The sequence below is a fragment of the Canis lupus genome, chromosome 32, assembly GCF_003254725.2.
Source record: "Canis lupus dingo isolate Sandy chromosome 32, ASM325472v2, whole genome shotgun sequence".
In the NCBI taxonomy this organism is placed as follows: domain Eukaryota; kingdom Metazoa; phylum Chordata; class Mammalia; order Carnivora; family Canidae; genus Canis; species Canis lupus.
Window position 1 is genome coordinate 7,376,874 of NC_064274.1, and position 144,179 is coordinate 7,521,052.

The 144,179-nt window shown below is 38.9% G+C and overlaps 1 protein-coding gene, 1 long non-coding RNA gene and 1 other non-coding gene across 3 annotated transcripts in view; all 3 read left to right on the top strand.

The window, feature by feature from the left end:
• Positions 1 to 282: 282 nt before the first annotated feature.
• On the top strand, positions 283 to 61,860 carry GPAT3 (glycerol-3-phosphate acyltransferase 3). The gene is made up of 13 exons (XM_025425745.3): positions 283 to 391; positions 1,068 to 1,377; positions 8,880 to 8,946; positions 39,308 to 39,578; positions 42,865 to 42,939; positions 43,453 to 43,542; positions 45,638 to 45,731; positions 50,426 to 50,541; positions 52,169 to 52,224; positions 52,780 to 52,865; positions 54,702 to 54,830; positions 55,567 to 55,646; positions 60,577 to 61,860. Exons 2-13 carry the CDS (start codon positions 1,237 to 1,239, stop codon positions 60,671 to 60,673), a joined length of 1,302 nt encoding a protein of 433 aa, XP_025281530.1. The 5' UTR covers positions 283 to 391; positions 1,068 to 1,236; the 3' UTR covers positions 60,674 to 61,860.
• A 71,573-nt stretch (positions 61,861 to 133,433) lies between these two features.
• LOC125754206 (uncharacterized) overlaps positions 133,434 to 144,179 on the top strand; it is a 79,768-nt gene continuing 69,022 nt past the window's right edge. The window contains exon 1 of the long non-coding RNA XR_007407821.1: positions 133,434 to 133,783. This is a non-coding gene — a long non-coding RNA (uncharacterized LOC125754206). The remainder of the gene's footprint in view (positions 133,784 to 144,179) is intronic.
• On the top strand, positions 136,246 to 136,351 carry LOC112647453 (U6 spliceosomal RNA). The gene has a single exon (XR_003128330.1). It is a non-coding gene; the product is annotated as a U6 spliceosomal RNA (small nuclear RNA).

A 144,179-nucleotide genomic window follows, 5' to 3' on the forward strand; every position in this document is an offset into this window, starting at 1 on the left:
GTAATGGGTTTGGAAGCTCTGGGCAGCCTGTTTCCAGCTCCTAGGGTCCCGACATCCCTTCTTAGGTTCATTCTAGGACAGAGCAGGTCTCCCAGAGACACGAACTGCAGCGAAGCAAATAGCCAGAGAGGGTTTTGCCCTTCATCTTCTAGGAAGAGCTGGCAAGGCTGCAGGGCCGGGGGTGGGGCGGGGCGGGGCGCGGGGTGGCAGGCGGGTGCGGGGAGCGGTGCTGCACGCCCGGGAGGAGCGCGGCGCCGGTGGAGCCTGGAGCCCGCCCGGCATCTCCCGGCAGCTTCTGTGCGCGCAGGGTGTTGGGTGGACGGCAGGGCGACCGTGGCTGGAATCTTTCCCCAGGACGAGAGCGGGTCGCAGCCGGAGGACTCCGGTGCAGGTGCGGTAGGCGCTGGAGCCCCGGGAGACCGCCCGAGCCGACCGCGTGAGGGGAGGCGTGGGGGACCCGGGAGCGGCGCCGACGGCAGCTCGGCCTTTCCCTCTGCCTGAAAGCCCCTCTGAAGAGGCTGCTTGGCACCCCCACAAACGCGACCTTCTCAAACGTCCCGGATGCGTCAACAGTTCGCTTTGGGGGTGCGAACATTTTGCAGAAAGCGCTGCTCCCCGCAGGACCTCGGTTGGGCGAGTTGGGGAGGCGGGGCCGGGGGAGGCAGGGCCGGCGCGGCTGGGGCGCGGGCAGGGCGCATCCAGCCTGCGCGCCCCGGGTTGGGTGGCGGGGGACGGGGGGCAAGGGCCAGCGCAGGAAGCAGCGCGGAGACTGGGCGCCGGGTCCGCCCGCGGCGGGTGTGCGGTGTGCGGGGCGGTGAGTCAGCCGTTGGGTCGTCGCGGTCGCCACCCAGAGGAAGTCAGGCACCGGGGTGGGGCGCGCTCCCGGCCGCGGTGTCACCCCAGCTGCGGGCGCGCCTAGGTCTGCGCCCGCTGCGGGGTTTGGCGAGGCTTGGGCTCCGGCGGCGAAGGAGTTAACCGGCCGGGCCGGGAGGAGCCCGAAGGGGAGGGAAGGAAGGAAATTGCCACCGTCCCGAAAGCTTTTTCCTCCCTCCCTTCTTTCCCTGCAGAGGCGAGTGGCCGGCGGCGGCGGCGCGGACTCCCCGGAGCCCGGCTCCGCGCCTCTGCTCCGGAGCTGCTGCCCGACCGGCTGCGGGGGCAGGGACAGCTGTCGCGCCCGGACCCCGCCCGCGGACCCCCCCCACCCCCACCCCACCCACCCAGAGGCTGCGCCCAGCCATGGAGGGCGCGGAGCTGGCCGGGAAGATCCTTTCCACCTGGCTGACGCTGGTGCTCGGCCTCATCCTCCTGCCCTCGGCCTTCGGGGTGTCTTTGGGCATCTCCGAGATCTACATGAAGATCTTGGTGAAAACTTTAGAGGTGAGTGCCCGGTGGGATGCGGCGCCCCAGCACCTTTGAGGGCTTTAGGGAGAGAGAACCCAGCGCGGTGGTGGGTGGTGGCGGCGAGTGGAACTGTTGAGAGCCGAGTGGAGGCGAGGGGACCAGCTTGGAAGGTCAGCGCTCTCCAAGGGGGTGCGTTTCAGTTCATCCCCCGCAGCGGCGCGGAGACCGCCTCTTGGCTACTCCCGCAGGTGGAGAGATCCGGGCTGAGACCGAGGGACCTTGTTGTTCCTCTACTTGAATGCAGAGCCACCCCCACCCACAGCTTTATTATTATTATTATTATTATTATTATTATTATTAATCATCATCATTATTATTACTGATTAGAACAACACATACGTCTTTTATATTATAGATTTCTTTTTTTTATTTTTTATTATTTTTTTATATAGATTTCTTTATATCCATCATGTAGTGCAGCTGTCCCTTCACTCTCCTTAGTTTTTTTATAGCCGCAGGTTTCAGAGGTCCTTTCGTGTACTAAGGCATGCTGTCCAGAAAGGCGTCATGTTCTACTTTATGCTCAAGATAAGAAACCCAATTGCTGGGCGGTAGACAGAAATCCGATTATATTTTAATGGAGTCATGGAAATTTTATCTAGTCCAAAGCACTTGAAATGTCATTGAAATGTATATTCTTTGACCTCTGTTCTCCCTACACTCCTGCTTCCAAATTCTGCAAAGAAAGGCGTTAGATGGAAGTGAGCCTGGTGGGGCACAACAGCAGCTCACTCTTCTGCAAAGCCTAATTAAATTACAGAGGGCTTTCCCTTTTGCTCCTTCAGCAGATGCTCCCTCCCCAAAGCCTGAGAAGGTAAGGGAGGGCCAGCCTTATCCTCGTGTGCCAGGCAAGGATACAGAGACTTGGAGAAGATCAGTGGTTTGCGGTTTGCTTGAGTTAAATGGAGACAGGAGTCTTACTTGAGGAGAGGACTAGGGCTAAGACTAGGAGTACAGAGTCTGGATACAGATGTGCTTCGATTTGGTTCTGAAATCAGCTCTGCTTCTCACTGTGTGAGCTTAGGGAAGTCACCTACTTCTTCTTCTTCTTTTTTTTTTTTTTTTTTTTAAGTCTCCTACTTCTTATGCTTCATTTTCCTCACTTTATAAAATAGGAATAACAATATAACACCAGTTCCCATAGGGTTGTTTACATGAGTTAACATCTCAAGCATTTTAAAAGGGTGCCTGTAGGTGGTAGGTGCTATATCAGTGTTTGCGGCTATTAATTAAATGAATAATATTATTATTACTTAGACTCTAGCACCCAGGTTTCTCTAACTTCGTATAGGATCTTCTAGTATGGGTTCACATTTTTCTGCCCTTATCTTTGGTCTACCCCTGGGACTTGGATTTCTTCTCCCTCAGGGAGGGGGGTGGCTCCCAGATACACATCTCAAACTCCTAATCTCCCACGTGGAGATTACCTGCTAATCTCTCACCTACTGACCTCTTGCAACTCTCTTCTATTTGCTAATCTCCTGTTTTGCCCCAGATTTTTGTTGCACTTTCTTTTTGTGGCTATTTTTCTGTCTAGTTTTTGAAGTTATATTTGTTTCTTCATCTTCAGCTGTCATGTTTTCAAAGTTATGTTGTTTCTGCCCGGAGATACTGTACAGTTTTGAACTTTTTGGGTTGACTTCACACGGTGAACTTGGCCATTCCGTGCTGTGGATATTTTAGGCTGCTTCTTACGGCTAGGTCTTCTTCAAATACTCTCCCCATAGCAGATGATCCTCTTTGGCTGGGGTTCAGAACTCTTTCTCAGAATTCTGAAACGATTGAGTTGTTCTCCTGGACGGCTGTGTCTTTTGGAATTTATACCCTATGTGAGATTGGAGTGAAGGTAGTTTGTACACACTGACTTCCAGTGGCTGACTCCCGTCTTGCTTCAATAATTCAAGGTGCAACCAAAGAGATGTTAAGGAGAGAGACCAGCTTGTTGCTGTCAGCCTGGCAAATAATCACCATACTTGGAAGGTATATATCCAGTTCAGGATCTGGTCTTCAATTAGATAGGGCCTGAAGTATTCATTTTTGTCCCACTAGCGTTGCAGAGACTTTCAGAGATGCGCTGCCTGTTAGTGGGAGACAGGCCTCTTAGCTTGGCAACCCGGTAGATGGCAGCCTGAGTAAGGAACTACCCTCTTAGCTTAGAGTAAGTAATGGGGTCAGAGTGATGCTTGGCATATATGCAATTAGAATTGGGATTCATTTTGTGGGCCAACTCTTACTTGTAGTTTGGGAGCAGCTGGGCTCCTTAGGAGGGAGCTGTGATCCCATAGTGATGTCTGCTTTAGGCACAGGAGAGGGAAATGATGACCTTGGGTTTCTTATCCTTCAGCTAGAGGAGCTTTAGATGTTTCACAGATATTTCTGTTAGGCGGTGGGTAGTAGAGTGGATTGCTTTTTCTGACTATAGGGACAATTCCCTTAAAAATCGTGCTGTTTGTTTAGTGTTAGGACATCTTTAGTTCTGGACAAATATCCTGCCTTTTTGTCGATTCTATGCAAGGCGCAGTTCTTCTGTTACTCATCATTCTTTCGCACTTAGTTCTCAATGGATTTGGTTGTTTCTTTCTCTAAACTGGTGATTTTCCAGGGGGTATCATCATTTCTGAGGAGTATATACAGCATTATTACAACTTTATATTGGGAAAGTTTTAGGAATTCAAAGTATGAAAAGTAACTAACACTCTGGGGTGGGGATAAGTAGAGGATACTGTGTTTGGGTATTGGAGTATATGTATCGGAATCTCTGGGAGGGGGTGTGTACATGTGAATTTTTCATGTTAATCAAATAGGAGCATGGATTTAAGATTTTAAAATGCCGTTTTCAACTGCGCAGAAGTTGATGGGGGTGAGGGTGGTGAAGGATTGCTATGTGTTGGCCTAAGGCTCATGATTAGAGGCAAGGAGATGAAGAATGGGAAGAGAATATAGGGTTGGTGGAGAAGGTATGGCAGTGGTACGTAAATTATCTAACCTAACCAGATAATAAAGGCAATGGACAGATCATGAATGTTAATGGACTAATTTTTCCCTTAGCTCTCGAGAAATAAGCTGGGAGCATGAACAGTTTCCTCTGAATTTCTAGCCCTGTGACCTTGGGCAGGTCACTTAAGTTTTGACATGGGTATAGAGGAGTATGCCTCAGAGACTTATTGCACAGGTCAATGAGAAGTCAATGAAAGCACTAATACATAGGAGGTGCTCCAGTCTCATTGGAGCTCGAATTGGAACACTCTTTGGTCTTGTTTTTTGTTGTTTTGCTTTTGCTCCTATGTGGCTATGATTTAACCTACCTTCAGATCTTTAATGAGTTAGCATACATACACACATACTCAGAGCAGACAGTTCTTGTCTTTAATTTAATTTATTAAAGATTTTTATTTATTTATTTGAGAGAGAGAGGGAGAGTGCAAGCATAGGGAGGGCAGAGGAAGAGAAGCAGGCTCCCCACTGAGCAGGGAGCCTGACTTGGGGACGTGATCCCAGGACCCCGCATCACGACCTGAGCTGAAGGCAGATGCTTAACAGACTGAACCACCCAGGCACCCGATCTTGTCTTTTATTTCAACTATTATTATTTCCCTTTGCACTTTTCTCCATCCACCAATTAGTTTTTCATCTTTTTTAAAAGGCACATCACTAAGTGTCATATTATAACCAGTGGTTATAACATCTCTGTTAAGATAGTCTTCAGGTATTATTTCTGGTATTGGAAATACAATAAACGTGCTAGAAGGCCATGGCTGTTTATAACAGAAAGTAATAATAAAGAGAAGCTACCCAGGGAGAGTGCTTAATTGCACAACTCTCTGACAGAGGCTATCTATTCCCACTGGTGGGTTGGGGAATGGAGATTGAGAGAGGTAATCTGCCTAGATAGTGACTTACAGCTGTTAGTGGTAAAATTGGGATTTTTAATTTGAATCTAGAACCTGAGGACTTCTTATTCTGCCAACATGACAAGTCTGTCAAGAAACTGTTTTATTATGCTACTGATGGTGGCCTGCTTTTATTTGGATGAATCTAATATTTGAATTTTTATATAATTTTATACTTTTTCATCCTTTCCTTTTCTCTTTTTAGTTAATTTTTAAATGTCTTTTTAGCATAAAACTGAATGTTGTAATTGTCTAGGTGACCATGTCAATTTTTGTAAGCTTTTGATCTAAACTTTAAAACTCAGACTGAGGGACACCTAGGTGGCTCAGTTAGTTAATAAGCCTTTGAATCTTGATCCCAGCTCAGGTCTTGATCTCAGCTCGGGTCTTGATCTCAGGGTCATGATTTCAAGCCACGATTTGGGCTCCACACTGGGTGTGCAGCCCATTTAAAGAATAAATAAATGAATAAAAGGAAGATACTTGAAACTCAGACTTAACCCCTTTTTTTGTGAATTAGAAACAGCTGCTTTTTGCTTCTCAAGAGGATTTTTAAAATAGAGTGAGAACCTGATGGGAAGTATCTTTCAACTTTTCTTTGTAGGGGAAGTGAGATGAGAGTAACAATGGGGATTGTTAGAAGCCACTGTCCTACTTCAAGATCATCTTGTGGACAGAACTGCATTTTTTGTGGTTCCTGGAGGCAGATGTTTTCTGAGATAACCTCTAGAAGAGGTTTAGAACTTCTGAAGAGATATTCCCCATCTCTGTCTTGGGGGTTCCCTAATCAGCTGGTGTGGTAGAAGAGAAATAGCTATGTATTGGAAGTTTCACTGGTGGCCTGGAAAAAAGTGATCATTTTGGAAGCTAAATAAATAGTGGGGTGTGAGGGAGGAGGAAGCCAATATTTTCTACTTTGTAACCTATTGTGTGGCAGTCATTGGATAGATTATCTTCTTTAATCTTTTATCTTGGTATTGTCCTTGGTTTAGCGATGATGAAACTATGATCCCAAGGGGTGAAGCATCCTTTGTCTCAGATGAGCTCAGCCAGAAGTGAGGAGCTGCAATTCATATGCATATGAATCAGGCTTCAAAGCACAGGTGCTTTTCACTTTCCCTGGAAAGAAGAAACCACAGAAGAAAATGGTTTCCTAGTTCAAATTTCCTTTGGCATTAAATGACTTCTCCTCCAACCTGAAACTTTGCTAGTCTTGAGCACTGTCACTGTATTTTGTAGGACAGATCTCTGGAGTTACCATTTCAGGAGGTTATGCATTCTGACACTCGTCTGGTGACAGAACATGGAGCTCTTTGTAGCATATCGTGCCATATGAGCATGCCCTTGTATTAGCTTGGTAGGGCTGCCATAACAAAATGCCACAGACTGGGTGGCTTAGACAACAGAAATTTATTTTCTCACAGCTCTGGAGGTGAGAAGTCTCAAATGAAAAATGTTGGCAGGTTTGGTTTCTTCTGAGGCCTCTCTCCTTGGCTTGCAGATGGCTGCTTCCTTGTCGTGTCCTCATCTGGTCTTTCCTCTTTGTGCAAATACCTGGTGTTTCTGTGTGTTAAATTTCCTCTTCTTAGAAGTCATATTGGATTAGAGCCCACTCTAAAAGCCTCATTTTAACTTTGTCACCCTTTAAAAAAAGGCCCTATCTCCAAATACGGTCATATTCCGAAATACTGGGGAGCTAGAGCTTCAACATATGAATTTGGGGGGAAACCCAATTCAGCCCATAGCAGCCTCAAAATATCAGTATTTTCCATCGTATGAGCATGGGATAATTGTGCTAATCTCAGGTAATTGCCATTTATATAAAATATAAGGTCACATGGCCACAAGAAAAGAAGTGAACTCTAAGATAGCAAATGTTCAGTTATTTACAAAATTTTATCTTAATTATATCTTTGGTCTAATGATAATAGGTACTAATGCTTTAAAGAGAAAAACTATGTAAATAAGCCTTGACTTCTATTGAGAAGAGATGAGAGGTATGTCTAGAGTTTGAGAATTCCTGCATTAAATCAGTAAGGAAGGAAAAAGCCTCAATCAGATTAAGATTGAATCTTATTATCATTTGTGACTTGCCTCTTGGAGCCAGGAAGATTAAGTCTCTATTTATAGGCTGTTCTCTAAGCACAAACAGCATGTTCCTACTTGGCTCTTTGGGATGTTGTGCAGGGGTCCTGATGTAGTCAGATCATGTCCTGATCCTTGACCTTCAGGTATAGGATCATTTATCCTTCATTGTCTTACTTATTTGAATTTTTAAAAATTGTTTTAATTCCTTGTGAGCCTAGCAATACCTGTTTTTGGCCACTACATTTTCGATTAATTTTTTTGTTTCTTCAAGGGTGCTTAAATCATAATTATAATAATCACAATGCCTTTTTCCTCTAGTATCCCACTTCTCCAATCAGTTTATTTTATTTTATTTTTTTAAAGATTTTATTTATTTATTCATGAGAGACACAGAGAGAGAGAGGCAGAGACACAGGCAGAGGGAGAAGCAGGCTCCATGCAGGGAGCCTGATGTGGGACTCGATCCTGGGACTTGAGGATCACGCCCTGGGCCGAAGACAGGCACTAAACCCCTGAGCCACCCAAGGATCCCCAATCAGTCAGTTTAGACAATGTTAGCTTCTGGGATTGTAATCATATAAATAATATTTTCATTTTTCCTTTTCTAAACTGGAAAAATAGTCATTGGGATTTTTCCGGGGTGCTGTCAACAAAGTTCACTTGTGGTTTTTTGAACTCCGATTTTTAATGGTAAATAATTTTGGAAATGCATGAAGAAAACATAAAGAAGAAAATAACAAATTACATCTTGGTATATTTCTTTATGCTCCTATGTCCTTTATAAACAAGAATGGGAATTGATTTTTCCTGTTCTTAAATTCTCGCAAACCTGTGGTTTCTCATAATCATAGTATTTTCCCTCTGCATCTCAATAGAGGCAAGTGACCAGGTGGCCAGTGGTTTCCTTAGGTAGCGATTTCAACAGTGTAGACTGCCTCCTTCTGCAAGCCTATTTCTGATGCAGGCAATTAGGTCTTCTTGAGTGTATCTGGCCCCTGAATGCCTAATCTGTTATGAAAACAATAGTTATTCTTCGGGTTCTGTGTTTAGGTCTTTATATATGTTGATCTCATTTAATCCTCATAGTGACCCTAGGGGACAGGAACTATTATCCTCATTTTACAGATAAGGAAACTGAGGCCTGGAAGGGTTAAGTAAGTGACTCAGTCTTGATGTCATAACCTGTGCTTTTGCGTGACCTGCTTCATGACCTTTTCAAGGAGTCTTTTATGGGGCTACCAGGTGAACATGAGGGGTTTAAAAAAGGTGAATGCTCTCTTGTCCTCATTTATTAGGGCACGATAAGTGACTAATGTTAAGAGTGTATTTGAGCCTTGGAATGAATACTGCTATCTCAAAGATTTACTAGGGGCATCTCTTTAATTTGAAGAATGCCAGGGTTTAATGTTTAATTTCACTTTCGTATAAGTAAGGTTTGAGTATTTTTACATCGTGTCTGTGGAACAGTTTACTTTAACAACACTACTTGTTTTTGAACAGTGGGCCACAATACGAATTGAAAAAGGAGTCCCAAAGGAGTCGGTTCTTAAAAACTCCGCTTCTGTTGGTAAGTCTTCTTTTTCATTTATGATGGTTAAGATACCCAAATTGGATAAATCTACATCTACCCAGTTTGAACTTGAAATATGCAGAAGCAGTGCATTCTATAGGCATTGGATCATTCATAATTTTGTTCTTTATGCAAAATAGCAGCTGCCTGAGTTTTGAATGAGTTTTCACTGGAGAGGTGGTAGTAATAACGCTAGGTCATCCATGCGTTCTTACAGGGTGTTTCCAAAGGCATACATTTAAAAGTGGTTGCCTCTAGTTTTAAAGATGTAGTTAATGGCTTAAGAAAATAATGCTAATTGGACTACCTTGGAGTTAAACCTATTTTTGAGATTTTATTAGTACCTTATTCTAATTTGCAGGTCTGAAAGATGTTCCTCAAAGTAACCCTTTCCTACTAAAGGCTGATTGGTAATACATGAAATAAGTAATAACTCCTGTATGAAAGAGCTTAGGAATCATCACATGCCACACCTTGCTTTTGGAAAGTAGTATTATATAGTAACAAAGGCTCAGAAAAGTTGTGCAGTAAAGATGCCTGTTAATTTTTGTTAGAAGTGAGTTAAGTCAAACTGAGCTCACTAGTGCCTGTGTCTGTTAGTGCTTTATTGTTCCAATAAACTCTTTGACTTGGGGTAAGAATTTTAAGAATTGTTTAAGATGCTGGCTTCATAGGAGAGTAGAATTCTATAGAATTCTATGGAATTTACTCCCTATGAAATTAGGGAGTTAATAAGTCGCTTGACTTAATGAAAAGACTAAGCCATTGTGTGTTTTTTTTTAAAATAATGTACAATTTTGTGCTTATCGAATTTAAGATTAAAAATAATCAAAATGTCAAGCATTTCACTAAGAGGAATTAATCTTCTGGAGGCTTGTGGAAGAGAAATTATAGAGATTGTATCCCACGGTGCATTCTGGAAATAAAGTATTTGAGTGAAAACATCTGCTCATTTTGTGTAGTTGGATTGTTACATCCAAAAGATTGAAACAATACGTAGATCTTTATGGTATATCCTTAAACATCAAGTGTTATCACCAGTAACATTTTACCAAGATTGGAGATTTCTGGCTATCCACAATCCTATTTTTATTGTCAGATACCTTCTCTTCGACAGAGCAGATCTACTGTTTTTTAATTTTCTGGGTACATCTTAAAATGTGTATCCTTATGATATAAGGAGACAACAAACTTTATTCCTGGTTTTCTGTTGTACTTAGACTTTGGGACTGTCACTGATTTTGAGTAAAATTCTATGGAGCCTTGTAGTTTGGGGTGGTGGCAGTGCATGTCTTGGGACACAAAATGTTTCAATTTGGTAGGTTAGGGATTAAGAATCACTATGTGAGGGTGTCCTTAGCACTAGTTTAGATTTTTTTAGTCTATACTGAAGTGAATATTGTCACTTGTTGGGTTTTTTTTTTTTTTGGCCATGCATTTGTCTTTTCCATGGTACCTCCGGGAAAGAGTGGAAATGAACAAGAGGAGAAAAATATAAATCATGATGGTTTAGAATAAGGCTAAAGCCTACCAAGTTTGTCTTCTTTCATTCAGAGTAGCTGTCTTTCCATTTATTTATTTATTTATTTATTTATTTATGATTTTATTTATTCACGAGAGACACACAGAGAAAGGCAGAGACGTAGACAGAGGGAGAAGCAGGCTCCTTGCGGGGAGCCCGATGCAGGACTTGATCCCAGGACGCCAGGATCACGACCTGAGCCAAAGGCAGGTACTCAACCACTGAGACATCCAGATATCCCACTGTCTTTCCTTTTAGCCATGAGATTGGCAATGACTGTTGCAATTACTGAGCATTTGCTACCTGTAAAGTTGTTGAGGGATCCAGGGAAGATTAAGATATGGTTCCTGTGAGGCGACAGGTATTGGGCAGGTCACTGTGATAAATGCTAGACTAGGTGCATAAGCAAAGGACAGCGTGAGATCTAATTTAGTATCTGATATATGCTGCTTTCACCTCTGTTAATCCCACAACTGTGTGTGGTATGCACCTCCACTCCCATCCTGATTTCCATCCTTTTTGGGTAGCCCTGGGACGGGGTGTGTTCCCTGTTGGTACTATCCTGGTGTTTGGAGTCAGCGGAGAAGGAGGATCTTCCTCCTACACAGACTGGCCAAGGGTGACGAGACACCGAAACACACTGAGGGTATGTGCGCAGCCACTGCAATCATCTGCCTCCAGAACCTCAGGTCTCTATGCCACAGCCAACAACGGCTCCAGTTAGCACTGAGCCCATCAAAGTTGAGGCAAGGGTCACAGGCAGGCCAAGGGCCCTGGGGGTACGGGTGTGATCTGGGTATGCCTGAGTGGTATAGCGCTGATGATAGGTTCAGGAAATGGACAGGGAGAGATTGGCTAAACAGGGGAAATAGTTATGTCTATTTTCCGCACCAAAAATTTCTTCTGCTGCTTTTCCTTGATGAAGCATATTTTTGGAAACACTTTTGAGTCTCTCTTTTGCCAGTTCAATCCCTCTTGCATTATATTTCTCCTGTGCTTTCATTAATAAGCCAAATGAAAGCTGAACCTAGGGAGATATTATCTTTGTGGTTAAATCGTTCTCTCCTGTCTTTAATAAACCATCTCATTTATTGACTGAGCTTCAGATATAATCACAAACAAGATCTCTCTCTCTCTTTAAGGTTTTATGATAAACACACTAAGAGAGAGGCAGAGACATAGGTAAAGGGGCTCCCTGAGGGGAGCTTGATGTGGGACTATCTCAGGACCCTGGGATCATGACCTGAGCCAAAGGCGGATGCTCAAACACTGAGCCACTCAGGTGCCCCAAGCAAGATCTCTTTAAGAAGCTCTGTTATTTCACCTTCTTCCAATTTTTGAGGACGTTTCCTCATTGTCACTAAATCGTTGAAGACAAATCTTTCTCCCCTTCTTCAAGTAACTATGTTATTATACTCAACATTCAACATAGTTACTCTCTTTCCTAGTTTTTGTTTCCTGAAGGCTGATGGGTTCACCACTCCAGCCATTGGACAAGTGCACCTCCAGACCCAGGAACATAGTCTGATTAAGATTTTATCAACTTTTATCTTACTCTGTTGTCAACAGTGCAAGGGACCATTAAGAGCCGTGAACCTCTTCCTTGGGTACCTGACTGATTTTGAGGATTTATTGTGCGATAAACTTCAGTTAGTTTGTAATTAGGATTGTATTCATAATGAATATAATTCATTATGCCATTTTCATAACTTGAGATTAATTCCACTAGAAATTGCATTATATTACTAGGACATTGTGAATGATTACCAATCAAAAGTCGACAGGCAGGAAGAAAGGCCCAACTTTGCCCTTGTTCTGGAGGTGTCACAAACAATACAAATAAATAGAAACCATGGCTCAGTCATTTTGGCACTGTCCTCTAGAATGTGCTGCTTGCCTGACACAGCATTATCTGCATGGGCAATGCATACCACCTCCTCAGGTCCTCCCCTTTGCCACACTTCAGTAGGCACTGCACATAGGGATTTGGGGTCATGTGGCCTATGGCTAATTAAGTGCCCCCCACCTCTCCCCTGCTAAACTTCTCTTCTGCACTGTATGTGTTACCCCTAGCCCCCAGCGATTCCTCCACCCAAACTCGCACAAAGGATAAAATACTACAGTGAAACTTCTGATGTCATACCTATTCAGAGAGAATTTAGGCTGCTTAACATTTCCTTCTGATTTTACTTTTGAAATTCATTGTGAGACTTGAGTGACCATGTTGATACTGGTACAACATTGGTTGCATCAATATTAAATCTCTTGCATTTATATAAAATGTGGGATAGTATTTTGTGACAGAAGTTTGCATATCATTTTCTATACTTGTTTTGTTTGAGGCAGGCTGGTTTTTTTAAAAAAAGATTTTTATTTATTTATTTGAGAAAGAAAGAAAGCAAGGGGAGAGGCAGAGGGAGAAGCAGACTCCCCACTGAGCAGGAGCCCAATGCAGGGCATCATGATCTGAGCTTCAGGCAGCCATAAGGCAGATCCTTAAGGGACTGAGGCACCCAGGCACCCCACTGGGCAGGCCAGGGTTGGGGAGAGGTTGTTTGATAGTCTGCCTAAATCAACTAAGATGATTTATTGTCTTGGTGTAAACTCCCTGAATACAAGTCAGTATCGCTATCCACTTGGATATGGAGTATAATGAATCTAATGGGGTTATCTTGCTGATAAAATGTTGGAACTTGTCTAGCTGCTTGCAGAGAGAAAAATAATACAGTTATGGGATATGGAAGGATTATAGAGTGAGAGTTTCCTTATCATTGCCAAATGTCTACTTGCTTTTATTAGTCTGCTTCTGATTATAAATCTTGTGCTTGATGGTGGTGATGATGATGATGACAATTTTCAAACATACACAAAGTAGAGAAGTAGTATAATGAGCCTGATATGGGCGATATTTGTCAAGATTTTGCCACACTTGATTCATCTGTGCCTTCTTATTTTTTGCTGAAATAGTTGATGCAATATAAGATTTCATATCTTTTCATGCATTTTTTAAAGAAAAGGATTTTAAAAAAATAACCACAGTACTATACTCAAACTTAATTTTTTTTAATATCATCTAATATATAGTCCATATGTAAATTCCCCTAACAGTTTAAAAAGGTTTTGTAATTGATTTGTTTGAATCAAGATTCAGTCATGGCTCACAGATATGTTTATTTACTTTTTGATACTGCTTTATTGGACATAAGGAGTACTGGTTTTGTTCCTGGAACAAAAATTGCTTAAATGGCAGGTGATTCTGAAAATTCACTAGTGTACCATACATTTTTATCTTCACAGTTTAATATAGCTCTGTGCCAGACAAAATTTTGATTATTTTGCTTTTGTTTGTTTTTAAACCATAAGATTAGTAATCTGTATTTCTAATATTATGATATTTATTACATGAACTTTTCATATTATATAAAATTTAGTCCATAGCCCCTCAATTCCACTTCTAAGTAAGATATCAAACCTACCAACCAAACTCTCAGCATGTATGTATTAGGAGACACGCTACAAGTGGATAAATAGTGAAAATGTGCAGACAATGCAGTCACTCGTCAGGAGGAAAATAAATATGTGAACTGGTTCAAATGAATTAACTGGATTTACATGAAGAGAACAAAGTACACAAATCTTAATGTTGAGTGAAAAGGAAATGTATCATATAACAACATTTATTTAAAATTACTACTAAGGGGTCCCTGGTTAGCTCAGCAGTTTAGTGCCTGCCTTCAGCCCAGGGCGTGATCCTGGAGTCCCAGGATTGAGTCCCACATCGGGCTCCTTGCATGGAGCCTGCTTCTCCCTCTGCCTGTGTCTCTGCCTCTCTCTCTCTCTCTTTCTCTCGTGTCTCTCATGAATAAATAAATAAGATCTTAAAAAAATTACTACTATAAACAGAACTATATAATTATGTAGATAAGCATAAAATATATGTGGAAATGATATATACCACAGGTTAGTGGTTATCTTCTAGGAAGGAGGAGAAAGGATGGGAAGATGGCCTTTAACTGTATCTCTAATTTTTTTCTCTCTTTTTTAAGATTTTATTTATTTATTCATGAGAGACACACAGAGAGAGGCAGAAACATAGGCAGAGGGAGAGGCATGCTCCCTGTGGGGAGCCTGATTCAGGACTCGATCCCAGGACGTTGGGATCACAACCTGAACCAAAGGTGTCTAGACACTCAACCACTGAACCACCTAGGTGTTCCTCTAATTTTTTCTTTAAAGAGTATCTATAGTAAATATGACAATGGTTATCTTTTTTCTTTGTTGAACTCATTTTTTGGGTTAAATGTGTATTTTAAGCATAAAAAAAGAACCCTCCAACTAAGTAAAATATAAAGAATTGCCCAGCTAGAGTCTTTAGTCTGATGCATAGAACTTGTTTTATATGAATAGAAAATACGTACTTGTCTCAGGAGTGTGATTGATGGTTACCTGCTCCAAAACACATCTCTGTTGAGTCTGACCAGTGCCTGGAATTGAAACTTAAATTTATGGAACAAAAGAGTTATTAATCTAAGTCTATTACCTCTTAGAGGCAGGATTCTCAATTTCAGTGCTACTGACATTTTGGGTTGAATAATCTTTTTTTGTCATGGAGAGTGGTGCTATATGTTGTAAGATGTTTAGCAATATCCCACTAGATGATAGTAGCACACTCTTAATATGACAACCAATGGTGTCTCCACACATTGCCAAATGTTCCCTGGGGGCAAAATTTTTTCTCTTCTCCTCACTTCTGTCCACTCCTTTGTGAACCACCACTCTTAGAGAATAACATGTTAACCTTTGGTACCCAATATTGTTAGCATAATTTTTTGTAGTTTTCTAATAAATAGGCCCTTGGAAGAGTAGAATTTGATTTTCAGTCTTTGGTGCTGGTGTGGGGAAGGATGGAATATGAGGTGAGGCTTGTGAACAACAGTTAGTAGACAACTCTGTATGGTAGGAGAGAAGGCATGTTCTTTAAGAAAAGGAGGAGTGAGACAAGGGAATCTTCCTTCAAACTTTGCCTCATAATCTGAGGAAAATATACTGTTTTGGAGGGAGCTTTACTTAAGACTGGACTGGAGACTCGTGTATAACTATGTACTCTAACCTCTGAAAGGAGATGACTCAGTATTTAATTCCGGCCAGCAATGAGTAAGCAGGAAGGAGTGGTTCTGGCAGGGAAGAAGGTAAAAGGTCAGATCAGACTAATGGTATTTGCTGCGTTGTGAAGTGATTGTAGAAGGAGAGTGATGTAAGCCCTAAATCACAGAAAGGAAGGCTCCCATCTTAAAAAAGCAGTTAGGGGGCTCATAAAGCATACTGTTATCTTTCAGATCATTTTTCTTGTCACATAGCAGCAACAAAATAGGTGACATGACTTGTCCCTTATCCCCATTTCCCAAGAAATTCATTTTGCTTTCAAATGTAAGTGATAAAAGCAGGTTTTAGATCATTCTGTCCCCAGTACTATGTAGTTGTTGGAGATCTTGATGGTGCTTTAGCTCTCTTAGTCTTAAACTCCTCAGCACATTAGGAGAGTACTGGCATCACAGAATTGTGGAGGTTGAAAAAGCCAGATGAGAACAGAGACTCAGGGATTCTTTGAGAGTGAGAAGATAACTGGATCAGGTGATAGGATAGTCAACTTGAGAATACATTCTCTTTTAGAAAAGTGTTCTGTACCCGCCATTGGGAGGAATAGACCTTTCAGCAGATACCCATCAAATCCAAAATCCATCTTGTCATTCATTTTTTAAAAAGATTTTATTTATTTATTTGATATAGAGAGAGCGAGAAAGAGAGAACAAGCAGGGGGAGCAGCAGAGGGAGAGGGAGAAGCAGACTCCCTGAGGAACCAGGGAATCCGATGCAGGGCTCCATCCCAGGAGCTGAAGGCAGGCGCTTAACTGACTGAGCCACCCAGGTTCCCTACTTTGTAATTTTAGAAGTGTTCCCCAAACCAGTCTCCTCACCTAACACACCCCTCTAGCTATTCTACCCCTCAGAGAAAACCCCAGTCAAAAGTACAAAGCTTCTCCATTTTGTTTCTACCTTATAGACAAAAACCTATCAATAATAACAATAATCACTGCCACCTGTTAAACAATGGCTCCCTTGTGCAAAATTTATTTACATGAGGAAGGTCTTGTGAATTCTCACATAACTGATGAGAAAACTATAGGTGAAGGAGATCAGGTAACTTGCTTCAGATTCAATATGAAGTGGAAGGCAGACTGAAAAGAAATCCCAATCCAATTTGTCTTTCCTATTCCAAATCCCTTTGTTGCCACCCCCTTCCTATACTATACCTTACCTGCTCCTATGGTCAATCTGTGCCTTCTCAATTCTCCCTTTGAAGGTTGAGGTAACTCTTCCACAAATGGAAACTCCTCTGCTGAATGTTGGCTTTGTCACATACTAGGGAACTTGTAACATCTCTATCTCAAATCATCAATGCAACTTTTCAAGAAATGAATCTACTGAGAATATTTAATATTTAGGATGATACTAAAAGAGATTAAATATCAATGCCAAACATTAAGGTTGACATTTATAGTTAATTTGAGGCTTCTCTGTTGTGGGGTTTCTTGTTTAATCAAATTAGGCATGTCTGGTTCAACAAAGTTAATGTGGGCTGTCAGCCAAGAAATGGGTCCACAGTGTGGCGAATGGGATGTTAAAATGAAATGCTGCCTGTTAATTCCAAATGCCTATTAGTTTCTCTGCAGTGTTGACTGACAACTGATGACACTGTCCATACTTCTGCTCCGTTTATGCTTCAAAATAGGTATAAACACATGGTTAATTTTATGATTAGTATTCATATCCGGGGTTAAAATCTTCCTCTTCTATAATCAGCATTGCTTATTTTGTAAGTTTTGGGGGAATATTTAATGATTAAAGGGGGAGTTGATTTTCTCATCTGCTTTTCTCAGGAGAACAAGTGCACCTCCAGGGCTGCTAGTTCAGTACTTCTAGTCTTGATAACTGAGAGACACTAACAGAAAATTACTCAAAATTTAAAAAGGGGCAAATTACTCTATTACAGGTATATTAACCATATAGAAAACAGGAAAATAGAATGTAGCTTTATTTCAGTAAGGCTTGACTGTATCCTATTCCAAATAGCAGGTGGACAAGTGTCCACTCTGTTACCCCTCCCACAACCCTGGCAGCCATCACTGGTTGATGAGTCCTTGCCACCCAACCACAATGTAGCATCCTTAACACAAACCTGCAGACAGCTTCTCACTACTGCTTTGAAATCTTGTCACCACTCTTGATCAGGAGAATAGAATTTCTCACACTGTGTGCCAAAGGATCACTAACTAAAACGAGGAGAATCTTTTGAGTAATTGGATTTTGGCATAGATTTGGTTGTATTGTTTGAGATTGTACTGATGACTGATGCAATTGGAAGTGCAGTATCACTGAATGAATGGTCTTAGCTGGGTTTTTAATAACCTGGGAATTGGAATAGAATTTAAGGTAATCTTGATTGTTTTGAGAATGAACCATCAGAGAGAGAAGTGACATTCGAGATCCTTTACTCAAGGAGGATGCTCTGAAATGGATAGAAAAGCCAGCCTTGGTTACGTGGTAGGAAAAGGCTTGCCACCTCAGAAGGCAGAGTTTTAGGCCATCAGGCCGGGAAAGCCAGGGAAAACACAGAACCTAAAATGATGCCGCAGTTTGTGGCAGAACCAGCATGTTTAACTACACAGTGACAAGCTGCTCTGCATCACTAACCCTGATCTCTGCGTGAATGACACTTACCAAGCATTTTCTGTGTACCTAGGTTATATTCTGAACTATGCCCCCAGGCAACCCTTAGCCTACTTTAGGAGATATCACCAATCTCTGCATATCTATATGACAATCAGAAGCCAGCTAGTGCTGATGGTATTGAACTTCACAAAAATAAATATAATTAACTTGAGCAGGAAAATTCATAACCATAACACAAAAAGAGATTATTTTGGATGGGGGACGTCAAAGAGGGTGTTTTGGTGGACGTGTTATTGTTGAACCAGTCATGTAGAGGTGGTTTGGGATTAACTGAGGTGACAGGGCTTTCTAAACTCGAGGAATGAGGGAATAGCTTGGATAGCAGTGAGAGTGAGCTTAGTTCATAGAAGGCAACAGACATAGAAGTATGATTGGCTAAGAGGGTAAGGTTGTGAAGGACTCGAATGCAAAGTGGTTTAGATGTGATGTAAAGACAGAGAATCTCAGGTTTCCTGTTTATATTAGGGATTATAAGAGGAAATTCTGAAGCCCTCAAAAAGGATGACTATGGTGGCCACCCAGACCTGTGGAGGTTGATGATTGAATTTGAAAAAAAAAAAAAAAAGTGCAAGATGATTCATATGACAGTTGGTTAATTATTAGAAGGAAGAAGCCATCTCTCTTTCCCTCTGGATCTCTACAAGATGGAACAAAAAGGCTGGCTTAAAGTGTTGCATGTAAGAAAGAGCTTCTTAGCAAAAAATGATTGTAAACCTGGACCAGACTACTAGGTAGATTACACAGAGAAGTTTTAGAAATGGAGGACAGTTGAGAATCTGGGGAAAGGTCCGAATTATATAACACAGCTTTTTTTTTTTTTCAGTTTTTAGCAGGGCCTTGTTATCTTGGTTGTAATAAATTCCGTATAAGTTTTAGATTAAAAATTTTTTAATGTCTTCATGTAATATTTGTCTCTGTAATATTGGTATCTGTTTGTGGGTCATTGGCTCCATAAGCAGAGAAAGCAAAAAAGCTCTTCATCACTTTTTTATTCTGTCAGCAAGTAGCAGCAACCCTTGAAGCCCTCTTCACCTTTTCTCCTCTCCAGGAGGTTTTATAATGGCATTTCCCAATTTTCTCTGTTTTCTTACTGAAGCTCCTGGGGCAGCATAAGTTTGTGAATGAAGAAAAGGTGAGGGGCCAGGGTGCCAAAGCATGCTTGGTGCCAAGACCCCTGGGGAGATGAGGAGCAGATAGTGGTGGTTCTGTGTTTGTTGAGGATTAGCTCTTGGGGCTCGGGGAAGGGAGACAGCCTGTTGGACTTGTGATTAGAAAGAATCCTTTTCTTGGATTGGAGTAGGAGGAAACTATTGATGTTTGGATGCCCTGGGGATGCACAAAACTCTTAGGGACCTTCTCTTTGAGTGCCAGCGTCAGTGTTTTGTTTTGTTATAAAGATTTTATTTATTCGTTAATGAGAGACACATGGAGAGAGGGAGAGACACATGGAGAGAGGCAGAGACATAGGCAAACTCGATCCCAGGATGCCAGAGTCATGACCTGAGCCAAAGGCAAATGCTCAACCACTGAGCCACCCAGGTGCCCCAACCTCAAGTGTTTTGAAAGGTCTTCCCTGCATCTCCTTCACTGACTTTTCTAGGTCAGATGCCTGGTTTTCCTGCATCACTTCCTCAGAGTGCTGTTTCTCTCAAAGCTCAGGCTGGCTAGGGAAGGACATTCATTCCCTGGAGTCCTATTTCGTTTTTTGAATGTTCCTTAGAGAGTAAAACCCACAGAGCCCTTACGTCTCCTATAACTTCTGGGGACCCTGGGTGGAACAAAGGAAAAGAGTGGGGCATGATCTGCTTTTCTGTTAGGGTCCCAGAGCCTTCACCCTGTCTTGCCTCACTGTTTCTGGAATTGATGGGCTTGCCTCTGTGCTTCTCTGGTGTTGCGTACTGGGTAGCCTGCACTTGCTCATTTTACCTGGGAAATGGAGTGGACCTAAAAGCCCAAGCAGGTAGGAGAGACACCATGGACACACCTTGTGGGTAGGATAATTTGCCCTTTTACCTTTGAATATCTGGAAAAATGCACTGTATACAGAGGACAGTGACTTGAAGGAACATTGACTTTGGCCTTCACAAAAAGTTAAAAGTACTTAGGAGACTGTGCATATACACACCAAGGGACACTCTTCTTCACGTTATTAGAGAAAACAGCATTGTGATTTCTGGTATTCCTTTGTAAATTCTCTTGGCTCACACAGAGAGGAAATTGATAGTGAATTCCAGAGGCCATTTCTTTAGAAAAAAAAATAAGAAAAAAGGAGATTAAGACTGGACAGGGAGTATGAGTTTTGGCTATGAGTAGGTGATAACATTCTCAAACACCTGCTTGGTAGACTAGGTAGTGGATGTAAAGTCTTTGCAAAGAGTAAGTGTATATTCCTTTTTCCCAAGCGTGGTAAGCTTTTTGTTTAAGTTGGTATCTGTTAGTGTATATCACATATATGTCACTTCCTCTTCTGCCTCTGCAATGACGTTGATACAAATCTACTCAGATAAATGAACATCCTCATTTTCAATGACTCATATGTTCATGTCGGTGACTTTACTTGCCAGTCACTGGCTAATGCATGTGACCTATTTGCAACAGATCTCAAGTATGTGATGCCAGCAGGTGTTATGAAATCCCAGCGTGTGATGGTGTTCAGCCTTTGGTGCTCATCTGACATTCTATACAACGAGCACATGCCTAAGATTGCTAGTCAGTAGAGAAGCTTGCGTACTGGGGTATATATGCAAGGAGAGAGAAAGACAGTCATTTTGTAATCAGCAAAAAGAACTAACATCCTTTTTTTTCTTAAGAGAAGCCATGTCTTGCCATTGTACCCTTACTCCCATGCCTTATGTCCTTTAGTACAAATTTGTTTTAGAAATTTAGAAATAACGTTTCATCAGTTTGATGTAACTTGGGTCTTTTTTGGGTCTTTGCTTATAATCAGTTAGCACAATGTCTGCATCATGTAACGGATGGAGTTGGTGGTTCATGGGCTCAAAGAAAACAAAAACATGGAGAAAATTGGGTTCTGCTGATGTGAAGAGTTTTGAATGATTTTAGGAATAGGGGTATTAGGTGGAAGAAATTGTGAGCGAAAGCAGGAAGGTAAGAGAGGAAACATTAGGGGCCCAAGGACCAATTTAGTTTGGCTGGAGCTAGAATGGGTGAAAATTAGTTGGAAGTAGAGTTAAGATTGGATAAATATTTAGGTTTAAGTCCTAAAAGGCCTTAACTGCTAGGCTAAGACATTACTTCCTTAGATGAGAGGATCTCAAAGTTTTGGAAAGATGAATCTGGTAGCTTTGCAAAAGTGGGATTAGATGGGAAGAGGGAGAGGAAAATGGAGAAAGGAGAGATAGTAGATGGCAAGCCCTCCTAGAAAGTAATGGGACTGTGATTGCAAATATTGAACTACCCTTGCATCCCAGGCATAAATCCTACTTGATCCTGGTGAATGATTTTTTAAAAAATGTATTATTGGATTTGGTTTGCTACTGTTTTGTTGAGGATTTTTGTATCTATGTTCATCAGAGATACTGGCCTGTAGTTCTCTATTTTTGTGGTGACTTTCTCTGGTTTTGGTAACAGGCTGATGTTGGCCTCCTAGAATGAATTCAGTATTTTTTCTTCCTCTTCTATGTTTTGGAATAGTTTGAGAAGAATAGGTATTAACTCTTCTTTAAATGTTTGGTAGAATTCACCTATGAAGCTGTCTGGTCCTCAACTTCTCTTTATTGGGAGATTTTTGAATACTGGTTCAATTTCATTGTTGGTAATCTGTTCAAGCTTTCTATTTCTTCCTGTTTCACTTTTAGTAGTTTATATGTTTCTAGGAATTTATCTATTTCTTCTAGGTTGTCCTATTTGTTGGCATATAATTCTTCATAATATTGTCTTGCCATCTTTTGTATTTTTCTGTGGTGTTGGTTTTATTTTTCCTCTTTCATTTGTGACTTTAAGTCTTTTTTTTTTTTTTTGGATGAATTTGGCTAGAAGTTTATCAATTTTTAAAAACATTTATTTATTTATTTTTGAGTAGAGAGAGAAAGAGCAAGCATGATTGAGGCTGGGGCAAAGGGAGAGGAAGAGAGAGAATCTTAAGCAGGCTCCACATCTAGTGCAGATCATGACCTGAGCCGAAATCAAGAATTGGACACTTAACCTACTCAGCCACACAGGCGCCCCTAGACACTTATCAATTTTGTTGATCCTTTGAAAGAAACAGCTCCTGGTTTCATTAATCTGTTCTACTGTTTGTTTGTTTTTTTTTTTAAGTTTCCCTTTCATTTTGTTTAAATGAAAATAATCTTTATTATTTTCTTCCTTCTGCTGGTTTTGGGTTTTGTTTGTTCTTTTTCTAGCTCCTTTAGGTACAAGGTTAGATTGTTTGAGATTTTTCTTGCTTCTTGAGGTAGGCTCTTATTGCTATATACTTCCCTCTTAGAACCACTTTGCTGTATTCTAAAGGTTTTGAACCATTGTGTTTTCATTTTCATTTGTTTCCATGTACTTTTTTATTTCCTTTTTAAATTTCCTGTTGACCCATTAATTGTTTAGTAGCATGTTATTTAACCTCCATGTATTTGTGGTCTTTCCAGATTTTTTTCTTGTGGTTGACTCCTGGTTTCATAGCTTTGTGGTCAGAAAGGATGCATCATATGACTTTGATCTTTTTATATTTATTGAGGCTTGTTTTATGGCATAATATGTGATGTATTCTGGAGAATGTTCCAAGTACACTTGAAAAGAATATGCATTCTGCTGTATTAGGATGGAATGTTCTGAATATATCTGTTAAATCCATCCAAATGTGTCATTCAAAGCCACTTTATTCCTTGTTGATTTTCTATTTGGATGATCTGACCATTGACATAAGTGGAGTATTAAAGTACCCTACTATTATTGTATAACTGATTAGTTCTTTTTTTGTTTTTTTTTTTTATATTAACTGTTTTATGTATTTGGGTGCTTCCATGTTGAGTGCATAAATATTCACAATTCTTCATCTTCTTGTTGGATTGTCTCATTTATTATCCTGTAGTGTCCTTCTTTGTCTCTTGTTACAGCCTTTCTTTTAAAATCTATTTCATCTGATATAAATATTGCTATCTATGCTTTGTTTTGACATCCATTTGCTTGATAAATCTTTCTCCAGGTCATGGGGCCTTGAACCAGAGCAGTGGGTTGGTGGAGAAATGGAATGTCTTGGCAACCATATAGTGTGAGCCTTGGGGAAGAAATCAGGCTATAGGTTCACGTTTGGGAGTTATTTAGAGAGGGCAAAAGCTGAAATGGTGGACTTAGTGAACTTACAGAGTGAAAAACATTTGCAAATTCTAGAGAAAAATTTATAGAAAAGGGATAAGTAAACATAAATGAATGAAACAGGATCAACCAGGGAAGAAGAGAGCAGAGGAATGGAAACTAAGTGAATGGTGAATTCTAACTTTATATTTTCTCTCTCCTTGTTCCTTTGCCCATTGATACTCCTTTGTGCTATATTTTTCTCCTAAGAATAATAGATGTTCACCAACTCCTTTTCAGAAATAAAACCTTTTAATGCTTTACCTATAAACTGTGCTTTTCCATGAGTGTATACACATGTGAGGTCAGGGATTATCAGGAACTTCTAAAGCCAGCATAGAAATGAAGTCTTTTTAGGTAAGTTTTGAAATGTAAGGGTGACACTGGTTATTTGGAAAGTGGTCATAGTCAAGTTTCACTTTATCTGTACAATTTGGAGGACATGCTGAGCCATCAGGCTGATGTGATTCTGAGATAGCAGATGAACACACGGGATATGTGTATGCAAGTTCTTGTGTGAATGTTTTGAATTTGGATTTATACATCTTTTAAAAATATTTTTATTTTTTGTGTAATACACTCACATGGTACAAAAATCATAGTTATTTAAAAATATGTGCTTTGGTAAGTAGAGCCCAAGCACTTAAGCATCTGTCTGCGGCTCAGGTCATGATCCCAGAGATGGAGTCCCAGCTGGGTGAAGCCTCTAGTCAGTTCTGACGCTTAACTGATTGAGCCACCCATGAGCCCCATGTTTCTCCTAGATTTCTGTTTCACTTTGACTTCTAGGACCCTCTCATATATTTAAGGTGATAAACTTTTGTCTGTGAGGAGATAAAAATATTTCTTTCAGTTTGTGATTGTATTTTTTTCTTTGCTTATCATACTTTTTACTATGCAGATATTTTTCATTTTTATGTCATCAAATTTATGAATATTTTCTTTTTATAGTGTCTGGATTTTGAGGTTTTTAATAGTTAGATTCTTCTTCTGCCAAGTTTTAGGGAATTCTCCAATGTTCTCTTTGATTAGTTTTATGTTTAAAAAAAATATTTAAATCTTTGTTTCTTTTATTCTCGTGTCTTTGTCCAGATGACTATCCAGCTGTGGAAAAACTGAGTTAAAAAGTTCAGCTCTATGTAACTGATTTGTAGTGCATCCTTAATTTCCTGTGTTTGTTTGGATCTGTTTCTGTACTTTCAATTTTGGGCTCTTTCCATAGTTTGGCAATTGTTGATAATGCTGCTATAAACATTGGGGTGCGTGTACCCATTCGAATCTGTATTTTTATATCCTTTGGGTAAATATCTAGATCATAGGGTAGGTCTATTTTTAACTTTTTGAGGAAACTCCATACTGTTTTCCGGAGTAGTTGTACAGTTTGCATTCCCACCAAGTGCAAAACGGTTCCCCTTTCTCCATATGCTCACCAACATTTGTTGTTTGTTGTGTTGTTAACTTTAGCCATTCTGATAGGGGTGAGGTGATATCTCATTGTGGTTTTGATTTGTATTTGCCTGATGATGAGTGATGTTGAGCATCTTTTCATGTGTCTGTTGGCCATCTGGATGTCTTTGGAAAAATATTTATGTCTTCTGCCCATTTTTTAACTGGATTATTTGTTTTTTGGGTGCTGAGTTTGATAAGTTTTGTATAGATTTTGGAGATTAATCCTTTACCAGATATGTCATTTGCAAATATCTTCTCCCATTCCTGAGGCTACCTTTTAGTTTTGTTGATTGTTTCTTTTGCTGTGCAGAAGCTTTTTATCTTGATGAAGTCTCAATAGTTCATTTTTGTATTTCTGTGGTATCTGTTGTTATTTCTCTCTCTTGTTTGTGGTTTTATTTATTTAGATCTTTTCTCTTTTCTGTTTGATTAGTCTGGCTAGGGGTTTATCAATTTTATTAATTTTTTCAAAGAACCAGCTCCTGGTTTCATCGATCTGTTCTATTGCTTTTTATGCTTTAATCTTTATTACTTCCCTACTTCTGTTGGCTTTAGACTTCATTTGTTGTTCTTTTTCTAGCTCCTATATGTGTAAGGTAAGGTTGTGTATTTGAGATTTTTCTTGCTTCTTGAGGAATGCCTGAATTGCTATATACTTCCCTCTTAGGACCGCCCTTGCTGCATCCCAATGGTTCTGAACTGTCATGTTTTCATTTTCATTTGCTTCCATGAATTTTTAATTTCTTCTTTAATTTTCTGGTTGACGCATTCATTCTTTAGTAGGATGTTCTTTAACCTCCATGTATTTAGGGTCTTTCCAAATTTTTTCTTGCATTGACTTCTAGTTTCATAGTGCTGTGGTTAGAAAATATGCAAGGTATGATCTCAGTCTTCTGGTACTTGTTGAGACCTGATTTGTGACCCGGTATGTGATTGTTCTGGAGAATGTTCCATGTGCATTTGATTTTTTAAAAAAATTTTTATTTATTTATGATAGTCACACACACACACACACACACAGAGAGAGGCAGAGACACAGGCAGAGGGAGAAGCAGGCTCCATGCACCGGGAGCCCGACATGGGATTCGATCCCGGGTCTCCAGGATCGCACCCTGGGCCAAAGGCAGGCGCCAAACCGCGCCACCCAGGAATCCCTCCATGTGCATTTGAAAAGAATGTGTATTCTGCTGATTTAAGATGAAATGTTCTATGTCTGTTAAGACCATCTGGTCCAGTGTGTTATTCAGTGCTGGAGAGTTTTTGATTTTAGTAGGGACAAAGGTTATAAAAGTAAGAATTTTCACAGTGTATGTAGGTTTTCAGATTTCTTATTTCTTTTTTTTCCCCCCCAGGGAAGTAATTATTTTAACTTCAAATATTGATGGTTTAATAATTTCTTAGCCAACTTTATGTTTTATTTCTTTTCCAGTTTATACTTTATTTCTTTCACTTGTCTAATTGTGTTGGCTGCTACTCTGGTCCAGTGCAGAATAGCAGTGATGCTAGTTGCCATTCTGGTTGGCGACAGGCTGTAGTGCCTTCAGGGTCTTTCCAGTAAACACCATGCTGGTTTTGATCCGGCTCTCCATCTTAGGTTAAGTACTTGTTGATTCTTGTTATTTTAAATCAAGAATGAAAGTAGAAATTTTCATGCTGCTTTCTGCAGCATCTTTGGTGATGAATATATTTTTTCTCCTTAGGTGTGTTATGGTGAATTTCATTAATAGCTTCATATTTGAGTCACCTTTGCATTTATGCACTAAACATTACCTGGTCATAATGTGGTGCTGAAAACTGCCAAAGTTGAGGTTAGGCTTCTTGCAATTGATCCTTGAGATCAGTGTATTAGCTACCTACTTACTTCCTCCTTCCCTTCCTCCCTTCCTCCCTTCCTTCTTAGATTTAAATATTTGGTAGAATTTCTAGTAAAACAGTATGGGTCTGGTGCTTATTGGGGGGGTAGGTAAAGTTTTTTTTACTCCCCACACATTATTTCATTTGTACAAATGATTCTTTTTAGAGCATTCATCTCTTGGTGTATTAGCAAGGGTTTGGGTTTTGTTGTTGTTGTTATTGTTTAGAAAACTATTCATTTTGCCCAGGTTTTTATTAAAGTCATTTGTGTAGAACTTTGTGCAAAGTTGTTTCTTATGATTTTTTTTGTTTCTTATGATTTTTATAATTTTCTGTTTATGTTATTCTCCTTTGTAAATTATTATTTTATATTACATGTGGGTTTCTCCTCTGCCCCTATTTTACTTTTCTTAATTGGATTAATTGGTGGGATATATAGGTGCTTAAAATAAACTTTATCCTTTTTATGAAAAAAATTAAAATGAAATAAAAAGTTGAATGTCACTCTTAAATGTGCCAACTGGGGAAACATTACCAGGGGAGAGCATGAGTAGTTTCATAACGAATGCTTTTTTTCGAAATGAGGCCATCATGATGGAGTACCTCTTAGGAAACCAAAGGAAATGCTAAGACAGCATTTATTTTGAGCACATTTCAGATATGCTCAGGTCATGATAGATGTGCTAATATTGCTCCCTTTTCTTTGTCTGGACCTGTTACATGGCATATAATAATCTAAAGTTTTTCTAAAACAGTTTTGCTGCTACAGGGACACATAAGAAATTTTTATGTAGTGAGGTATTTTTATTTTTTTCATTTTGCTTGTATTCGCATTTTTTTGGTTCGTTTTTCTCTTCAATGTCTCCACTTTCAAAATAAGAGAAACTTCAGACCTTAAAACAACAACCAAATGACGACCTAGCCAACAGCAACCCCTCTAAGAAGTATATTGCTGATTTGATCATCATATAGATAATATGCTATCAATAATAGGTGGAAGTATGCAGAAAGGTGTTAATGTGTGTCTGAATTCTCGATGTTCTAATATTTATTAGTAATAACTGAGTTCTCTCATCTTAAGTATTTCTCCTTCTAAATCAATTTACTTGGCAAGGTGAATGGTTTACCACAGATCTTGCTGCTTGTAGCAACAAAATGACAATACGACTAAGAGGTCAGGGCACAGGCAAGTTTCGTGGGCACCTGAAGCTTATACTATTTGGAGATCCTCTTTAGGTAATACCTAAAGAATGTACAAAATTAGGTGTGGGACCTTAAAAAGAGCCGTGCAAGGTGAGGAGATTGAAGATGAACCTTATTGGCTTCTTGGTCAATCTATCTTTGGCTCAGCGACCTTGAAGTCAAACCTAGAGTCATGGGTGAGGGTATAACTGGCTATTGGGACTGTTAGTTATAGAAGTCACAGAGTCATAATCGGATAGGACAGGCTCCTCCAACAACTTGGACCTGGCTGAACTACAGAACTGGGGGAGGAGCATCGAGTGGGCCACTGCCCAGGGGCTGTTTTTTGTTCGGCTTATCATGGGAAGGCACAGAGACCTCATCAGATGTGTTCCTGGCTCTGAAAGAGTCCTGCCCTGGTTTTTTTTTTTTTTTTAAAGGTGGCTTGCTTTACAATTATCTGGGAAGGATGAATAAGTGTGAGTCAATTAGCGACAACTGCATATCCAGATTAATGGAGGCCTGCATCAAAATTCCATTCCTTCCCTCAAAGGCAGGAGAGACACTAGTAAGGATTGTTACTCAGGGCTTTCTACTTAGCAAGGTGAACTGGGGGTGACATGGAGTCGATGGGAAAGGTCTTACATATTTGGGGCTTGTCAAAAAAGCAGGTGTTGGACAGAGGATGTGCAAATTGAAGCTTTAGGATCTGAGGAAGCAATTAGTTTTGGAGTCACAGAGTTGGCTGCAAATCCTGGTTCTCTTCCTTGTTGTCTTGTGGCCCCAGGCAAGTACCTCACCCTCACCAAGCCTTGGTTTCATCATCTGTAAAATATGGGTGATAAACATCATAGGATTATGGGGATTGTGTAAGTGTAGGTGTCAAAGGTTCAGCCATAGTCTGCCATCAGAAGACATTCAATAAATGTCTGTTGTCTTCTAGTTTAGAATGGGAAATTTAAAAATATTTATGGAAAAAAGTATGATTTCCTAGAGCCTCTAACTGGGATTATAGCTACAAATTGTGGAAATTCTTACATTTTTAAACAACGGAGGCACAATTAACATATATTAAAAGGCACAAATATCAAGTGTTCCGCTAGATGAAGTTTTGGGTATTTATAGACCTATCGAAGAACCTGTGATAGTCCCTCTATAAAGCATACCCCACATCTCAAAAGCTCTCTCAAGCCCCTGCCCGTATGTAGTGCTTACCCCTCAATCCCTATTGTAACCTCTTTTCTGATTTCTGTCATCCATTAATTTTTCCTATTTTTGAAACTCACATGAATGGAATCATATAGTATGTGCTCTTTTGTACCTATTTTTCTACAAAGTATTGTATTTATGAGATTTTTCCATGTTGTTGCATGACTCAGTGAATTTTTTTAATTGCTTAATTGCTTTGGAATTTCCTTATTCAAATACATAATTTGTTTATTCACAGTTATGTTTTTTAAATGATTTTATTTATTTATTCATGAGAGACACAGAGAGAAAGGCAGAGACATAGGCAGAGGGAGAAGCAGGCTCCTGTGAGGAGCCCAATGCAGGACTTGATCCCAGGACCCTGGGATCACTACCTGAGCCAAAGGCAGATGCTTAACCACTGAGCCACCCAGGAGTCCTTATTTGTTATTATGTTGATTGACATTTGGGTTGTTTTCAGTTTTAGCCATTAGGAATAAAGCTGCTTTGAACATTTTTGTGAACCTATTTGCTTATTTTGCTAGAGTACATACCTCAAGAGGAATTGAAAGTCATAGGGTAAGTGAGTGTCTACTTACCTGTGTTAGAAACTGCTGACTGGTATTCCAGGATGGTTGTACACTCAGCGTGATGTGTGAGTTCCATCCAGCTGCTCCATAGTTTCTTCAACATTTGGCATTTTGGGCCTTTCCCATTATGGTCATTTTGGTGGATATGTAGTAGTATCTCATTTCGGTTTTTAAAAAATGGCACCTTAAGTGCTTTTCTTTCACTATGTAAAATAATACATGCACTTGACTGAAAAATTAGACATTCTACATGTATAAATAAGAACATTAAAACTCACCCCATGAAATCTCGTTACACAGAAAAGACCTATTTTTTTTTTCTGAGTGTCTTTAGGTTAAAAGTGTTTTTGAAATTATGTGTATAACTACAGGGAAAAAGCATTGTGCTTATCTTCTTGAAACTACTCTATGCTTAAGAACTAATATTTTGATGTATTTCCTTATAGTTTTTTTTATCCATTCGTGTATATTTTTAAAAATGTAGTTGACATTTTAGCTTAGTGGGTCTGGGATTGGACCCTGACATCTGTATTTTTGTAGGTTCCAAAGATACTTTTGATGTGCAGCCGTGCTTAAGAGCTGTTGAGTCAGTTCAGCTCCTTTTCCTTTTCCTTTATATTTAGTGTCTGGCCCTCTCTCTATAGTGGCTGACTGACCCACTAAATGAATGAATATTTTTGATTTAGATGAGGAAATTGACTTCCAGTTAAATCAACTTTTTTTTTTTTTTAAAGATTTTATTTGTTTGAGAGAGAGAAAGAAAATGAGTGAGTGAGAGCACAAGAGCAGGGGGAGGGAGAAGCAGACTCCTCACTAAGCAAGGAGCCCAAGGTGGGGCTTGATCCCCAGGACCTTGGGATCATGACCTAAGTTGAAGGCAGATGCTTAACTGATTGAGTCACCCAGGTGCCCTTAAATTTACTTTTCTTTTTTTTAAAAAATTATTTATTCATGAGACACACAGAAAGAGAAGCAGAAACATAGGCAGAGGGAGAAGCAGGATCCTCTAGGGGAGCCTGATGTGGGACTCAATCCCCAGACTCTGGGACCTCCCCCTGAGCCGACAGCAGATGCTCAACCACTGAGCTACCCAGGCATCCCTACTTTTCAAATAAGTTTCTAAAATAGATTTTTTAAAAATACAGCATTCATTTTAAAGATGTAAATAGTACAATTAATCTCTTTATACCCTTCACCCAAATTCAACAAGAATTTACATCATCTCTTTTTCTTTTTCCGTTTTTCCTTTGTGGAAGTAGTTTTGTTTTGTTTTGTTTTGTTTTTTTAAAGATTTTATTTATTTACTCACGAGAGACACAGAGAGAGAGAGGCAGAAACACAGGCAGAGGGAGAAGCAGGATCCACGCAGGGAGCCCAACGCGGGACCCTATCCGGGGTCTCCAGGATCACACTCTGGATCAAAGGCAGCCCCAAACTGCTGAGCCACCCGGGCTGCCCTGTGGAAGTAGTTTCTAATTAACATTTTAATTACAGATGCAGTATGTGAGCAATGTAGTAAATGAGAGATTAGAGATGAGTGATCAGAAACACCATATTCTCACCTTAATGTGTGTCTTTTTACAGAAGCTTTGAAAGACTAATCCTTGATAGTATGCCATTTTACCATCAAGCGCCTCAGTGTATACATCTCAAAAAATTGACTTTTTAAAAAACATAACCCTGACATCATTGTTACATTTAACTAATAACAATAAATTGGATTTTTAAAAAGTACTTAGGAAGGAAAGTAGTGTTAATCAGGAACACACACAGAAAACCGCTGTGAAATAAGCATAGTCAGATCAGCTAATTTATGTGCTAGAAATTATGACTTGACTAATGGCCCAGGAATTTTTTTTCACATAGTATATCTAGAGCTTAGCCTTGTGGTGTTACAGCTAAATTTTTGTGAAAAAAGGTGATAAACTGAGGACTGGAAGCCTGTGCAGTTAGGTGACTGTGTATTAATATGTGTGATGATTGATGGAGAAGAATGAGGACAGAGTCTGGTGGTCTGAGGGATCTGCCCTATGCCCTTAGTTGTGAGAACAGTAAAGACTTTTCAGTCTTTAATTACATCTAAGTGATTGCTTGAATATGGGTCTTGTTTCCCACAAACTTGACATGAATATTTCTGTTCTTTAAAACCGGCATCAGTGGTTCACCCCACTCCCACCTCAACCAGTGCAGTTAATATTTACAATTACTTGGTCTTGGCCTCTTTAATCACATTGATGGGCCAAGAAGGATATTGGGGCATGGTAGGGGTAGAATGTAGGCCTGGCTTTTTTGCCAAGGACGAGAGCCCCTCAGAGGAGCTCCTCATACCAGGAAAAGAACTTCGCTTCCAGTGGTTGGTGCCCAGACAGGTAAACTCCTCCCAGCCCACTTGTTTAAGGGGATATGAACTTTCTTTTTTTTTTGATAATGAAGGTAGGATTAATTTAATCTTGTAGTGGATTAATCACTGAAACTGGATTCACAGATACTGCCTCTGGTTCTTTTTTTTTTTTTTTTTAAATTGTGGTAAGAACACTGAACATGAGATTTATCCTTTTAACAAATTTTTAAGTGGTTAATACAATGTTAACTATAAACAATGTTGGACAACAGATCACAAGTAAATTTTTTAAAAAATTGAAATGTAACACACACAGGCAAGAGCGTAAAATTAAAAATGTACAACTTAATGATTTTCCCGAAGTGAACTTAACTAATGTATCTCTCATTTAGATCAAGAAATAGAATGTTACCAGTACCCCCTGAAAATTCCTGTATCTCCTCTAAGTCACTACAGGGCAAAGGAGTGTATATTTGTTAATTCCAAACCAGATTTAATTTAAAAATTTCTGGTAGAAACAGTGCTAATGGAGATTTCTATTTCATGTGCTACTACTGTATGATCACCTATGTTTTTGGGTTAGTTGGGCTTATGACTGGATAGGATTCTAGCTGAAACAGATAATTCTAAAAGAATTATCACCCAGAGTTTCCAAGAGAGAGTGTGTTTGAACTCTGAGCTTCTAACTTTTGGATTATAGCCCATTGGCAGATTAAGGATCAGCTCCTCTTTATAAAGCCTATTGTATACGCTTTGGTCTGTAGTGGACTCTTAATTTTCCCTAACTGCTGACCTAGAAAACATGCTTTACATCTGGAGGATGGCAAAACTACTGTGATTTATAAATGGGCAGTCATTCCAAGAGTTCACTTAGCTAATTTAGAGTTAATTATAATTGAAATGGTTTTAACTTCAGGTCCATTTCTTTTAACAGGCTTTTCATAGCTGGTATTATTTATGTACCATGCCTTGCTAACGGCATAGGGCACAGGGCAGCTTGTGCAATTAATCTCTCATATTAGAAAGAGATAGTTTTTCTCATTTTATCTTCATCCAAGCATCGGCCTTGTCAGGTTTGCCAGAGCATTTGGTATGAGGACAAAGTTCAAATGTTTATGGCTTTACTATTTTGAAGCTGACTTATGAAACAAAAGGAAGTCAGGGTTTTATCAATTTAAGAAATGTAGGTTGCTCTAAAGGAACAGTACTGACTTGTTAGTTATAAAACTAGGTTTCCATAATGACAATAAAAACTAATATCAAAATTGTGTCTGTGCTAGTTAAATCTGATATGTCTATATCTAGATTTGGAAGACTTTAGTCTACTTATGAACATTTCTTGGTGCCAAAAGAAATATTTCCTCTTTTTCCTTCTAATCTGTACTTTGATGCCTGATACATAGTGTGCCCTGTATGTAGACTGAATTAAATTTGTCTTTCTTTTAGAAGGTATGCTTAGGGTAAATTGAATCAGTAATTCTGACCCTCAATAGTCAGTATAATTTAGGAAGGAAGTAATATGTTAAATTCAGTACTTCTTTTGACATCTAATTTTATAATAATACCCATATTTAGATTTTGTTTGCCTTATTAAAGAGCTTCTAAGCTGGTACTTGCTCTTTTACAATATAGATTTTCATCTTAGGAACAATTGTTAGTTCCATGTAACTTTTTTGTTGCTGTTGTTATAGCACATGTGTAGCTACTACTTAGTTTAATAAATAAAACTTTATAGAAACAGTCAAATTCTACTGTGTATGCCTTCCTGATCCCATTACCCTGTCAACCCCTGATACTACTACTTTGATTTTCATGTTTATTATTTTTATGCATATTTTCATACTCTCCCTATACATATGTGTATTTTTAAACAATACATGGTATTTACTGTTTTGCATTATATAAACTCTATAAAAATATCACCTTCCACCTATCATTCTGAGTTGTTTGTTCATGTTGATGTTTTAAATTATCTAAGTTGGTAATTAATTCTTTTAATTGATAATTTCTTTTAGCTCTTATACAGTATACACTGTATGTACCCACCTTTTTTTATATGAGCTTCCTTTTATTATTTTATTATTTTATATGAGTTTTCCTCTATTATTTGTTTTACTGATATAATTAATACAAAATATTAGTTTTAAGTTTACAACATAAAGCTTTGATATTTGTATATATTGCTGTATATCCATCTATCTAATGCATATTTATTTATTTATTTATTTATTTATTTATTTATTTATTTAAAAAAAGATTTTATGGGCGGCCCGGGTGGCTCAGCGGTTTAGCGCCACCTTCAGCCCAGGGCCTTATCCTGGAGACACGGGATCAAGTCCCATGTCAGGCTCCCTGCATGGAGCCTGCTTCTCCCTCTGCCTGTGTTTCTGCTTCTCTCTCTCTCTGTCTGTCTCTCATGAATAAATAAATAAATAAAATCTTAAAAAAATATTTTATTTATTTATATTTGACAGAAGGATAGAGAGAACCAAAGAACACAAGAGAGAGCAGCAGAGAGAGAGGGAGAAACAGGCTCCCCACTGAGCAGGGAGCCCAACGCAGGGCTCAATCCCAGGGCCCTGAGATCATGACTTGAGCCAAAGGCAAGCTCTCCACCAACTGAGCCACCCAGGAGCCCTCTAATGTACCTTTAGATTGCTATTGCAAACAATGTGGCAAAATGTGTTTATATATGTCTACTTCTGCACAATTTTATAGGAATCTGTAGAGTATAATTGAAAAGTTCTTTTTTTTTTTAAGGTGAAATGGAAATAATAAATGTGGAAGAAGTGAGAAAATACCATTTTAAAAGATACATAGTGAGGGGCCTGGCTGGCTCAGTCAGTTAAGTGTCTGCTTTCGGCTCAGGTCATGATCTGGGGATCCTGGGATCCAGCCCCACATCCAATTCTCTGCTGAGTGGGGAACCTGCTTCTTCCTCTGCCTCTGCTGCTCTCCCTTGCTCCTACTCTCTCTATCTCAAATAAATAAATAAATAAATAAATAAATAAATACATACATACATACATACATACATACATAAAATCTTAAAGAAAAAAAAGACACATACTGCCTATTTATTCAGGCAAGAACCATCAAAGCTGTTAATACCGGGCAGCCCGGGTGGCTCAGTGGTTTATCACCGCCTTAGGCTCGGGGCCTGATCCTGGAGACCGGAGATCGAGTCCCACGTCGGGTTCCCTGCATGGAGCCTGCTTCTCCCTCTGCCTGTGTCTCTCCCTCTCTCTGTCTGTCATGAATAAATAAATAAAATCTTAAAAAAAAAAAAAAAAAGCTGTTAATACCACTGGGTGAAGGTTTGAGGAGCAGGATATTTCTGTAGTTTCAACGTATCTCTCCTTTATAGATACTTATAGATAATAATTCTCCACTTACTAATCAAAAAGAGAAAAAAAGTAACTTTGCAGTGTAAATTTGGTAATAACTGACTACCCTAAACCAAGCGATCAAAGTTAAATGTCACCAATCATGGAACAAACAGATCACATGTTCCCAATGTGATGCACTGAAAAGGATACATCATTTACGTAGTATTCCTGCCCAAAGTGTACAACCTGCATCTAATCATGAGGAGACATCAGATTAACCCAAATTAAGAGCCATCCTATAAAATAGATGGCTTGTACTCTTAAAAAATGCCAATGTCGGGATCCCTGGGTGGCGCAGCGGTTTAGCGCCTGCCTTTGGCCCAGGGCGCGATCCTGGAGACCTGGGATCGAATCCCACGTCGGGCTCCTGGTGCATGGAGCCTGCTTCTCCCTCTGCCTGTGTCTGCCTCTCTCTCTCTCTTTCTCTCTGTGACTATCATAAATAAATAAAAATTAAAAAAATGCCAATGTCTTAAAAAACAAAGAAAGGCTGAGAAACTTTTTCATATAATAAGGGGATTATAGAGATGACATATAAATATAATGATCCTTGGTTGGATCCTGGGCCAGAAAAAAAGGATGTGAAGCAAAAAATGATATGAAGAATGATTGTGAAAATTTGAATAAGGTCTGTACATTCGATACTAGTTTTGCAGTAAGGTCCACTTTCATGATTTTGACAATTTTATTGTTATTTAATAAATAAAACTTCGTGTCTTGAGGAAATCAATGCTGAAATATTTAGAGGTAAAGGGCATGATGTCTGCAATTTATTCTCAAGTGGTTCAGGAAAAAAAGTACATTTCATACATGTAGGGATAGAACAATAAAGCAAATGTGACAAAGTGTTGGCAATTCATGAATCTGGGTAAAGTGAACTATCATTGCGACTTTTCTGCATATTTGAAATTATTAAACGAAAGTCTTCCTGAGTTATACCTGGAAGTAGAATTGCTGGATCTCTGGCTATGAATATCTTTAAATTTACTAGTTGGTACCGAATTGTTTCCCAGTATGGTTATACTAATTACATTCCAATTGTCCAAATTTTCACCAACACTTGATTCTACTCGATTTATTATTATTTTTATTTTTTTTATTCTACTCGATTTAAAATTTGCATCAGTCTTTATGTGTATAAGACAGTATTTCATTGTTTTTCTTTGTGTTTTTCTGCTTATGGTGAAGTTGAACATCTTTTAAAATGTGTAATCATTAAAGCTTACTCTTTTTATGAATTGTTTACCATATATATGTATTTATATATATATATATTTATATTTACCTTTTCTTCTTGTCTTTTTTGTATGTCTTAATATATTCTGGAAATTAATCCTTTGTCAATTAGGTGTATTGCAGTCACCCACATATCTTTGAAAGAGGCTTAACAAAAATATAAAATTGAATCATTTTTAGGTGAGTTACACAGAATTAAGTAGGTCAGGGAGCATAGAGAATATTGCACATCAAGTGGGTAGGGGCTGAGGCCTGGCCCCTGTTTACAGATCTCTTCTCTTTGGCTCAGTTAAATAATGAGGCAACTTGAACTTGCATTCTTATCTCTTACCCCTCCGCAAAAGGTTATTTTTAGAAGGGCTATCCTCTGTCTCCAATGTGTTTCATTCTGAGATTGGCTGAATAACTTGTTCTTCCCTCCCCTTCTAGACTTAAAAAAACCCACAAAACCCTACACATTGCTAAATAATGAAACTCTTGCACTGCTGAGTATTGGCAAGTACTTGGATTGAGTAACCTGCTCTGAGATATTGCAGCATCCACAGAGCAAGAGGGTAATTCAGTAGTGACACTGTCTTGGTTCATCCTCTCATAGGAATCAAATACTTTTCAGAGAGGGTGAGAAAAGGTTAAACCACTTAGACTTGATGATGGGAAAAGATAATCTAATCACCCAGGAGCTTATTTTACTGCTCTAATTCTTAAGGTGATAAGATATTGGATTTGCATGTTGGTAAAAACAAACAAACAAAAACTACCCACAAAACCCAAAAGTAAAATCATGAAACTTTAGCCTGATAAAAAAACTAAAACTTTTTTCACCTCCTATTTCATAAAGGAGGACACCAAGTTAGGTGACTTATCTAGTGGTAAGTGATAGAGCTGGCGTTTATCCTTTTTTTTTTTTTTTTTAAGATTTTATTTATTTATTTATTTGAGAGAAAGGGAACATAAGTGAGGGGAGATGGAGAAGCAGACTTGCTGAGCATAGAGCCCAATGTGGGGCTTGGAAGGCAGACAATTAACCGACTGAGCCACCCTGGAGCCCCACAGCTGGTGGTTTTCCTAAGCAGAACTTGACTTTGAATTCCAGGTCCTCTTTACTTTCTACTCCAGTGCATTCATTATGCTGCCATTCCTTTTTAAAGCTTCTATGGATGCACGTACATGTATGTTCTCCAGAGGATGGGTAACATAGCCCTCTCCATTCTCATTGATTTCCAAGTAAACTGGCAAGTGAAAAATCAAAGGGGATCTTCTTTTAGGGAATTTAATATCTTAATCTCCCAAAAGAAAAGACTTTTCTAATTTAGGAAGTAAATTCCTTTGCGACACACCCCAGGGGGACAATTGGATAGTTATGTCATTGTGTATGCAGCTACTCTTTATTTGAAGATCTTCTCATCTGTGATCCTTATTTAGTAGTCAGAACTGGGTGGCAGTGGCCATTTTTTTCAATTTATAAAATTTATGCTATGTTAAAAATCCTTGAATTATTTTCTTTATAGGAAAGAAGTAACAGCATAAAGAGGAACATCTAATTGTATTGCCCAGAGATAACCACTTAATGTGGCCTTCTTGACATTTTTTCTATGTATATATATTTCATAAAGTTAAAACTAGTTTTAAATCCTGCCTTTTTTCACTTAACAGTAAGGTATTTATTAATTACAGTATCTATTAGATGCATTGTATCTTGTTATCTGGATTCATTATAATGGGAAATGCTACAGTGAACACTCTTGCCTACATTTCTGATTATTTTCTTATGATAGTTTCCTAAAATTGGAATTATTGAATCATCAGCAAACCGATTCTTAGCCTCTTCATGCCAAAGGGATTTTGACAAACTTTGACTACTAGTTTTAGTTCCACACTCATACACATTGAGTATGAAAATAACTTATTTCTGTCATTGAACTTTATCATTAAAAATGTTGCTGATTTGATGATGTAAACTGGCCAATCTTTGTCTAATTCACATTTCTTTGATTACTAGTGAAAGGTTTTGGTATATTAACTATTAGTGTTTCTATGAATTCAGTTCATGACCTTGAGACTGATTTTCTCATTAAATCATTTTTACATATTAAAAATATCAGCCTTTTGCCATTTGCAGTAAATACCTTTTGCCATTTTGCTTGCTTTTGGCTTTATGGTTTTTGTCAGGGAAAAACAGAAGGTTTTATTTTCACACAATCTAGATCTATACTTGCAGAGAGTTTGTTCTGTAACTTCTTTTCACTAATGGTGTGAAGAGAGGAAATGCAACAAGAAAAGGGTCAGGACCGCATTTCTTTCTAATGAATTAAAGTCATTGGATAGAAGCCATTTTATGCAGACTGAGTGATTTCACCTCTTTTCCCACTGCAATTGTTTGTCTTTTATTTTTGAAGTCGGCTTCATATAACCCATTAAATTTGTTGACTTGTCTTCTGCACAAAATTGCCCCATTGGTCAGTTCTTGTGTCCTATAGCATTTTCTCATGTCCTGATGCTTTCTTTTAAGGTATTATCCAAAGAGATGAGTCACCCATGGAGAAAGGGCTCTCTGGTCTGCGAGGAAGGGACTTTGAGCTCTCTGATGTGTTTTATTTCTCCAAGAAGGGCTTGGAAGCCATTGTAGAAGATGAAGTGACCCAGAGGTTCTCCTCAGAGGAGCTAGTGTCATGGAATCTCCTCACAAGAACCAATATAAATTTCCAGTACATCAGTCTGCGGCTCACCATGGTGTGGGTACTGGGCGTCATAGTACGCTACTGTGTCCTTCTGCCCCTGAGGTATGTCTCCTGCCTAGTAATTGATGGTATAATTGGTTCAGCTTTCTTTTTAAGTCATGTATGTAATGTTCTCATGAGAGTATTATGGCACTAGTCTCACTCTTTCCAACCACCTGCAAAATACCACCAAATGTGACCTCCACAGGAACATGTGAAGTATCTATTCTTCTTTCATATTTTCCCCAAATGAAGATGTGTATTAAGAGTCTAATATATATCAATCTGGATCCATGTTGTTCTTTCAGTCATAAATAATTTAGGGATAGGGGCACCTGTGTGGCTTAGTCATTTGGGCACCTGCCTTCCACTCAGGTCCTGGGATCGAGCTCTGCATTAGATTCCCTGCCTAGTCGGTGCTTCTCCCTCTCCCTCTGCCCCTCCCCCTGCCCATGCTTGCTTGCTCTGTATCAAATAAATAAATAACATCTTTAAAAAAGATAATTTGAGGATAGTAGAAAAGGTAAGTTAGGAAAAAGAAGAGAGGATTTATAGTTTTGCATTCACCAAAGTGTCAGCCAAGCTGTAACTGCCATTCTTTGCTGGTCTGTAGCAGTTCATAGTTGCACAGGAGAGAAAAAATTCCTGAGAATGGTTACCACATGGCAGGGAGCCATTCACGGGACTGAATTTGTTCCATCTAGTTCCATTATGATGAACTTTTCTTATTTAAAGTTTGCCATCTGTGTCCTCTTCTGATTCTGCCTAATGAGGAGGTACTTTCAAGTCCAGTTTATTAGAAACATAGTGGGGAACATAAGAGTAGCAGAGGTGACGCTGGGCAATGGGATGAAGCATGAGGGAGTAAGGTGTGCCTAGCATGGTAATGGCAGGTAGTAGGCATGTGTATCAGTCACAATATTGCCATTGATTATCTTGTTTATTTCCCTTGGCAGAACCTTGGCATCCCCTCAGTAGAGCTTTCTGGGCAGTTGCTATCAGCCACCTTAAATTGGCACATGACTTGAAACCATTCAACCATCCCTAGGGTGACCTATACTTGCCTCATTTAGGTTTATTACAAGTGAAGAGATTGCTTAAGTAGAGGCAAAGGCACATTTCTAAACTGTGTGTGTGTGTGTGTGTGTGTGTGTGTGTGTGTTTTGACCCATATTGCTGATTTGCCAGTTGGGGCATGGGATGTCTTTTGGGAATCATTTCAACTGTGGTATCAAAGTGAAATTCAGTGTTTCGCATATAATTTTGCTTGAACCCTAAACCAGTGTTCTCAACTGGGGGTTCATGTACTCTGAGCATGTGCAAAAGTATCCACTAGTATGCACGAAGGAAATATTTGAGCTTTTATTTATTAGACATGTCTAGTCTCTTTATTTTTTTTTGTCTATTTATAATTAGGGCTTCCATTTATTCTATTTTTATTCTTAAAAAGAAATGAACCTTCAATAAGATTGACTATAGAGATTATACACGTGCACTTGTCCACGAGTCAGGCACTGTATTCAAAGCCACCTCAAACTAGAGTATTTTGCAGGTCCAGGTATTTGAGATGCCCTCATTTGTTGGTTAGCTTTCTTCCACTGTGGGGGCCAGTAAATGGTGTTAGGATTCCATTATCTACTTAGACTAAACTAATGCTCACAGACTCAAGAAGTAACAGAAGATTCTTACAAAGAAACCACAGATGTAGGATAATCCAGTAGCGTAAGCACCCAAGAAGAATAAGGAAATGTCAGAATTGAGACTCCTATACTTAGTACATCCTCTTCACTGTGAAAGAATTACTGTGTAAATGCTTTAGAAGATGAGCTGTTGCTCCAAAGTGAACACTCAAAAAGCAGATCATGCTAAAATCAATGGTATTGATGGTAGCACAACTCTGTGAATATGCAGAAAACCATTGACTACTTTATAAATGGGTAAATTGCATGATAGGTAAATTGTATCTCAGTAAAACTCTTAAAAAACACAGATTGTGGCTGAAAACTTGTGACATCTATGAAAATTCTCATGTTGTCTCACTAAACTGGAAACCAGAATTTTTTGCCTATTAATCTTGTAAATAAAACCTTTCAAGAATTTTGAACCTAGTTGTTAAACATGTTCAAATGTAACCCCTTCTGGTTTCATGTGTAGGAACAAATGATTCCCAGTAGGGCAAGATAGCAAAATGTTATTTTAAAACTTTTGCATAACTGATGATTTATCTATCGCATCAGTGGTTGGTATGAAAATATGGCACCGAAAGAAAACTAAATCTAGCCTTCAATTGTTCTGTCAAAAGGTCTTATACCAAGACTTCAACAAGTTTTTTTTAAGGACTTTAATGAGGTTTAACACCTTAACAATGCATTTAGAAGGAAGCCCCATTTATTCTGAAAGACTTTAAATCTCAATTTTATCTTATTGTGTGATTCTACTTACATTTCTGAAAATGACTATATTCTTTTTGAAGTGATTAGAAAGAATGTTATAAGCACCTTTCAAAAATGAGAAAGTGTCTATGTGGAGATTAAAGGTATTGTCAGTGACCTTGTTACTAACTTGTGAGTTACTGTGAATATACTAAGGGGACAACAGATTTGCATGTAGAAAGGATTTCTATATGGTGGTATAACTTGGTGTTCTTATTATGCAAGAGCCTTTCTTGCTATTTGCTATAAATTTTAAATTCCTTTGAGAAAAGTTTGAATTGTACCTCTCTCCCATCATTAAAAAACTCAGAAAAACAAGTAATTTTTAGACCTTTGGAAGATATTTACAATCATACAATGCCCACCAATGTATACTGAAGAAAATAAGATATTTTCAACCTGACATGACTCCTTTATAGAACATAAAGGAGTTTCTTATATTATACAAGAAGCTAATATGAGTATATTTAATATATACTCATTAAAAATAATTCAAAAGAGCAAAAGGGCAAGACTTTTGATTTATTCTTTTCACTAGCTCGCTTAATCCTTTGACAATTACATAGATTGAATTTGGTAGTTTCGTGAATAAATTCCCAGACCTTCTTTAAGCATCTATAAACTAGTTATATGCTTGATGTTCAACTAATATATGCTTACTGTTATTTTGAAAATGGTATCATACTCTACATATTATTTTGAAACTTATTTTGCTTTTTTTCTCACAAAATACCAAAGACCATTCTTCTGTGTCAGAATCTATAGATTTACCTAATTCTTTTAATGGCAGCACCATATTCCATATTTAGACATTCCATGACTTACTTATAGTTTGATTATTTCTGAACTTTTAGATGATATATCTTGCCTTTTACTATGCAATTAACTTTTGCATTACGTTTTCTTTTCTTTTTCAGGGTTACTTTGGCTTTCATTGGGATCAGTTTGTTGGTTATAGGAACTACACTGGTCGGACAGCTGCCAGATGGCAGGTGGGAAATGTTTCCTTCTACTCAGCCAAAAATAGGATTGTCCCTTTCCTTAGCTGTGTCTACAAGAAGAATATTTGATTCAAATTTATGGCCTCCACACACTTGTTAACATTTTGCTTACTTTGTATTCATAGTCTTTATTTGATTTGCCATCACACTTTGATATAAATGGTGAGAAATCGTTTTTCAAAGAGGAAATGAAGAGGAGAAAGGAAATGGACTGAGGGACTCATGGAAAACAACAGTCTTACCATATGGTCAAGCTTACCAGGCTGAGACCAAAAAAGCTCCAGCTTATCTTGGTCAGGGATTTATCATGACAGTCTTGTAGGGTGAGATCTATTTTTCATGAAAGTTTTGTCCTAAATGCCTCAATGAGACTTTAAGAGTTGAAACTGTGCTTGTGTTTCAGAACACAGTATGCTGCTGTGAAGGAGCACATGGAAGCTCTTACTGTATTGTTTCTTAGGAGTGCCCAGAACCGCACCATGAAACGTTTTCTCTTTCTTGCAGCCTCAAAAACTGGCTGAGTGAACTGGTCCACCTGACATGCTGTCGGATCTGTGTGCGAGCCCTCTCTGGCACCATTCATTATCATAACAAGTGAGTGTCCACTGGCTTCCACCTGGCTTTCTGTGCATAAATCCAGGCTCTAACTGACAGTAGTGGGTGGAGAAAGCAGGTGAAGTCAGAGTACTGCCAGTATGTTCATCCCTGCTGCTTAGAATGGTTTTGTATGAAAAACTTGCAAAAAGCCATCCACTTGCAGAAGGAATGTAAAAATAGTGTAATGACACTTAGTAATTGAGCATTTATGGTGTGCAGGCCACGTCATATATGCTTCTTATAGGTCATCCTACGAGAGAGGTGTCGTTGTCCTGTTTTACAGGTGAAGAGGGGAATCTCTGGGATATGTCTAGGGTCCCGTAGATAGTTTGTGGCAGAGCCTGATGTGGGACTTGATCCCGGGACCCCGGGACCCTGGGATCATGACCTGAGCCAAAGGCAGATGCTCAATCACTGAGCCACCCAGGCGCCCTGAGGTCTGGTTTCTAATCTCAGTCCTGCCGCTTCGAAGTTTCATAACTGACCCTTCAGACAGAACACACTTTGCTTCCCTCCCTGCAACCATAGAGGATAATGGTACCTAACTGAAGTTATTAGCTGATAGAAGTAATTTTGATTACTTTTGAATTACTTTTCTTTTAACTCAATTTTATTATTATTGTTTTTTTTACATTTAACTTCATTGGTTTAAAAGTTCTAGAAAGCCTCTCTTTTTTGTTGACTGGATCTTTCTGTCTCATTTGTAGAAGGGAGACATTATCTCCTGTGGCTTTACCATGTGTTACCAACATAAAATGCCCCTTAAGTTTCTAAAATTAGGGATACCTGGGTGGCTCACTAGTTGAGCATCTGCCTTCAGCTTGGGGTGTGATCCTGGGGTTCTAGGATCGAGTCCTGCATCTGGCTCTCTGCTTCTCCCTCTGCCTGTATTTCTGCCTCTCTCTTTGTGTCTCTCATAAATAAATAAATAAAATCTTGGGATGCCTGGATGGCTCAGTGGTTTGGCGCGTGCCTTTGGCCCAAGGCGTGACACTGGGGTCTCAGGATCGAGTCCCATGTCAGGCTCTCTGCATGGAGCTTGCCCTCTTCCTCTGCCTGTGTCTTTGCCTCTCTCTCTCTCTCTCTCTCTCTCTCTGTGTCTCTCATAAATAAATAAATAAATAAATAAATAAATAAATAAATAAAATCTTAAAAAAGTTTCTAAAATTACAAGATTTTGTCTTTGAGCTGTGAGTTTTGGGATGAGGAGTAGAAGAAATGCTTTGGTAGAACTGTGATCAGAAGAAATACTATCTACAGAAAAGGTGCTTTAATTACATAGAGAGTTCACAACCTAGTATATATAGAATTGCTTCTAATTTTAAGGAACGCATGCTAAAGTTGCTATTCATTTGGTTCTTCTTCTCTGTATTGGGCCAATGAAAACTACTTTGTTTCATTAGTTTCAAATACTGGTTGAACTCTAGGAAAAGGTTGGCAAACTAAATTATGGGTCTAGAGGCCAAATACAGCCTGCCATCTTTTTTTTGTAAATAAAGTTTTATTAGAACACAGCCATGCTCATGCATTTATGTTTTGTCTGTGACTGCCTTTGTGACAAAATAGCAGAGTCCAGTAGTTTTGATAGGAATTGGCTGGCTTGCAAAATCTAAAATATTTATTTTCTGGCCCTCAATAGGAAAAGTTTGCCAACCTCTGCTTTAAGGGGATAAAAGGCAGGAAACTATAGTAAATTTACTCTGTGGTCACTGTGAAACTACTAAAAAGGGATGCTTATGAAGATTGAAATAATAGGAAAATAGTTAAGTGAAATTTGAATATTATAATATTAAAGTTATGGAATCTTTGTAACTCAGTCTAAGATTTTTAAATTTCCTTTTTCATTATAAAAGGAAAATATGACCATTACCAAAAAACAATGTAAATAGATATAAAGGGCAAGTTATTGGCCCCTTCCCCTATACTCTTACCCTACTTCTATCATACTGCCTACCTTTTTAAAATGGGACCAGATATTTTGAAACTCGATTTTTTAATGTACTTTTTAAAGCAAAATAGGGTGAATACATGCTGTTCTGCAAATTAGTAACAATTTTCCAGGTTTACTATTTACCATTGTTTGTGATTGCAGGCAGTACAGACCCCAGAAGGGAGGCATTTGTGTTGCCAATCATACTTCCCCAATAGATGTTTTGATCTTGACAACGGATGGATGCTATGCTATGGTAAGAGCAGCTCAGTGACAGTTCAAGTAAATGCATGTTTTATGGATTATTCAATAAACTTTTAATTTATTTTGGCACAAATTAGAGAGTTTTATATTAGAAAATGATGGGGTTATACTACTGTAGCTATATAAATGAACACTACTACATAGTGCAAGAAAAAGAAAGAAAATAGCTATTATATTTAAGGTTGTAAAAAATTGTAAGCTCCTGCCTGGCTGAGTCAGTGGAACATGTAACTCTTGATCTTGGCATTGTGAGTTTGAGCCCCATGTTGGGGGTAGAGATGACTTAAAAAAAAATCTTCAAAAAAGTAAAAATAAATTAATGGATCAATCTTTTCTTTAAAAAGGTAGTAAAAATGTTAACTCACTGAAATGTAGACATACTTGAGCTTGATAGGACTTTACAAGGTTGATTCTGTCTTGCTTCTAAAATCCCTGCAGTGTTTAATAACACTTTGAGATGTTAAAGTCTTCCTCCTTAGAACTGTGCAAATCCCTTACCAGCCAATTAGTTGTGTCTTCCTTCAGGGAGCCATATACAATTAAAAAAAATCAGACTTTTTAATGAAGATCAAGCAAGAAAGACAAACATATATGCCACATTGGAATAGAGGGGAAGGGAGAAGAAATGGGTAGGAAATATTAGAAAGGGAGACAGAACATGGAAGACTCCTAACTCTGGGAAACGAACTAGGGGTGGTGGATGGGGAGGAGGGCCGGGGGGGTGGTGACTGGGTCGCGGGCACTGAGGGGGACACTTGATGGGATGAGCACTGGGTGTTATTCTGCTGTTTGTTGGCAAATTGAACACCAATAAAAAATAAATTTATTATTAAAAAAAATCATTGAGGGGGTTGAAGGGCTTTGTAAAAACTCCTAATTTATTGCCAGATATTTAATCTGTCTAAAATATGAGTTCAGATATATACAACTCTTGGGCAACCACATTTTACTACTTTATTTTGTCTAAGTCATGGAGCCCATTTGGAATCCAAGGAAGCTTTAACTATTTCTAGGAGAAGACTTATGGGAATTGCTAGTTCTTCACCTTGTTTAGGTTAGGCATCAGTTAATAGTTATGCAGCCTTTCTTAAGAAAAACAGGACAGGGCACTTGGGTGCCTCAGTGGTTGAGCCATCTACCTTTGGCTCAGTTGTGATCCCAGGGTCCTGGGATCAAGTGCCACATTGAGCCTGCTTCCCCCTCTGCCTCTCTCTGTGTGTCTCTCATAAATATATAAATTAAATAAATAAATAAATAAATAAATAAATAAATAAATAAAATCTTAAAAAAAAAGAAAAAAGAAAAACAATGACATACATATGCATCATGCAAGCATGTCATGATTTTGTTTAAAAGCCCACTCAAGGACCCTTCTGTTAATAATCCTGGGTAGGCCCCAGCACCATTCTGGTCATAGTAATAATTCTTTGCATTATGTGGACAAGCACTTTCACATCCATTGTATGTGAACTCACAGTAATACAGTGAGATTCAGGCTGATATTTTATTATAGAAGAGAAAGCAAAGGTTTGGGCATTTTAACCAACTTGGCTAATCACGATTTTGTGTCTCTGGGACCATATTCATTCTGTGTCCTGATCAGCAAAAAGTTAAATACAACTCATTGGTGACTGAGTCATCAGAATTTTTTTGGAATTTTTTATGCTTTTTGATTATGTGTGACTGCAATTATAATATTAGGCACATTTTAGAAAAGCAGAGCTACTGCTAAGTTTCCAGTGGGATAGACATTGGAAGCCAATTGGATTTAAGTCAGAGGCAGTAGAGGGCAGAAATGGGAGGAAACTTTATTGCTGACCTCCAAAGGTCACATGTGGCCTCTTCTGGCTAAACATAAACTATATATATATGTGAAGAATATTCAAGAACCCGTCTCAGTGGCTTTTCAAAGTCTTTTTCCCCTCCTAAACAAAGACTTGAACTTTTAAAAAAATTTTAGAAATATTTTCGAGGTCATAGAGAGATTGCAATATAAATATCCATATACCCTTTATTCATATTTACCTGTTAATAGCGTTTTGCTCCATTTGTTTTATCATTTGCATTCTTGTGTGCTGTCTTTCTATCTACATAAAAATGTGTGTAAATTATTTATATGTTAATATGTTGATATTTAGTATTTATTTCTAATATTAATATAATATTCAAAATTTGGGTCTGTACCAATTCATGCAGTTCATAGGGTTTTTCTTTTTTCATTTGTATTTAGGTATTTTTATTAATTTGATGCCTCATAGTTTACTGTTTTTAGAAAATATTGAAGTCATTTGTTTTTAAATTTTTAAAAATTAATGTATAATTGAAATTAGTTTTAGGTGTACAAAAATTCAGTATTTGTATACATTGTAAAATCACAATAAGTCTAGTTAACATCCATCACCACACATAAAATTTTTTTCTTGTGATGAGAACTTTTAAGATCTACTCTCTGGCAACTTTCAAATGTGCAATACAATAGTATTAACCATAGTCCATATACTGTATACCGCATTCCCATGATATAACTAGAAGTTGTACCTTTTGACCCCTTTCATCCATTTTGCCCGCTCCTTGGCATCTCCTCTCCCAACCTCACAACTGCCTTCAATGTATGGGTTTTTTGTTGTTTTTTGGTGGTGGTTTTTGTTTGTTTTAGATTCCACATGTAAGATCATATAGTATTTGTTTTCCCTCTATCTGGCCTATTAGCATAACGTCTCAAGGCCTAACCATATTGTTTGTGATGGCAGGATTCCATTCTTTTTTAATGGCTGATAAAGTGTGTACACACGTATATCATGTTTTCTTTATCCACTCACTCATCAACAGACACTTAGGTCATTTCCATACTTGGCTATTGTAAATAATGCTGCAGTGGGCATGGGGGTACATACATCTTTTCAGTTAGTGTTTTCTTTTTTCCTTGGATAAATAACTCAAAGATGGAATTGCTGGATCATAAGGTAGTTCTGTTTTTATTATTGGAGAAACATAAGGTTCTTTCTTGCTTTCCCCCAATCCATATTTGCATCTCCCCTTTTTCATAGTGAATACCCTGGCTCCCAACGTATCTACCTATTTTCTCAATCCTATGATACATCTAAATTTGTTTCAGAATTGCCTCACTGTTTTGCTACACAAATGACTGTTGTAAAAAAAAAAAAAAAAAATCCAGGTATTTTGCAGTTCTCTTCAAAGAGAGATAGAGGGTGTGTAGCCAAATACCATCTTTGTACATTTGTTAGGGTTTCCCCTTCTTTCTTCAGTGTTGTTCTTTTATTAGCTTGAAATGCAGTTGGGTTTATTTGTTTCCGTTTGCTTTCGGTTTGCTAGTTCCACCCTTGTTGATTTATTATTGGAAGCTTCTAAATATCAAAACTAAACAATAAAGGTAAATTCTTAATAATGTCACTTCCTCTCTTCATTCTGCTCCATTCCTTCCTACATTTTAGTTTTCCAACTTCACTGCTTTGGATTTTTTTTCTTTTTGTAGAAATAGATATATGTATATATTACTCCTTCTATTTTACACAAGGGGTAGCATACTATATTTGCTCTTTTGCAATTTGCCTTGTTACTTAAGATTGCCTGAGTTGTGAGCATAGCTTGATGTATAGGGATGTTCAATTGCTATGTTATACACCTGAAACTAGGGTGACGTTGTGTCAACTATACTAAAAAAAAAAAAAAAAAGATTTTTTTTAAAGCCCCAAACCAGGAAAAAACCCCACCCCAGGATCTCTGGGAAGTTATTCCTTACAGAGTAGATCAACTTTACTCTTTTCCCAGCTGCCTGGCACTCTACTGTGTGTATGTAGCATAGTTTATTCATTTGATTTCTTGTGTTTGCATTTAGGTAGTTCCAATATCTCAAAATTACAAGTAATATATAATTAAAACCTTGTGCATATGTATTTTTGTTTTGTTGGAGGTATGTCCTCAGGATAAATTCCTAGAAGTGGAATTATTGAGTTGAAGGATAAATGTCTATGTAGTTTTGATAGATGTTGCCAAATTTCCTTCTACAGGTGTTATAACCTCCCCCTTCCCAAGCAATGTCAGAGTGCCATTTTCTTTCTTCCTAACTTTTTATTTTTTTTGGAGAGAGATATAGAGTGTCAGCAGGGTGGGGGAGCTGGGCAGAGAGAGGGGGAGAGAGAGAATCTTAAGCAGGCTCCCCATCCAGCTCCATCCCATGACCCTGAGATCGTGACCTGAGCCGAAATCAAGAGTCAGACGCTTAACCTATAAAGGTACCGAGGAACCCCTGAGTGCTGTTTTCTTCAGCCTTGGCTCAGAGTGCATTGTTAAGCTTTTGAGTCTTTTCAGTCTGATGAGTGAGAAATTTCAGTGTAGTTTTAATTTGCATTTCTCTTATCTTGACTAAATTGACATACTTATACTTTTTAGAGTATAACTAGTGTAGCAATATTTTCAGCTTAAAATCCAAAGATGCTACTAAAGAATACTTTTTCTTATATTTGGCCATTCATGTCCTTTGATTAGACAAAGAACTTAAATCAGTAGAAGGCCGATCTATTCTCTTGTTGGGGAAAAGGAACTTACTGGTTCCTTAAAATAAATAAATAAATAAATAAATAAATAAATAAATAAATAAATAAAATAAAAGCTCTCTTTGCCTAGCTGTGCCTTTACATTTTTCCTTTTTTTCTCATGATACTTTAGGTTGGCCAGGTTCATGGTGGGTTGATGGGAATTATTCAGAGAGCTATGGTCAAGGCTTGTCCACATGTCTGGTTTGAACGCTCAGAAATGAAGGATCGACACTTGGTCACTAAGAGGTAAGCAGTGACATTACCCAGTGTCCTTTGGAGTAGCATAAAATCTACTAGTAGCATAAATCTTGGCCCTCCTGCCAAAGAGGGCAGAGCAGTACTCAGGATTAAACCTAAAATATATGGAGCTTTATTTGTGGTTAGCCTTTTCTGCTGAATCACTTGTCTTAGGTAATCTTTTTAAAAAATTTAATTTTGTAGTCATAGTGGGATATATGATGAATTTAGAAGGCCCATGTGTTTGTATTGTTGTGGCCTAGGGATAGTCCAGTCACTGAGTTTTCAGAATTAAAAATTACTACCTTGAAAGTTAAATAAGGGGATCCCTGGGTGGCTCAGCGTTTTGGCCCCTGCCTTTGGCCCAGGACGCAATCCTGGAGTCCCGGTATCGAGTCCCACGTCGGGCTCCTGGCATGGAGCCTGCTTCTCCCTCTGCCTGTGTCTCTGACTCTCTGTCTCTCTCTATGTCTATCATGAATAAATAAATAAATAAATAAATAAATAAATAAATAAATAAATCTTTTTAAAAAAAGAAAGTTAAATAATTGGTAACTATTTGCTGAGTCAATAGATAGCTGATTGTTTGCTGGGTGTCCATTATCACTTAAATCCATCTAGAGACAGATAGAGCTAATGTTCTTCATGGAACAGAAGGAACCCTTGGGGCTTGGGTTAGAGATGTGCTACCAGAAGCCTTTGTTGGGAAACAGCTTTTTGCCCGAGCCCTTTAACTGAAGGCCCTCTGTTGGTTATTGCTTTTAGAAACATGAAGGTGGGCCATGCTTTTAGTAGTAAAATGAAAAGTGCTTGTTGAAATCTGTTTAAAGTTAGTAAAACTGTGCCCCAGTTTGAGATTATTTAGCATTGGGACACTGGCTGCTGTGAGGTCTCTATCTGAGCCTTACCAGCTTCTGGTAAGCAGTTGGAAATACAGCGCGGGCTGCAGGGAAGGCGGAACCTAAGCCCAGAAGAACTTCTGTCATTCTCAGCTTTATGGTGTCTGTGTCACAGGACAGCTGAGCCCTACTCATTTAAGGAGTTTTTTTATACTTAACAGCCGTGAGGCAGACGGGTCCAGTAGTCAGTATTCCCATTTTTCAGATGACAAAATAATAGGGCCGTGGAGAAGGGCACAGACCTGAGGTGAGGGCATCAGAGCCTTGTCTCATGACTACATAGCATTCTTTCTATGAAAGAATTTTAGAAAATTTATTTATTTGAGAGAGAGAGAGAGAGAGAGAGAGAGAAAGAGAGCACAAGCGGCATCAGGGGCAAAGGGAGAAGCGACTCCCTGCTGAGGAGAGAGCCCAATGCAGGGCTCCATCCCAGGACCTGGCATCATGACTTGAGCCGGAGGCAGACGCCCAACCGACTGAGCCACCCAGCCGCCCCTAGCATTCTTTCTTCAGAGTAGGCTGAAATCACTTGCTTTGAAATGAGAGAAATTGAACTAGTACAGATAACTGTATGCTTTTTAGAAAAGGCCCAACCTGAGCGTATTTCCTTTACTTATTTTCCCCTCCTTATTGCTGTACCATTATATTTGTGCTAGTAGAGTGTCAGGAAGACCAAGGAGGATTCCCACCTCTACCTTTATAAAGGTAGCATTTTGACCTTTTATTTTACTTTACAGACTAAAAGAACACATTGCTGATAAGAAAAAACTACCCATACTAATCTTTCCTGAAGGTAAGAAGGGTGACTGCCTACCAAGCCTTCGTGGATAACAAGTGTGTGAGGCATTGGATTGTTCTAGAATTGGCATTCGTAGTCCAGATCTCTGCTGTTCTGTAGGAAAGAGATGTTCTTCTTTGAGCCAGTAATCCCTTGCTTTTGACATTTGATGGAAGTCGTGATGCCTTTTTCTTCTTCTTTTTTTTTTTTTTTTTTTGGAAGTCATGGTGACTTTTGATCTTAAATGTCATTTCTGGGTAATGAACTTGGACAAGTATTGTTCATAAATTTTTAAAGGTCGTTATTTTAAAATATTGAAATTGTCACCTGTTGTGCTCAAGTTATATTTTCTAGAGTATTTAGTAACAAAGTTAAAGTTTGTTATCAAACTTGCTTAGAGCTCTTGAATGACTTACTTAAGCAGGGATGGAACTGTTTCACAAAATGATATTCAACTATAATTTTGCTATGATTTGAATATTTTATATCAAAATAATTCCTTTTAAAAATTTTGTTTAAAAAAAGACTGCCTTCATAAATATTCACCACCTCTTTTCCACCCCGTTTCAGGGACTTGCATCAACAACACTTCAGTCATGATGTTTAAAAAGGGAAGCTTTGAAATTGGAGGGACCATACATCCAGTTGCAATTAAGGTAAAACAAATGATCTCCTGGCCCCCCAAAAGGGCAATGACTTGGTAACTTTGTTTTGATATAACTTCAACCTTAAAATCTCTTAAGAATACAACAAGCACTGTGTACGCTTCCCCTTGCTCCAGCTTTATTGCAATATAATTGACATATATCAGGTAAATTTAACTTATACCATATGTTGACTTGATATACTTACATATTGCAAAATGATTACTACTGTAGTTTTATTTTTTTTAATATTTATTTATTTATTTATGATAGTCACAGAGAGAGAGAGAGAGGCAGAGACACAGGCAGAGGGAGAAGCAGGCTCCATGCATCAGGAGCCCGATGTGGGATTCAATCCCCGGTCTCCAGGATCGCGCCCCGGGCCAAAGGCAGGCGCCAAACCGCTGCGCCACCCAGGGATCCCACTACTGTAGTTTTAGCAAACACCTCCATCACATCACACAATTCCTATTTCTTTTTTATGATGAGAACATTTCAGATCTATTCTTTTAGCAGCTTTCAAGTATATAATACAGTATTACTATCTATAGTCACCATGCTGTGCATTAGGTCCCCAGAACTTATTTATCTCAGAACTGAAAGTTTGTAGTCTTTGACCAGCATCTCCCCAATTCCTCCACTGTGCCCTCTCTCCTCCTCAGCCCCTGGAAACCATAATCCTAGTCTCTGTTTCTATCAGTTCAGCTTTTTTTAGATTCTGTGTATAAGTAATACTATCTAGTACTTATCTTTCTCTGTCTGACTTACGCTACTTAGCAAAATGCTTTCAAGGTCCATCTATGTTGTCACAGGTGTTAGGATTCCTTCTTTCTCACGGCTAAATAATATTCCACTCTCAATATATACCACATCTCTTTTTGCCTGTTCATCTGTTGACAGACACTTTGGTTGTTTCCAGATCTTGGCTCTTGTGAATAATATGCTGCAATGAACTTGAGGGTACAGTTATCTATTTAAGATCTTGTTTTCATTTCCATTGGGTATATTCCTGAAAGCGGGATTGCTGGATCATAGGGTAGTTCCATTTTTTATTTTTTTGAAGACTCTCTCATACTATTTTCTCTAGTAACTGTATTGATATATATCCATACCAATAGTGCATCAGGGCATATGTTTTTTTCCTTTTTAAAATGTGTTCTACATACTGGGATTCTGCATTAGATGTGACTTAAAGAAAATGATTTGTAATTTGTTGCTAAACCAGAATGTTTAGAAACCACAACTTTAGTTAAACTTGCTCAGTTTGTAAACTGAATCTTGGAGATGTTATGTAATTTGCCTTATAGTCACACAGTTAGTTGGTGGAAAAATTGTGATGTCATTATATTAAAGTTATTTAGCCAACCAACATATTCAAGAGACCTATTGTGTAATAGGATCTTCCTCAAGGCATTTGTGTACTCTTTACTCAGATTCACCGACTGTTTACATTTTGCCCTATTTGCTTGATCATTCTCTCTCTCTGGATATGTTTACAGATAGGAACCAGGGGACTGTCTGCCAGGCATTGTATTAAGTGCCAAGGACACAGTAATAGGCAAAATAGTTACTGTGAGTACTTTCACTCACCTTCAAGAGAGACAGATATTTAAGACCCATGTGGATAACTCTCTAACTATAGCACTCTGGGACTCAGGTCAGAGAAGTTAGTGGGCCTGGTTTACTTTATTTTTTTTTTTTTAACTCATCTCTATCAAGCAAAGTCGTTTCTCTTTCTCTTGGGGTCTGATAAAGATGTTTAGCTTGTCACCTTGGAAACACTGACATGGATAAAAGAAGCCACCACTTAGTTCATAACTGGGATGTATTTTCTTTTCTTTTTCTCAGTATAATCCTCAGTTTGGGGATGCATTTTGGAACAGTAGTAAATACAACATGGTGAGCTACCTGCTTCGAATGATGACCAGCTGGGCAATCGTCTGTGACGTGTGGTACATGCCCCCCATGAGCAGAGAGGTATTCATAGATAACAACTAGTCTTTGGTGCTTTATCCAGTCAGATCAAGGCAAGGAAACTTTTACCTGAAATCCTGGGTGCCTTCCTTCTTCACATTAGCTAGAGCTGGACTTGCTTTCTTAGCAAATGAGTCATTAAAAAAAAGTATTTAACTTTTTAAAATCAGGCTATTTTATATTCAGGGACTCTTTTCCATAATAGTTTTTATAATTGCTGTTGGTTTAGTGAATCTACAGATATTACGGAATGTGATGTGTTGGATAAGACTAATAAAGATCATAAATATATACACAAGATACAAAATCAAACAATACAGCACTTCATTTTCTTGATAGAACAAATGATATTTGCTATGATTGAGAATAGAACTGAGCTAAAATATGAATCTTATTTTCTTTTTTTAAGAGAGAGACAGAAAGAGCAAGAAGGCATGCACATGTTGTGGGGAGCAGAGGGAGAGGGAGAGAGAATCGTAAGCAGGCTTCACACCCAGTGCAGAGCCCCACGTATGGCTCAATCTCAAAGCCCTGAGATCTTGACCTGAGCTGAAATCAAGATTTGGATGCTTAACCGACTGAGTCACCCAGGCGCCCCGAATCTTACATTCTAAAGCAAATCTAAATGACTCTGAGAGCTTTTTTTTTTTTTTTTTTTTTTTTTTTGACTCTGAGAGCTTTTAAGAGTTATTTGAAAGCTCTGTTCTCAGGAAGTACTTGTAATTTCCTTTTTCCCCAGGAAGGAGAAGATGCCGTCCAGTTTGCCAACAGGGTTAAGTCTGCTATTGCTGTGCAAGGAGGATTGACTGAGCTTCCCTGGTAAGGCAGTTTGCAGAAGTACTATCTTTTTTTTTTTTTTTTTTTTTTTTTTTAGTGAAAAAAAATCTATTTTAATAATGTCATTGATTGTGGTAGTCAACCAGAGGTGTAGCTGAAAACGACAGTGGTTTACATAGAATAACAACAGCTTAAATCTGGTCGAAGTTTAGCCCTCTTCCTTAAACGTGGGTGGTGAAGGCTGGTATAACAGGTCATTCCATATGCTTCCATCCTCAGTGTGCTTCCACTCGAGGGTTCAGGATGGTGGCTTCAGTGCTGCTCCACACCTATAGAAAATGGCCAGCAGGAAAGAATTAAAACAAGGACACACCTGTCTCTTTGTGAGCAAAGGTAGAAGTTGGGCATGCCACTTCCATGTCTACCCACCAGCTAGACCTCAAGTTATACGATAACAGCTGCACAGAAGGCTGGCGAATGCTGTCTTTGCTCTGGATAGCCATATATCTAGCTAAAACTCAGATACTAAAGAAGAAAATGAGAAAAGATTTGGTGGTGGGGAATGGAGCCTAGGAGCAAGGGGCAACTTATAGGCTTGTTCATATTTTATGCTAGCTGTAACTATATGTATATATACATATAGTTACAGCTAGCATATATATATATATATATATATATAAAAGATTTTATTTATTTATTTATGAGAGACACACAGAGAGAGGCAGAGACAAAGGCACAGGGAGAAGCAGGCTCCCTGCAGGGGGTCCGATGCAAGACTCTATCCCAAAATCCTGGGATCACCATCTGAGCTGGAAGGCAGATGCTCAACCACTGGGCCACCCAGGTGCCCCTAGCTGTAAATATATTAAAGGAAACTTAAAAAAAAAAAAAAAGGAAATAAGTGAGATATTTTAGTGATGGAAACTTTGGATTTAATTTTTTGTTTGTTTGAGGGTGGTGGAATGTAGGGGAGTGTCTTAGTCTGCTTGGGCTACCATAACAAACTACCACAGATTGGGTGGCTTATACAACGGAAATCCGCTCATGGTTCTGAAGCCTGGAAGTCTGAGATCAGGGTACCAGCAAGGTCGGTTTCTGGTCAGAGCTCTCTATCCCTTTTGGCTGGCAAATGGCCACCTTCTTGCCTTTGTGTGAGCATGGAGAGAGAGGGAGAGAAGAGAGCAGGCTCACAGGTGTCTCTTCTTTTAGGGGCACTAATTCTACCTTGAGGATTAGTGACCACCCTTATGACCTCATCGAAACCTAATTACTTCCTAAGGTCCCATCACCAGGTACCATCATATTGGGGGTTAGGGCTTTAATATATGAATTTGAGGAGGAGATGCACAAACATTTAGCCTTTATCAGTGAGGGTAAACTGTACCTACATTATCATGGGAGATTAAGTTTTCACACACACAGACATTATGCTAGCAAGTTTACATAAAACAGTTCATACTTCAAATCCTTTAAGTTAATAAAGTCCCTCTGTTTATCTTTTTTTGGTGTTTGAAAATGCTTTGCATGACAATTATAACAGTGTTCTAGGAGAAGGATTTGGCTGAGTCAGGCTGTCAGCCCGTTAAACCAAGAACTTTTGAACCTGCAGTGGGACCTTGGACCTCTCAGCAATGAAGCCTCTGGAATAAGGACTGGTTGGCTTTTTATACTCCTTTATGCAAGGGTGGAGAATGGAGAATGCCTCTAGAATATTTTATCCATCCATATATCTTTTTTTAAAAAAAAGATTTTATTTATTTATTTGAGAGAGAGAGAGAGACAGCAAGAACACAAGCAGGTTGAGGAGCAAAGAGAGAAGCAGATTCCCCACAGAGCAGGGAGCCCAATGCAGGACTCGATTCCAGGACCCCGGGAGCATGACCTGAGCCAAAGACAGACACTTAACTGACCCAGGCGCCCCTATCCATTCATATATCTTGAGTACAACCAATTTCACCCAAGAAAGTTTTCTGGCATCTGTTATGCTAATTAGGAAGCCACTAATTTCTCTAGTGAAAACCCATTTCTAAAATTAATTATATGAGTTAGCAAAGTTTGGGAAGTTGATGGAAGGCAGACACAGCTGAAGCCTTAGAGTGTCACCTTTAGATGGTGGCCTTCTAATTAAATGCCTGGCTGACCATCCCTGGAGTATGAGTTCTTGACTTAGGGCCACTTGACTGGCCCTTAGGTCAGGAGTAAGGTCAGGATAGGTTAAAACTAACATTTGTATCACACTTCCTAACTTGAAATATGTGAAGCTAAATTATAGACATCATAGCATCGTGATATGACAGGTATACACGAGTCCCAGTTTATAAATGCTCTAGTGATCCAAGTTCATTCTGGATCTGGCTCCTGCTTTCTTGCTCATTGTTTTAATTTCTTTACCTTGCTTTCTCTCACCTGATAGCTCTGCTCCTGAGCCAAAGCCATATGAAAATCTTGGAGCTTTGGATCAGTAGCCTCAGACACCAAAGAAAGGAAGAAATCCTTGAAAGATAACAGAGAAGTCAGCCACAGGACAGATCCCAATCATGATTGGCTTAAACAGAATCTCAGAAATGATCCTTAGGGGGCAGCTGGGTGGCTCAGTCGGTTGAGCAGTTGAGTGCCTCCCATTAGCTCAGATCATGATCCCAGAGTCCTGCCACTGGGCTCCCTGCTCTGCAGGAACTCTGCTTCCCCTTAGCTCTCCCCTCACCCCCTGCCTCTGCCTGCTTGTGCTCTTTTCTCTCTCTCAAATAAATAAATAAATAAATAAATAAATAAATAAAGTCCTTTAAAAAAAAAGAAATGATCCTCAGAATTTTTCAATTCCCTTTTATAGGGCCATAAGCAATTTTTTAAATAAACGATTAGTTTTAATTACCCAGCCTCTTCTAAAAAAAAAAAAAAGGACTCACTGTCTTCTTTCCAGGTCTAGCTGTCATTCACACACTGGGTATGAATGAACTGGTTTTTTCCTAGATTAAATGGGAACTCAATTGTATCATAAACAGGCTTTTATATATGGCTGCTGGCCTCCTTAGGAACTCAGATCTCTGCCATTGCAAAGGGGAATTGGTTAAAACTTTAAAGTCTCTAGAGGGGACAAATCACAGTTGGGGTGCTCAGAGCAGTCCGAGAGTTTTCTGAGTGCTTAGGAGAGCTGCATCAAAATAATGTCAGGATGCTCAAGGGCAAATGTCGCTAACTTTTTTTGTCAGTTTTGCCCTGCACCTTAGGAAAGAATGGCCTTTCTTCTGCCTCTCCCTCCCCCACTTAGTTCTTATTAATCAGAATTCACACAAATGCTGTGAAGAGTTAGTGGCAGCTCATTTGGATAAAGGAGGCTTTGGGGGACACTGCTGGGGAGCTAACAACAATTTATAGCCTTGTTTCAAGGAAATTTCCTACAGCTGAGCCTCTGGAAGACGTGTGGACCACAGGCTATTTTAAGTTGAGGGCTTACTGATGGGCTCTGTCTTGGACTTGCCTCCAGAGGCCAGAACTTTGCAGTGGTTCAGACAGGCGTCTGTTTGTAGGTCAAGTTCTGTCTGCCTTCATGGCATTGAGTTCACAGGCTAACCTATGATCCATTCATCATCATCAGAGAGCACTTGGTAAACATGTGTGCTTCACTGGGTTAAAATTAAACAGGCACAGTATAAAGTAAGCAAGTTCACTGTTCATGCTCTCCCAGGAGTTAAAATAAAAAACGACAGATTAGGAAAGAAATTGTGGCTCCTTAGAATCTAGTCTCCTCCCAGAGCTTCCAATTTGTTATTTCTTCATGTTGTCCAAAGAAGGAAAGGCATGAAGAGTCTTTATAGCCCAGGCAGCTCTGTGTTTTCACCACCCTGGAGAGAGTTCAAAGATTCCCAGGCTCTGAATGAAGGAATGCTGCTGACATAGGCACTAACTACTGGTTAATTGCAATTTACGATTTTGTTGTTTGTTTTAATTCTGAGTCTGTTTTGGGATATGGAAGATTATAATTACTTGAAATATATAGTGCTTTGAATGAAAATACAACTTAGTGGACATAGGATTAAATTTGAATAATGATTACCCATACGTGTACAGTACCCTCAGCATTACTTGTGTGTATGTATTTTAAATGTTCTGGATTGTTTCCTAGTAAGACATAGGTTGATTAGATGAAAGAAAATAATACTTTGCTTTCCCTGGGGAAAAGGATAGGCAAACAATTCTAGTTTTAATATAAAGTCCATTGAATATTGAACATTGAATATAGTAATCCTAACTTCTAAAAAGAAACTGAGTGGAAGGAGATATTATGCTATATTTTATTTTATTAACTAATTAATTAATTTAACTTTTTTTTTTTTTTTTTTTGAGAGAGAAAGACAGAGAGCATGAGCCGAGGGGTGGGGGTAGGGGCAGAGTGAGAGAGATAATCTCAAGCAGACTCCATGCCCAGTGCAGAGCTTGAAGCCGGGTTCGATCATGACCTGAGCCAAAATAGAGTCACTTGCTTAACCAACTGAGCCACCCAGATGCCCCTGATTTTTTTATTCCATATTTTAATCAGAGATCAGAGAGATTGTTCCTTCCCCAAAGTAATACACATTTGGTGAGTGGTAGAACAGAGACGGAAATCTTGGTCTTTCTGCCTTTTTTTTTTTTTTTTTTTTTTTTTTTAAAGATTTTATTTATTTATTCTTGAGAGAGAGAAGGAGAGACAGAGCCAGAGACACAGGCAGAGGGAGAAGCAGGCCCCATGCACCGGGAGCCAGACATGGGATTCGATCCCGGGTCTCCAGGATCGCGCCCTGGGCCAAAGGCAGGCACCAAACCGCTGCGCCACCCAGGGATCCCGGTCTTTCTGCTTTTAAATGCAATGTTCTTTGCCCAGTTGCTGACCAGCCACTTGAGTGTTGTGGCACCCCTGCAGGGTGTGTTAACAGCAAATGCTTTTAAATCCTTGTTGGGAAAATCTTTTATTTATTTGCCTTCTTATTCCCAGGGATGGAGGGCTGAAGAGAGCAAAGGTGAAGGATACCTTTAAAGAAGAGCAGCAGAAGAATTACAGCAAGATGATTGTAGGCAATGGATCTCTTTGAATTGGACTGAAAGCTACCCTGGTGATAAAATCTGGCTTCCTGGAACTAGCCCCTAGAAATGGAATGTGTTGGGGTTTTTTGGTGGGGGAGTAGACTATTGTTTTGTAAACTGTTTTGTTGTTGTCGTTGTTGTTGATCTTTTCTACAGGATTGATCGTCTCTACGTCTTTATGCCAGAGGCAGAACCCATCACAGGCCTTTTTTTGGCTTTTCTTGTTATAGCATTAGCTTCCTGAATTGTAAGGTAGTTTACTGAGTTTAAACACATTCTGCCTTTTGTAAAATGATGATGTCATTGTTGATTGAATGAAATACTTATGAGGGGGTGGAAAGTTCTTCTACAACACATTTGGAACTCACTGTGTTTAGGACTTTGTTGATATGGTAATTCTCAAAAAAACCCCAAGCTCTTTTCATGATTAACTTTCTCACTGCTCCCTCTCCCCCTTCAATCACTTAAACAGCAGGATTAAACATCTGTTCAAGGTTACCACTGCACTTATGTTCTACTGCAAGGTCTGGGGGGGGGGGGGGGGACATGAAGGATGGTATTTAGGAGAAAAGAAGGAATTTGTGGCCACTTGATCTGAAAGTTGAAAGCAAGTATAAATATATTTTTTTTACTAGTATGTTTGAAGAGAACTACTATTTGGTAAGCTTTACCAAAGAAAAGTGAGTGCAGGTTTCTGTGTGTGTGCACTTTTATGTAGGCGAATTTTGAATGAACACTCTAGCTGGCAATTGGTGATAAAGTTTTAAGTTTTCCTTGTTTGTACACTAAAGATTTATATCCAGTGCCTCTCCTATCTACTGATTTGATTTTGTACTGAAATGTATTTTCAAACAGGAGAGCCTTTAACAACAACAACAAAAAATCACAGTGTCTTCAGCGGGAGTATGAATGAGCCAGGTGTGTGTGCTGCCCCTCACCCTCCACCCCTTTGAGGTTTATTTCAGAATGTTCCGTTTTTAAACAGAAAAATAAGTGGTAAAATTACCTTTTGGAAACTGAGCCTTAAATTTTTTAAAGGGAGAAATAAGTGTTTCCCAACTCACACAGCATAAGCAATGTTTGATAGCAATATAATGCCATGTTAAGCTCTGAGAGTGTTATATCTCTTCTGGTAACCATGTACAAAATGTGAAACTGTCTTACCATGAATATAAATAAATTCTATATTTCTAAATATGTGTTACATTATTTTCCCTCTCCTCTCCCCTGTTCTAGTTTGGGGTAAGTTAAATTCGTTCTTTTTATAAACAAGGATTGTTTGTTTTTCATATCAATGGCATAGTTAGATTTTATTGGACTGGAATGTGTGGGAAATGAGAACATGAACGGCTAGTTTTGTTTTTTGTTTTTTTCTCTTTTTTTCAGCCTAATTATCTATCTGGGCTCTGACCCTGGGACTCTACCCTGAGCAAGTCATAGACTTCACTTAATTTGTAGGTGAACTCAAGCAACTATCTTTTAATTGACTATGGTATGTCCAGCATAGCGCTATCAGTTATATTCTTATCGAACTGGATGGGTTTGGTTCCAAAGGAACATTTGCAAACAGGTTACCCTAATAGTCAGCTACTCTTCTGTTCTTATCCTCCCCCCATCCTTTTTCCCTTTGTTCTTACCATTTGAGTCTTTACTTTGATTTTTTTTTTTAAGATTTTATTTTTAAGTAATTTCTACACTCAAGGCGGGTGAACCTACCACCCTGAGATCAAGAATCACATGCTCTACTGACAGGCAGCCTGGGGGCCCTGATTTTTCCCTTTGATCTTGACTGAAAATCACCTAATCCATATATGTATGTTGGGGTGACTCTTTGTCTTGTTTTTTTTTTTTCTCAGAGCAGTCCTTTTTCCCTTTTACTTTCCATGTCCAATATAATTTAAATTAATGAAGCCATTCTATTAATTAGCCCAGCTCTCAAAAAACCTGATAGAACAATTAACAGCTGTTTTGTTTGGACACCAATAAGATGTATCTTTCTAAGAGCACTGTTAAAACAATAATGCTACCACGTATTCATTAGAAAATCTAATTCTATCTCAATAAGAACTTTTGTAGGTCTTTGATTTATACAACTAGTTTTTAAGTTGTTTGGGGAATTGCCATGCTGCGGCAAACTTGTTTTTAGAAAGCAAATATTGCTCAGATTTAGCATATGTTCCCTAGAATTCCTGTTTTTGCATTTGCCTTCCCTAATATTGTTTTAATTCTTTTATTGTTATTTTTTAAAGATTTGATTTATTTATTCATGAGTGACACAGAAAAAGAGAGGCAGACATAGGCAGAGTGAGAAGCAGGCTATCTGCAGAGAGCCCAATGTGGGACTCGATCCCAGGACCCCGGGGTCATGACCTGAGTCAAAAGCATACCCTTAACCACTGTGTTGTGCCCAAGATCACGAATCCGAGAAACCACCGAGGAGCCACACCGATGCAAACACACGAGGGTGTATTTACAAGCCCGAGCTTGGGTCCAAGTATACCCGACACAGCGGAGCAGGGACTTGGACCCCGAGACTAAGAAGCACAGCAGTGTTATAGGGGCCAGTGGCCAATGAGATTGTAACATACGCAGAAAGTTGCACAATCGTGTCGGTCCACACGCAGGTGGCCAATTGAATTACGATTCACCTTATAGTGACCATTTGAACTAGCCCATTATTCTGGTTAGAATTGGCGTGCAGGTTGGGCGGGCAAAAGAGGCGTTTTCATTCCTTGGCGGTTAAAGGTCAGAGGTCCCGCATTCCTATGTGTGCTGGTTTCTGATAAGGGTGTGCTTCATAGCTCAACTAGGGTGAGGGAGAGCCTTAAACAATAGGCAGGTCGTGTGGGGGGTTTTACATGAGATGGCGGGTGTAGCACAAAATGGAGCTACAAGCTCTGCTTGTCCAGGGGTAGAGGATTTTTGTTAGATTTCCTGGGTCCCACACACTGAACCACCCGGTGTCCCCCTAATATTGTTTTACAATGACTTTAGAAATACTCTGTCCAGAGTTTAGTCTTCTAAACTTCTGAGTCTTCTGTAATTATAATGGGATACCAAGGATTGGCAGAATTTTGGTAGAAAAATCCCTTTAGATAAGACCTTTCATCTAGCCCTTGCACAGATTCATTCATTGAGCCTCAAGGTTGCCTTTCTAAATTCCAACTCTTCCTGGCCATATTTACAGACACAGGGTTCTAGGAATGCCAAGATTTTCTGAAATGTCCTGGCACATTTTAGGATTGGATGAGCAACTGTGGTAAGAAGCAGTAAATATACTCAAAGCATGGGAAGTAGTCCTGGATCATAGTCCGGTGCAAAAAACAGCCTTGAGGGAAATTTTCCTGGATTAGCAGACTTTCCAAGGCATATTTATCTTTGCGTTGGTGGTTTGCCATCATCCCTTCCATGCTTATGTTGCACTTTGGGCATTCTGTTGCTAACTTAAGAGCTCTTCATTTGTCATGACTACAGATAATGTTCTGTGGGCACGAGGACTGCCTTTTGGCCAGAGTTGCTCTCAGCTGTTGTCTCTGAGATGTGGCTTTCTGCCAGGCCCGAGGAGGATGTGATGGGAGGTGGGCTGAAGCTGGCATTTTGGGTTGGTACGAAAAACTAGGGCCTGCTAAAAATCTTGACAAAAGTTGTGGGCTTGCTTTATTTAATACTAGTTTCTAATGGATTAATGCTAGTAGTAATTAATTTTACTAGTAGTAATTACTAGTAGTAATTAATACTAGTAGTATTTGATGTTATTTTTTGGAATACTGGTTAAGATTGATGAGATAGAGAGTCACAAAGATGTTTTCTAATTGTGGCTCTAGCACTCACAGGCTTTATAGCCTTTGACAATTCTCTGATTCTCAGTTTTCTTCTTCTTCTTCTTCTTCTTTTTTTTTTTTTAATTTATTTATTCATGAGAGACACAGAGAAAGAGAGAGAGGCAGAGACACAGGCAGAGGGAGAAGCAGGCTCCATGCAGGGAGCCCGATGTGGGACTCAATCCTGGGACTCCAGGATCACGCCCTGGGCCTAAGGCAGATGCTCAACCGCTGAGCCAAAAGGCATCCCGACTTTTAAATATTTTTAAAAAAGATTTTATTTATTTATTTGAGACAGAAAAAGTAAAATGGGTGAGAGACAGAGCATGAGCTGGGGGGAGAGGCAGAGGGAGAAGCAGATTCCCTGCTGAGCAGGGATCCTGATGCAGGACTCCATCCCAGGACCCTAAGATCATGACCTGAGTGGAAGGCAGAAACTTAACTGTTGTGCCCAAAATTATGTATCCGAGAAACCACCAAGGAGCCGACACCGATGCAAACACAGGAGGGTTTATTTACAAGCTTGAGCTTGGGTCCAAGTATACCCGACATAGCGGATCAGGGACTTGGACCCCGAGGTGGGTTCCAGCTTAGTTTTATGGGCTGGTCTAGGGGACCTCCAGAAGGGGTGGAGGAATTTCTCAAGTTCTGTTCTCTTTCTGATATGGGACTTTCTGCAGCTTGCTTGAGCTCTGTTCTCATTCTAATATGGGGCTTTCTAGGGCGTTAAGCTGTAAACTGTTTTTTTCCCTGTAACTGAAGCAAGGTAAATTTCCGCTCTTATTCACAGGGGCCTGGGATGGCTGTACTTGTGCTAATGCTGAACTTAAAGTGGAATGGCCTTAATTTTCTCGGCCTCCGCATAACCAACTGAACCACCCAAGTGCTTGTTTTTTTTATTTTAATTTTTAAATTTCTCATTTCTATGAGTTATATTTGGCTTTTTCAAATGTACTTACTCTTGAATAACTTTTAAAGCATCTGATGCTTATTGATTTTATATTTTTTCCAATAATTCCAAAATCTTACATCTTTTGAGGGTATAAGGTCCCCCCACCCCCGTTGCCTCTCATTAATGGAGCTTTATTTCTTTGTGTGTTTAGAGATATTTCACGATGATCTGTCATTTTCTATGGATTTTTTTTATCTTCCATTAGGCCTTTAGAACAGGAATCAGCCAATTGTAGCCTATAGGCTAAATCCTGCCCTCTGCCTGTTTTTGTAAATAAGATTTTATTGTAAGCCAGCCACACCTATTTATTTATACATTGTCTGTGTTTGTTTCTGCATTATAACAGCAGGGTCAAGTAGTCGCAATAGTGATTGAAAGGCCCACAAAGCTTAAAATATTTGCTCTCTGGTCCTTCACCCAAAATAGTTTGCCTACCCCTGCTCTAGGGTATTATCAATCTGGGACCACTTTAAACTAAATTATTGGCTTGAGGTTTATTGAACCATGTAAACAGTCAGAATTTAGCCTGTAAACCCAAATGAGAACCATTTTGTGGTTTTTGAATTCTCTGTATAATTTTTTTGAAACTCATCCATATTGTTGTGTTTATAAGCAGTTCATTCCTGTTAATTGCCAAGTCGTTTAAAATCCTTTAGGGAAAATTATTTTTCCCTTTCACTTAGCACTAAGGATTGACAAAGACAGTCTCCCTGGCTGGCATCTGGGAGTGGGGGATGGGTGATTTCTACTTTCTTCTTCCTTAAAGGATGTACCCCTTTGAGATCAAGCTTCAAGGGAAGGGTCTCTGGTTGGAGGTTAGTGGTCTCACCTTGGGCAGGCCTTCAATTTTGTCTCTTGTTCCTTAGGCCCCTGATGCTATGGAAACCACTGCTCCAGTTTGTTTGTTTTAGCCAATGCCCACAATGTGGAAGCCAGCAGGGGCCTCTGTGCTCTGCTGCTGTCTCTGGTTAACTCATCTGCTCTCTGTCTTTGGCCTGAGTAGTCATAACCTTCTTGCTAGTTTCAGAAAGCATTCAAAATAATTTTCTTTTATCAGATAAAAAGAGGGTGGGTTATATGCTCATAGACATAAAAACTTAAGAAAGCAACAACTCTAAAAAAAAGTTTCTCTGAGCCATTATTTTATTTTTTAAAGATTTTATTTATTTGAGAGAGAGTGAGAGAGAGCACGAATAGGGGGAGGGGCAGAGGGAGAAGCAGACTCGCTGCTGAGCAGAGAGCCCTTTGTGGGGCTTGATCCCAGGACCCTGGGATCATAACCTGAGCCAAAGGCACAGGTTATGACTGAGCCACCCAGGCACCCCTGAGCCATTATTTTAATATAAAGAGCTAAACTTTTTCTTCAGAATTATAACTTTTAATTTGTAAATTAAATACTATGATGAAGGTACACAGGAAGATACTGACCAACACTGGAAAAGCTGTTCAATTTTTGGTGTCTGGAGAGAGTAAGTAACCTAATGGCATGCAAGCAGCTGCAGGCTCAGGGGCATTCTCTGCTTTGTGATAAGTGGCAAATTCTCTTGATGCCCAGGTTATACCCTGGGTGGAGGTCCTGTCAAGGCCTTTTATGGCACATCATGGGGGTCAAACATCCCTGTGATGGGTGCTCCTTTGCTGTTAATAGGAAGCATAGAGCAATTTTGGCTACTTGTTGGCCTCTTGGCTCTATATCTGGAAAAGATGCCCAGGATAGCTTTGAAAATAGAGCATGTATCCTATCTTGGTGAACTAACACATTTTAGATCCCTTTGAGACCCCCACACTATGATTAAAGAGTGAGAGGTGTCAGGAAGAGTGGGACCAAAGAGTCAGTCTCCTCTCAAGGTTGAATATGATATGTATTTCTTTTGAAAATAAATGAATTTAATTTTTTTTGGAAAAGCTTTGAAAATCCTGTCCTTGACTTGGTTAAGATACATCCTTGCCAGTTACAAAAATCAACTGGGAATCAGGTTAGAGTTGGGAAAGCTCTCAATTACCGTTTCTCTGGCTTTATAAAGTAAAATGCAGATATTTGGTGCCTGCAGGGTCCATCACTGTTCTGGGCCAGGGGACACAGCAATGACAGAGAAAGACAAATCGCTGGGTTCATAGAAATCTACTGAAGCAGATGGAAAATTTTAAAAAATCAAGAAACAAACGATGGACGAAACCATCACAATGAATTCATAGTGGCCTTTACTTTTTTTCAGATGAGCCTGGGATAGTAAATGCCTAAACATTCCTTAGAGTTTACAGAAAGTACACTACAGTTACACAGTGTCGATGGAATCATGCTCTGTGATTGGAAGAAGGTAGTGAACCTAAGCTCTGTGGAACACATACCTACAATGCTTATGGCTGAATCGACTGAGCATTTGACCTTGGTTAAGGCTTGTTTATCACAGCCACCTTTTGATGCAGCAGGCCTGACGTCTAGCTGTTGCTAAATCAGGCACAAGTGAAAGAGTACCAAGTTACCTAACTGGAAGGAATTTTCATTGCTAGTTGTTTATGAGGCGGGTTCTCAAACTTCCTGAAGAGCCAGAATTTTGCTCAGGATGAGGCAGGGGAATGGCTTCGAAACCCTGTTTTATCCAGTAGGTTCTACAGTAATTTAGTTCACCAAAGGAGTGACAAATGAGATACCATAGCTTCAGCTGATACATTCCTTGGTTTAATACCTCTTTTTGGAAAATGCTTCTAATAGTGATTTTGCATAGATATTTGACACATATTTGATGAAATGCAAACAATGGCGGATTCTGTTAGTCCTGAGGCTCTACACTGTCCAAGACAGGAATCTGCATTACAGAAGCTTAGAACCCTGAAGTAGAGACAGGACCACTAAGCAAAAGAGGAAGCACAAGGCCTATGGGGTTTGTTTTGTTTTGTCTTTTTGTCTGTCCCAGGAGGAATGTGCTGTGGGAGTCTGGAGAAGTGATTGATGCTGGGGATGAAGATGTGTGGGAGGGAAGACATTGAGCAAGCTGTGGAGGATGAATAAGTGCTTTCTGGGGAAATTAGGGAAAACGCAGGTGAATGGATTCCTTGTTCTGTACCTAGACCACACCTCCCCCGTCCTGGCCCAAACAAAACAAAAACCTGAATAGGAGAGGGATGCTTATAATCACAGAACTGTTTGCCTCTGAAATGTCCCCCTTTTGTATTTGCAGAGCCATTTATTTGCTCTTTTTCTACCTCTACTACGCGAACCTAAGCCAACATTGTCCCTCACCTGGGCCACAGTAAGAATCTTGCAACTGATCTCCCTGCCTCTGTTCTTGGCTCCAAAATTGTCTCTTTGGTCAAAAGCCACTAGTGTGAGCATTTTAAGTTGTAACTGAATCATGTCACTCCCACATTCAAAACTCTCTGATGGTTTCCCATCACACTGAGAATAAAATCTAGAATCCTCTTCTGACCTCCAAGGCCTTGCTATGGAAGATCTGGTCACTGGTCACCCCCTCAGCCCGATTTCTGACATTCTTTCCTTTGTTCAACTTCTTCCCACACTCTGGCCTTTTTGTTCTTTTTTGAAGCCAACAAGAATATTCATGCCTCAGGGTCTGGACACTTCTTATTTAAACTTAGGATGTTCTTCTCCCAGAAGTCTGCAAATCTCCTTTCTATTTCATTTATCTGCTCAAATATCCCCTCCCGGCATGGCCATCCTACTGGGTGTGTAGCAGCCCTTACCACTCCCCATCCTCTGACCCTGCTTTTCTTTCTTTCTTTTTTTTCTTTCCGTTAGCACTTATTTCCAAACATTATGTATTCATTTTATGCATTCTCCACTACACAGTAAGTCTAATATTTGCTAAAAGAGTGGGTAAATCAGTGATCATTTCTCAATCTCTCCCTGACTTTCATGACCTTGGCGACCTTGAAAACTACAGGTTGGTTATTTTTAGTATATCCTCTAATGTGGGTGGGTTTTTCATGACTAGATCCATGTTATGCATCTTTGGCAGGAGTAACAAGAAGTGATATGCTGTAGCCTTTTCGTGGCATCCTATCAGGTCGTTCACTCACTGCTCTGCATCACCCTGCATGGACTCTGACACCTGCTCTGGTCCACCCTGGCTTTCCGACTACCTTGCTGAGGCCCACCTGACTCTGCCCTGCTTCTAGCTTTAGGCCTGAATTGTTCAGGAGAAAAAGAGAAAGGAGAAGGGTGTTTACTTGTTTGTTTTGATTCATGGTTGCAGAGTGTATCTTTTTCCAACCCTTGTTTTCAGTCTTACATGTTTCTTTACACATAGACAAGTATTTAAGACAGTTTTAAGACATTGACTCTTCTAGTAACGAGGTCACTTTCCTGGATGGATTTTAATTTGGCTTTAATAAACAAAGAATATGAAAATGCTTTAGGCTTGTGCTTTCAAGTTTCATTTTGAAAGCTGAGGTGTGATATTACTGTTGTAGGATTTCTCTGCCTCCAAAGGCCATGGTTCTTGTCATAACACTTTGAAGAATGAAGGGGTAGGCCAAAGAGTGGTGGGCAAAGTTTATTGAGTGATAGTATAAAGCTGCCAGAGAGGGAGGGGCCCCAAGAAGGTTGCCCTCAGAGTTCCTAAGTTTAGTGGTTTTTGTGAGCTCTTTTGTGGAACGGTCTTCTCCAACTAGGGTGGGCTGAGTCACGTTAGTCAGGACTTCAGTAGCTGTCTACCTATTAGGTTAATGTCAACATGCTGATGGTCTTTTTCCTGACATCTGGGGGCTTATGTCTTAACTGCCCCTTGCCTGTGATAGTGACAAAAGCTTTGTGGTTATTTGCCTTGTTTTGGGACTTTTTACAGAAGTCATTTCTGCAAAGGCTGAGAAGCAAAATGCTAGTGCAGTCTTATCTAAGCTGCAAAGCAGTATATTAGTGTGGTTTTATTTTATCTGTCTTGACTCCGTATTTTCTTGTTGGGGACCCTGGTCATGATTACCTGATTGTCCAACTAACTCCTAACATTACTATGAACCCAATTGAAGTCTGGCATTACTTGGATGCAGTGGGTAAATGTTATCCTTCTCTTTCCCATAGTCTTCCCTGCCACTTTCCCTGCCACGGAAGTTGGCATGTGCCCCCCAGGCTGGTGAGTTAGAGGATTTCTTCTGGTCTGAGGGTGGACGTATGACACAAGAGTGTCAAGCAGACACTTTTTGAAAGAGAGACAGGTTCTTTTCTTCTGAGATTGTAGGTGGAAAGAACTACCCAGATCTAGAGATCCTGAGGGTCATCTTTGCTGTCACATGGAAAGTATCTCCCGAGAATGAAGTCGACACAGAGGAAGGCAGACAGAAAAAGAGAGATCCATTCAGATGATATAGTTTGATACCTTTCATCTAACAATGCCTGAAGTTAGAAAACTGATTTTCCAGATACAAAAGTTGATAAGATCTCCTCCCCCGTTTAAGCTAGAGTAGGTTCGCATTTAGTCACTTAAGTTTATAGCTTTAGTGTGTTGCAAATGAAACAACTCTAAAACAAATGGTTTTATAAATAGACACATGTAATACATATCTGTATACATACACATGTGTATACACACGCGCGCATCACACACACACGCACTTTTCCTTTTTTAGCTAAGGAATCCCCCTTTGAATTCTAAAATATAGTCCATAAAACATAATATTGAATCAGGGATGGGTTTCCAAAGACCAGAGCCTCATTCACTTGGTTGCCCTTTGCCTTCATCAATGCTTTCCACCCCATGAAACCCTAAGGCTCTCCTGGACAAAAATTAAAGCACAGCTATAATGCGACGAACATGCAATTTTAAGGAATTTTCTTCCCTCAATTGTGGACCTAATTTTAATGATTTAAAAACAAAATATGTACAAGAGATCTTGTTGAACATTTACAGCATCTAAATGTCTCCCTCAGAGTAGTTTTTCAGACAGCATCAATTACTAAACTAAATTAAATATTAACGTAATTAAACTTGAGTCTAACTGAGACGGGTCATTGTGCGTAGGGGTTTCTGGAAGCTTCCTGCTCAGTGCAGAACTCCCATCTGAGGCAGAGAAGCCGGTGTGGGCTGTTTCTGCAGACAATGGAGCTTGCAGAGTTACAGATTCTTCCAGCAGCTGTAGAGCACAGAATCTCTGCTCAGTGCTAGGGCAAATAGCCAGGCAGTCTGAAGCAAGGCCCAGTTACTGCAAACTCCTAGGAACTGGAGGAATAGTTTCCAGAAGTCTCCGTCCACCATTTTAGTGTGAGATGGGGGAAAAAAGCATTTGAAGTCCTGAGTATTTCTCATTGTTAATCTATACCTGATTCTACTCTCTGTAGTCAGAGAGAAGTCCCCACATTCAAAACTAGACACTTCTTTGTGTCAAGAGTTGTAGGGAGGTAAATTTCATCAGCCAACACACCACTCCAACAGCTGAACATAAAAGGGATAATTTAACAGACTCTCCAAGGGATTTATCAATATTGGGAATTCGAGGTCCTACAATGCTTTCTTCTACTTTTAGGGGGAGCATGAGAAGGCAGGTCACGGTGTGTTTTTCTGAAGACACACACCTACTGTAGGAGAGAAAACTGCTTTACAGAAAAACAACTCTCACAATCTCCGAATGTATAAACCATGGCAGCATTTGAGAAAACAAAAACAAAAACAAAAACAAAAAAACAATATAAGAAGTAACCCATCTTCTCATCATGACTGGGAACCTTAGCATTTTGGTTGTTTCTTTGACCTGTTTTCTATCTTCTCTTTTCTTCTATTTATAGTGTGACTCCTTTAGCGCTTGTCTGGCTTTGGTTGCCTATGCCCGGTTCATTTTTGGTTTGCTATTTTTAATATGCTGTTGAGGTAGTTTTGGATCAAAATCATGTATCTTGGCAGCACAAATCATTCAGCTAACAAAGGCATAGTAATCACTGAAGTGATGACCAAATCAGGTTTTTTTTTTTTTTTTATGTGTCCAATTTTTTTTAAAGCATTTCCAAGTGGATATATGAATTTGTATGAGATTTGCTTCGGAGAAAAAAGCATATATTTCCTAGTACTGACCTCATTTCCTTCTAAAGTGGTCTCATCAAATAATTGCTTACATCATTAGAAGAAAATTCATAGACATAAGCCAAAGTCTGAGGCCAGAAGTTTAACTTCATCTTCTATTAAGAAAGTAAATAATGTCATATTAGCAGTCTTTTTTTCTTTTTTTTCATAATGGGAAATTGCTACATGGCCATAGGTTTTAAATTTCTTCCTTTTCTCTACTTTTCCTAATAAATTCCAATTCAGGGGATTTTGTTCTGCTATTGTCATGTCATATTTATGGATGAAATTAAGAAAGTGGTTCTTCTGGCAACAGTTCAAAATCCTTTGAAAATGAATCATTTGTACAGTAGCTCAACTTTCTGAGCAAAAACTTTAGGGACGTTCATTCATTCATTCATTCATTCTTCCATTCATTCCATGGTCACTGAAGTAGAATCTTTCCTGACATCCCTCTGACTGGGCAAGAATGTTATCTTTCCATGTTGGGTGCCTCACCTGGCTGGTTGTCTGTTTCTGTGACCCTGGGGCAAGAGCTAAGGTTGTCTGCAGATCTTTTGGGTCTCTGGCTCCGTGTCTCCAGGCTCTTGAGGTGGGAGGGGCCATGACAGGTGGGAAGAGTCCTGACAGTGAGTCGGGCTTTTGAGCCCTGACTCCTGAGATTGCTACAGGTATCCCTCATAGAGGGACTGCATGTGGTCCCTGCTGTGTGGGCAGATCTGTAGCTGCCCAGTGGTTGGTGTTTTAAGAATTCTGATTTCAAATAAGGGTGAGGGGGATTGTGGTTCTCTGGATATTCCCCAGTGTTGGGATTTTTACACATAATTAAATTGTTCCTTTAAAATATCTCTCTTAATTCTTCTTTGTCATCATCATTCAAGCAGCATTCAGACCTTTCCAATCTCTTGCTAGATTACAGAAGTTTTAGAACTAAACTTCTCCAAGTCTGAAGCCACCCTCACATTGAGCTTCCTCCAAGCTCCCTTTCATCATGCCATAGTTCCTTTTTAGATACCAAATGAAGTCCAAATCTTAAGCCTGAAATTCTAGGCTCTCCACAATCTAATTCCAAGTTGCTAAAACTATTATTATTCCCTTTCCTCTAGGCATGTGTGCATACTTGATGTTTCCAAAACACCCTGTGGCAGAGACTATTTATTATCTCCAAATTCATTCTCTTCCTTATTCTTAGTCATGAACCCCACTTTTATTTAAGATATCAGCATATCCAGTGGAAAACTGTGTTCTCTACGCTCTGTTGCAACCATGCATAGTTATGGGACTAGTTTCTTGTCAGAAGAACATGAATCCAAGTACTTCTGGGAGGTATCTGTACAAAATATTTTTTCTTTCTAGCTGGTTGGTTTGGGGTGCAATGAGTGAAGCTCCGGTAGCCATTTTGGACCTTGAGGACAATGACCATACTCCAGGCAGGCAGATCAGAGATCTGAAAGGAGTCTAGGTCCCAGTGACTTTGTGGATCTATCTCATCAGCTCTACCTCCAATGTTATTTGAGTCATTATTTTGTTCTCTTAGTACATGAAGCTGAAACTAATCCCAACTGATACACATACTTCATGGAGGAGGTTATATCGAGGTGGTCCTTGAGGGAAGAATAGGATTTAGACAGGCAAGAAACATCACAGGCAAGAGAAACATAACATAAATGCCTATTAAATTCACATTGTACTTTACAGCTTATAAAGTGCATTCATATCCACTATTTTGTGTTCATCATAACAATTGGGTATGTTATAGGCAAATATTATCCCCATTTTACAGATAAAACTATGGAATCAAAAGTTGAACAAATGATTAAATGGAAAGAACATTGGTTTAAGTTTCTTTTTGTGATGGACAGACTTTAGGGTGGACCCACGATTCTTTTCCTGGTGTTCCTGTTTTTGTAATTTCCTCCTTTTGGGTGTACGTGGACTTGTGACTTCCTTCTAACGAGTAGAATGTAACAAAGATGATGAGATGTTACATCCCATTACATTATATATCACTTGGTCTTGCTGGCTTACTCACTCTGGAGTCTTTCTCTCTTTACTGCTGACCTTGAAGTAGGAAGTTGTCATGAATCCTATAGCTACAAGGGACCACATGCTGCCAAGAACCATGTGAGTGGGAAAGAGGATCCTTCTCTAGTTAAGCCTCCAGATGAGACCTCAGCCTAGGCTCATACCTTGACTGCACAGCCTGGTAAGACTGTAGTAGCTTGCGAGGCCAGCTAACCCACGTCCAGACTCCTGACTCATAGTAACTGTCAGAAAACAAACTGGGTTGCTTTAAACTGCTGAGTTTATGGTAGTGTGTCATGCAGAAATAGATAGCTAATATACTTATCTACTAGTTGTGCAGCCTTCAGGTGATTATGTAACCACTCAGTCATGGCAGAGATGATTAACTGTTCATTGTTAAGTTATACTTTCTCTTCCACAGAATAACACTGTCACTGAGAAGTGGCTGGTCAGTAGGGACTACATTTCTCAGGCCCCCTTGCATATAGGTAGAACCAAAAACTGGTTCTCACCAATACAATGCAAATGGAAGTCATTGATCACTGCCAGGCTGAGGTTGTTAGAAGTGGATGTGCTTTCTCCACTCTTTCTTTGCCTGCCAGCTGGAGGCAAACAACTGTGAGGCCCTAGGGCTTGGTGAAGCCACAGTCAGAAGGAGCCTGGGCTCTTCAAGCACCTCAGGCAAGAAAGTTACTCAGTGGCCAGGAATACCTGCATCACCTTGTTATGTGAATGCAAAATAAACCTTACTGTGTTAAGCCACTGACTTTTCCCAATTTATTTATTGTAGCACTACTTTCCCCCAAGTACAGTTTCAATGTTCTTCTCTGTAAAATGGAGATACAGTTGTGACTGAATGAAATAATCTATTTGAAACACTTACTAAATTGTAAAATATATTTTTAAAAGATTTTATTTATTTATTTGAGAGAGAGAGAGGATGTGTGTGTGTTTGAGAGAGAGAGAGAGAGAGAGCAGGAGCAGGGGAGAGATGTAGAGGGAGAAGCAGACTCCCCCCTGAGCAGGGGACCTGATGTGGGACTCGATCCCAGGACCCCAGGATCATGACCTGAGCCAAAGGCAGATGCTTAACTGAGCCACCCTGGCCCCCTAAACTGTAAAATATTATGTTAACACAAGGTGTTCATAGTATCTTTACAAAAGCCCTAATATGTAAATAAGGAGGGAATTAGTTCCTTATTTATTTTAGAGGGGATAAAATGAAAATGTGGCAATAAGACCTGTTTGAGGTCACTCTGTGAATTAGTGATGGGGTGGAGGGTGAGGACTAGAACTTTCAATCTTCTGTCTAAAAGTCTTCTGTAACTTCACATCAAGTGTTCAGAGGTTTGGAAGGTGTGCAAATCCGGGGAGGTTGCAGGAAGACATATTTCTTTAAACATGAGCAGAGTAAGTGCAGTGATTTCAAGGCTGTCCCTGTGGGGTTGAATCCAATGCAATCCCCTCTGCAGAGGTTGCATATTTGGGTGTCAGTACCTTGAAAAGAAACATAGCTATACCTTACGTATGTTTTAGTTAAATTAAAATATTAATGTGTATTTATTTTGAGGTGATGGTTGAAATACCTTCCTTGTGTGTAATGGAATTTTCATCTTTTGGCAATGGTGAAGACAGCTCATTTAGCTACATATGTTGTCAGTGAAATTTCCCACATGCTTACACGAAACATTTGTCTTCTCCAGATGGCCTGTGTAAAGCCCAGTTGTTCTTTCAAATAAATTTATAGTTATGACAAATGTGTTATCTTTCTAGACTCGATGAGAGTTCTTTCTTGGAAGATGAAATAACCTCCTACCATTCAAAAGGGAAGGGTGAGCACCGAACTGTTCTCAGGCTGAAATATGGTGGGATCTGAGTTTAAAGAAGTCAGTAGGTCAGATATGTGCTTTTGCTCCCCTCCCCCTATAGAATCTGTGTGGCCTCAGGTTCCCCACTCACTAAACACACTAAAGAACCCCAAACACAAAAGTTCCTCTGAAGAGAGTCCACATAGTTCTAACCTCTTTTCAGCCTTTTTTTTTTTTCCAGTAACACCTTACTTTCTTTGGTTAAAAATCTAAACATTGGGGGATCCCTGGGTGGCACAGCGGTTTAGCACCTGCCTTTGGCCCAGGGCGCGATCCTGGAGACCTGGGATCGAGTCCCACGTCGGGCTCCCAGTTCATGGAGCCTGCTTCTCCTTCTGCCTGGGTCTCTGCTCTCTCTGTGTGTCTCTCATGAATAAATAAATAAAATCTTTAAATAAAAAAATCTAAACATTTATTATTCAGTATTTGGTATATAAAAATGAATGTCTGTACCACATGCATATGTTAAGAAGCACGTCATAAATGGAATACCTGTGGAACCACTGACTGACTTCAGAGTCAGAACATGACCAGTGCTATGGTATTGACCTGTGGTTCCTTTCTTTTCCCATCCTTCCCCTCCATCACTGAACCAATGTTGTGTCTTACTTTTTTAGACTTTTCATGAACAGATTACAATTGCTTATAAAAATGCTCAGAAACCTTTGTGGGAGAATATACAATGGGACTTCAGCTGGGTGTTTACAATCATTCTTAACCTTTTGCTGAGGGCTTTCAGGTCTATGATGTTTGAAATTTACAGTAGTCCTGTGAGCTGGCCAGGATGGACATCTTATACTTGTACAGATAGAAAACAGAGGCCAGCACGTGACTTACACTTGACGCACAGGCAGCAGAGTTGAGACTAGAACCAAAGTTTTCAGACCCTAAGTCCTTGATCTTGGCATATTGCCTGTGAGTGGGTAGCTGCTATTGAGTAGATTTCAATGGAGAGATCCTAGTTTCTAACCCGACAGAAATATTACTGCAGGCTCGAGCAGCAGAGAAATGGTAGCATGTATCATCATGATCAGATGCAGCACCTCGGGGCCTGGTGTTGTATCTTATTTTCTTGTGTGTTCTCAGCCCTCAGCACGGTGTGTGACGCACAGTAGGCCTAGGTTAGGAGCCTGAACTCTAGCATTGGACATCATGGGATTGAAAACTGGCCCTTTGTTTAGTAGCATTATGACATTTGGCAAGGTAATTAACCTCCTTAAGCCCCAGTTACTCCTTTGTAAAATGAGCCTAATCACAGCAATGCTGGGGGCTGCTGGGAGGAGTAAATGAGACAGTGATGGTGACGGCAGCGTGCTTGGCACAGAGCATGCACCCACTAGATGGTAGCTAAAAATAAAAAATGTCTTTGGGTGAGTCATGGAGTTCCACCTGTTTGTCCTCCAGAAAGCTCCAGTGCCTCATCTTTGAAGTGAGAGGGGGTAGACAAAAATGACTTCTCCAAGTCTTTCTGACTCTAACTTTCAATGATGCTAGATTTAGTTCTCAAGATTTCTGTTGGCTTAGTTTAACTCAGAAAATCATGTCTGAGTACCTTTATTGTTCATTTCCAAGTCCTCACATAACACACAGACTAGTGTGGCAAGATAAAATTGCAAATGCTTTTCTTCCTGCAAATTTCTTGTTGTCCCCTTGGCCTTCTGCCTATTGGCAGCATTCATTGCTTTGGCCCTGAAAAATGTAAAAAATGAGCTTCTGAATTGATTAAAAAACACTGCAGCATTCACTATTATATTGGGAACCAGGATTCCCTTTGAAGAGTAAGATTTTTGAGAAAGCAAAGGAATCCTTAAGCACTGACTTCATTTTCGAACTGTAGTCTAGAGATGGATCTAGATTTAATGCCTGTTGGATTGGATGGATATTCTCCATCCAACAGGCATTAAAGCCTAAGTGACTAATGGGAAGCCAATTTTCAGAGGGAATATGACTGAGGCTTTGAGGCTGGTTAATGCTCCTATACTGAGCCATGTGAAGGAGGTGGAGGATCAGAAGGTGAGACACTTCCAATAAGTTTGGAATATATCAGGGTATCGAGCACCTACCTCTCATTTCCCAGAGGAGGTCTGGAAGCAGCAGGCCTTGAAGAGAAGTCCTTCTGTCCCAACCCTCCTGCTAACATGGCCCAGCTTAAGAAGAGCAGAATCAGTGGTGTGGGATGTGTGGAAAGAATCTCTCCCTGTTTACCCACATGCACACATGAGATCGTACAGAACAGGTACCCGTGGGGGGATAAAATTGATTGGGAGCCAACAAGGAACTTGCAGAGGCCTTGGTGTGAAGATGAGAAGGACCTAGGATGACTTTCATGGGCATAGTGGCCAGAAGGAAGGGGAGAGACACTTCTGTATGCAGAGGGGACCAAGGTCTTTGAAGCAAAGAAAGAGAACGAATTGTATAAGCAACAAAACCAGAGGGTGGCAAGACGGATCAAAAGGGCCGGCCAACTGCACACCTGCAGATACTAGGACAATAGATGCTGCTGTTTAGTCTGGGAGACAGGCAGGCATGATCACTATGAATGCCACCTGTTACGCACTGTGCTAACTTATGTCCAAGGTGCCGTAGCTATGGGAACATGATAGGATAGCTCCAAAGACAGGGTGATGTGAACTGGGCTGTGAAGAATGTGTAGGTGCTCATGATGTGGAAGAGAGTATGTCAGGCATTCAGAGGAGAGAGAACAACATGTGCAGAGTCTTAGAGAAGTAGTGATCGTGAAATGTCTGGGAGATAGCGAGAAGACCAGGTGTCCACATATATCTGTGGGAGAAAGGCAGGACAATGGGCAGGGCAGGGATATTTAATGCCACATTGTACAGGACTTTGTGTGTGACAGGCTAATTTCTCTTAACCCTAGATCACTCTGTAAGGTTTCCCAGAGTTTTCTTTATGAAAGAAATCTGATCATGTCATTTGGCTTAAAGTCTTATATTGGCTCCCCTTAGAAGAGGGATGATTAACTTTTATTATGCCATGGAATCATATGTCTGATAAAGCTCAGAAAAATACTTTTCAATGCTTAAGAAAAATAAGTAGGATAACAAAGGAAACCAATCGGCAGCCCCGGTGGCGCAGTGGTTTGGCACTGCCTGCAGCCTGGGGTGTGATCCTGGGGACCCGGGATCGAGTCCCACATCAGGCTCCCTGCATGGAGCCTGCTTCTCCCTCTGCCTGTGTTTCTGCCTCTCTCTCTCTCTCTCTCTGTGTCTATGAATAAATAAATAAATATAAAACCTTTAAAAAAACAAAGGAAACCAATCATATTGAAATATAGTTATTACAATGGCTTAAAATTCATAACGTATGTACATCTTCAGTAGGTCTGTAAGTAGGTCTAATGACTACTGTAACTTGAAAGTAACAATGTAATAATTCAAGTAACAAGTAATAATTCATGATATCTGCAACAACTGTAAAGTGTGCAAATAGTTGTGATATTGATTGGTTAAGTCACGGACACTGCTAATACTACATGGTTTGTTGTTCATATCTTTAACCAAAGGAAATACTAAATCTAGTTAGAGGTTAGTAAATAGAGATGCCAAGTGTGTGACAGACATGCTTCTGGATGGGTGGGAGGTAGCCCTCTAAGAGTCCTGAAAACAAGGCTTGGTCCTTTGCCCTTTTCTGCCCAGGCAATGACCTACATGCGTGAGTCTGCTCACTTTCCCTCAGGTAAGCTTTGGAGATCAAGGTGAGGCTGAGAAAGTCTGTCAGACTCTCAGGACAGGCATTGTTCTCCAACCCAGCCTTTATGAACAGAGTCGGTAAGTTGCTTCTCTGCATGCTGACTCATTTATCTCACTCCTGGCTCGGGTCAGGCAGAGGAGAGGGGTGCTGTTTACAAGACTTCCTTAATGGTTCAGCAATGGCAAGGAAACTCATTGGGAGGCTAGGCTTCCAACACCTGAGCAAAGTGTAACATATTAAATGTAGCTTCCTCCTGGGATTTGGGTTACCAGGCTCTTTGTTCCATGATCAACTCCCTGCCCCAACCTGGTAGTCATCAGGCTGCTGGATTCGAGGAAGCAGGAGTGGAAAGAGGGGAGAGGGCCATGACAGGGGCAGGGGGGCAGTCCAGAAGTAATACTTAGCAATAAAACAATAAATATTGTTTATTTATTATTTCTCATGCCTTTAAATTCAGAAAAATCAGGAACATATTCCTAGCCCCCAAAATGATACCTGACAAATATTAGGAATCAAACCAGCATTTATTTGAATGAATAAATAAAGGGATGTCTCTGAAGTGTTTGACTTACAAAAATAAGCAAAAATGCTCTCTATGCATGTAGCAACTTACTAAGCCCCTTTACATATAAATATTAATTGAGTTAGGCTGTTAAAGATCAAAAAGAAGAGACTCAGATTTCTAGATTGAAGCTCTTTCCACTACCATTCTAAGCAGGAAAATATAGTGCCTAGAGATGGGTCTGTGTGTGTGTGTGTGTGTGTGTGTGTGTGTGTACTGGGAGAAAGGCAGATCTTATCCTGACAAATAATTGCATCTGTTTTATAGTAACTCTCTGTATTCAGAAGTTGGCTTAGAATTGTGATGCTCTCATTTGTTTATTCATTCAATAAATATTTATTAAGTGCCAGTCATTGTTATAGGTGCTGAGTACAGAGTAGTACAAAACAGTTCCTCCACTCATGGAGATAGTAACTGTAGAGAAAGGGAGGAAAATATTAAGCAAACAGTTAAATTGAAGTGTATAATTACAAATTGGGCCAAATGCTAAAAAGAAAAATCATAGGTTATGATCCGGACAGTGTTTTACTATCAAAGGAGGGGCAGCAGAGAAGGGCTTTTCCCCATAAAGAGAGTTCACACACACTTATTCTGGTGGTGGGGATCTTTGTTGTGTTTTTTTCCAAGAGGCTTTGCCCTTCCATTTTAACGAACCCACATTAAAACATCATCCAAAGATATAATCTCTAAGCTCTAGTATATTTTTGTGTTGACCCTATGTGTGTAGGTTGTGGAGGCAAATTCTAAGAAGACGTTTTGGACCAGTTCGTAGACACTAAATCTGGTTTATAAACAGGGACATACGCTGGTGACTGAGTTTTCAACAGGAAACAGTTTAAAAATAATCCATGTGTGGCCACAAAAAGGGACAGATAATCAGGCTAATGTCACGGGTGTGTAGTAAGGGCTTGGTGATTTCGGCTATCATACTACAGCATGGTCATATGACTAAATTTTCTGAACACATCACAGGTAGACCTATTATCCTGAGAGAAATGACCAAAACTTACCTTTTTACATTTGTTCTCCATTTTGGTGATTTGACTGTCTGCTGAAGACCATTAAGTGCAAGATGCCTGTGAGGCGCGTTAACTACCAGAATGCATATGGAATCCTCTAGAATGGAACAATATTGCAACCTAATAGGATCTATGTGGGGCATAAATAAGACATGACAATTTGGCCATCATCCCGTGTCTGGTTAAGCTTTTGAAAGAATGCTTTAGGTGCCATCTTGTGGTCAGCATTATAAATATATTGAATTCAACTCCTCAACTTGCCAGAAAGATTGTATTTAAAAAGTTTATGAGGGGGAGAAAATAAACAAAAAATTTAAAAGGCTTCCAAAATAGAAAAAAAAAAGTTTGTGAAGGCTTTTGGGTGTTTGGGACTTAGAAATCTCCCTATGGAAACCAATGTCATAAAGGAAGTTTCCATTACCAGGCTATGGCAAAACCTTGGTATATTAATCAGATCTCTTTCAGCTTCAGGGGATAGAAATTTATTTCAAACTAGCTTAGGGAAGAAAATGGGTTAGCTTCACAGAACTGAGCTGTTCTGAGCTCACAGAACATCAGGAGTTGCTGTAGGAACCAAGGTCTTGGAGGCTAGATCCAGGACCCAAGGTCATCAGGACCTGACCCCTCTGTTTCTTATTTCTGTTTGGTTCCATTTTCTTCAAAGAAGATTGTTGCCAGATGTGCAGATTTCAAACGGTTTCTGCATTATGACTCAGGAACAAATAGAAGGATCTCAAGGAAGGACTCTGGCCTGATTTGGGTCACATGCCAATCATGCAGTGATGGGAATGAGGCACCATGAACAGCCAGCTTGAGTCTGGAGATCATCCCCTGTGGTGGTGGTGGGGGGCCACGGGGGACAAAGGAGGAGGGATCTTAATGACATGAGCATGTTACCTTAGAGACAGAATATGTAGGAATGCTTCCTGGGAAACTGAACAAACTAAACTTGAAGAGTAGCACAACCCACTACTACATTCCACTACTTGGACACCAGCGCATATCTGTTCCCTTCCCCCATGCATGCAATTTTAAAAGTGCCAAAATACTTTGTTTCCTGAGAACAATACAACAACAGAAACTCACCTCTTCCTCAGGAGGAGAAAACTCAAAAGATACATTGAGTTGATGAATTGAAGCCAAGTTTAGGATTTCTGGATAACATGTATTCCTCTTAGATCCGGATATGTGGCTTCTCTTGGTCCAACTATCTATTTCCACTGAAAAAAAAAAAGAAAATAAAACACACAACAACTTGACCACGAAGTCAATTCACTTGAATTGATCTACTTTGGGTTCACTTAATATACCTTTAAAAATTTCCAAAGGAGAAAAATCCCATGAAAACCTTATTTTTGAAAAAAAAAAAAAAAAAAGAAAGAAAACCTTATTTTTGTAAGTCAAACACTTCAGAGACATCCATTTATTTATTTATTCAAATAAATGCTGATTTGATTCCTAATATTTGTCAGGTATCATTTTGGGGGCTAGGAATACGTCCCTGATTTCTCTGAATTTAAAGGCATGAGAAATAATGATAATACTAAGTAACAAAGGGCTACAATTGGAATATGCATTGTGTATATATGTTCTCTATATATGTTCTATTTGCAACATTTTCCAGAATCGTATATATTTTACAAGTGGTGCTTATGGAAAATTGAAACTACCAAAATAAAAGAATCTCATTGACATAGAGGATGGGGATAAATAGAACCTCAAAGAGTTAGAGATATTACTAAGATTATTTCAGATTGGAAGACACTTGGCAATGGTTTGCCTAAAACAATGGATGCATTTTCTTCCCCGTTTTAGTTTTCTTAGTCTTTGTTCCGAATAGAGTTTGGTTTGTGCACTTGAGGGGATAATTAATCATGAAATGATATTGGAATCAATTTACATTATTTAGTAATTAGTTTCAGAAGAGCTCATTGTCCTGTTAGCATTTCTAATTTAAAGTAAATTGACTTATTTTAAGACATATATTTAGCTTAATGATTACAGGGGAACGATAGGGTAGTGCTTAAAAGCATAGGTTTCGGTGTAAGATTGATCAAAGTTTGAATCCTGGCTCTACTTCTCTATTAGTTGTGTGACCTTCCACAAATTTTCTAACCTGTCCGTATCTCAGTTTCCTGATCTGGGTACAGTGCCTGTCACTTGTCCCATCTGTAGTTTTGCCTTCTGCAGTTTGGGTTACACACCACTAAGAGGAGAAGCAGATGATTCTGACGAATCATCAGAAGGCGGAGAGCAGGCTAACTGCGTCAGGATGCTACATCATTCCTCTCACTTCATCTCATCACATAGGTGTGTTATCATCTCACATCAGCACAAAAAGAAGGGTGAGTCTGAGAAGGTATTTTGAGGGAGAGAACACATTCATAACTTTTATTTCAGTATATCGTTATAATTGCTCTACTATTAATTAGTCATTAATCTCTTACTGTGCCTAATTTATAAATGAAACTTTATCATAGGTATGTATTAATAGAAAAAACCATGATATATTTAAGGTTCAGTACTATCTGTGGTTTCAGGCATCCTCTAGGAGTCTTGGAATGTATTTCCTATGGGTAAGGGGAGATACTTTAGTGGAAATAATACCAGGACTAAGTTCCTAAGGTTATTCTGAGGATTAAATAAATATCTGATGGTATTAGCACATCAAGGTACAAAAATGTTTAAAGAAAAATTAGAAAAAAGCAAAGCTTTTCTTAAATGCCTTCTATAGGCAGGCACTACATGGTTAAAATTCATTTATTATTGCCATAGAGACCGTTGATTTAATGATCATCTATTCATAGAATTGATTAATTGGGGCCAATAGCACTTGGAAAGGGAATTGAGAATATAGACATGAAAAGATTTTGTTTTTATTTACTCTATTGAATGGTGTTGTCGGGGAATCACTGGACTAGCAAAATTATGTTAAGGTGTTGCTGACTAGATAGAGTGTTGTTGGTATTGGGGACACTTTTTCCCATCGTTGATGTTTTATTCTATGTGAAGGAAGCTCTCCTAGTGTAGTACTTTGGGTCCCCCCCCCCTTCTTTGGTTCTTTCTGGAGGGGGAGTCCCTTATCTTTCTTGGTGAATGCAGAAGGAGTAAACATGACAGTATAGCCCAGACTCTCCTCTTTTTCTTTTGGGAGTGAGCCTGTCGGCAGGAAACTTACATTCTACTCTGACTCTCTTTGCCATAAATATACCAGGGACAGGCCCTGTATCTCTGAGGCTTGCCCTCTTTCAGTGGTGCTTGTGACTCAGAAGGTAAGTGTGATTCTTAGGTGGAATATAGTGGAACTCACTTGTCTAAAGATATGGGCCACTTTTGCCAATATTAATGTAATATCCAATTTTCATCTGGCTTACTCTTTGGTCTTATTATTATTATTTTTTAATCGTCTCACAACATTTGTGGAGGAAGATGGATGTTACTTATTGAAGTCCTAAGAGTCCTGTTGACATACTAATTGACATACTAATTGTATATATTCTGCTAGGGACTTTGTAGGCACCTGACTGGAATGCATTTCAGGAGTCTCTACTGAGGGGCAAGGAAGTGCTTGTGTAGGAAACCATTGGTGTGACTAGAACTGTCTACTGAAGTTACCAGGGACTTTCAGTGTGGGTTGAGGGGATTTGGGTGAAGTACCAGCAGTATTGGCGGTAAAGTTGTCCTTGAATCTCCTTTGATTGTGTTAGATGCCCTTATCTATGGTCCCACAACCCCTTATTTCCTCCACTATAAAACTTCTGACATTGTACAGGTTCTTTTTTTCTTCTAGGCTATGTGAGCAGGGACAAGATCTGTGTTGTTCGCTGTGGTATCCTCAAGCCTGGGTGATCAATAAATATTTGTTGGATGAATGTTTTGTTTAGGAATAAATAAATGTTCACAGTGGAAAAGCCAACTGTGATTATTATTAAAGCTAGTTTTGCTGTTTTGTAAGGATTAAATTTACAACATGTGGAATAGTACTGCTGAGCTAAATTAAAATGAAATGCTTGGCTTGAATCCATCTGATACTGGTGTCAAACCTGAAGGAAACTTTTGTCTTTTACAACTTATGGCCCAAGAAAAAAGGTAGAGATGAAATATTTTCCTTTTTATTTATTTAATTTATTTTAAAAATATATATATTTTTTATTTATTTGACAGAGAGAGAGAGAGAGAGAGAGAGAGAGAAAGAGAGTGAGCACACAAGCAGGGGGAGCGGCAGGCAGAGAGAGAGGGAGAGGGAGAAGCGGGCTCCTCAACTAGCTGGGAGCCCAGTGCGGGCTTGATCCCAGGACCGGGGGCCATGACCTGAGCTGAAAGCAGATGCTTAACACTTAACTGACTGAGCCACCCAAGTCCCCGAGAAATTTTCCTTTTTTTAAAAAAAAACTATATTGTGATCAAGGAGTAGTTTCCATGAAGATAAGTTAGAGTAAGAAGAAATTCATTATACTTGAAGCCTTTCTAATTGGTTCTGTTTGTGAAGTTACTTGTCAAAGTTTCCCAAAGGGAGAAAATCCAGCGTTTTAGATTTCAGAGCCAAAAAAAAAAAAAAAAAAGCATGAAATTCAACAATCATGCCAGTAGGTGGTGCTGTTTCATGTAGCAATTGAGGCTTTTGGACTTGAGACTGATGGAGATCACAGCGTAAATCTCAAAATGAATTAGATTGGTTTCTGAACGCTTGAAAGGATTTTTAACAACAAACAAGCAATAAGGGGAAAAAAACCAGCCACCCCCTATCATAAGCAAAAGAATCAGAGGGAAATACAGTCTTTGCAATTCATATAATGGCAGCCAATTGTACGGGGAAGAAGAAATACAGAAAACCAAGGCTAATTCCAAATTGATTATATGCCCTGGCATGGACGGAATAATTTCAATTTTGAAAAAACCTATTTGGATGGGCATATATGCTTGGAAAAATTCGAGTAGAGTGGCTTGTTTTTGTTCCAGGGTCAAGGGTTGCTTGAATATATGGCTTTAAGATGAACTGGGAAGTACTGAACTTGGCTTAGAGAATAGCCATGTATGAAATATATTTGTGCTTGCAAATTACTACATTTAAAAACAACTCACAAAGTAATTCTTAATACTTTGATACATATTACTTGACAAACTGCTGAGCTGTCTTAATATTTCAATTGAATTTAATAAACACTTATTGGGGGTCTACTATGTACCAGGCAGTCTGCCAAGCACTGGGAATCCACAAATTAATAAAACAGAGCCCGTCCTTCTATGTTAGCCTCGAGCCCAGCTGTTTTCAGGCCTTAAGGAGACCCTGCTTCTTCTCTATCATAGCTCAAGTTCTTGGTCCAAGGGCTGTGGTGCAAGGAAGGAAGTCAATACTCCCTAAATGCATCGTCTTTTCTTCCCTTTAGGATTCCCTAAATCCCAGGTGCCTGCTCACCTCTCTTATGGAGACCTTGTCTCCTATTCTGGAGGCTACAGAGGAATAAGAAATGCTGGGCCTCTGATTATGCCTCTTGTGCTAACACCCTTCAAGCAGAAGAAAGCACTATTGTCATTTTAGATGTTTTTTAAAATCCAGTGAGAAGCTAAAAAAAATCACTTGTCATACCTGAATTTTATAATCATATTCTTTTTCCAGGATGCTTGCAGAAAGTCCAAAGACACAGTAAAATGGTCAATGTCATACTCAGGAGAAGGCTCTAAAATGATACTTTTTGGGCCAAGGCACAAGCAAGATTGCCCCCAGATTTACCTTCTTTTCATTATCCAGAAAGATTCAAGTTGGTGAAAGTTGCCCCATGCAGTGTCTATTTAAAAACAACTTGCAAGGTAATTCTTAATACCCTGTTATTATGTATAACTTGACCAACTGTTGAGCTGCTCAGTTAACCTTCTGCAAGAGTGGAAGTTTTAGAAGAAATGAGTAGCAAATATTTTGAAGTGGGGTCAGAGAAAAAGGACGCCTTTGGAAACACACGGTCCCGGTTTCGGATCCCAACTTAACCATCTATCAGCTCTGTGATTTGGGGCAATTTATTCAATTACTCTCTAAGGCTTGGTTTTCTCACTCAAAAACAGGAATTATAATTCCTAGTTCATAAGGTTTTGCAATGCTTGAAATAGGATAACATATGGAAAAAGCACCTATTACTCTAGCACCTATACTTGGCATATTAGGCATCCTAGAAAATGTTAAGACTGTCCCTTCCCTCTTTGGAGAGGGTATTGGTAGTCAGTCGCATGGCCACTAAACCACATATAAGGATGTTTGGTATCAAAATTATGTCATCCACATCGACCCATCATCTCCTCTTGGCTTGCTACTAATGCTCCTTATTTTGATAGCAAAGTCAATAGGCAATTTCACAGTAAAGTCAATGAGCAGATCATCTCAAGAGCTAATTCTGAAGGCATTCATAGGCAAATCCAGAGTAGAGAGAGGCCATTTATATTTCTCATATGTTTTCTTGTAACTGGTGGACCAGAAAGCTGGCATCCTGAAAGAAACTGATTAAATGACATATTATGTCCGCGCATCCCCGAGCCTTCTCCTCATTTGCTGTCTGATTCTCAGCCCACTGGCTTAAGTGAAGTGTGGAAGAGTTCCACTTCCCATGCCACGGACAATATGGGAGCACGGCTGCTTTTGTTGCCGATGAAAATATTATGGCCTCAGTTCCCTGTAATCAATTTACTGCTTTATGGACCCAAAGTCCTCCAGAGAATTTAATAAATTCACATAATGTTTCTAAGTGCTGCATTGTGCATTTGGAGCGCTGATTTAGCTGACAAATGTGAAAAATTCGTGTAGCTAGACAACTCCCTAGTGATTAGACATGTGTAGAAGCTAAAGAGAGCACATTGCTCTAGAGAAGGTCAGCATTAACATACAGCAGAGACTTCTCTCGTGATTGGCTTTGTGTCCCTCCAGCTCTGATAGATGATAGCATCTGACCAAACGTGGGGGGCTTTACGCATTTCCAGTGGTACTTTTGGTTCTCTAACAACGTGCAGTTTCTGACCTGGGCAGAGCAAACAACGACAAAAATATAGGCAATGGTGGAATGTATGATTAGGATGGCACCCACTGGATTCAGATGATGAAATGGCCACTGAGTTATGGACACTGGACCCTGAGAAGGTTACAGGTTTCTGAGGGAGCTTTTTATGGGCCAGGATCACAGGGTCACTTGTTTCAAACTGGTTCCACTGAAGTTGTAGTGAATCTTTCTGCACATACTTTTTCCATTCTAATTTCCTCTAGACATAAACACGTTTGGTTTTTTTTTAAAGATTTTTTAAAATTTATTTATTCATGAGACACACAGACAGAGAGAGAAAGGCAGAGACACAGGCAGAGGGAGAAGCAGGCTCCATGCAGGGAGCCCGATGTGGGACTCGATCCCGGGTCTCCAGGATCACACCCTGAGCCAAAGGCAGGCACTCAACCACTGAGCCACCCAGGTGTCCCCATAAACACGTTTTTACCAAAAATAATAAATATTAAACAATTTTTGTTATTCAAAATAATCTGTCTTTACTAATGTCCATATAAGCATTCTGCATAGTTATAATCAATCAATCTATTACTTTGTCTAAAAAATACCATTTTATATTCCATTTTTCCTCCTTAATGTTATTTCATACAAGCAGTAATGTTATTTTATATCTATCAAGATGAGCCACAGAGCTGTGGTTTCAAATAGGTTTTTAGTATTGAATTTCTGAAGCTTATCTTCAAATTAAAGTGGACAACTATGCTGCTTCAAAGACCACCATTGTTCAGAATTACTGCAGATTTTATTGTTAAGTTTAGTTTAATTTTGATTTTTAGCTGGAGCTAAGATTTAGGATTCAACCTGAGTTCTCAAATTAGGGGAAATCAGCAATACATATACGAGCCTAGAGATTTCGTGATAGCTAGTTGAGAAAACAAGCCAACACCTGTCCCCCTCCCATTCCCGCCACCCCTCCCCCCCACGTGGCCCAGCTTTTCCTTTTACACTAGTAGGCCGAAGGTACTGAATGACTATTGGTTCTTTCTTGATGGACCCATAAGGTTCAGGGCTGCCTCCATGGCTCTAGATCTGGGTGATACAGACACCTCAATGGCTTGCTGATTCAAAGGGAATACCACCTCTTGTGTTTAGATGCTGTACTCAATGTCATCTGACAGGTAAGCTTTCTAGTGCTCCCACAGCAACTGAAGAGTTGAGAACGACAATGTGGTCAAGTATTGACATTTAGGGATAGACTTGGAATGAATAACCCTAATCAGTGAAATTGGTTTTCATAATTATGATTTCAGGTGTTTATGGTACTTGAGAAATGAGTATTGCTAATTTGGTATCTGGGGTAATGGTTTTTAGCAATGGAGCAGGCAGCTGGATAAGTCATAACTATTTCCCTTGAAGGGTATTTTTATACTTTCTAATGAACTTCTCTTCACCATCCTCAGTTTTCTGAAGAGATGAAGGCACAGAGAAGACACATAAGTTGCTCAGTCTCCAAAAGCTAGTCAGTGCTTGAGATAGGATAAAAATACAGCTTTTGTTTCCAACTCATGTTTTCCCCACTAGACTGGTGGTTTCCAAACTTTTTGAGTATGAGGACACTGTTTTTGTGTTAAAAGGATTAAAACCCATATATGATAGTAGCTACATGTATTTTTCTTCAATATTTTATTTGCAGTAAAATACACATTACATACAATTTGCCATCTTAAGCATTTTTAAGTATACTGTGCAGTGGTATCAAATACATTCATACATTCATAATATTGTGTAAGCATCACCACCGTTCATCTCCAGAACTCTTCTCATCTTGTAAAACAGAAACTGTATACCCATTAAGCAATAACTCCCATTCCTATGTCCCCCCCAGACCTTGATAATCAATCACCACTCTCTTTCTTGTCTCTATGAATTTGACTACTCTGTGAATGTGTTTTTGTGTTTTTGTGTTTTTGTGACTAGTTTATTTGTGTTTGGTGTTTGTGTTTTTGTGACTAGTTTATTTCACTTAGCATGTCTTCAAGGTCCATGCATGTTGCAGCATATGTCAGAATTGTTTTTTTTTTTTTTCAAGATTTTATTTATTCATGAGAGACACAGAGGGAAGGCAAAGACAAAGGCAGAGGGAGAAGCAGGTTCCCCACGGGGAGCCTGATGTATGACTTGATCCCTAGACCCAGAATCACATCCTGAGCTGAAGGCAGATGCTCAACCACTGGGCCACCCAGGCATCCCAGAATTTTTTTTTTAACAAACTTAACAATATTCCATTGTATATATATATATATATACCACATTTTCCTTATCCATTCATTTGTTGATGGACACTTGGGTTGCTTCCAGTAGCTGTATTTTTAGTATGTATTGATTGGGAAAATCCAAAATAGAGTCATGGATGCTCTGCAGTAACTCTGTAGCCCCTTGGGGGTACACAGGTTGGGAAATATTGCATAAGAGATTTTAATTTTAAAAGGCTTTTTAGTGAACTCTGACCTGGATGGCAGCACAATGCAATGATATTATAAACAAGATGTTTAACTGTGAAGCTTCCTACCACCCAATGGATGATGAGAAATGGAAAGATTGGGGGTTTAGTGAAGGTCCCTTTCAAGGGCAGGAGACTTGCTAATGAACATATTTTCAAGGGGTCAACTTTCTGCACAGGGAATGGTACCACACACCAAATTTAACTATATTATATCCCCACCACCCATCCTGAAATGGTAGAAATGTAATGCCTGTCCCAGGCAGACAGGATGCTGCATTATTACTCAAATGATAAACCAATGAGACGAACCTGCTTGTGAGGTTGTGATTTTACTTTTACCACTATTTTGTTGCTGTCATTCCTGATAAGTATGTCTCCATTCTTGTCTGGCTGAATTTACTGTCAATTGGAATACATAAAATGCATATGTCCATATGTATACTCTTTTCATTTTCTAAAAATGAACATCATAAAAAAGACAGAAATGTGACCTCAAAAGACAGGATACAGACTCAAAATATTGTACAGAAGCTTCATCTTTTTATTAGATTTTCTGTGTTTTTTTCCCCCCTAGTTGCTGGATAAAATCCATACAAATGAAATACTGGCTCACTCAGTAAATAATAATGAAAAGGTAAATTCATTTTACAGAGAAGCCAGTACATGTAAGACATCATCTTGAATGACTGTGATTTTCTTGAACTGATCACCAGGCTATTATAGTCTCTCAAAAATAATATCTGGCTTTTAGGCTCTCCAATTGTGCCTGCGACCTCTCCTTAACCCTTTGGCTCTAAAGAAAAATTGATTTTTTTTAAACATGTGCATAGTATGCTGCTAAAATTACACAGGTACAGTTTAGCTCATATTGCATTGGTATTCCAAGAGATGACAGTACATGTTGAGGGTCTGGCTTCTTTCTGCCATCATTTTACCCTTCCAATTGTATCTTCAGTAGTTATGATGTGATCATGAAGTTCTTTAAAAGAAATAGAAAAGAAATATCTTCAGGGCTAAATCCTGTTTGCTTTTAGAATTTATCTTGTAGCTGATTATGTCTCTACACCTAGACTTTTCCCACTGTTTTCTAGCTGTGTAACCTAGGGCAATCTATGTGACCTCTGCAAACATCCATTTTCTTAAGTGTAAACAGGGCCACAATTTCTTCACTGTACTTTGGTTATCAGGGTTAGTGAGCTAATGCAAGCAATTGAGAACAATTCCTGGTACGTAGCTGGTACCTAGTAAATAGTAGCTGTGCATATTATCATTATTAATAATAGGAGAAACATTTCATTCATTCACTACGATGAATAACACTGGGTAGTTCTCTCTCTGCTCAGTTTATGCAATCATTTTTTCCTCCTGAACTAAAACCATCCTTTTATTGATGTGTACTGTAGTTATGCAAACCGTTTTCTAGCTGCTACACAGATTTAAAATGTAAAGTATCCATTTGATAAATTCCTTAGGATTAAAATCTGACCTATGTCAAAAAATGATTGATCCAAGATCTTTGGAACTAAAAAGTTTCTTCCCGGGATTCCTCTGGGATATAGTTTCTTCTTTCCTCCAAGTGCTATCTGCTCTCCTTAGCTGAAAAGCATGGCCGGCTCACTCCACTGGGGAAGAGACACCACGGACAGCTGTCAGCACAGAATGAAGGTGTGATCGACAGTGGGCACAGCCGAAAGGGTCAGCCAATCCTATATACACAAACCCACATCGTCCGGTTTGTTTTGCTTTCCTCCCCATGTGGCACTTCCACTGACTTTCTACACTAGGGAAAGTCATCCTGGAGTTGAGGATTTTTTTTTTTTTTTTTGATTTTTTTTTTTTTTGGAGTTGAGGATTAATCCTCCTCCAGTGCTCTGACATAGCTGAGAGCAGGAAGCAGACACAACTAAAGGCCAGGTTTGTGCTCAAGGAGAAGAAAGACATGCTTGAAGTACTTGCCCTGGGCACCAAAGCAAATTTATGGCTGATCTTCCTTACTGGACAGCTGGAAACTGTATACATACCAGATAGTAAATGAATGCTGAATGCATCCTCCCAGGGGTAAATTTTGCTGCTAAGACAATTCTTTTGGTTTCAAAGGAACTAGGAATTGTTCAGTCTTTTTAAAATTTTAGCTACAGAGTGGGCTGAATTGGACTATTCTCTGCTTAGAAGGTGAATATTTATGCTCTCCAACCACCAGAAAACAACATGTTGTAGTTAATGGTGAATCCTATGGACCAGACAAGGCCCATGAGCATTAGCTGTGTTGGTAGCTTGGGTCCAGCCAGCCTGACAGAAATCTATATGTATAAAGAGGACTCACCCCAAGTGAGGTAGGAGCCAGGCTTCAGGAGCCCAATCCCTAAATGAGCCCAGAGTAAGGCTTTGGGAGGAACATCATTTGAACATGTCTACCTTAGGCTGAAGAAAGGTGGGGAAAAACTGTTAAGGAAGAAGCTGATAGAGTCATGGTACTAAAATCCTGATATCAGTTTATAAGCAGACTGCTTTGAAAATCCTTTAACAGAGCATCCTTAAGAGGGACAGAACTCCTGAGGCATATACTGTTGAAGCTGCAGAGGTACCCTCTGTTTTGGGCTGAGAATGGCATCTGTAAAGACAGCAGTTTTGACATGTAGCAGCCTTGGAGTTTACAGAATGGATATTGTAGGTTGGATTTCTGGGAAGTGGAGTCTAAATCAGATAGTAAGTAGCATGCAAGGAGTTTATTGGGCAGGCTCTTGGGATTGACACCTGCTGGGGAGGAGCTGGCCGTGATGTGGCTGACCCCATGGAAAGCCCTGCCTCTGTAATTGCCCTTTGGATTTGTCCCCAGTTTGGGCTCTCAGCATGGATTTTTATGTCCCCACATTGACCCTGGGAAGAGGGTAAGACTTTGGTTGTGGCAGTTGCATTCAGCCAGCAGAGGGCAATTTCCAAGAGCTGGGAGCTGACAGTGTTTGGAGGGAGCAGGGCCAGCAGTTGGAAGAATAAATCCCTCAGTTTTGAATTTGGGTAATATAACACAGTCTATTATAAAGGGACTTAACTTTTGAGAGACCAATGGAATGCACTGAAATACTTCTGATGCTGGGAGATAGAAATTGGTGAGGACTATCAAAACAAATTATAGTAACTCTTGAATTTGGAAATCAGGAGCTGACTTATGTCTTTAAGCTAAACTTTAAAAGAAGTTTAAAGTGAATGAATTCCAATCTGTTTCTGTGGACTTCTTACTCTGAGAAGATACCCTAAGATTTTCTCATAGTTCAGTAAACTGTGAATACTCTGCGTACTTTTAATGTCGTGTGGTGCTAACAGCAGGAATGATAGCAACAACCATATATATATATATATGGTTGTATTATATATAATATAATATATTATATTGAGTGTTAATGCCTGCCAGCCCTCTTCTGAGTGCCCTATTTACAATCTTATGTTTAATTTTTAGAATGAGCCCTGTGATATAGGCAGTTTTATTATGATCACTTTAAGGATGAAAAAACTGAAGCTCAGAGAGTTTATTTTTTTTCTTTTTTAAAGATTTTATTTATTTAGAGCTAGGGGATGAGAAGTGCAGAGAGAGAGGGAGAGAGGATCTCAAGGAGACTCCGTGCTGTGTGAAGAGCCTGACACAGGGCATGACTCCACTACCCTGAGATCATGACCTGAGCTGAAATCAAGACTTGGATGCTTTACCAACAGAGCTCCCCAGGTATCCTTCAAAGAGTTTAAATAACATGCCCAAGGATACATAGCACATAAATAGCAGTGCTGTGTTGCAAACTCAGGCATGAAAAGCGAAAATGAAAAAGTCAGAACCAAATCCTTAAAAGGGACGGTTCCTCATGCCTTGAAAGTTGTTCACATGAGATATCTTGAGCAATGACACTGGCTATCTTGTTTCAAGAAGCAAGTATGTTGTAGAACTGCATCCAGTCTATTGAAAGCTCCGTCTCCTATGTTAGCTCATGGAAGGTGTGGCACCCTGGGAAGCACAACCTCTTTGAGGTGTTCAAAAAAAGATTTATTCAGTGATGGATTGAATGAATGTACTGGAAGGAATATTGTTTTTAGAGTTAAACTGAGTTAAAATCTTAGGCAGTTTACTTACTTTCTCTGCGCCTTAGTTTTTTCATGTCTAGTAAGAAAATGTCTCAGGGTGGAAATAATCATTGAGGTAACATATAAGTGGGAATTCTTCTTCTTCTTCTTCTTCTTCTTCTTCTTCTGCTTCTGCTTCTGCTTCTGCTTCATGCTGGAAGGTGGTATTTGATTTAAACATTATGAAAAATAACTAATTGCCTCATTTTCTTAGCTTTGGAAGGCTAGAATGCATTATTTCTGTGTTTTGTCTAAAAATTATGTACAGAATCCTAAAAAGTTACAACATGGGGAATATAGCCAATGGTACTGCAACAGTATTGTATAGAGACAGGTGGTAGCTATACTTTTTTTTATTTTTTAAGATTTTATTTATTTATTCATGAGTGACACAGAGAGAGGCAGAGACATAGGCAGAGGGAGAAGCAGGCTCCATGCAGGGAGACTGATGTGGGACTCGATCCTAGGACTCTAGGACTTTGCCCTGGGCTGAAGGCAGATGCTCAACTGCTGAGCCACCCACGCGTCCCAGCTGGTAGCTATACTTAACATAATATATAGATTTGACCAATTCCTATGTTGTACACCGGAAACTAATGTAACATTGTGTGTCAACTATACTTCAAAAAAACCAAAACAAAACAATCAACGTAAGTATGGAATCCTAGATTTTGATGTTTCTCAGGTGAAGAGTTTTATTGTTTTGTTTTAAGAGAGGGAGGAGGGTAAAGCAGCAGAGGGAGAGAGAGAGAGAATCTTTGATGCGGGGCTCGATCTCATGAACCTGAGATCATGACCTGAGCCAAAATCAAGAATCAGACACTTAACCAACTGAGCCATACAAGTGCCCCTCTCAGGTGAAGAGTTTTTAAACAAAATAACTTGTACTGAAGTAAAAATAGAGTTTCTTGTTTCCAACCTGTCCCAGCCCCCTTCCAATGTTTTCAAGGCACGTCTTGTATTTATTACCCTTACATTAACAGATCCACTTCGAGGAGCTTACCATGACCAGGAAATGGCTGCTGACTAAAATTGGAGGCGGGAGGACCAGGAGACATAAAAGGGATTTTATGTTCTTTTTTAGGAGTCATGAAAGTAGTATAAAAGGAAAAAAGACCTTAAAATACCACACAAAGTAGTGTTTAGATAAGACTCAGAGAATGTTTTCTATAGACAGATGGAAAAAACAGGCTGTCCAGGCTTGCCTGAGGTAATATCTGGGAACAGTTATAGTCAGGAGATCTGTCAGTCAGGGCTCGGGTGGGTATAGAAGAAACCACTTCAGCTATTCGAAGCAGAAAGAGATGTAACATAGGGAGTAAGTGTGCTTACAGAATCGTTTGTTGCAAGGACTGCAGGAACAGGTGTAGGTTGGCTCTTCAGGAGCCGTTTCCCAAACTGGCCTGGCTAAGGAAGAATGACCTCAGCACAGTCAGGAAGCTGGGGAATCAGGAGGCCTGGGTATCCCATGACCTTAGCTGTGAGCCTGGGTCTGGAAACCATTGCCTGTACTGTTGGTTCAGAAACACACAGCTGGCCCAGCCTGTAGGGGGCAGGAGGCTGACTCCATTATTGTCTCCAGAGCCAGGGTCTTCTGTTAAATGTGTACCAGCAGAACGATAGTCTTCCTCCCTCTTTAGCTCAGGTTTGAATCCGGGTCTTGCCCCAAAAGCTTGTTCAAACGAGTCAGGGAAATGAAATTATCTTTCCGGCTTCTGCAGTTCAGGAAGGCATTCACCTATCTTGATCTTATGACTAATTTCATTGAACTCTAACACAGAATCTGAATTATTTGGAAGCCAGCACTTTGCTAATACCACATAACACTTAGAGAGAAAAGGCAATTTAAATATCGCTGGAAATAGCAGTCCCTGTTCTTGAAAACTGTTTAAAAGGCCCACACCCATTAAAATCTCATTAAGAAATAAATAACATCTTAAAATCTCACACACGGACAAGTATATCTAATAACGATCAATTTAAGGGAGCTGTTTATTTTTCAGTACACTTGGAAAACCATTGCTTCTCCATGGCCATGGTCAAATAAGTGTTCAGATCATTTCTCTTCAGACCCTTTGGTCATTCCTGATGCTTGGATCATAATCAACTCTCTTTTTAACAAGAACACCCTGAAGTGAGCAGTAGTGCTTAGAGCCTAATTGACGAATATAATGTAATCTGTAATCTTGGTGGTCTCTGTGAGGTCAAGGACCATGTTTTTCAACCTTCTCGTCATTCTCCTCCCACTGCCATTAATGCTATTTCCCTAATACTACGGACACACTATGTGTACAACAAATATTTATTGACCATGTCTTAACTGAATAATAGAATGCATGAATGAATAATTGCTAGATAGATCACATCTTAATTTTTAATGGTGCTGAAGCACTTGGAAACATAGTAAGAATTTTCTGATTTGGAAAGAGTATTTTTGATTTCATTATTAGCCCCCCTACCCTTTTCTTTACAAGAATACTTATGAAAACAGTCCATATGTATCATAGACAATATCAGAGATTATCATTTAACCATTCTGAAATTCTTTTTGAGTCCTCGCTTTATGCCACACACTGTTTTGGTTGCTGGAAATATTGCAGAGAACAAAACAGACTAAATCCCTGCCTTCACAGAACTTACATACTAGTAAGGAGACAAACTAAACAAACGTACATCTGTATCATAAATACGATGTCAGGTGGTGGTGATGGGAATGAAGAACAATAAAACAGATTAAAGTGAATGTAATCAGGGCTGACATTTGAACAGATAGAGATGTGAAGGGGAAGAATGTTCCAGCAGGGAACAATAAGTGCAAAGGCCCTTATTGAGCAGGAAAGAGGATGGCCAGATGATGGAAGGAAAGAAGATGAGCAGGAAAGAGGATGGCCAGATGATGGAAGGTCTTGTAGGCCATGATAAGGAGTTTGGGTTTTATTTTTTGTGCGAAGGGAAGCCAATGGAACATGAAGAGCAAAAGATCAACATGATACAATTTATATTTTGAAAAGATCATTCTTCTGCTGTATGGAGAATAGTCTGTAGAGGGGTAAAGGCGATAGTAGGCCAACAATCCAGACTTTTGAGTTATCTAAGTAGTTTGGACTAATGCACTGGGAGTGAAAGTGTTGAGAAGTGGTCACAAAACTGTCTTAAATAAAATTTGGGCTTTTAGTAAGAATGATAGCAACCAAGTTTTCATTCTTACTGTGCTGAGGACATTATAGGAAGAAATGGGCTCAGGTGCAAGTGGAGACTTTAAGAGCAGGAAAGAATGGATGTGTTGGATGGGTATAATGTGGAATATCTTTCTCAAAGATATTGTAGAAAAGGTAAGTATGGAGGATATAAAGAAAGAAGATATTTTGAGTAAAAGTGACCATACATTCTTCAGGGTTGAATAAAATTCTAACCATAATATGATATGTTTTGCTAAGACACTTTCTCCTTATCTGGGCTCCTTCTTTTCATCTAATTATTAAACACGAGATTAGATTTCTTAAAGTACATGATCAGAACTTTGTCAAGGCCAAGAGGAAGGATAAGTTCACATACACGTCTAAGAAAGTTGGAAAGATAGAAAAAAAGTCTAATTGACTTACTGAAGAATTACATAAGCTTCTGAAATAGAAAAGATTTTAGAGAATGCTGAACCTTTAAGGACAAATACCTGTAGAAAGGTTTATAAAAGTAAGGTCAGAATTACTAAAGCAGGAAATGAGATGCAACTTCCGAAGAAGAAATAGAACATTCATTCTTACCCCACCAGGAGCAAGAAAAGTAAAGCAGAGTGTTGTCCTTTAATTAGATAGGAAAGAAAGAGACTCAGTGATGACATCGGAAGGCCACAGGGCATTTGATATCTTTTTTTTAAAAACCTTTCTGCATGATCAAGTGAATGGGGCTCTGGAAATAGGTAATGCATACGTTAGGAGAATGAAAAGGTTTGTAAAAGAAGACTTGGAGGAAGATAATTTAAGTAAGTGAGATCTGTATCTCAATGTGCAGGCGCAGGTGATTTGCATCCACGGGTATAAAACAATTGGCTGAAGTGTTGTGGACTATAAATGAATATGAGTCAGAAGTTTGTAATGCTATTATTTAAAAGGAGAACATGATTGAGAGATGTATTACTAGGAGTATGACATGAAAAGGGCAAGGATACATTTGGCATTGACCAATCGTTATTTAAAATATAATTATCAATTTTGGATGCTGTACATTAAGAGAAAGGAGTGGGTTCAAAGAAAGAAGCACAAAATGATAGATGGACTAAGAAAGGTGGGAAAGACCAATGGTGGGAGTAGAGGGCTAAATTCTCTACTCCTACACATCTTGGGTAAGATTGTGGACTTCCAGATCACACTGACTTGGAAAACCCAGGGTTTGCATCTTAAGTCATCTGTCTCTCAGTAGCTGTATCTCCGTTAAAGGAAGTGGGTTGTTTGTTTAGAAAAGAGGCAGCTAGTTAGTGTAGAAGAAGGATTATTTGAATAATTCTTTCCGGCTAATTTTTCTTCATATTTTCCTGAGGAGGTCATGAGGGAGTTGGTATATATCGCTATTGAGAGAGTTAGACTAACATAGAACTAAAATAACAGTGATTAAATACCAAAAGGGAGGGCTTGTTTTCCCACAAATCAGCACAGTAATCCAGAGTCTTTAGGTATATACTGCCTTCCTGTGTTGTCATAGAACCTTCTGTTCCTTAATTCAGCGAAGGAGTGATGTTCTGACAACAGTAAATGATAAACAGAGACCCATTTCAATGGGAATTCTGGTACTGATGCCAAAATTACTAAATTGGCAAGATTAATTTCTTATTCCTCCTAATAACACTTTGTCTCCTTTTTCCATGGACACATCCCAGAATATCTCTTCCCCAGAAGCCCAGGCATTTATGTTGCTTCTCACTGGCAGTTCAGTGCCCCCTGGCCCACTTTGATATTTTCCCTTGAATGGCTTTCTCTGTAATGGCTCTTCATGTCTTGGGATGTCCTCCCTGCCATAACTGTCAAAATGTACCTTTCCTCTGTCCCATTACCTAGGATCTTTTTCTTGGCTTTCCTAATCGACAGTTTATTAATTCTGATAAACTCTTTCTTTTTTTTTTTTTTTTTTAAGATTTTATTTACCTATTCCTGAGACACAGAGAGAGAGAGAGAGAAAGAGAGAGAGGCAGAGACATAGGCAGAGGGAGAGGCAGGCTCCCTGCTGGGAACCTGATGTGGAACTTGATCCCAGGACCCTAGGATCACACCCTGAGCCGAAGGCAGATGCTCAACCACTGAGCCATCCAGGCATCCCTGATAAATTCTTTCTAAAGGAGTTAATGATGGTTCTTCATTGTCTCTTGGTGAGCAGCACCACACTAACAGTATGAGGGAGAACATTTTAGGTGGTATATGAATGTGGCATTACATGACTTGAATCATGTAATCATGTCTGGAAATGATTCCCTTTTCAAATCTGACTCAGTGGAGGAGAAAGTTTCATTTTGGTGCGAGTGTGTTTTTAATCCTTTAACAGCTGTCACTCTCCTTTTTTAACAAAGTAAGTGTAGGCTCAAAGCCTTGGGAGCTAGAATTATTTCCTAGACTTTTTGTATAGAAGTATAGTATATATACAAAAAGAAGCATAAATAAAAATGTACTCTTTGATTAATCATATTAGCTAGAATTATTTTAAAAAATATTCCCATTGCATTTATTTATGCAGTTCTCTTTCGTTTACACCCATGATACTGGTTTTCAAACACAGTGGGGAAAAAAAGCTTTAAAAATTTTTTTTAAGTGAAAAAATGAATTGACTTCAAGAAAAAACATATTATTCTATTTCTTAGATTCTAAGTATTCACATTTTCTCCCAATATTTTAATAACTCTAAATTCATGGGTCATCGTGCAATTGGTGCCATTTATGAAGTCCATGGCCTAGTGGTATAAACCTTCAGTTTGACCTTTTACTGTGGTCAAATGAAGGAAGATCAACTCAGAACGTTTTAAATTTAATGAAATATGGTAAATAAACTGTTATACTTTAAGTATTACTCTGATATGGAGAAAGTGGAGATATGATGTGCAAATACCTGAAGTTTGGGAAACAGTAGTTTGGTGATGTATTCTTTCCCTCTGATGCCTTTGTATAAGATGTATTTTTACATTTCTAGAGGTGAAAAGACTTAGTCTCAAAGAATGATAGCAGTGGTAGAAATTTCAGCCTTGTGAGTGGGTTGTAATAGATGTCAGGGAATCCTGAAGATGAGCTTTATTTTATATCTCCTCATTGTTTTATGCTTATCAACCCTGTGTCTGCCCCCGAGGCTTGCTTGGCTCTTTGTGTTATCCTTGCTCAGAAATCTCTAGGGACTACATAATTAGGCTGCAGACTTATGAATGATAAAGGATCCAGTTTTCAGATGCACAATATCTTTATACTAGAAATAGATACTCCTGAACCTCAAGTATCTGCCCTTAGACTTACCCCCAGTGATGACCCAACATGATGCCTTCTGCATAGGAGTCTTTAAATAGATATTTGTTAAAAGAATGAAGGAAGGAAGCTTATGCTTGGCCTCCCATATGCAGACTCTAAATATGGCCCATATTGTGTAGCCTAAGCAGCTAGGGGCCAGCAGCAGCCCACAGTTGGCTCCCCAGTCTTTTCTGAGTCTCTAGAGGCAATGACTGAGCATTTGTATGGCACACCATTTGCATACTCTAACGAGATGGGCTATAATTGGCCTTCATTGATTTTGTTTTCATTGAGCTAAAATAGAGTCAGAGCTTCTTAGGCTAGAAGAACTGATTGATTTGTGGTAGAATTCAGGACTATTCAGTTGAAGAAATAATTAATTATGTTCTTAGTTAGTAATCATCAGGGTTCAGCCTGTTTTTTAGCAGGAGAATGTGCTCAGTGGAATTGGACTTTTCTAAGGCAGGGATGTTTTCATATAGGTACTTAAGCTGGGCAAATGGATATTACAATAACAACCACCACAACAACATCAACAATAATAATAATTTTTGAAGAAAGCTTTGTGCAGATTGGAGATAATGGTGTATATACATGTATGTAGAGAACAAGAGACATGCATCATATCTTCCTGTTCCTCTTTTTTTTTTTTAAAGATTTTTATTTATTTATTTATGAGAGAGACAGAGAGAGAGAGAGGAGAGAGGCAGAGACATAGGCAGAGGGAGAAGCAGGCTCCATGCAGGGAGCCCGACATAGGACTCGATCCTGGGACTCCAGGGTCAAGCCCTCGGCTAAAGTTGGCACTAAACCGCTGAGCCACCTGGGCTGCCCCTCATTTTCTTTCTTACATGAGCATATTGTCTATTAGTCTCTCTCTCTCTCCATTTATCCATGCATTTATCTATCCTTTTATCTGTCCACACATCCTTGAATCCATCCACTCATCTTTTGATGTTTTATATATTCCGCATGAGTCCATACAGTCTAAGTGAAGGATGCTTCCACTTTTATCTTCCACTTCTCAGGCTTGGGAGTTGGTCCAGATAGGCCCCAACCCTAAAGTAACAGACAATAATTTCAGCCTAATTTGATTACTCTAAAGTTTGGGCTGCTCAAGTTAAGTAGAGGTGTTTGACAGGCCATTCTGTGTAGATAGAGTAGCTTAGAATTTTGAACTGATTATGACTAAAATCTTTCTAAATGGTTTAGTCCCATGTCAAACTCTCCTCTTCAAAAATTTCTTTTGAAATTATTGTGTACAATTTTTGGGGATTAGCCCTTATTAGAATAAGTTCTACTCTCTAAATTGAGACCTTAAATCCTTTGAAGAACAGGGTGTAAATATAAATAAATAACCACCATCTTCTTACATTGACCAGATATTTATTGAGAGGTTCAATATGTAAGATATTATGATAAGTATTGTAAGAGATACAAGGATAAATAAAACACTATACCTGCTTTGAATCATCTTACTAATATAGAAATATTTGTCAGAAATTCTTTTGTAAGTTCCAGTTATTTAGAACTATGTAGATAACATTATATATGGTCCACAGCCTAGACTACAAGAATCTATTAAGGTATTAGGTTGAACCATCTGAAATTACCAATATTTCACCATTTTTACGGTACAAAAACAGGAATTTCTTGTGGTTTAACCTAATATACACATAAAGTAATGTATCTCACTAAGATATAAAACCAGGAGTAACTGCTTACTATGAGTTGTAATGATTATGTGGGGAAAATATGTCTAGGAACCTATCTCCTTCTGTTGAAGGCCTAGAAATGAAACATTCATGAATATTCCCATGAATTTTTTTGGGGGGTAGTTGAAATAGCAGTATGCTTGCTACTTGCCTCGGGTAAGAATCCTAACAAAGTTGGTGAAATTGTGGGAACACTAAAGGGCATAGGGAAGAGGCAAGGAAATTGGTTCAGTGAGGGAGGGTGGGATCTCCTGCAGGTTCAGCTGGTGATAAAGCACAGTAATTGGGTCATCCTTAGTATTATCTCATATACCAGAACAATGTTGTGTCTGCTATGATTCACATGGCAAAATGGTTGCCCATTCCTTTCCTCTTAAGTCCCACAAAGCTAGTGACAAGACCTCTGCTAATACAGCTATGGAAAAGTCAAATCCAATGACACCAGCCCACAATAATGTAAATACATACAACATGATTGGCTGCCATCCTCCACCCAGCCCTATTTGAGAATGAGAGTGGGCTAAAGTCCTCAATTCTCTCTTGGGCAGGTGGGAATGAGAAGAGGGTATGGCCAGGTAGAAAAATCCAGGCAGTTCTATTTTGAGCTGGTGGGAGGATCCCTGAATCTTTAGTGTTCTTCCCAACCCAATCTCTCTGGATGGAGCTAACAAAGATGAATACAAACTAATTGGGAAATTCCCGGAATTGCTGTCACTGTCTTGGAATTATCATTGATATTAAAGATAGAGAAAAAATTGCCACTGTTGAGATCAAGCCTGAGCTTGGACAGAGTCAATTTTAGTTGTGTGACTGGAACCTCAGAACTTCCTGGCTGGTTAGCTGTGTGGGCTTGATCCAGTCATTACATTAATCTCATAATAATAGCAGCCTGAATTTTCTATGATTAAAAATTTTGGATCTATTTTTCACAGTGTAGGGCATTTTGTTGAACCTCCTTGATGTGCATATCTGCAGAAAGAATGGAAATATTAGGAGAGAGCAGTAGCATGGCCTCCATCACGTCCACTCTCCAGAAGAACACGAATTCATTGAATGGGTTAAACCAAAATTGCATCTAGAACTCTAGTTGTTTGTCAACTGTGCTTTTGTAGTTTTTCAGGCTATGTAGTACAGGAAGACATACCAGGAGGAGGGTGGAATGGATATTGGGTGCCTATCCATCATGTCTACCACAGAGCTGTTTCAATTTTATAAAGATTTTTAATCTCAGGAACAAAGAAATAGACGGAGAGCACCAACCTCTTATCCATGACTCTGACACTTATCAGTCCTTTCATTGTTCATTTCCAATAAGAAAAGGCAGCAAACATAGGAGCTGATGATGAATTTTCAGATAACATAAAACAACTGAAGATTTATTTATACCTCAGCAAAAAATCCGGATACAGTGAGTCTCCTAAGCACTTTGTCCCTCCACTTGGGACAAGGTGGTGACTCTGGGAAATGATATGGGAAAGGGATAGGGACTGTGTATGCAGCCTATGACTCCAGAGCTGTGCAGAGCTAGGGAGACGTCTTGATTTAGATTTTTCCTTTCTCTCTTCTTCCTCTGGCCATACCAATCTGTAGTTAGGCCCACCATGATGTGAGGAGGAGGATTCAGGCTGGGATGAGCCAGAGTTTGTCTCCTATTTGTTATGTAGCACTGGAAAGTTTTGTGTATCTCCTAAGAATAAGAATTATAAACAGAGTAACTATATGATGAGGATGACACTTCAGCCATGCTGTTTTGGCTATGTGGGTGTCTCTATTTTTCTTCTTCATGGCTTGTTTGTTCATTGCACACCTTTGTATCACCTGGCAGACAAATATTTTAATCTTCTTCAGTTTTTGACTATGGTAGCTAATTATTTTAGGAGAATGAAAAAAAAGCTCCTTTATTTTCCCATCGCAATTTCTTGGTAACTATGCCTCATCATGTCTACCTTTCACTGGCTACTTTGGATTATGGAGAAGAACCCAGAATATAATTATAAGCCATTGGTCACTCCTGAGTCCTTTCTTCAACTTGGAGTCATACTGATTTGGAATCTTTTTTTTTTTTTTTTTTTTTTTTTTATGATAGTTACAGAGAGAGAGAGAGAGGCAGAGACACAGGCAGAGGGAGAAGCAGGCTCCATGCACCGGGAGCCCGACGTGGGATTCGATCCCGGGTCTCCAGGATCGCGCCCTGGGCCAAAGGCAGGCGCCAAACCGCTGCGCCACCCAGGGATCCCTGATTTGGAATCTTAACTGATTCTTAGGTCCAAGTTATTCTATAGACCCTTCAGATGAAATATAGCCTATTCACAGAATAGGTTAATTTATAAAAACTGGGAGAATGCAGATGGTGGACAGATGTAGGTTTTGTTCTGTTATGAAAGTTCATAGCTTCTATGAAGCTTCTCTTACCCTCTTCTCCCAGATAGGTTGACCTCCTTTTTCTGCATCCTTGTCCCCATTAAGCCTAGTACATTTTTCTCTTGGGCATCAATTGGACACATTATTGATCTTATTGTCTTCTAAGTCTATCTCCTACTACTATCCTTTGGCTGGCTCAGTGGTTTTATCTTATTATCTTTGTTAGATATGGAATGTCTAACAAAGTTCCTTGCACATAGTAGGTGCTCAGGAATGATTTTTTTGAATGATTGAATACATGATAACCTTGTTAGGAAGATATTAAACATAATGGATTTATTGTTTTTGTAAAAATGTTTATCAATGAATTCCAGAAAAAATAGAAATATGCAAAACAAAAGCAATAGATAATATGAATTTCATCACCCAGAAGTAATTATTGTTAAAATTGGTGAAGTCTACATTTCTAGATTTCAGGAAGAAAGAATTATTGACTTATGTAATAACAATGCCAAGATTAGGTAGGAGTAAATAAAATTATAGGTTTACTACAGACTCAAAAATACTTAGAATATTTAAGCATAATACTGTATAAAACTCTCATATTTCTGTAATATGAAATGTTTATTAAAAAATCAGTGAATGCCTGTGTTCTCCTCTAGGATTTTGATGGAATCTTGTCTCACATTTAGATCTTTCATCCATTTTGAGTTTATCTTTGTGTATGGTGAAAGAGAGTGGTCTAGTTTCATTCTTCTGCATGTGGATGTCCAATTTTCCCAGCACCATTTATTGAAGAGACTGTCCTTCTTCCAATGGATAGTCTTTCCTCCTTTATCGAATATTAGTTGACCATAAAGTTCGTCCACTTCTGGGTTCTCTATTCTGTTCCATTGATCTATGTGTCTGTTTTTGTGCCAGTACCACACTGTCTTGATGACCACAGCTTTGTAGTACAACCTGAAATCTGGCATTGTGATGCCCCCAGATATGGTTTTCTTTTCTTTCTTTTTTTTTTTTTTGGTTTTCTTTTTTAAAATTCCCCTGGCTATCCGGGGTCTTTTCTGATTCCACACAGCCACAGTAACTTCTTGCAAGATACATCCATGAAGGCAAAAGAAACAAAAGCAAAAATGAACTATTGGGACTTCATCAAGATAAGCTTTTGTACAGCAAAGGATACAGTCAACAAAACTCAAAGACAACCTACAGAATGGGAGAAGATATTTGCAAATGACATATCAGATAAAGGGCTAGTTTCCAAGATCTATAAAGAACTTATTAAACTCAACACCAAAGAAACAAACAATCCAATCATGAAATGGCCAAAAGCCATGAAGAGAAATCTTACAGAGGAAGACATAGACATGGCCAACACGCACATGAGAAAATGCTCTGCATCACTTGCCATCAGGGAAATACAAATCAAAACCACAATGAGATACCACCTCACCCCAGTGAGAATGGGGAACATTAACAAGGCAGGAAACCACAAATGTTGGAGAGGATGCGGAGAAAAGGGAACCCTCTTACACTGTTGGTGGGAATGTGAACTGGTGCAGCCACTCTGGGAAACTGTGTGGAGGTTCCTCAAAGAGTTAAAAATAGACCTGCCCTACGACCCAGCAATTGCACTGTTGGGGATTTACCCCAAAGATACAGATGCAATGAAATGCCGCGACACCTGCACCCCGATGTTTCTAGCAGCAATGGCCACAAGAGCCAAACTGTGGAAGGAGCCTCGGTGTCCATCGAAAGATGACTGGATAAAGAAGATGTGGTCTATGTATACAATGGAATATTCCTCAGCCATTAGAAACAACAAATACCCACCATTTGCTTCAATGTGGATGGAACTGGAGGGTATTATGCTGAGTGAAGTAAGTCAGTCGGAGAAGGACAAACATTATATGTTCTCATTCATTTGGGGAATATAAATAATAGTGAAAGGGAATATAAGGGAAGGGAGAAGAAATGTCTGGGAAATATCAGAAGAGACAAAACATAAAGACTCCTAACTGGGAAACAAACTAGGGGTGGTGGAAGGGGAGGAGGGTGGGGGGTGGGGGTGAATGGGTGACGGGCACTGAGGGGGGCACTTGACGGGTGAGCACTCGGTGTTGTTCTGTATGTTGGCAAATTGAACACCAATAAAAAATAAATTTATTATATATAAAAAAAAGAAACTGTGAATCAAAAATTCATCTACCATATTTTTCTTTAAGTTGCTCCATTAGTTAATTTCAATGAATGTTTAGAGAATCACTGGTTATGCATTTGCTGAACATGAAAATCATCTGATTAATTATAGCATTTTTGGAGTACTATTTGAAATAAAGATTTCAGTATTTAAAAAAAAATCAGTGAATGAACCCAAAATAAGGATAATATATTTTTCTTAAATGTTGGAAGTGTTCATATGTTTATAGTAATTCTGCACTGACAACCATTTGTTTGAGCTCGTTTAGAAGCTGTTTCTTAATATTAAAGAGTTAAAAAAATCAATTTGCCCTTTAAAGAAACATATATATTTTAAAGATTTTATTTATTTATTCATGAGAGAGAGAGAGAAAGAGAGAGAAAGGCAGACACACAGGCAGAGGGAGAAGCAGGCTCCCTGTGGGCAGTGGGAGCTGAAGCAGGACTTGATTCCAGGGTCCTGGGATCACAACCTGAGCTGAAGGTAGATGCTCAGCCACTGAGCTACCCAGTTGTCTTGCCCTTTAAAAATCTTGATCATCTTCCATTCAAGAAGCAATACCAGTAGGGGGTTATAAAGAATGGTAGTTTTGTCTGATTTATTCATTCATGCGAATTCATTCATTCAACTCAACTTATACTAGACATTGCTCTAGGTGATACACTTGCAAATAAATTTTAGACTATTTAAATTATTTTCTCTCATTCTAAGATCTATAGGAAGCCTACATGCTTTTACTTTGGAGTATTTTATTGAGAAGAGAAATTATAAAGCTTATAACGCTGACCACCTCTTAACATTGAGGTGACAAGATATCTCAGATTGCCAGGAACAAGACATCACATTGCCACCAGAGGTTGATTCTGACTTGTTATGTTTGTGAAGATGCACTAGACCACATGGAAATTTATGCCTTATAGTTTTGGCCAAGTTTGGCCTAAGATTTCATTTAAGGTCATTATATTCTAATTTAGTAATTTGTCCAGCCATGTTGATAACTATTTCTTGGAACCTTAGAACCCCACCTACCCCCAAGATGAGATGTAGCACAGTGTCAGGTAAAGAGTCTGGTCAGGAATCAGAAGATGTGGTTCCACAAGAGCAGATCCCAGTAAAGTATCATAATATCACATGCCAGGCAAGGAGTTCAGCCCTTCTACATTTACTACTTTTAAAAAATCCTTATGGTAACCCAGCCATGTAGGTTTCATCTTACCATTTTACTGATGGGCTTAGTGGTAAGTGTATGGTTTCTGAGTTTGAATCCCAGTTCTCTCATTTATTAGCTTTGTGACTGTGAGGAAGTTTCTTTTTCTTAGTTCCTTGCTTAGACAACAGTATGACCTATCTTACAGGGTTTAGAAGACTAGACAAATTAAGTGCGTGAAAATGCCTAGAGTTGTATCTGATACACGGTAAGCACTCAGTAAATATGAGCTATTTTTATGTGTAAGTAGCTATTTTCAGGTGGTACTTGCTAGCTCTGTGATCTTGGGCAAATTATTAGTCTTTCTGGATCTATAGCATCATATCTAACGAGACTCATATCATTGTTGGAAGACTGAAAGAGATAATCAGTGTGAAATTGGACAGTGATGCATTCATTATATAAGTATATAAGATTAATTCTAAATCATTCATTATACAGTATATCATTGTAATTAATCCTGTTTCCAGTTTTCTTGAAAATTTTATCCAAACTTCCTAGCAAAGGAGATAAGCATTCAAGGACTCACTAAATTGTTTCTATTTTAAAATCTACTAAATTTCTTTTTGCTAAGGTCTCCAAAAAGTAAAATTTCAGTCTTATTTTTGACCTGTCATACAGGTTATAGATTTTGGTCAAGGAATAGGAAAGCCTTCATGAACAGATAAGATACGCAGTAACTATTTTCTATAACAAATTCAAGTTCAGTAGTTCCTTAGGATGTGTTATAATAACAATCCACATCTGACCGTGAGCGTACTTTTAAAATAGGTTCAATTTCTTTTACGACAGTCTTTCAAGGCATGTTGGGCATGGGTTGTCATCCTCATTTTACAGATAAGAAAAGTGGGGCTTTTAAACTTTGGGAAACTGCCTAATGTTTCATCTGGGAAAATAACTTCAGAATTGTTTTCTTATCTCATAATCCATAACACCACATATATCATTGCTTAGGTTAAGAATCTCAATGTATTGTGCTGACATCCTTGTCACTGGAGAATGCAGTTGAGCAGCTGTTCATAGTTGATCCTAAGCTGGAACCCAAGGCATGCTATAGGCCTACAGGACTTCATGTTGCTGTGCTTGGAGCGGCCCCTACCATGCCCAACATGGTTCTTCAGGAGTCAGTTAATAGGCTATATGCTGGCCTTTAATATCTCATGAGATAAAATTTTATGAGATCATTTTTGTCTTTTCTACCTAGAAGAGGGTACTTGAAAGTAAAAACCTCAGTTCTAGAATTTCCCCTAGAATTCTAATACACCAGTTCTTCTGCAGGATACATCCACCCACTGAGCCGTCTATACACACACACACACACACACACACACACACGCACACACACACACACACACAGAAGAATGCTGGAATTGCAGCCTTTAGCCAAATCATGGGATGTTGGATGTTTAGCCACTCCATGGGCACTTGGAGTGTCTTCCCAGTGCCCCTGTCCCCTACTAGTGATGGTGCCAGTGGGCAGAGGCATTCTTCTACCAGAGGGAGCCTTCCTACTACTTTGTAATATAACTAATTGATAACCAAGGACTATTTCTATCCTGGGTTTTTACTGGTGATAAATGGAGAGTATGTTAAGTTCTTTAAGTCTATTTCTCAAAGTGTACCTTTGAGTGCTCTTTAGAAATTTCCCTTGGGGTCATGAATTTTGGTGATAGCTAAAATAATACTTGCAATACTGCAATGCAGTTCTAATGCTAACCATCAGAGTTAGTGCAGACTCTGGAGGTTAAGGGCACAGTACCCAAGAATACTGTACCAACAATACTTCAGGTGGCAGCCACAAGTTTGGGGGTCTCCAGACCACATGCACTTCTGACCAACTGGCTATAATTTGGAGGTTTCCATGACCCCTTCAGCTTTGATAATTCACTATAATGACTCACAAAACTCAGGAAAGTGCTATACTTATGATTATGGTTTTATTATAAAGGATACAGATAGTGTTGGGTCTGTGAGGTTTCCAAAGACAGAACTTTCATATCCTTGACATGTAGAATCAGGACACATCACTCTTTTAGCACACTAATGTGTTCACTAACCAGGAAGTTCACCTAAGCTTTAGTGATCAGATATTTTTATTGGAGGTCATTGATTGAATTATTGGCCCTGTGATTGAACTCAATCTCCAGCCCTACTTTCCTCTGTGGAAGTTGGGCTGATTTTCACTTAGCTCAAAGACCTAAACCTCTAGTCACATGCTTGGTTTTTCTGGCATGACCAGCCCATATCCTAATCATTTCCTTAGTACCAATGCAGGAGTGGCCCAAGAACCCAACATGAATGACGAAGACGTTTATATCATTCAGGAAATTCTGAGGGTTTAAAGAGCTGTCTCCTAGAAACCTGGGACCAAGACTAATTATTTATTATAATAATACTTCTTACATGTCAAGAATTAGTAAATGCTTGATAAATGAAAGCATGGAGGAATAAGTGAGGAAATGAATGAATTTGATGGGATTTCTGAGGGATTTGAATTAAGCCATCTAAGGTCTTTTCTAGGGTAATGAACTTGGGAACCTCTGAAAGTAGTCCATTCCTTGAAGTGTTCTGAATCTACCAGTCCAAATCCACATACTACGGAGGACATACATCTTGGATTCAGAGTCTTAGTGGGCCCGCCAACTGGGTATGGTAGTGATGCAGGCTGTCTGGGTCTGAGGACCCAGAGGCAAGTTCTATAAGACCAGCCAAGAGGGTCCTAGGCTTTGTGCAGGATAGAAAGCAAGTAAGAGGAAGTGAGAGCAGAGTTTATTGAAGACATGGAGAGAGTACAGACACAGAGAGAACTTCCAGGAGACTCATAAATGAATAAAGACCTCATCTTTGCTTGAGGTCTGGGGTTTTTATTGAAGATGGTGGTCTGGGGTATGTCCTCTTATGCATTCAGGAACTACTCAAAACAGGTGAATGCTCAGTTGTCCTCCATAAGTCACTTCCTGGAGCCAGGGATGTTGGTGAGTCAGTAGTCTTGGAAAATGTTCATGACAATGCTGTCAGGTCAGTCCTTAGATGTTAATCTGTTGTGCTAGAAGACTCCAAAGAAATCATCAACTCCTTGACCTTTGCAAGGAGGACATATATTATCTGTTCTATAAGACTTGGTTAAGGCAGGGATGTAGGTCTTACTTAGCAAGTATAGAAACAGGAAATGGAGCAAAAAAAAAAAAAAGTAGTTTTTTATGGGTTTGCTTTAGTTTCCTTGTCTCAGTGGTGGCAATGGTATTCTTCCAGAGTGTGGCATACCTTGCATGTGCCATACCACACCACAGGATGTTAACCGATTTAACAAATATTTAATGCATTTCTACCATATTCTAGGCTTTGTTCTAGGTGTCGGGGGTTGCAGTGGTGAGCAAAACACAAAGTCCCTGCCTTTTTGGAACTTTCATTCTAGTGATGAGAGACAGACAGTAAGTAGGCACATAAAGATATGCTAATCAGGTTGTGAGAAATGCTTTGGAAGAAAATAAATTGAATGCTCAGAATCTGTCTCTGCTCCTCTGCAGGCTGGGCAGGTGAGGGCTGGACAGGCATCCAACTATAGTGCAAAGTTTGTAATTTGTTGTTGCTGCCGCATGCCCTCTGGGTTAGAAAAAAATCTGTCCCTGAATGTTTAGCAAGTCTGCTTGGCCTTTTGATTCTGCAGTGATTAAATGCCAGGCTATTGGGAATTAGTTTTATTCTAATTCAAGGTTAAATGTAGAAAAGACCTCCCTCTTCTCCATCTATCAAAACTCAACTATGGATCTTTTAAGGGTGTCAGCCCCTCTTTGAAGCCTCCTCTGACCTCCCACCACCAAATTGCATTTAATACCTCCTTTTTCTTCTCTCATGGCATTTAATTTATAGCTCTGTTGTATCACATTTCATTCTGTCTTATATGGAATTACATGCTTATAGGCTCTGTTTTTCCAATAAAATTTGTAATTTTTTTGAAGGAGAGGAAGTTCTTTTCCCCTCTATTCTTCACTGTATTCATCTCTTTCCTCCATCTCAAGGAACTTTAGAATGCTTGATACCCAGTAGCTGTTCAATTCACTACTGATTAAAAGAAAGAAGCCTTAAAGCATGCTTATTGGTGCTGATCTCTGCTTTGCAAATATGTGCAAATATGTGTTTCTTATCTAATTTCCATTGAGTTTCTGAATGAATAGTTTTCTCTAGTTTCTTAGGACATTAGTTGTCACTGTTTCTCAGGAAAGCAGTTAGAATTATGACTGTCTAGTTACATGCAAAGCAGTGGGAATATAACAGTAAACAAGATAGGCCAACTGCTGCTTTCAGAAATTCACAAGAGAGAGAATTAAACAGAGCATTATAACTTACACAGTTAATTAATGAATTATAATTTTTATAATTCTTACACATGAAATTGTTAATGCTTACATTTTAGTGTATATTTATCAAATCTATTTACAAAAATCAATGTATTCGTAAAATTAAAAATGAGATAATACTAGGATACTGTTTTCTAACTTACCTTTTTTTAACCTAAATATTTAACCTATATTTTATAGGTTTATATTTATAAAACCTATAGGTTTTATAGGTTAAATATTTAACGTATATTTTAACCTAAATATTCTGTGAATATTTAAGGATTGAACATTATTTTACAATGTTATTTCAAATATCCCCTAATGTCTTTTTTAAACACTTGCTGTATTTAAAAAAATATATTTTATTTATTTATTCATGAGAGACACACACACACAGAGGCAGAGACATAGATAGAGAGAGAAGTAGGCTCCCTGTGGAGAGCCCGATGTGAGGCTCAATCCTGGGACCCTGGGATCATGCCCTGAGCCAAAGGCAGATACTTAACCACTGAGCCACCCAGGCATCCCAACCCCTAATTTTTTTAAAAAAAGATTTTATTTATTTATTTGAGAATAAGAGTGAGAGCGAGAGAGAGACAGGAACCACGAGATGGCGTACAGAGGGAGAGGGAGAAGCAGGCTTTCTTCTGAGCAGGGAACCCCACTTGGGGCTTGATCCCAGGACCCTGAGATCATCACCTGAGAACCAAAGGCAGATGCTTAATCCAAGAGCCACCCAGGCACCCCACCCCTAATTTTTTAAAAATAGTGTTTCAAACTTTCAAGCTGTGAAACATTATTTACTTAGAAGAAATTACTGGAACTGAACTTTTTCTATCAAAGCATCAGCCAAAATCTAAACCTTTTTTTTTAAAAAAAGATTTTATTTATTTATTCATGAGCGACACAGAGAGAGACGCTCGGAGACACAGGCAGAGGGAGAAGCAGGCTCCATGTGGGGAGCCTGATTGGAACTCGATCCCAGGTCTCCAGGATCACGCCCTGAGCCAAAGGCAGGCGCTCACCCACTGAGCTACCCAGGGATCCCAAAATCTAAAGATTTTGATGAGTATGACAGTGTTGCCTTCTCACTCTGCCTGCCAACTGCCAGTTTATACTCTTAGTAGCAGTGTATGAAAGGACTGGTATCAGCACTTTTTTTTTCATTTAAAAAGGAATTAACCTTGTCTGTGTGTTTTTGTTTGTGAACGTGTGATCATTCCTTGTGCATTGATCGCTGAGATTGGCTCCAAAGCAGATAACGAATGAAATTTGTAATTAGCGTTAGGGCAGAGAAGCATTTTGCCAAGGTGGATGTCAGGGCTATTGGATAGTTTCAGCCCTTAAACCATAAAGCGGGGGAATGACTAATAGGTCCTATTCTTTATATTTATGTTAATTGATTCTTTAGTTTGGTCATCATCTTGCTGTCACATGGAGAAGTTAAGAAATATCCTGGGCTAGAATGTCAGGAACACAGGGAGAAAGCCAGGGCATATGGTGCCAGTGTCACTAATGAGATTGTGCAAGAGAAGCAGAGCTCATACCCAGGAGAAGGACGGTACAGAGCCAATAGTCAGTAAAGAAAAGCAACCTCCACCCCCCCACCCCCTGGGCAGGAAATCCAATGTTCTGGGGGTAGGGGGAGGCAACACTCTCACTTGAAACTTGGAGTGTTGTCTTCTGTGAGGGGACAAGAGAGACGCAGTGGAAAGGTTTTGGCCTCTTTCTGAGAGTATCATTGTGGCACTTGGCTTGTGAAATGCTATGAGATCTTGTCTTCCTATTACTACCATGGTCTAGGCTCTGAAGAGATTCTACTTTTCTTTCTAGCACACGTTATTTTTCAGATCAAACAGTCTCGAATAGGGAGAGTTTTCTGTGACATGGAGGTGAATGCAAGATCAGATGGGAAATGGAGCCGGAATGCCCAGCAGCGAGCTGGTGTTGCAGTCTCGATTCTATTGCCATCTAATTCTACCAGCTTGAGCAAGTCCCTTAACCTCTGTGGCCCCAGCCTCCTCGTGTCTAAAGCACGGGATTTGAGGAGAACAGCTTTAGTGCTTCTTCTGGCTTTAAGGGTTCTCTGATGCTTTGTCACCTTAACCAAAGCTTGTGCATATGTGGAGGCTCCTGTTAGGCCCTCTGCTCAAATGTGTGGGGGGATATGTGATTGCAAGAGTTTTTAGACTATCATCTCTCCTGTGAGCTTTTCTTTGGAATTATGTTAGTAAGAGAGGATTTGGGGATTTGCAGCATCATTTACACCCACAGATAACAATTTCTTCTTTATGTTTCTGTCTTAGTTTTTGTGGTTACCACTGCCGTCTGACTTCAGGTTCATAACAATAACAGAAGAGGAATCCTTTCCATCCCTCATTACTTTTTTTTCCACTCTGCAATTAATTTTCCTAACTTCCTATCTCACCTCATAAAACGATGAACACTTTCCAATTTACTGAGACAGTTGTTCTGTAGAAGACCAACACACTCCAGTGACTCTCAGTATTGTTACATCTTCATCAACCCTGGAAAGAAGAGTGTGCTCGTGTGTGTATGTGTGCGCCTGTGTGCGCGTGCATCCATGCAGAGTTGAGAAACATGGGTTAGGCAGAGGAATGATTAGGTGGTTGGGCTTCAAAGAGAACATTTGTAGATTCTATCTGGAGCGCATTTTATTAAAATTGCAACAAACTTAGTAAAATCAGATGTATGGTTCATTAAGGGAACATTACCTTACAATTATGATTAATTAGATTAAACTTATGAAAATGTGTTATTTGTTCAAATCAAAAGGGTGGGGGAAGATGATGGATGATGAAAGAGTGTGATAAATGAAGAAAGCAGCTGAACTAAATTGAATGTGTATTCATCCGTTTTCACTTCATAACTAATGATAAATTGAGCATGTCACATTTAACAATACATGTCTGGGCTTAAGCACACTGTTTCAGCTCCTGCTTGCTAATGCCTTGTGATAGGTAGTCGAGACCAAAGAATTGAAATTTAACTCCTGGACTTTTGTCTATTTGCATCTCCCCGTGGAAAACACAGCAGATACTTAGTAACTGGATGAAAAGAATTTATGGAATTAATTTTTTTTCATAATAAACAATTGTATTTCCTCAGGTCAGGTAGTTATGGTGTTTAAACCTCAGAGATTTATCTACTTTTCCAAAAATAGGTGTTACCCCATTCTGAGGCCTAATCAGGTGGCAGAGTTGGAAAGCACTCTGAATTATAGAAAAATCTTTCTCCTCGTGCCCTCCCTCAAATAGAAGCCATATTTACCTTTGCAATCAATTGGAAGAAACACCCTGAAAAGCTCATTAGATGATCTGGGAAATTTGAAAGTGAGAAGTAAATATTAAATGGTTTACATCAGTTTCCTGAAATCTCAAATTTTCCAATATTTTAAATTACATTGTAGTCTCTCAAGTAACATCAGATATTTTTGAAGCTGGACTTGGGGTCAGAAAGAAAGTAAGCATGTGGAAAACGTTTCCAGTCAGACTGGAATTAGACAAGTTTGCCACGCAGAGTCAGGAATGGTATTTCAAAAAGAATATGCTTTTGTTAAATAAGTTAAAGACGTTTATGATACAGGATCTGACACATAAGCAATATTTAATTCTCACTGAAATTGGATTAAGACAATATGAAGTGAGTGATGACTTCTGAAAAGGTCCCACAACTTTTTGTTTTGTTTCCTAAAAGGATTTTGCTAAGATTCATTTTTGAGTTGTGGTGAAGGTTTGAGTCGGTTTTTATCTATTCCTCATCTATAAATCCTATGTCCAAATCAACTTTAATATTCCTAGCTTAATATTTTCAGGAATGATTGAAGGGGCTGAATCTCTTTTAGATACTGCTCAGAATATCTCATGTGTGGGCTATACGCATAAGTGAGGCTTTTAGACAAGCACTGCCCTATTTCTCAGAGCAGGGAAAGTGTTCCAAAAGATAGAAGGTGAGATAGACAGTGGCCATTTAGAGGTTATGAAGGGAATGAATGGTGGTGTTGTCATAAGTATTAGTTCTATGGCTAGAAACAAGGTCTAGTTAGGACGAGGTTCTCAAGGGGAAAGAGTAGTCGTAGTCTTGGTGGCAAATTTGTCCCCTGGGGAACATTTGGTAATGTCTGGAGATGGTTTTGGTTGTCACAACTTTAGGAGAGGGGTGCTACTAACATCTAGTGGGTAAAGACTAGGTATGCATTTAAACATCCCACAATGCACAGGACAGCCCATCACAACAAAGAACGATTCCAATTATCTAGTTCAAAATGTCTCTAGAAATAAGGTTGAATGACTCTGTTCCAAGGTAAGGCATGTATTTAAAGAATTGACAAATTAGTGAAATTGGTGAGCCAGTGAAGTTGAGATTCAAGGAGAATTACAGAACTGACACGTAAGAATAAGTCTAAATTATATTCTTAAAGAAAGACAATCAACACATCAGCCAATACTATGCCAAGTAAACTCTAAATTCAATAACTTGACTCTAACACTAATAACTGTAAGTAGGATACAGTGTAAATTGGGTTAGTCTTGGATCCCGGCGAAAGTGATTTAATTCATGAACTACCAAAATAATTTGACTCTGTTTAAATCTTTTTCATAATGTATTCCCTTAGGATTTGATTTCATTAAATTGCAGTGAAGATTTTAGGAGGTGTTTTAATCTCTCCTTTTCCAGAGAGAGGAATTGAATTGGAAGGTTAGGCTGTGGTCTTTTTTTTTTTTTTTTTAATTTTTTATTTATTTATGATAGTCACACACACAGAGAGAGAGAGGGGCAGAGACACAGGCAGAGGGAGAAGCAGGCTCCATGCCCCGGGAGCCCGACGTGGGATTCGATCCCGGGTCTCCAGGATCACGCCCTGGGCCAAAGGCAGGCACCAAACCGCTGTGCCACCCAGGGATCCCAGGCTGTGGTCTTGTGGTTAAATTAGGAACAGAACCAGAACCAGAATTCAGCTTTCCAGAGTGTGTTGCTTGATTTTCCAAGTTAGACCATCCACCTTCTTTTCCTAGGCCACAACGCTGCTCCCATTCTTGTGAGGGAATGGTCTTTATTAACGACAAATTTTCTTGAAAAAGAATATCCTGAAGGTGAGGGAAGGTGGAAAAGCCTTGAATCATGCTAAACTATTCAAAAGAGGAGCTTAGAGGGAGAAAGTGTCACAGTTGCCTGAGTTCTGATGTGAAAATACATTTTGGGGCCAAGACAATTCATCTGTCAGGCTTCCTGTTGGAAGAATATTTACTCAGCTGTGAGAAGAGAACTTCAGTGAACATCCAAGATAATGAAAGTTTGATAATACTCAATATTCTGGAAATAACCCAAATCGAGTAGGTTCTTAATGTCAGGACACAAGATGATAAAGAACCTTGAAAAACTTCCTGGGGAGCAGAAAGCAAAAGGATTCACAACAGCGGAATTTTCTGACTAGGAAGGAAGGGTCCTGTGTTTGTCAGAGGAAGAAAGAACTTGCATTTCACTTCTTTTCTTTGTTTCAACTCTTTAAAAAATTGTGGCAAAATATGTATAATGTGAAGTTTACCATGTTAGCCGCCGCCTCCTCCTTCTTCTTCTTCTTCTTCTTCTTCTTCTTCTTCGAGAGAGAGAGAGAGAGAGAGAGATAGTGTGCTTGAGGAGGAGGGTGGTTGGGCTTAGTTTGGGGAGGGAGAGGCAGAGGGAGAGAGAGAGAGAGAGAGAGAGAGAGAATCTTAAGCAGGCTCCATATCCAGCACAGAGCCTGAAGAGGGGCTCAATCTCACCACCCTGAGATCATGACCTGAACAGAAATCAAGAATAGGACGCTTAACCCACTGAGTTACCAGGCACCCCACCATGTTAGCCATTTTTAAGTGTACAATTTAGTGGTATTAAGTATGTTTGCAACATGTGTAACCATCACCAATATCCATTTCCAAAACTTTTTGTCACCTGAAATAGAAGCTATAACTGCTGAGGAGTAACTCCCCATTTTCTCTCTCTTCAGCCCTTGGTAATCTCCTTTCTGCCTTCAGTTGCTATGAGTGCCTATTCTAGATGCCTTTTATAAGTGGAATCATATAAAACTTGTCCTTTTGGGGATCCCTGGGTGGCGCAGCGGTTTGGCGCCTGCCTTTGGCCCAGGGCGCGATCCTGGAGACCCGGGATCGAATCCCACGTCGGGCTCCCGGTGCATGGAGCCTGCTTCTCCCTCTGCCTGTGTCTTTGCCTCTCTCTCTTTCTGTATGACTATCATAAATAAATAAAAAAAAAAAAAAAAAAAAAAAAAAACTTGTCCTTTTGTGTCTGGCTACAGTTCACTCTTACATTCTTAGTGCCTAGTTAATGCCAGGCACAAGAAAGGCACTTGAAAATAAATATGGAGTATGGAATAAATATATAAGTAAATAAAAATATAAATATGGAATAAACAGAAATGTTAGTAGAGGATGGGAATAGCATACCCCTCCAGGATTTAATGCAATTTTTTTTGGTCAGTAATAATAATGACATGGCTCTGTATTCGAATAGCACTTAATGTGTCTTCAAAGAGCTTTGATACTGTATTTCAGTTAATGCTTGATGATTTGGGGGGATATGCCACTCTTTTAAGATTAGATTTAAGTTAGACGTATATTTGCCATCATGTTAGTATTTTGGTTTCTCTAGCCAACTTGTGCTTAGAAACATTTTAATTTGCTACTCTTGGGAATCACCTATGTGCTAGGCTGTCCTGGGGGCATGAATGAAATGCTCCCTTCATAATCATTTATTGATAAGGTTGAGGCCCACCTCTCTGGGAAGGAAATTGAAGCTTTAAGATATCAAGTGCCTCCTTTCAAGGTCCCATGGGAAATCAGCAGCAGAGCCAGAATTAGAATTCACAGCCTGCAGCAAACACAGCTTCCCCCTCCCTTCATCTCCTCCCAGTGGTGCCTACAGAGCATGAAGCAAAGGTAACCGTTCTTCCGTGAATTCTCCCACCATTGCAAGCAGTGCAAATTGTTTTCTTTTGGGGTCAAAGCTTTGCCACCTGCCATTTTGGACTCGGCAGAAGGCTGAAGTACATCATTTGAGGGGTTATACACTTTACCTCACCCGTTACTGACTAGTCCTGCATCTCCGTGGGCCATCAGCCTACTCTCCTGCCCGCTGTTGCCTCCAGGTGCCTTCTGGAGACTGGAGGGGACATTTTGCTCCACTTACAGATGCAGTGGAAAGGAAAGGTTAAGCAATTAAACTAAATGCCCTCTTCATTGCCAACTTTATCTGTCCCTGTTTCTACGATCCCATTGTTTTTTTCTTTTTGCAGTCTAGTGCCTCATTGCACTTCCCCTCTGATATTGTCTCATAAAACTCCCTGTTGGTAATATAATTGTCCAAAGCAGCTTTCCAGGTTATGTGTTTCTCCCCCCCCCCCCCCCCCCCCCCGCCCCCAAAGCACACCGGTAGAGAAAGCATTTAAGCTTGACACTGTGACTTTCCCGGGCTAAGTTCCGTCCTTTTATCGCAAAAAGGCTTTCAAGTATGCACTACGGTGCACTTACTTTTTTCTTAATATAACTTCCATCCCACTCTCTTCATCTGCTTGCCAAAAGAGGAAAATAGACTTGTCTGCTTGGAATAATCAGATGAGGCTGTGATAGGAAAAATAGGTCAGGGAATAGTAAGTAGCTAATTTACTGGTGACAATATGTTCATTCCAACTCGGATTTTTTTTAATCAACAGGCTTGAAAAAAAAATTTTAACAGCCATGGTGATATTTCAGTGACAAGATTTGGGTCTGAGTAGGGACACTGATTTGGAATTAGAGCGGAGAGCAGGAGAAAGGATGGAAGTGTGAGTGAAGGGCAAGTGTTAGGTAGGGCAAGGCATGTTTCTTCTACTATTAGATGTAACTCTTTAGTGTATGTTATTAATGTCTGGGTAATAGTTTAGGGATATCATGTTGGTTGGTTGACTGGCTCCTTTTGTCTTACTTTGGGTCCCAAGAGGCAGCTCCCTTTTTATCTCCTGGGACTCATATAGGAGGATCCTGCATCAGCTATAATCCCATAAAAATCCTGAAAATTCTAATATAGAATTATATCTTTAATCTAGCCTCTTTTTATCCTCCCTACTACCATTTTGTTTGGACTCTTACTAGGTCTCTTTAAAGATCAGTGTTTACCAAATCAGGCTTGCCTTCAGAATTAGTTGGGGAGTAAAACATACACACAGAAACACCGTGCCCCCACTGCCGCCAAAATACATGCACTGATTCCCCAAGTTTATCTTAGTTAATTTTGACTCATTTGGGTGGGGCTTAAGAATCTGTACTTAAAAAACACTTTTCTGGGTTATTCTAACAGTCGACAATATTTAAAATTGTCTTTCTTAGACCGTTTCAACCATTTGTTAAATCAATGTCTTGCCAATGTGTCCCTAGTCCAGCGCATCATCTTCCAGGGTTATTCTAAAAATGATCAAGTCACAGTACTCTGCACAGCTGTTTAAAAATCTGTTTTTCTTCTCTCCTGTTTCGAGGATAAGATTCAGACTTCTTAGTTCAGTACGTTGGGGCTTCTCCAATGCAATGCCTGTCCATCTTTCTAGCTGTCTTTCCTTCATGCACTTTTAATCTGTCCACACTGAACTTCTCACTGGTCCCAGCACCTTTGCGCATTTGAGTTTCCAGCCTTTACAAATGGTTTCCTTTTTCTGGAAGTCCTGCCTTGCTCCTTCTTAACCCTGCCTTCAAAGGGCACCTCCCATATGAAGTCTTCCTTGATTGGGCCAGACACCATTTGTTGCACTGTGATTTTGAAGCACCTTATTCATGCCACTAAAACAACATTAATCAGATTGTATGGTAATTTGTCTTTACTGGATTGTAGGCTACTTTATGTCAAGGACTATTTTAAGCATCCTGTAGTTTTGGAATCTAGCACAGGTTTGGAATTGTGTATGGAATGAATGAATAAAATAGTACCTCTTTTATAGTGTGGTAATTAAGAGGGTGGACTCTGCTCCCAGATTAATTGGGTTTGGTTCTTGACTATGCCACTTATCAGCTGGTGATGTTGGACTTTCTGTGTCTCAATTTCCTCAAGTAGCTGTGCTAGCTATTATTATTATTATTATTATCATTATCATTATCATGATCATTTTTAAATGATTGAGGAAGATCGAAGGGATATTGTTAGAGGGTTTTGGTGGAAAACAAAGCAACAAGCTTTCCTTTGTGAACTTGGGCAAGCAAGTCACATGACTGTTATATAAAATGGTGATTAGAAACCCCGTTTGTATCACAGGAATGTAGTAAGAATCAGAAAAAACAATAGTTACCACATATTAAACTTCTCATGTGCCTGGCTCTCGTCTCAGCACTTATGCACATTACTCATTTAATTCTCATAACATTCACATGAAGTAGATACACACACATACACACACACTTTGGGGGAAGGTCAGCTTTTATTAGGTTTTAGGAAGAAATCGAGGAGGGTTGTTTTGAACGAATTTCATCGGAGAAGAACAAGAGTAGCGGTGGGTTTCATTGGCTGTGAGCAGCGGTTAGTGCATTGTTGTTGGGGCAGTGAGGGGTCTTCTTTCTTTTTCTTAAAAGTAGGAGATAAAATTCCTATGCGAAAATTTCTTCCCTTGTCACAATAGTTCTTATTTTCCTTCTTTCTGTTGGTTGCACAGGCTGTGACGAGTTGAGGCAGATATCCTTGTATCTGTCTCCCTTTTATCGATGAAGAAGGAAATGGAGTCACTTGCCCATGGTTGCAAAACTAGCAGGTGATAGGGCCAGGACTTGGACCCAGGACTGTGTAGCTCCAAAATTGTACACAGAGCAATTGTGCAAAACTGCAAATAAGAAAAGATAGATAACAGTGCCCATGAAATAATGTATTAATTACATATTGCTCTTGCTTAATGCTTGGCTTGGATGTCATATATGGAGAGAGGGAAGGCTTTGATTTGGACATGGTTTGGGAGAGGAAGAGATGAGAATATTACAGGGGAGCATTAGAGGGTGGAGGTTCAGAGTGGGGTTGCTGATGTGGTGAGGAAATGGAAGTATGTGTGAAGTGCTAGTGCTAAACCTTGTGGTCACATTTTTTTGGTGGAGGGTTAGCACTAACTCTGCCTGCAAACTAGATAGGAAATAGAATCTTTCATTCAAGATGTCTTGTCTTTAGGATGTATGATGAAGGAGCACCTCTTGGCTCTGTCTTCCTATTAATCTGTCTTGGAAAGTCTGAAATAAAGAGGAAGAGGTAGAGGCATGAGTTGGCTTCATGACTTAGAACATGGTCATCTCAATGTTGAGGTTTGCTTCTACAGGCTTGGGAAGGCAGCACCATCTGTGGATCTGAGAACAACTTTTCACCCTTTCACTTTCCAGAAACTTTTGCTTAATCTGACGTGAGAACTCCTTTCCCCCTTTTCACTCCTTCTTTATCCAAGGATGCCAATAACTAGGATTTGGAGAGACAAATGATGTCTGTGCTTTAATTTCTAGGGATTGTATAGGAGCCACTGATGGCCAGCACTTAAGCTGGGTCTGCATGACACCAAAACCAGCCATCAGTTCAGCATATTCCTTGGCAACTGGCTAACTAAATTAGAAAGTCTTATAATGTTGCTTTGGTGTTGTGTAGTAGAACAGAAAAATGGAAACGAGGTGATCTCTTGAAGTATCTAATGGAAAAAATAAAAAGTATGGCGTAATAGGAAGCATCCCAGACTGGAATTTAGGAGACAACAGACTGTGTGTTCAGGCTCTACCCTAACGTGTTGTGTGGCAGATGGAACCTCTCTCTGGATCTCAATGCAGAAGTGAGATGCCTTGGTTGCAACCCATTTATAGTTCTGCTTAGTGATTTTTAAGCCAGATGATTTATTAGTGCTTTCTTTAAAAGAAGTGTCAGGATGTATTCAGGTTTTTTTCTGGATTTCTCATTGTTTATGCATTGGTACAGAACCCTCAAGGTATTTTTGTTTTTAAAAGATATTCTTTTTAATTTTAATTTTATTTTGTTAGACATTTAAAAAAGATTTTACTTATCTACTTGAGAGAGAGATAGAGAGAAAGAGAGAGAGCTGAGGGTGGGCAGAGGGGGAGCTGACATGGGCCTCTATCCTGAGATCAGGACCTGAGCTGAAACGAAGAGTCAGACACTTAACTGACTAAGCCACCCAGGTGCCCCCCACCAAATATTCTTGTTTTAGAGTAGTTTTAGGTTTATAACAGAGTTAGAAGGGAGGCACAGAGGCTTCCCGTATCCTCCTACCCCCATACGCACAGCCTCTCCCATTATCGACACCCCACACTAGAGTGATACATTTGTTAAAATCGATGAACCTGCATGGACACATCACAGTCACTCAAAGTCCATCCTTTACCTTAGGGTTCATTCTTAGAGTTGCCTATTCTGTGAGTCTGGACAAATGTATAATCTATCATTACAGTATCGTGCTGAGTAATTTTATTGCCCTGAAAATCCCCTGTATGCCACCTATTCATTCCTTCCCCTTAACCCCTGCCAACCATGGATCTTTTCACTATTTCCATAGTTTTGTCTTTCCCAGAACTCACACAGTTGGATTCATACAGCATGTAGTCTTTACTGGTTGGCTTCCTAAATGTGTTTTCAAACAACACCTTACCGCAGATGCAGATAGCATCCAAATTCTCCTGCTTCTCATAGGGGCACAGAAAAGGAGAAACCCTCTCATTTCGATTCTTCATGGTCTCCAACCCCAGTTGTGTTCCCTGCTGCTGAGAAATCCTTGTATGTTCCTTTAGGCTGCTCTCAACCACCCCTCACCCAGATCCTTTAAACTCTTCTTCCTCTCACTTTTGGGGCAAATCCCTGCATGTTCTCTACATCTTACCCCTATATCTGCTTTGGGGGTATTTAGTCTATTGGTTTTTTTTCCTTTTTGTTCTGAGGTTTTAACCTGTCTTTCTTCATTGGCTCCTTCCTATGAATGTTTCAACATGTTATTTTTAAAAAGTGGGAGTCTCCATAATTAAAAAAATGCTCAACTGGGCACCTCACTTTTAGCATAGATACCATTGCTGTCAGAAAGCATGCTCTGATCCTACAGACCTAGAGTAAGGTGCTTCTCCTATGTGCTTCTTTATCATCCTGCTATTCCTGCTTGTGGATGGCATCGTACAACAGTGTTATTTTGTGTTGTCTTCTTTCTCCACAGGCTGTGAGCTATAGGAGCATAGGGATCTTATCTTCACTTATTCTTTATTGTTTCCCCAGCACCCAAAAGAGTGCCTGCCATATCGCGGGACTTTTAAAGGACTTGTGAATGAATTAATGGATTAAATAAAGAGGAAGAGATGCAGACATTACCTGTAATAATGCTAACATGCTATATCTGGTTGTACTCTGCTATCTTGCCTCCACCTCCTCTCCCAGAGGAATTATCGTTTCATGCTCACCTCATCACTCTGACTGGGAAAAGACATGGTGAGTGCTTTATCAAGTGACATCAGGTCAGGTCATGATCAGGTAGGAGAGGAAGGTACCATTAAGTTTTTTTTTTTTTTTTTTTCCCAGAAGGAAAATCTCCATTCCAGGTTGCAATTGTCCTTCTATAAAAATCAGTCATTTCTTTAAATATAAAGATCCAAAGAGATGATATTTAGAGCCAATAACTGTCCAGAAGCCTGGTGCCTTATCCAAAACTTGTGAAAGCAGAAATAAGGCCAATTTTCTAGGCAATTTTCTTAGAATTTTCCCAATGTTTCCCACTTCTGGTTCAGTTGGGAATCTTGACGACAACTGTTCACCCAGAAACATTTTACGCTGCTAAGTAGAACCATGTAGAGAAATACTATACAGAAAGTGAGAAATTTTCAGTGTGAAAATCATATGAGATTTTATTTATGCTTCCAAATTTATGATGGCCCATTATTTTGCCCTTGTCATGGGATAAAGGATATTGAAAGAGAGATAGAGCAAATTCTCCTTGTGGCAATATTAATAAGGACAGAAGTAATAGAGTTCAACAGTATTATAGCACTGTTCAGAGCTTTTTACATGCCTCAACCCGTTTAATCACACTGCATTTTGAGGTTGATACTATTGTTACTGAATTTACACATGGAGAATTGAGGCAGAAAAGAACTAAAACTCTCTCCATATCACAACCAGATTTGGACCCTGGTGATACAGGTCTAGAGCTCTGCTGAAAACCACTATATTCTACCTACTTTCAGTACGAACAGTGGCCAAAGACACATTACAATTTTACTATGTAATTTGCCTATCCCACATATAGATTTAGAAAAACTTAACCCTGGAGTTAAAGAAACTATAAGGAATACAGTATATTTAAGAGATAAATGGCAACCATAGCTTTCTAATAAGATGTGTTTATTAAAACCAAAAACATTAGGTTTCTATTTTTCCAGATTGGATGCATTTTGAATTTTCGCTGTATTGCTCTATTTTAGACAACTGAGCACCATCTTTAGACAGTTTATTTTACTTATTATTTTTTATTAAGTATTTAATTTTAATTCCAGTATGGTTAACATATAGTGTTATATTAGTTTCAGCTGTGCAATATAGTGATTCAACAATTCTTTACATTTCTCAGTGCTCATCATGTTAAGTGTCCTCTTTAATCCCCTTCACCTATTTCACCCATCACCCCATCCACCTGCCCTCTGGTGACCATCTGTTTGTTCTCTATAATTAGGAGTCCATTTCTTTGTTGTTTTTTTTCTCTCTTTTTTTTCTCCTTTGAGTGTTTGTTTTGTTTCTCAAATTCCACATGAGTGAAATCATATGGTATTTGTCTTTTTCTGATTGACTGAGTTCACTTAGCATTATACTTTCTAGCTCTACCTATGTTGTTGCAAACGGGTAGATTTCATTCCTCCTTATGGTTGAATAATATTCCATCATACATACCACATCTTCTTTATCCATTCATCTATTGATGGGCACTTGCGCTTCTTCCATAGTTTGGCTATTGTATATAATGCTGCCATAAACATAGGGGTGCATATATCCCTTTGAATTAGTGTTTTTGTATTTTGGAGGTAAATATTCAGTAGTGCGATGCCTGAATCATAGGGTTATTCTATTTTTAACTTTAAAAAAAGTTTATTTATTTATTAGTGATCTCTTCACTCAGTGTGGGTCTTGGATTCACAACTCCGAGATCAAGAATTGCATGCTCTTCCACCTGAGCCAAGTGGGTGCCTCAGCTATTTTTAACTTTTTGAGAAAGCTCCATACTATTTTCCACAGTGGCTGCAAGTGTTACATCCTGTATGATTCCATTCTTATAATTATAAAATGAAGGGCAAATGAGTAGTTTCCAGGGGATATTACGGTGGTGGTTACACATTAATTTCCTAGTTTTGATGGGTGCTATATTATCTTATGTAAGATGTTAACATTGAGGGACACTTGATGAAGGGTGCACAGGACTTCCTTGTACATTTCTTTGCAATTTCTTGTGGCCCTACAATTATTTGTTTATTTGTTTTAAAGATTTTATTTATTTATTCATGAGAGACACACAGGAAAAGAGAGAAAGGCAGAGACACAGGCAGAGGGAGAAGCAGTCTCCATGCAGGGAGCCTAATGCGGGACTCAATCCCGGGATTCCAGGATCATGCCCTGGGCTGAAGGCAGGTGCTAAACCACTGAGCCACCCAGGGATCCCCCCTACAATTATTTCAAAATAAACCTTAAAAAAATAAACTGCCCGGAAGACATGAACAGACATTTCCCAAAGAAGGCATACAGATGGCCAACATGACAGACACATGAAAAGATGCTCAACGCACTTGCCATCAGGGAAATACAAATCAAAACCACAATGAGATACCACCTCACACCAGTGAGAATGGAGAAAATTAACAAGATGGGAAACACCAAATGTTGGAGAGGATAGGGAGAAAGGGGAACCTTCTTGCACTGTTGGTGGGAATGTGAACTGGGGCAGCCACTCTGGAAAACTGTGTGGAGGTTCCTCAAAGAGTTAAAAATAGACCTGCCCTATGACCCAGCAATTGCGCTGCTGGGAATTTACCCCAAAGATACAGATGCAGTGAAACGCCGGGACACCTGCACCCCAATGATCATAGCAGCAATGTCCACAATAGCCAAACTGTGGAAGGAGCCTCAGTGTCCATCGAAAGATGAATGGATAAAGAAGATGTGGTTTATGTATACAATGGAATATTACTTATCCATTTGAAATGACAAATACCCACCATTTGCTTCAACATGGATGGAACTGGAGGGTATTATGCTGAGTGAAGTAAGTCAATCGGAGAAGGACAAACATTATATGGTCTCTTTCATTTGGGGAATATAAAAAATAGTGAAAGGGAATAAGGGGAAAGGAGAGATAATGAGTGAAAATATCAGAGAGGGTGACAGAACATGAGAGACTCCTAACTCTGGAAAACGAACAAGGGGTGATGGAAGGAGGGTTGCGCAGGGGGATGGAGTGACTGGGGCATGGGCACTGAGGGGTGCACTTGACGGGATGAGCACTGGGTGTTATACTAAATGTTGGCAAATCGAACTGCAATAAAAAAATACAAAAAAAAAAAAAGAAAAGAAAAGATGCTCAACGTTACTCATCGCCAGAAAAACTGCAAATCAAAACTACAATGAAATATCACCTCACACCTGTCAGAATGGCTAAACATATAAAAAAACACAAGAAACAACAAGTGTTCATGAATATGTGGAGAAACACTGTTGTGGCAATAATTGTAGGAAATAAACATTGGTACAATCCACAGAGCTTATTCTAATTGCACCTCTAATTTTTACATGTACTTGTGTGTGTGTATGTGTGTGTGTATGTGTGTGTGTGTTACTCCATGCAGTGTTCTCACAGGTATAGGTTCATGTAACCACCACCATAATCAGGTAGTTTACCATCACTATTAAGTATGATGTTGGCTGTGAGCTTTTTGGAGATGCTCTTTAGTAGTAATGGTCATGGGGTAAGAGTTGGGTATGGTTTGTTGGAGAGAAGACAAATGACTCAATCTATGTGAAATAGAAAAGGCTTCTCTCTATTCCTAGTGTGCTTATTTAAAAAAATATCATGTATGAGTGTTGAATTTTGTTAAATGCTTTTTCTGTCAATAGATATGATCACATCATTTTTCCTCCTTAACCTATTGATATAGCAAATCACATGGATTGATTTTTGGATTTTAAAAAAAGTTATTTTATTTAAATTCAACTAATTAACATATAGTGTATTATTTGTTCCAGAGGTAGAGTTCAGTATTCATCAGTTGCATATAACACTCTGTGCTCATCACATCACGTGCCCTCCTTAATGTCCATCATCCAGTTACTCCTTCCCCCAACCACTTCCCCTCCAGCAAACCCTGTTTGTTTCCTGTAGTTAAGAGTCTCTTATGATTTGTCTCCCTCTCTGATTTCCTCTTATTTTATTTTTCCCTCCCTTCCCATACGATCCTCTGTTTTGTTTCTTAAAATCCACATATGAGTGAAATCATATATTTGTCTTTCTCTGATTTATTTAACTTAGCATAATACTCTCTAGTTCTACCCATGTTGTTGCGCATGAATAAGATTTCCTTTTTTGATGGCTGAGTAGTATTCCATTGTATATATATACCACATCTTCTTTATCCATTCATCTGTTGATGGCCATCTGGGCTCTTTCCATGGTTTGGCTATTGTGGACATTGCTGCTATAAACATTGGGGAACCAGCCTACATACCTGGAATAATTCCCACTAGGTCATAAATTAAATGAAATCAAATCAAATTATAGGATTTCATTTACTAATATTTTGTTAGGATTTTGGTGTTCAAGTTCATGACAAATATTGGGTTACATATTTCTTTTTTTGAACTATTTTTTAATGTGGTTTAGGTTTCCAGGTAATATTGGTTTCATAAAAGAAGTTGAAGGTATTCTTTCTTTTTCACTTTCCTAAAAGAGATTGTGTTAATTGGAGTTAATTTTTTAAGCATTTGGTAAAATTTGAAGAGAAAACATTGTGACTTAGAGATTTCTCTTTCAGGATTTTTAAAATTTTGAATCCAAGTTCTTTTCAGTGATTATAGGACTATTCTGGTTGCTTATTTCATATTGGCTGATTTTTGGTGGTTTGTGGGTTTTGAGGAATAGGTCCGTTTCTTTCAAGTTGTCAAATTTGTGAGAATAAAGTTGTTCATAGTATCTTAATAATGTTTAGAATACTTTTAATGGTATCCTTTTAATGGCTATAGGATCTTCTGTCAAATCCCGTTTCATATCTGTTTGTTCTCTTCTCATTGAATATTCTTGAGCTGAGCCCTTTGAGCCCTTTTTTAAAATTTTTTGCTTGTTTTGTGTGTGTGTGTTTTTTTTAAATATTTTTTTCTCCAAATAGGCCTTAGTTCGAAGTGGAAACTTGCAATTTTAAATTGGTAAAAGGCAGATGCTGTGATTAAAATAAACTGATGAATGTAGCTGTATTCCAAAAACCAAGTGGCTAGCCTTCAGGCCATAGTCCTGTCCTTCTCCCCAAAAGGGGATTATGTCTTTTTTGGCTTACTATTTGCTATGATTCAGAGCCCAGACTGTGAAACTAATGTTAGCTTCTGAATTTTTTTTCTAGTAGAAATACAAATGGTTTCTATCTTAAGGTTAAGCTTTTATCACCCTGTAGGACACTAACAGGTTTTATACCTAATCTAACAATCTTATTCTGATATTCCCTTTCACGTGGCTACAGATACCCAGCTCCTCCAGTGCTCCCTGAACCAGTTTTCCATCCTGCTGCTCCTCTTACTGATAAACTGAGTAAGTTATTAATGTTTTATGAGAATTGAAAAAAAACTTTTGGAAAATAATACTTTTACAACCTGAGCACAAAGTTCACTCTGTCCCCTCCCTAAGAAGGTGACATTCAACAGAGATCTAGTAAGTTTCATCAGCAATAACTAAGTATTTGAGGAGATGTTACGAAACGGGGAATTATTGCAGAATACATGGGCTCTTAGCATTTGCCTGGTTTCCCTCCCTCCCTTTGCCTTCCTTCTCTCTTTCTCATTTTTTTCCCCCAGAATAGTGACCTTCTCTCTCCACTTCCAGATATAAATTCTGTCTTTTCTACAAAGTAGCTCAGTTGAACGAGGGCCTATAAACTAACGTGATCTTTCCTTTCTATAGAGCTGCGAACTCTTAATTTTTTTCTCCTGCTATATAAGGAAATTGCTTTTTGAAATAAATTATTCATTAGGTTGTATATTTTTCATTCTACTCCTTCATAATTGAGGTGTTTCAATGAGCAGGTATTTGGGAGAGGAACAGGTTTTTTGTTTTTTGTTTTTTTCTCTGTAAATTTAATTGTTCTAGCAGTGGTTGAAACAGCTTTTCTCTGTTATTTTTTTCTCTTCTAAAATTTTCTTCAGTATTTTTTGTTTGTTTCTATATCAGTTATACAATGACCTACTCAGCCTCTTTCCTTTTCAATAATCTTACCTATATGATCTGCAGTCAATACGTTATTTAGTGAGAAGGAGTGGTTACCACTTCTGGAATTCTGCTCACTGTGCACATGTGTGAATTCACAAGCATTCAAACTCTACACAGTGAGGCATTTAAACACTGGGTGTGTTTTTTCCCCAAACTTCCAATGACAGTTCTTTAAAAATATGTATTATTCTAGGAACAAGCAATTTCTAAAGTGATATTTTTATGCCATACATTGCTTGAAAGTCCTAGCTGTGCCTGCTTGTGTGGATAGCCACTGTCTAATGAGAACTTTAATATGGTAATACTCTATATTAAAGAGAAGATCTTAATAAGAATAAGCTCTTACTCCATATATTTATTTGGTTCAGCAGTATTTTCAGGTCCCTGCTCTGTGTGAAGCATAGTATTAGAGAATGGAGTCAAAGCTGAAGCGGGAGGCAAAGTTGGTAGCCAGAAAATATTCATTGAAAGTTTCTGGATTTTGATTTGGTTCATGAGAGCACTCTATTTTGATCATTATAGGATTACTTTGTTATCTTCAATTAAGCTTGTGTTTATCAGATATTCTTTTCAATGTTTTTGATGGTAGAAAGGATTAAAAAAAAGACATGGGACCCAGATGTCAACTGTAGTCACCTTGTCTATGAGATTATATAAAATATAGACTTTCCAATATTCTGTGAGAAGCTCGGCACTTTGTCATGATTTTAGCAAATTCCTATAAGTTTATATTATCAAACTCACTTTTGACTATCATCCTGGCCTCTCTGAATGTTCGATTTCATGAATATTAAATCTTCTACACCTTTTTCTGCCAATGACAAATATGGACCCTGGCCCCTTTTCATGGATTTTTCCTCAAATAACTCTCACGGGGAACTTGTATTGATAGCAGAATGTATTAAAGGTTTTAGAATGTCGGAAGGGGCTTATAGCTCAGAGGCACGAACAGCCTATTTTTTAAAATCCTTTAGATATCCTGGTTAATCAGCTTCTTAGGTAGGCCCCAGACACCTGCCAGTTTGCCCAGCTTCCTTATCTCTCTCCCTTTCTCTTCCCTTTTCTCTTCTTCTTGCTCTACAGGCTTCTCAAATATGCCCTATTTTTTCCAGCTGAGAGAATCTTTTCACTTTCTCCAGCCAATCCTTAATCTCGGGGTCTTATTTTTTACATGTTAGTAGGCAATTCAAAGTGTTTCCTTACATAAAGACATTTTTTTTTTTTTCCCGAAGTAACACCTTGGTGACAAACATTAAAATAATAGTCTTTCTCCTTGCTTTACATAAATCTTGATAAATTGTAACCTGGTTCTCATCTTTTCCTTCTTCTTGAACGCCTATTTCCTTTTCTGTGGTATTTCCAAGGTTCCAAGTTCCTCTGGTGCTTAGAATTCCAATTGTAAGCCAATAGAGCATGGTGGAAACCATGAACGAGAACAAGCAAAGCCTATGAATATTTTTAATACTTCCCTAGGAAAACATACAATGCTCTCTATGATTTTTGGTATAGGTCACCATGTAGATCATTGGCAAGCAAAATGACAATTCCATACCAAAAGTTTAGTCTAAGAAGGATGATTATTTAAATGTTTATGTTATTGTAGCTCTGAACAAAAGATTCCAAGATTGTGAATCAGAGCATAGCAACACAAACTACCTCACCTCACCTTTCCTCTTCCAAAAAGGACTACCTTAACCTCTTGCCACCCTATATGAAACCCTGCTTCCTTACTTGTAAGAATAAGAACATGATGAGATTAATGGATTTTCACCAGGTAGGATTTAGTTTTACTTTAAAAGTTACTATAAAAAGTTAATTTGTAGAAAACTAAAGTTTTAACACATGCAAGAATGCTTAAACAGCTATTACTTTATTAAAAAGAGTAATAAAAGATCAATTAAAATCAATTTAGAAGTTAATTTAACTGTTATTTCCCTATTCAACAGATTTGCATGAAAGTTTGAAAAAACAGGTAGTGATAAGCCTTAGAATTAAAAAAATTATTTACATTCAATTAATTAAGCCTTAGAATTTAATTTAGGGTGAGTCTGCTGGTGATATATTCCCTGTTTTGTTAGTCTGAAAATGTTTTATTTATTTATTTATTTATTTATTTATTTATTTATTTATTTAAAAAATAGCTTTATTGAGATATAACTGACATACAATAAACAGGAAATATTTGAAGTGTACACATTAGGAAGTTTTGTCATATGCATACAGATGTGAAACTATCACAATAAAAAATAGTGGACACATTCATAGCCCCTACCTTCTTCCTGCCCCTTGGTAATCCCTCTATCTTTCTCACTGCCCCAACCACCAATCATCTTTTTGTTACTAGAGATTAATTTGCATGAAAATATTTTTTTTTCATTTTTGAAGGTCATTTTTGCTGTGTATAGAACTCTAGATTTTGAGTTATTTCTTTTCAGAAATTTGAAATTACTCTCCATGGCCTCCAGGTTTCCATCAAGAGGTCATCCCTCAGTCTATTTATGGCTCTGTAATCTTTTTCCTTTTTCTTTTCAGCTTTATTGAAGTGTAATTGACAAAAATCATATATATTTAAGGTATATCATCTGATGTTTTGAGATATATATATATATATATATATATATATATATATATATAAAGATTTTTAAAAAAGACTTATTTGAGATAGGGAGAACACAAGAACATTCCCTGCTGAACAGGGGAGCCTGATGCTGGGCTGATCCCAGAACCCTGAGATCATGACCTGAGCTGAAGGCAGATGCTTAACTGGCTTCACCACCCAGGTACCCCAATATACGTTTTTAAATAATCACCACAGTCAAATTCATCATCTTATGTTGTTGACATTTTTTGTGTGTATCCTAAGAATCTTAAGATTTATTTACTCTCACCAAATTTTAAGTATACGACATAGTGTTGTTTAATATAGTCACCATACTGTACATCAGATCTCTAGAACTTATTTATCTTGCATAACTGAAACTTTGTACCCTTTGATCAATATCTAACCCTGGAAACCATCATTTTTCTCTATGCTTCCATGAATTTGATTTTTTTAGGCTCTCTATATAAGTAAGATCATGCAGTGTTTATCTTTCTTTGTGTGGCTTATTTCCGTTAGTGTAGTACCCTCAAGGTCCATCCATATTCTTGCAAATGAAAGAATTTCTTTCTTTTTTTAAGGCAGAATAATACTCCATGGTGTGTGTGTGTGTGTATATATATATATATATTCCTTATCCATTCATCTGCCAACAGACATTTAGGTTGTTTCCATATCTTGGCTATTATTACTAATGTTACAAGGAATATGAGATTGTATAGTACTGATTTATTTATTTATTTATTTGGATAACCCAGAAGTGGGATTGTTGGATCACAGGGAGTTCTGTTTTTAATTTTTTTGAGGAACCTCCATACTGTTTTCCATAATGACTGTACCAGTTTATGTTCCCAAAAATAATGTACAAGGTTTCCCTTTTCTCCATATCCTTACCAACATTTATTATCATTTGTCTTTATGACAATAGCCATTTTAACAGATGTGAAGTGATATCTCATAGTTTCAATTTGCATTTCTATGATAATTAATGATGTTGAGTACCTTATCATTTTCACCTGTTGGCCTTTTATATGTTTTCTTTTGAGAAATGTCTTGAGATCTTTTGCCCATTTTAGAATTGGATTATGTATTTGCTATTGAATTGGTTGAGTTCCTTATATAGTTTGAATATTAATCCCTTATTAGATGTGTGGTTTGCAAATATTTTCTTTCATTTCATAGCTTGCCTTTTCACTGTTGATTATTGCCTTTGCCGTGAAGAAACTTTTTAGTTAGATGCAATCCTATTTATCTATTTTTGCTTTTGTGGCTTGTACTTTTGGGGTCATATCCTAAAAAAACATTGCCCAGCCCAATCTCAAGGAGCTTTTTCCTTATGTTATTTTTTAGTAGTTTTACTGTTTCAGGTCTTACATTTAATCTGGACATTACTTTGGGTAGTGTGGACATCTTAATATTAATTCTTCCAATTCTAACACATGGGCTGTCTTTCCATTTATTTGAGTCTTCTTTTGTTTCCTCCATCAATGCTTTACAATTTTCAGTGTATAAGTTTTTCTTTTTATAATATATTTATATTTTTAAAATATCTTAATGAACAAGGAAAATACTCCTGTGACTATGAGCCAGTTCAAGAAATATAACTTGGTCAGCCAACTCAGAGACAAGGCTAATGTGTGCTCACTTCAGCAGCACATGTATTAAGATTGGAACGACATAGAGAAGACTAGCATGGCCCCTGCGCAAGGATGACACACAATTCGTGAAGCATTCCATAAAAAAAAGAAAAAGGAAAAAACAAAAAAGAAACAAGCTGACATATTCATTAAGTCCAGTAGGCAAAGTACCTGGACCCACAATTGTTGTAGGGTTCAAGAAAATAATTTCTTTTAAGATATTTTGATTTATTTTAGGGGCTCATGAAGATGCTTTAATTTTTTTAAGAAAAAAAGGGAAATGTTTTAGCACACAACATTAATATATGAATGTATTTACCTTTATAACAACATAGTCATAAGTTATAACTTATGAAAGTTTTTATGGTAATAGGAAAATGGGAAGGCAAAAAGTTCCTCAGGCCCACTAACATCATATTGTGTTCTTGCTCACAAGCATCCTAATCACTATCTCCTTACTCTCAAAAGTAATCAATATCTTAATTTTTATTATAATCTCTCATTACATTTATTTATTTATTTATTTATTTATTTATTTATTTATTTATCTATTTATTTATTTATCTATTTATTTATTCATTCATTTATTTGAGTTGGGGGGGCTGGAGATAGAATGGGATAGGGAAAGAGACAGGCAGAGGGAGCATCTGAAGCAGATTCCATGCCCCCAGCACAGATCCTGGCATGGGGCTTGATCTCATGACCCTGAAGTCATGACCTGATCTGAAATCTAGAGTTGGTTACTCAACTGACTGAGCCACCCAGATGCCCCTCATTGTATTTCTTTATATCTTTATTACTCCAGTATGCATCCCTAAATACTAGTTTTATCTGGCATGTAAAAATCTGTTATAAATTTAATTTCTTTACTTGGTAGGTGATTCTTTCATCTCTTATTTTATCCAACGTTGATTTGTTGAAAAATTGAGTCCTGTGACCTATAGTTTTCCACTTTCTGGCTCTTGTTCATTGCATACTCAAGGGTCAGTTTAGTTTTCTTCTGTGTTCTATATTTTCTGTAAATGGTCAGCTGGATCCAGAGGTTTGATCCTAATTTGAGTTTAATCCCTTTGGCAATATTATGTAAGTGGTGTGGTGTTCCTTCAGGAAGCACCTCATGTCAGGTTGCCTTTCCTTTTGTGCTGTTGGAAGCCCACTAGTCCTCAATTATACCAATTCTTATGTTAATGTTTCTCTGCTTATTTTGATTTTCTGAAGCTGACTATCCATTGATTCCTCAGGAGGGATTCATGAGCACACTGTTCTCTGAGTTCCTAATATTGTTAACGTTTTATATGTGCCATTTATACTTGAAAATCATTTTTTTTATATAAAATTTTTAGTTCACATTTTCTCTCCTAAGTGTTGTGATGGTTAATTTTTGTGTCAATTTGACTGGGCCATGATGCCTAGATATATTATCAAGCTTTATTCTGGATGTTTCTGTATGGGTGTTTTTGATTTAGATTAACATTTATATCAGTGGAATTTGAGTGAAGCAGATTGCTCTTCATAATGTAAATGGACCTCACCCAATTAGTTGAAGACCTAAATAAAACAAAAGACCGACGTTTTCCAAACAAAAGGGAATTCTGCAGCACTCGAATTGCAATGTTGGCTCTTCTCTAGTCTCTAGCTTGCTGGTCTACCCTGCAGAGTTTAGACTTGCCAGCCTCCATAGTTGCATGAACCAATTCCTTAAAATAAGTTTTCTCTCTCTCTACACTTCTAGAGAACTCTGGCTAATACAAGTGTCTTAAATATATTACTCAGACTTATTTTTGTAATGAGGCTTGATGTTAAAATGTCTGAAAATCTTATTTTCTCTCCCCTGGGTGTCATTTTCTCCTTTTTCCAGATCCCTAAAGGGATTTCTTTTAAGCTTAGGGCTCAAGTTTGTACATGTTCTGATAGATTTATACCTAAGTATTTAATTTTTTTTGGAACTATTGTAAATGTTACTCATTTTAAATTTCATTTTCCAATTGTACATTGCTAATATATAGAAATATGATTAATTTTTGTTTGTTGACCTTGTATGCTATAATCCTACAAAACATTTTAGTTGTAGGGGGTTTATTAAACTAAACTTTTTAGGGTTTTTTTTTTTGGCATATTCTACATAGACAATCATAGTATTTGTTAATAAAGACAGTTTTATTTCTTCTTTTTAAATCTATATGACTTTTATTTATTTTTCCTTTTATTCACTAGCTAAAACTCTATATGTTGAGTAGGAATGATGAGATTGGACATTGTTGCCTTGCTCCCAATCTTAAGGGAAAACAGTCTTTCAACATTAAATATGATGTTTAGTGTAGTTTTTGTGTTTTTGTTTTGTTCTTTTTTTTTTTTTTTGGCAGATATCTCTTTTTAAAAAAATTTTTTTTTAATTTTTATTTATTTATGATAGTCACACAGGGAGAGAGAGAGAGAGAGAGAGAGAGGCAGAGACATAGGCAGAGGGAGAAGCAGGCTCCATGCACCGGGAGCCCGACGTGGGATTCAATCCCAGGTCTCCAGGATCGCGCCCTGGGCCAAAGGTGGGCGCCAAACCGCTGCGCCACCCAGGGATCCCTATATCTCTTTTCAGATTGAGGATCAGGTTTTTTCTATATCCTCGTTTGCTACAATTTTTATCAGAAATGGATGTTGAGATTTGTCAAATCCTTTTTCTGCATTAATTGATATGATCATACATTTTTGTTTAGAGTGTTAATATGGCAAATTAGAATGATTGATTTTCAAATATTGAACCACCTGTGCATCCCTTTGATAAACTCCAAATGGTTTTGGGGTATGATTTTTTTTTAATATTGCAGGGTTAAATTATTAATTTTTTGATAACTTTTGTATTCATGAGGAATCTTGTTCTGTGGTTTTCTTTTGTACTTTAGTTTTGGTATCAAGGGTTTTAATTTACATTTATTTTATTAGAAAATATAGCATAGTAATCATGGCAGTTACACATTTAAAAATCTATAATATTTTCCATTGTCTAATAGAGTAAGTCTATAATAACTTTGATAGTATTCTATCTCACATCAGATTTTTTAACGTAGGGCAGCCCGGGTGGCTCAGTGGTTTAGTGCCGCCTTCAGCCCGGGGTGTGATCCTGGAGACCTTGGATCGAGTCCCGCATTGGGCTCCCTGCATGGAGCCTGTTTCTCCCTCTGCCTGTGTCTCTGCCTCTCTCTCTCTGTGTCTGCCATGAATAAATAAATAAAATCTTTATTTAAAAAAATTTTTTTTTAATGTATATGTCTTAGTCTGTAAACTTTTCTATTCCTGTCACTTGTACCCTTTCTGCTACTTCAGTTTCCAGGTCTATGATGTCCTGATATCCTGCTTGCAGTTCCCCAAGCATGCCAGACTGTGACAGTCTCAGTTTTTTCACTAACCGTTCTTGTAAGACCAGGAATATCCTATTTCAAGTCTATATGCTTAATAACCTCTATTTTTGGGGGGCTGAGTTTTCTTAAAACTCCAAATGTTGTTGACTATTTCTCCCTCCTGCCTCTAGTCTACTCAGTATCAATGCCTATTGTAGCACTTATTTATTTACAACCTCCCCTCCAACCCCCCCTACCCCCCCATACCCTGCACTGCACTGGTTAGTGAGTACTTTGAGGGCAGGGATTTGTCTTTAATTTCCAAGTACTTAACAAAGTCTGGTGCACCAGTGGTGTCCACTGCTTATTTGTTGATTGGATAAGTGAATAAATGTCTTATAGCTTCGAGTGTCCTCCAAGCTTATTGAGAGAATATATATTATGCTTTTATATTCCTTGATTACTGAGAAACTTTGCAAATTATATATATATATGTGTATATATATATACACACACACATATATATATATATATATATTTGTTACTAACAGTTTTAATCTTTGACTATTCCAATATTACATTATGGTCTCTATCATGAACATTTTCAACATATGTATATCTAATATATACTTATGAGTGTAAGTTTAAGAGAGTAAATGTAATTTATGATGATTTTAGAACTCTGGTTTCTAGACTGAGATCCTTGAACTCTAATGGGTTCAAATATAATAATGGGCATCAGTGAATTATTTTCTCTATTTTAAAAAATGTGATAGAACTATATATTAACATCTATGAGGTTGTCCAAATTAACTGAAATATTAAATTCTTTGCTTTTGACCATAATTTTGTTATACAGTAAATCAGAAACTTAGAATAACAGCTATGATCACAGACTAAATAAATAATATTTAATAATTACAACTTGGAACACAGAAGTTTTCAAAACATAATATGCATAGGAGAGCTTTATAAGAGGTTATTATCAGTGGAAAAATTATTTTTATGGAGAGATTTTTGTTATATATTATATTCCTATGACTATTTTTTCTTCTTTGTTTTGAAAGCTTTGTATTGTGAAATGTTTCAATAATTGAGTATTATGCTGAATTGGGTTTTCAGTGAATTGCTTGAAATCATATGCTCAAATTGCCCAGAAGGATAGACTAAGTTTACCAATTAAATTTCTTATAAATATACAAACTTTTCCTGTAACTTTATGGTGAGTTGATATGTTTTCTGTGAATTGCTTTGACTTTTTGGTGAGTTCTAATGCATGCATTTCATCCTTCAGCAGCTCAAATTACAAAAATGAATCAATGGTATTTCTTCCCAAGAAACCTCTGCCTTGTCTCTGAAAAAAAAACCAAAGGGATGTATATTCTGGTTGTTTATCAGAATCTCATTTAAATTAGTACTCTAGTTTTGTTTTAGACTGATCTGAAAAAAGTCATTTGTGCCATTTTATGTAAATCTAAATTAGCAAATAATTTTAATAATGATCATTTTGATACAGATAACTGTAGTATGCAGACTATAAGCAACTAGAAATTTTGAAACTATAAGCTTTTAAAAAAGTAATGATTTTTATGCAAAAGATTTGTGAATAAAAAAAAAAAAACAAGCAATCTCTGCCAAAGAAAGCCAGTTTCTTTCCCTGAACATTTCATTGACTGTGCTGTCACAAAGGGTCATCATGAATGGTGCATCCTAGAAGTTGAACATTGCACAACTGCAAAATTGTATGTGACAACCCCACTCTATTCTCTTTGGACCTCTAGTCTCCTGAAGACTTCTTGCCCATTTTCTGGGTTATTTTTAATTGCTTTGATTTTATTTGTGAAAACTCTGAATTTTTAAACTTTGCAATTGTTTATAATTTCAATAAATAAAATCCTTCTTTATATAAACATGTTGAGCACATATAAAGGAAGGGCTCTCTTTCTTTAGGACATACTCTCTCACATCTGCCTTCAAGGTTACAGCCATTGCTGCCATATACTAGTACAATGTAATTTTACCCTCTAACTCAAGTGATTAGTCTAGGAGTTGTAATCTGGCTCAAATGGGCCAATGAGAGCATTCTCTTTGGGTGGCTGACAATTCTAGTGGCCTTGTTTCCTGCTATATTGACCAAAAAAGCAGAAGAATTGAGTCCAGAGAGAGAGGGCAAGAGATGCATACAGAAAATGCAAATCAAATCACAGGTTACAGATGGACAGACACAACTGAGAATGTTCTGAATCTCTGGTTTGAGGTGCTTCTTGACGCTTAGTGCATTTCTTTTTGAAGTTCTGTGGTGCATTTCTCTTTGGAGTTCTGAGAAGAGAACTCTTCTCTTCTCCAAAGAAAGAAATGGTAGAAACCACCATTTCTAATCATTATTTTGCTTCAACTCAGACAGGAGGGGCCACTTCCAAAGGCCTCATACTTTAGAAGGCTTTCCTCCTTCTATATCCCCTTCAATGGGACAGAGTTTGCAGAGTCAGTGGGATATGCCCATCAAGAGCCATGCTTTGTTTTCTAGACCATGCACTTGGATATATGGGATCAAGGAATTTCTGCTCCAAAAGTCCCAAACCTATTTCTAGGACTTCTGCTGACATTTTCTGGGTCGAGTGTACCTCTCCTGGTTCCCAAGGGTTAGCTACAGCATAGCTCTTTGTGGTGGGATGTGAACTGAGTGGATTTGTAGTTTGAGGGCATATCACTTGTGTGTATAACTAGCTCCTTAAGGTGTAGAATAGAGCCTGAGGCAAGAAAAAAGGGGTGGCATACCACTAGCCTGTGTCCAGGGGCTGGGGCCTATGGTATTCATATACTGAATTCCTAAAAGTCTGGGAACATGGTCTTCCATGTGTTTGTCAGTATAGAAGGATATGGCACATTTTACTTAGCAATTAGCTTAGTTAGAAATTTTAAATACTTAGACATATTGTATGTAGACTTTCCTTTCCTTTTCTTTTTTAAAGATTTTATTTATTTATTTATGAGAGACACAGAGAGAGAGGTAAGACATAGGTAGAGAGAGAAACAGGTTCCCCGCTGGGAACCTGATGCAGGAATTGATCTTAGGACCCTGGGATCAGGACCTTAGCTGAAGCCAAACACTCAGCCACTGAGCTACCCTGGTGCCCTGTGGACTGTCATTTGTAGTCTTATCCCAGGCTCTGCAGTTGTTAGAGGTGGGCCTCACCAAATAAGCCAATATAATGAAAATCTAGTCTTAATAGTAGTTAAATTAAGGTTAATGATTTATAGTATAAAAGAATTTCTAATAAGATTCTTTTAATAGCATAGGCTAGTGAAAAGACCACTGATTTAGAACTCTTATTAGTTATCTATTGCTGTATAACAAATTACCCTAGGTTTGCAGCTTAAAATAACATTTGTTATTTTACAGTTTCTGTGAGTCAGGAAGCTAGAAGCAGCTTAACTTAATAGTTCTAGTTGAGAGAATTTATTTTTTGAGATTTATTTATTTATTTATTTATTTATTTATTTATTTATTTAAGAGAGCAAGAGAGCACACGCATACAGATGCATGCATGCACAGGGGCAGGGGTAGAGGAAAAGGGAGAGAATCTCAAGCAGACTCCCCACTGAGCATGGAATCCATTGGGGGGGAGGCTCAATCCTACACCCTTGAGATTATGACCTGAATTGAAATCAAGAGTCAGATGCTTAACCCCCTGGGCCACCCAGATGCTCCTAGCTGGGAGACTTATGAGATTGTAGTCAAGATGTTGGCTGGGGCTGCATTTTTATTGGGTTCCATTGGGGCTGAAAGATCCACTTCCAAGCCTACTTATGTGTTGTCGATAGGCCTTGGTTCCTTGCCACATGAGCCTCTCCATAGTTTGGGTGACCTCATGATGACACTTGGCTTCCCCCAGAGTGGATGATGAGAGAGAGAGAGAGGAGAGAGGGAGAGAGAGAAAGAGAGAGAGAGAGAGAGATGTAATTTTTCATAACCTAATCCCAGGAGTGATATACCATCATATCTGCTATATTCCATTGGTAATGCAGACCAACTCTGGTACAATGTGGGAGAGGACTACATAAGGGTATGAATGCCAGGGAAGGGAATCCTTTGGATTCATCCTGGGGGACAGTTTCTCCAGAACTCCTTGCTCAATCTCTCCAGCCCACCAGCGTTTTGGTTCTTGAACCTAGCCCATTCTGTCTCACCTTTGTATATGTGGCCTCTCCATGGTATGCTTTTCCTATTAATCTTCCTTGGATGAACCTCTGTTTTAGATTTCATCTTAAATGACATTGCTCTAGAGAGGGCTTCACTTGATCACTCAATATTTAATAATTTCCTAGTCATTCTCTGTACTATCACATTGTTTTAATTCTAGGTGTCTGACCCATAAATATATGTTGAATGAAGGAGTCTTGGTAATTATGTGACCTTAGGGAAAAGATATGCTCTCTAAACTTGAGAAGCTTTGCCTGTGGTTAATGATCTTCTACCCCCACCTACTACACAGTCTTTTGTGAGAACCAAATAAGCTAGAATTTTCTATAACAGTTGATGAGATTATTATTGTTGGTTAACTCCCCTTCCCCCCCTTTTCCCCTGGAACAGAGGGATTG

Bases quoted from the DNA above. Each gene is read 5' to 3' on its own strand.
- GPAT3 (XM_025425745.3), top strand. From the start codon at position 1,237: ATGGAGGGCGCGGAGCTGGCCGGGAAGATCCTTTCCACCTGGCTGACG. The intron at 42,940-43,452 runs GTGGGAAATGTT...TCTTTCTTGCAG, and splicing joins GGACAGCTGCCAGATGGCAG to CCTCAAAAACTGGCTGAGTG. The intron at 54,831-55,566 runs GTATTCATAGAT...CTTTTTCCCCAG, and splicing joins TGCCCCCCATGAGCAGAGAG to GAAGGAGAAGATGCCGTCCA.